The sequence below is a fragment of the Thunnus thynnus genome, chromosome 4, assembly GCF_963924715.1.
Source record: "Thunnus thynnus chromosome 4, fThuThy2.1, whole genome shotgun sequence".
In the NCBI taxonomy this organism is placed as follows: domain Eukaryota; kingdom Metazoa; phylum Chordata; class Actinopteri; order Scombriformes; family Scombridae; genus Thunnus; species Thunnus thynnus.
Window position 1 is genome coordinate 29,656,830 of NC_089520.1, and position 144,179 is coordinate 29,801,008.

At 40.4% G+C, this 144,179-nt stretch overlaps 2 protein-coding genes across 5 annotated transcripts; one reads left to right on the forward strand and one right to left on the reverse strand.

Annotated features, from left to right (window-relative positions):
* The first annotated feature begins 554 nt into the window (after positions 1 to 554).
* On the forward strand, positions 555 to 42,554 carry camkvb (CaM kinase-like vesicle-associated b). The gene is made up of 11 exons (XM_067588253.1): positions 555 to 760; positions 32,247 to 32,354; positions 32,492 to 32,623; positions 34,589 to 34,663; positions 35,414 to 35,552; positions 36,423 to 36,543; positions 36,665 to 36,740; positions 37,603 to 37,739; positions 37,927 to 38,005; positions 39,390 to 39,477; positions 39,675 to 42,554. Exons 2-11 carry the CDS (start codon positions 32,260 to 32,262, stop codon positions 40,059 to 40,061), a joined length of 1,329 nt encoding a protein of 442 aa, XP_067444354.1. The 5' UTR covers positions 555 to 760; positions 32,247 to 32,259; the 3' UTR covers positions 40,062 to 42,554.
* Positions 42,555 to 48,104: 5,550 nt separating this feature from the next.
* On the reverse strand, positions 48,105 to 109,332 carry sema3fb (sema domain, immunoglobulin domain (Ig), short basic domain, secreted, (semaphorin) 3Fb). 4 transcript variants are annotated; one of them, XM_067588255.1, is made up of 19 exons: positions 108,794 to 109,332; positions 106,429 to 106,595; positions 71,197 to 71,357; positions 70,763 to 70,825; positions 70,114 to 70,233; positions 68,670 to 68,759; positions 66,845 to 66,938; positions 63,623 to 63,742; positions 63,225 to 63,364; positions 61,860 to 61,974; positions 56,547 to 56,616; positions 56,274 to 56,418; positions 55,838 to 56,060; positions 54,592 to 54,680; positions 54,326 to 54,367; positions 53,572 to 53,729; positions 53,093 to 53,160; positions 52,662 to 52,795; positions 48,105 to 50,822 (listed from the first exon to the last, which is right to left on the reverse strand). In XM_067588255.1, exons 2-19 carry the CDS (start codon positions 106,544 to 106,546, stop codon positions 50,370 to 50,372), a joined length of 2,403 nt encoding a protein of 800 aa, XP_067444356.1. In that variant the 5' UTR covers positions 106,547 to 106,595; positions 108,794 to 109,332; the 3' UTR covers positions 48,105 to 50,369. The 4 variants fall into 4 exon arrangements, with proteins under 4 accessions (XP_067444356.1, XP_067444355.1, XP_067444358.1 ...); XM_067588254.1 differs by having other exon boundaries at positions 53,093 to 53,173; positions 53,570 to 53,729; positions 108,794 to 109,331; XM_067588257.1 differs by lacking the exon at positions 68,670 to 68,759.
* Between the last annotated feature and the right edge of the window lie 34,847 nt (positions 109,333 to 144,179).

Sequence of the window (144,179 nt, forward strand, 5' to 3'; positions counted from 1 at the left end):
TCACCTACCTTAAAGAAAAAAAGGCTGCCTCTAGTATTCACTATAGAAGTTGAATGTTTTAATGTCTCTTTATGTTTTACTATAGAATTCAGTAATATTTGCATTTTAACCATGGCATACAATTGTCTTTTATGCTTTTTTAAATAGATAATCTGTTTGGTTTTTTAAAAACTTTTTTTGATTAGATTCATATGTTCATATGTTCACATTTATAGTTTTTATTTCCTATTTTCTAATATTTGTTAATGTCAGACAATAAATACTCTGATAAATGCACGTGTCTAAAAGGCTATTAGATTATGTTTACTGTGTGGTGGATGAGTGACAGTGAGTGCAGGCGCATCCTCCACCACACGCTCGATCATCAGTTAATTCTCCTCATGCTGCACGTCTCATGCTGATTCTGTGAACTATGAAATACAGTGTGATCAGTAGGTTTGGAGATGAACTATCTCAGACTTGTCTCTGACCCTGCTCCTCCTGTGTGCGCTGTCCTATCCGCTGTGCGCTCTGGACACTAAACTCCCCCCTCTTCTCTCCCTCCTTCTCCTGCTCACCGTCAGAGCTCGACGCGCTCAGGCACAACAGATGGTACACTACTACAGGCTGCAGGAGCGCAAGAATTTGATGTAGAAGTACTTTTATTTCTATAAACTTCACAGGAACGTTTAGTGTAACAGGAGTTGGGGGGCACTCTGAGGACAAACTCGACTTTGACGGTCTCTGGATCCTACGTTTAGAGGCGGAATTTGGTGTCAAGGTAAGTTGAGATGTTTTCTGAATTGCCGTTCAGATTTCGGAATCAATGAACTCAGCAGAATGCGCAAGAAAAACACAAATCGCGATCACTTCAAATATGTTTTCTTCTTTAGCGATGGATCGAAGTCTATTTAGATCACTAACCCTAGCCATTTAAGTTTCTTACATAATATTTTGCAGAACAAAGAACAATGAAGCTATGAAATAGCGCTCCGACGTCAATTAGACACAATCAGACCTGATGCATTAAACAAATATTTAAAAGGGTTTTTACACCATTTGGTAAAGGCAAATCAGTTGAAGTTGTATAATAGATTTGAATCTGATGGCACCCAAAACACCCAAAAACTAATCTAAACACATCCACAAAAACGCTTCTTAAAATTGACACCAAACACAAAGGCAGTGAGATGTATATTTTAATTGCTACTTGACAAAGTTTACAGTTGACGCATTAGTGTGTGTTTAAGAATGAATAGAAAATATGAGACCTCCTCATCATCCTGAATCCTCATTTTTTAGGCAGTGAGAGTCTTTCAGTTCTTATAATACAGGAGTATTATATATATTATATATTTATAACAGCACAATAGTCTCCACTGGCTCCACAGGCTGCGCTTCTCCGCATCCATCTAAGTGCTGATGCTGCAACTCTGTGGGGATGCTGATGTCAAAACACTGAGCAACATTCAAACATATAATGATCATTTTAAGTGACTTATGTCAAGCTGCCCCACCACACAAACTTTTCATATGAAAAACTAGACAGACTGCACCATGTCAAAGGTCAGTAATGTCCTCTGACAGTGTCAGTGCGGGTTTTTCATCTCCTTTGAGAAGTGGCAGAGGTTAAAGATGGCTTAGAACAGAGCAACTTGAGGCATATTGTCATTGCTAAACAGTGGACGGTGATACATGCCCTTTACAAATGAATCGAATAAACCTAATCAAGACTTTTATTGAAATTGAAAACCCTTTTTATTCTGCTTCAAATATATAATTAGATTTTTGTTAGGTCAATGGTCATCAAATACCACATGCAAAAGAGAATTTTCTTGTTATTCAAAACACATGCACTGATGACCTTTGTACGCAGACATTAAAATTAATTAACTTTTTGGAAAAGAGCAGTAATCTAGTGTTTTGCATTCTGCAAAGGTGCAAGTTCATAAAGAATAACTCCTGCTGCCATCAGCATGCAGTGAAAAGATTAGGCTTTTTTTTACTGTAGCAGCCTGTGAGACACTAATCTCTCTCAACTCTGGCATGTTCCTTGCCTCAGAAGAACATTAGAGAGCAGACACTGACATTTAGTTCAAGGCTTTCAGTAAAACTGAGAATAATCAGGTCTCAATCTAGCCCTTGACATTCATTATTATTAATCTGCTATTTAGGTTTTAAGTCAGTTCTTTGCCACTGACAGCACACAGCCCTGCTGATCAACACACTCGGATTTACACAGGAAAAGAAAATCCGCTGTGGGAGCATTTCCACTATAGGTTGATACCATTTATCCATATGTCACATCCTTAAGGCCCTTTAAGATGAGGGATGCACACTGGGTCACCAGTGAGCTGTATGTAATGATTTGTTCAGTCCCAGAAGAGGTCCGGTCTTGCAGTGGACCCCAGGTGGCTTGTGGCAGCAGCAGCTACAGGAAAGCGCAGCAGATTACCACATAGCCTCGCAATTTGTACACAATTAGATCTCCGGGGAGAGCCGCTCAAACTTTGTGATGCATCCGCTCTTGATTCTGAGCAAGCTGCTGGCATGATAGAGAAATGTGGAAATGTGAGGATTGCTTTGAAAATGTGACGGCAGATGTACAAATTTGTTAATACTGGTGAAATAATTAGGGTAACAGTGATAAATGAATATGAATAAATGAATGGAAATAAATAACTCGGCAGGCGGCAGAGTACAGTATAAATAGCTGTGGTATGAATTTCTGGAAGTCTGTTCATTCATCTGATTCCATTTTATTCATTTTTTTTATCTCCCACTGCAACAATGTAATCCAAAATGCGATGTTAACATTACTTTCTGCCTTTAGTAATACTTTGCTCCTCTGTATGCAGTGCATATTGAGCTCACAGGTGGTCCACCTCCTGCAAGTTTCCTTTGTCTGTAAGATATTATGCTTACATTTTTTCTCTTCCTTGCATGTGGCTTTGTTTGTGCTGATTTTAAATTTAAATTTTATGGAAACCATGGAGAGTGTTCAACAACTCATACTCCTGTGCAAGAGCCACTCAATAAACTAATGTCACCATGTGCACTCTTAGTCAGGGAGAGCACTGTGCTGAAAACCTGCACTGTGTGTAGATCAAATCATACACTGAGCAGCAATATTGAGGCATAAATTGGTATGTACTGCAGCAAAGACATCATGCGGAGGGCCAGCAAGATTACCCAATACTGAGATGCGGTTCTTTTCATTTATCAAAAAACACTGCTCTGTTCTTACAAGTGGAGACTGTGAATGCACTGATGCTGATCCTTGTTAGTTCATCTTGCCATACAGTATGTTTGCCCAACTTTTTATGTGTCTACATGGCTGAGATTCATTTTCTCCATGGAGAGTGAAGAGTACACACTTTGACACTAAAGCACAGGAATTGTCACTGTGCTGCTGACATTATTGTAGTGTCAGAGATGCTCCCAATGTGGGATTTCATTATATTGTCGCCAGTGTTGTGAGAAAATAAGAGTAGTGGGTGTTTGAGTATGAGTGAGGGACTTGTATTATACAAGACAAGGGAGTTTAATGACTTAAGTCAGAGATAGCATCCCATAAGTATGGAAGGGTTAGATCTGAAGTAATAAGATAGGACTGGCTCTTTTTATGAGAACTGTAATATGTGGACTGTGAATGTAGACTCTCTCTTTGAAGAGTAGAATCAAAAGCGTGTGGATACTCAACCACTGCAGAGGCTGAATGTTGTATTGACTTTACATAACCCACATGTGAGGTATACCTTACAAATACAGATTTTTGCCAAGTAAACTGTACATTTTCTCATTATTGCCTTACCCACTGAGTGGCCAAACGTATCGCAGCATTTTAAAAATGTCCACAGAGGAAATTAAATTACATGATACATGTTTGCTCATGAGAAAACATTTCCAAACAGCCTGCAGATGTGTTCGCTTTCATGAATGTGATGTCATGCAAATATGGTGCTTTAAATATCACTTTTTGCAGAGCAAACCATATCCCGTAAACTAAGAAAATAAATCATGGAGACGTTCAGCTCTACATATGTTAAATGATTCCACCATTATTTCTGATTAATTGTTGAATATTTGAGTTAATGGGCTTCATTTTATTGCTTCTCCAGTTTTACTGCCACTGCTGTCCACCCATTAAACCCAGTCCAACACTGTCCTCACATGACTCAAGCAGCCAAGCAAAGATAAATGACACCATGAAGTCAGAGAGTAACTGCAGCAACACATAGGTTATTTTTTGTAGCAGTGCTTGTGCTCACTCCATTTACAGTGGATCAATATCCTGCTGTGAGAAGCGAGTGAGAGTAAAATGAGGGGGCTACTACAGTGAATAAATCCTGCAGTGATACCTGTAGCAGTCGCTAAGCAGTCGTGCCATGCAGCATCTGACATTAAGCTGCTAATCTCAGCATGAAAGAGAAGATGCTCACATTTGTGACAGATTTATGAAGGATGCATTAAAAATGAGGACAGAAATGTACAGTGTATGTGCACACAGGAGTAGTTGATTGTCAGCATCCTTGTTTTAAGAGCTAATTCATACACATAGTAACTTGATCTATGCTCACTTATAAATCATTATGTGCCAGCAAATTTCACTACTGCCTTTACACAAACCGTTGTTCATATTATCCTTTATCTGTTACAGTATTCTTCTTATTGTTATGGGTACACTTTTTTTGCAATCTGACTTACCCTCATGCAGCTTTTTAAAAAATAGATTCATAAACTGAATTTTTGATTAGATTTTTCCCATTGGTGGGTGCTTAGAAGGAGGCAGGACCAAGGCGCAGGTGATCCGCCAATTGAGAGAATACATATGATGTCATCAAATTGCATAAGTCACCAGAGTCACTCCCACTCATATTGGTATTCAGAGAGCAATGTGAAGTCATACTTTATTTGTGGCTGTGTAATGTCAACAAGTCCAACACTTTAACTCAAATTTGTAATGAAATCAAGCTACTTTGTTGTTGCTAACCTTGCAGTGATGCAGAAATGTACACCATGGTGTGTCAGTACACTCTGACATCACTAGACCCAACCACACTCATCAATGATGCTGACAGACAACCACAGTAGGCAGCGAAACACTGCTTTCTAGCCTGGTGGACATTACTCTTAAAAGACCCTCAACAACCTCAATCAGCTTTTTACTATAAGCAATGAAAGATTTGTATTTTTTGTTTTTGTTTGTGCTTTTCTCACTGGTTTGAACTGACCAGGGCTCTGTTAGCAACATTTGAATTAGAATCTGTTAACAGCTGTGGAGTTGTTTACTCATGTTGCCAGACCACTGTCAATCAAATTCGATGAAACCAAACCACACCCACACAGTCCTGATGATTTGTTGCGTGTTTAACTCCTATTTTCTGTGCCTTCAGTTTAGATTTGAGTAGGTATGGTTGCTCCAAAGATTTGTGATTTGTCTGTAGTGTCACTTCACAATTGCCACAGTCTCTGAACACATTAGACAAACTGGTTTTGAGCTACCTGTGGAAGTATTTACTCTGTTTTACACACGTAACTACAGTCATTGTGTATTGGGCTCTGAGCACTTCCAAAATGCGGGTGACCTACACTCAACAATGTACCAGAACGCCATCTGTGACACACACTGCTGCTGCTGATCTGCTAAAGGTGCCTCTAATGCTACGCTTTCTGTCTAGAAATGAGGTCAGTGTCCATTCTTGATTAAAAGCTCTGTTTTTGCTGTATACTTTTCTCTTTTTAGAGCACTTTTCTCTGACTCGTGTCACGCCTCACCTCTGGTCTCTCCCTGACATGATTGAATCAGTCAGCAGAGCGCTGAAGCTTTGCCTTGCTCCTGCACACAGTGGAGCGGCTTGCTGATCGCTGGTTTATTCAAAGTTTATTAATATTAAACATATTGCATATCCAAATTGCACCGAATTGCACACTGCACTACCATAGGTCCCCAGCCATGCAACCACCAAGTGTGGAGTTGATTGGTTGAACAGTTCAAGAGATACACAAAGGACATACATACAGACAGTGACTCCTTCCTTTAGTAGAGAGATATTATTTACCTTGTGTTGAGCTACAAGCTATATACTGTGTGCACAAACAATATGTATCAGGAAACTCAATTTCTGGCCACTTTTCAAAATCCACCGTCCAGTGACTGTTTGGTGCCTCATACAGACAGCTGTCGACTGTGGCTTTTACTTTTTCAGGATATTTTGTTTGTTTCCATCTTGGTATTACAGCTCTATCCATTTGTTGCAGCACTACAAAATTTGTTTTGCCATTCAGTATTGTTAAGGGAGGTGATAACATATCATATGAAAAAGTGACATCAGTGCAAACCTATGGGACGGGTCATTCTCGTCTGTGCTGTTTTCTTCACCAACTGCTCTTCCACTTGTTACAGGCATCTGGGAACATGTTACTGACACTGACGCTGTCATCAATTATTATGGGTGGTATCAGGGGAAGAACAGAGCAGCTGCCATATTTTAATGACGTGTGTCACTGCCTGTACTGTTTATGAAATGGGAAACAATTACTGTCATATAAAAAGGTGAGGCTGATTTCATCAAATGGAACTGAGACCACATCTCATTGTAAATGTGTAGAAATCAAACAGAAGGACTGTTTTCTGCCCTCAAACCTCATCTTTAGTGAAAGGGTTACTTATGGCACCATGCAGCTTCAAAGAGCCACCCTGCCTAGCATCCACAAATAGAAAATTTGAAGGGGAATTTTAAATGGAAATGGATTAATATTTCACCTCAGCATTGATTCATGCTGCCACTGTAGACATTTTCATGTGCAAGTGTGTTGCTTAAGCAAAGGCATGTGATGACGTCACAGTGGTCTTGATCTGGCACATCCTCTCCTTTCCACTGTGCATTAGAAGTAATGGACCTCCTGTGTGGAGCATTGCTGTCATCACCACTTAGTATGTCACCCCAGCTGCCTGCTCTGTCATTTTCTCATTCATAATAGTGGTAGAGATAACACGGGTTGAGGCGATAAAGGCTATGATAAGTGGAAGGTATTATTATTGATTTGTGGTGTTTGCTGACTTCGTCCTGAAGAAATACATGGCATTTTCCATGATTGCACATGAGTGTGCAAGGTAATTCCTCAGGTGACATTTTATGCATCAACTTAAGCCCGTAGAATGGCCGTTATATGCAGCGAAACACTGATGAAATGTGTTGAAATTTCCAGTGACTCACTAACAACATATATTTCAGTTACTAACCAAAGTCAGTGCAAAAAACTATACTGTTGTTGTAACAGAAAAATAGACAATTTTCTGAGAGGAACAGTTACACATTTCCATAAAAATAGAAATGAAAGCTTCCAGGTTCTGATGTTTCATGCATCCGTCCTCTTATTAGATTCTCTGTCCCTTTTCATATTGTCTCCTCTACATGTTGTACTGTCTGTACTGCATGTTGCACAGGTGAAGGACAGGGGAAATCTATTTTCATTAAAGTTGCATGACAGAGCCTGAAGACAACCGGCAGTTACATGAACACAATCGATGGTGGTCCCTCATGCTCTGGTAGTTTGTCACTGCGGTGACGTGGGTAGAAATGTGCTTTGAGTTGACCCTTGATTCAGGACTAAATGATGTTCTAGTGTCGGCCTAGAGTGGTAGACTACTGCACCATTTTTAGACTTATGGAGTATGAACATGTTTTATGATCTGTGCATTTGCTGTCTTTGAGCTGGATTTTAAGCATGATAACAAGCTCAGTTTGTGTGTTTTAAATTTTGAAACAGTGCAGTGTTGGCTGCTGGCAGAAAAGAAGAGGAGGTATGCAGTATACAGTATGCAATTAAATCAGAAATGTTAAAGGAGGTCTGAATCAATAGACAGAACAAGTCATGCCCTGCAGGACTCATCACTTACAGCATGTTGTATTTTAAAAATGAGTGATTTGCAAATCGAAATAAATAATTTAAATATTTAATTACCATTTAAAGTGATGAAACAAAGAGCATTTATATGCATCTGCCATTATCTTAATAATGAAACTGGAACAACACATTTATGGCTTTCAGATATTTCCCTCAGATTATGTATTTAGAGCGTTTTGGGATGAAGGTTGTCAATATGTGACCTTTTATTGCCTTTTCACACCTGAAAGTCTGAACCAAGGTTCATGTTTTTGTTAGATTGTAAACATTTGATCTGGTTAGTTTTGGTTTCACATTGCAATTATGCGAGCGCAGTAAAGAACTGCCAAACGAGGTAGGTGTGTTAGAGCCCTCAGTCCCACACCTGAGATAAAAGTGTGAAGTACAGTAGACTGCTCTGAAACTCTGTACACATTCTCATTATGTGTTTCCTTGTGCTGTATGTATTGTGCGGTGGACATGAAAGCTTAACGCACAGCAAGAAAACACAAATGCAAAATGTAAATTGACAAAACACAAGCAAATGAAGAAAACATCTTCAACAACTTGACAACACATGCACACCATTTAGAAAATGCTACAAAGTGAGAAAACAACAAAATACAGAAATGCTGAATTTGGCACAGAACAGAAATGAGTTACAAAACAACAGAGGTTTCCAGGGGACACTAAATATGGTGGGCATGTTCATCACTAGTTAATACCCCAGAAACTTGTTTTTGTAACTAATTTCTGTTGGGTTCTGTGAAATGTAGCATTTCTGTATTTGGTTGTGGTTTTCTCACTTTGCAGCATTTTTTATTCTAAATGTTGCACATTTATAGACACAGTCAAACTGAGCTTGCCATCATGCTTGAAATCCAGCTTCTTTTTAGCTTTTGTCTATTTATACGTGTTTTCTAATGTTGCAGTACATTGAACTCTTAGGGCCACCATAGCATTGAGACAGAGGATAGATATTTCAAGAAGATACTTATTCTAACAACCAGCAAGTTTGTGCCACATCTGAATATGCTTCACTAATTAGACTAAAGTTTACTTTAATGAGATGCAACAGTTTCACATTGAATGAGATCCACTTTGCACAATCTTTGTCAGCAGATGAAAGGAGGAGGGAAACTGGGCTGAGGGAACAGGTGGTAGACATGAATGAGCAGATCAGTGCTCTAACTAATAAAAATCATTCAAAACAACTGTTCCTGCTCCTCTTGTGTGAGCACCGGTCCATTTGGTACATAAATGTTTTATCTCTTCTAGCTAAAGACATAAACAAACCTCAAGGACCTCCAAAAGATGAACGAGAAAAAAAATCATTATGGCTCTTCTAAATTTAGCAATATGCAGCATACAACATACACCCTCCTCCAAAGCAAATGATGCTTTTCTCTGCATTGAGCAGGAACGGTACTGTACTATGATGCCACACTGAAGGACTTTGTAACCAAGGCAACTAACAACAGGCACAGAGAATGGTCAGATTAGCCAGTGAAGTGTGAAGAAGAAGCATTTCATATTTTACATAAAGCAAAACGGTCAAGCTGTCTTGCATCAAGGCAGTCTATTAAAAACAGAAATTAACCATTTCACCTTAGTAGGTATTACTTTGAACAGCCTTTATGATGTTATGAACACTTCATCACATTTTGAAGTTACATAAACAAATGCAGCAGCTTTTGCTTGACAACCAGATCTGGATGTGTTGGAATAAATTGAGATTTTATGCTAAGCACAAATTCACAAAGAAATATTTAAATACCAGGCTCATAGGCTGAGGGCATGTAGCTGAACACAAGGCTGGAGATGAGCTAATCACAGGCTTCACGAAAGAGCTTGGTGGAGGTGGATGCCTCCATTAGCGACAAGGATTCACACCTCAGTCATTCATCTCACCACCTCCCACCGCACTGACCCCCTGTCACATCTTCTGAGTCACCTGGCTCCTCGCCACTCCTCCCTGCTTGTTCTCTCAGCATGTTACGTGAGCCTCTCTCTCCCTTGCTCTCTCCTCAAGGAGCACACCGAGAGCAGATTAACTGTATCACTGCCTAGACAAAGCAAGAAAACAGAGCAAAGTATATTTAGGTACAGACTGCTACTATTGACTGGAGAAAGGCCTCAGAGATAGGCTTTTTTCATTCACGTGGGAGGAAAAGAAGCATGAGTCCAGCTTTGTGGTGGATAGTAGGTTTTTGTAGTGCAGTGAGCCTGCACTTCCAGCCACATCAAGTTATACGAGAAAGGCCAAGCATGCATCAGAGGACCAACCCCATGGGCTTTCAGTGTTACGGCTTCAATTTTCCCAGCACACATTTGTGCTGTGGACACTCAATTGCACCCATGTAGAACAGTTTTAAATGAGTCAAGCAGTTTAAATTGGCTTTATTGTGCCGGCACAGTTGCGTGCTATTTCTGCCAGGAACAATGTCGTCATGAGGATAAAACTAGAACAGAACATGTCACATACGGCATGTGAGACATGATTTTAATAGATGCTGACATAAATACATCATACTTGCAGGTTTGTTTGAAATAGAAGAACAAGAAGTATACAACATATGTGCTTAAATAGGCTGATGAATGTGTTTTTTGTAGAGGTTTAAGGTCATTCTTGACTTTGGAAACAACAGTCACAGTAATGCAATTTAGTTGCATTAGAAGAAGTAGAAGTAGCTGTTCTGCAGCTTTTGGTCATACCACGTGATCATCATCGGTAGATGGGGTTTGCCCAGTTCTCATTGAATTGTAGATGTCAGGAAAAAATTGAAATTTGAACATCTAAAATTCATTGACATTGGGACAGGTTCCATTTGTAGAAGATCATGTAATATGATTGAAAACTCCAGAACAGCTACTAAATGGAACTTGTAGTGAGACTGTTTTCTCAATCAGTGTTTGAGTACCTACATACAGAATTCATACAACACTATGTAACACTTCTGTTTTCTATACATGTTATATGTCCTACATACCATATATAAAATGTATAGAACCTACAGCATTGTATGCAATCCATATGAAAATGGCCATTGCTTGTAAGGCAAAACAAGCACTGTGCGTTCATATAAATATACATACAGTAGCATATAATTCTACATGTGCAGCATAACAGACTTTTTTGTTTATGGAAGGAAAAACTGCAGAAATAAATGAGGTGTTGACAGTTGTGTTTGATGTGATGAACACCATTGTGTTTGCTGGGATCAGATGATAATCTGCTAGTTGTGTGCATGATTTATACATCCTGCCTAAACTTTTGCTGAGCTTTGTTGGATGTAAAATAGTTGGTAAACAGACAAATGCGTAATTAGTTCTCTCTCTTTTTATAGAGACTGTCAAGGTTTTAGGCAATTCCCCTAAATTCACATCCTAAAAGTAACTTCTTGTGGATACAGTGTAATGATAATAATGCCTTTGATTCCTAATCAACCTTTTTAACATGATAACGATTCACCTAAAAGTAAAACAAAAGTATAACAATGTGCATTTACTCTAAAACATTCTCATGCAGGAAGTGGAGCTGAGTTGGAGTGCAGCACAGGACTGGTAAAGGTTGGACCATGGTCTGTTTCCCTTTGAGAAGGACAAATGTGATCACACTGTGGGTGTGAAACATGCATGAATGCCTACAACAATTTAAGCAATTGGCTGAAATGCAAACTTGATGACGTTTTTTGGGCAGCTTGGCGTTTGTGTGTGTGTTCAACAGGAAATGTAGCCAGCATGGGGATAGGGTTTGCTTGGCTCTGCTGAGGAGCAGGTGGGCTGGACTAGTGGGCATGTGGTGCTGTGATTCCACCGGGACTATCCAGGCCATATGCAGGACAGCTCACCGCCCCTTACTGGGTCTGTCCTTACAGTGGACCGCAACACATGCACTCACCCCAGTCTGAAGAACGAGAGTGTGTCCCCCCAGCATGCAAAGTTCCTCTCGATACCAAGAATATATCATCTCTTGCAGATAGAGGCGGTTCTGTTCTTCTGTCTCACCCGTGTGACCACTGTGTAACCATGGAGACAGGGCTGTTATCTTTCATTTACACTAAGTTCAAACTTTACGCCTCTGCGGCGCTATTCAGTCTGCCAGTATTACTTGGATTCGATAAAAGTCATTCAGCATTGTCTCCTACATCTGTTTACCTGCACACAGCTAGAAATACAGCTGCTCTGCTCTGCTGCAATTTGTAAAGCAGCCAGGAATTCAGTGCAAGCCGGCTTCTCTTGCTAAGTATCAAAAAGCACACAGCAGTGACACCATCCTAAATTTCATGAACATTCTGTCAAGAAAGATTACACATCCTTCATCCCGCTGGGTTTTCTTCCCTAGAGAGAATAGCTTGTAAATACTGTGAGGCTGAAGAGAATATTACAAAACTGACTTACATTATGAATTATAATACTGTAGGTTTTGTGTAAAATGAGAGAGGGAAACCAGAACGCAGTAACCTCTAATATTGTTCCTGACAAAAAATGTGATGTGTAGTAAAACATTGCAATTTACAATCTACAAACACCATCATTTATAGGTGTTTCAATCAAGAGAGACAAGTGAATGAAGTAAAAATAGTTGTTTATTATACAACAGTCAGTTCTGACCAAGTAATTTGATTGGACAAGAGGCATTCAATGAGTGCTGATACAGAGCACAACAGCACTGGGACTTCTTACAGGTGTTCTAATAATCGTTAATTACATTAACAGTTGTTATCTAGCTTGGATTGTAACAAAGTTTGCATCACAAAGATGAACATATTTCCACAAATAACATTTGAGTTAATTTATGAATGGTTGTCAGAAAAGGACGAAGAGAAGGAGAGAAGCCTGGATACTTCAGTGCAAACCTCCAGGTGTGTTCATATGACATTAGCCAACCTAGACAAGTTAGAGAAGAGCAAAAATGAAACTAACATAAGGCAAACAACATGGACTTTGAACTGCTTTCAGACTTGGCTAAGTCTCAAAAATATAAACATTGACATTCAGTCTCTTAAGAAGACCGAGCTGAATACAGTCGTGAGTTAGTTTTATGGATCCATCCGGACAACTAGGGGGGAGCTCTACAGCATCAGCAGATATCTTGGGCTTCGGGCTGGTTTAAATTGTTATAGCAACGAGCCTCTGGTTAGCTGTTCATGGAATTTACTGCAGGACCCAGAATTCATATCAGCTAATATTTTCAAAGGTGTTGTAAAAGAGATTAGAAGGACAGGGAAAGACAAAACAACACCTGAAGACCAGCGAATCTTAAAATATTCTGCAACACTAAGTCCAGACAATCCAAAAGGTTCACTGAACAAGCTCTTGTACTATATTCAATTGCACTTTGGACACAGGGGCAAAGAGGGGAATTGGGATCTCAAACCTGACTCATTCATCCTAAAACGTGACGAGAATGGTGCAAAGTATTCCGCCATGACATTCAACTAAGAAACAAAAAATCATAAAGACCCACTGGAGAGAGACAGAGAAAATCGGAGGGGCGCTATGTTTGAGGAGCGAGGAAATCCCCTCTGTCTGGTAGTATCTCTCGAAAAATTCCTGAGAAAAATTCCACTTGATGCAAAAACCCTCTATCTGCAGCCCAGGAGGGTAACAGCTCTGACCGATAGCTTCTGGTATACCGCCATTCCCCTGGGAGTAAACCGGCTGCCACAGATGTTACCCAGGATGTGCAAAGAGGCAGGGCCACACACGTCTTACACCAACTACAGCCTGAGAGCTGCTGCCATACAGAAACTGTCTGATATGGGACTCGGGGTGAGGGAGATCATGGCAGTGAGTGGGCATAGGAGTGACGCTTTATATAAACATACAGATACTACGATGTCAACTGTGATTATCTTCAGCACTTGGCCTGTGGCCTTGTACCTACAACTGAATCACACTTGTGCTTATATTCAATACAACTGCACTCCCTCCTGTGTGATATTGCTTAATTACAACAGATGATATAGTGATAATTAAGTCTTTTCAAGACAGTCTTTGGTGCTTAGACTCTACAGGGAGATTTTGTAATCGAGGGGCATCGGTCCTGAGCAACAGCAAGATAAATTCCCTGTGTCCAGACACTGGTGGTGGTGGCGGCTGATGACTCTGCTGAGACTGATGAGGCTGATGAAGTGATGAAACTGATGAATCTGCGAAGACTAGGCACTGATGGGGAGGTGGAGGAGCGTGCATAACAGCAGCATGAATTCACCAGAGGAGAGAGAGAAACATTTAAAAAGACAGCAGCAAGATGATGATGATTAAAGCTAACAATGGAGGTGTGTCGCTATTGGATAGATGTGGCCAGCTGATGTGAACAGCTGATATCTCAATTGACAGCTCTGGGCAATGACAGCAAAGTAAATTATGAATGAGTATGCGTGAGAGATGTGAAAGGCATGATGATATGAGAACTTTCGCTAAAGCTCCATTACAACATCCCAGTTTTAATGAGTGCACTGGTGTGTTTACTGAACCTGTAGGAGCTGTCTTTTTGTAGCCAAAGCACAAACACAAAGAGAGTTAATATTCTCAACTTTTACACAATCAGTGAATCAACCTGTTCTCACTGCACGTCTGAAATCATCAGGGTATGACAGTGTTTTAAAGACCTCTGCAAACATTCTGGATACTGTATTTCCTCAAATAGTGGCTGGGACCTTTATTTACCTCAACTGCAGAGGGTTCCTTTATTGGAAGCAGGCTTATATTAGAGAGAGGCCTTTGTTTCTAATTCCCTCTGTTTGATATGTATATTTGCTCATATTTTAGTATGAAGCCCTCTTGTTTTCTGATGTGCTTCAATTTGATCTGTTAATTTTTTTTTACTGCATTACAACGACGTGTGGAACAAGTTCCACCCGCAATGTTTTGGCAGTGCACCACTTAGCTGTAGCATACGGCTATCATGCCCATGGATGTTTGCTAGCCAAGTTACCCTGGTTATCTTGGTTACCCATGCTCATATAGTGTCGCTGCCATCATTATTATTAAAATGTGCATTGTTTTCACCATATTTAAATGATATTGTGTCTCCTCTCTCTCTGATGGTCGTTTAGAGGGCTACGCATGGACTCATAGAACTGAGGTTACATCCAGGTAACTACTATTTATGCTTAACTGGCATGCACATTATATAACAGGCACCAGGAGTTTATCTACCCTTGTTTTTTCCCCGGTCTGTTTCTGGGGCCGGCCTTTATTTGTTTAAGTTGTGTCTTGTCTAACTAATGACTTTGCAGCAATTTACCGATGGCTCATTTGCACATGGCCACACAGGCCCATGGGTATTGTTTTGTGATGATTGCTGAGGTAGAACAGCTAATTTGTCAACTTTGTGTTTTATTCATCGAGCAGTAAATACAAATCATACCTACAATGTTGTTTGAGTAGCAAAGATGATCAGTCTCACAAATACACACACACACACACACACACACACACACACACACACACACACGTGAGATGAACCACTTATTTGAAAATGTGATGCTTTCTTTACTCCGCCGCTCACAGTTGTGCCAGCAAGCAGATAGTGTGGCTGTCAGATCAAGGTACTGTACTTTAGACTGATTACAAATCCTGTCTGCTCTACATGCATACTGATCAGCTTTCTGCCTTAAAGTGCCAGAACAAACTTTTTTTTTAAACAGGAGAACTAAACAAATTATACATTTTAAAATAAGATATTTAATATTGCTGCATGCCAGGTGTAGTTTATTAACCTGGACATTTTATTACTTCAATACCTCAGAACTTTAGGCTTATAAACATGTAGCACTGCATGACATGACTGAGCCAAAGGTTTTTGTCTTTTCCAGCACACACTACAGACTGAAAAATTCAAATGAGGCAAAGTTAGTTTAGTTTAAATATTTCAATTTATTTTTATTTTTTATAGTTTTCCTTTCAGGAGGCAACAGTGACAATTTAGCTTTTTGACCTTCGGCCTTTTCCATTTTAGGTTTCATTACCTTTTTTTTAAAATTACTTTTTATTTTAGAAATATTTTTCTGTTTAGTTTTTGTTTTGGAGAAAAAAGAAATGTGTAAAGATATAATAGTAAGTTTCAGTTTGTTTATTTAGTTTCAGTTTTTGTTAACTATAATCACCTTGAAATGTGATTGTATCTGCCATTTCTTATACCTACACATGGTTAACAATGCAGGACAAGTTACAATATACACACAGTCATACAGACCATTGTTGCTTAAAGGTTCAGTGTGTAAGAATTGGCCACCTGATCCAAACAAATGGGGGGCAGCATGTCCCCATCCCCCCAAGACGCATCACCCCACCACCACTATATTATTATCACTGAATAATGAAAAATTACAAAAGAGCTGCACAGATCAGAAAGCAATTGCACCACGGAGATAAGTTACAACATAACTCTAAGTAACAACTAAATAATTGCACACATGCCCCTAGAGTAGATGTAAATCATAAAATGTCATAGAACTCACTAACAGTAAAACAGCAGTTTTTCTGCCACACAGCATCATTTTTTCATTAATTGCTGCCATTTTACAACATAGTAATCCAGTAGAGACCAAATTTATTGATCTGATATTTCAATATCAATCTAGCTTATTACAATGTGTTACATGCCAAATGGCTCCTGCCAGTTTCCATATATCACACAGCCGATATCACCAGCTGATGTCTCACCCGGCCAACGTCTGCAGCAGCAGCCAGCTGCTCCGACAACGTCACTGCAACTTTCCAAATTGACATTATTTGAATGAACTGACCACATATTGTGAATCTAAATGGTTACTTATATTAAAACTTAATAAAGTGACATATTGACAGTCCTACAGCAAAAATTACAGCAGCTTTCAGCCTGACTCCGCTATTCCACTTCTTCTTCCTCTCATGTTGGACTGAGGGCAGAATAGGCACTATAGCGACTCACTATCTTCCCTGAGGTACAAAGTGGTATTACGAGATAGAACAGGCTGGATGGGGCTGGGGCTAGCTGGTTAACATCCGAACTTCAGTAGATATCTCTACAACACAATACATAGACGTCTTTGACATAAAGTCAAAACTGTTATTTCTTCACATTTTGTTGATAATTTTATTTAATTTTTGAATTTTTTAAACTTAAATTCTGACCAAATCTTACACATTGTACCTTTGAGCCTGTTCACTTTCTTGAGTTAATTAAGCTTATCCAATTTATGAATATCATTGAATAGCAATGAGTATTTTCTGCATTTGCACATACAGCACAAAGTAAAAGGCTATTAATCATTACTACATATAGTATACATTATATATGTTGTGCTGACAATAATCTGTGCTTCCTTTTGCACTTACTGTAAATTATTATATTTGGATCAGATAGTTGAAACACACCAGTTGATGATACCATAGCAGTGTTTAGTCCCATTGTTTGTTTTGTTTGGCAAACAATTCAATTTGAACTCCAACTGAATCACAACAGAACCAGCATACTGCCAATATTTCATTCCTTACCCTGTTCTCTTTGTCTCTGAAATAAAAGCAGTTTCATTCACAGTGTGCTCTGATGACTGACTGACCAAATTTTGAGTCGCAGACACACACACATAAAATATGTGTGTGTTCATAATATAACATGGATGACTGATTTCAATCTTCAACCTTGAGCTGAAGGCTTTCTGTCTACAGTTGGCTGAAATACACATGTATGTCCATACACACATATGCACATTTCAAACAGTTACACATACCTAAGCATGCAAATGTACACACACACACACACACACACACACACACACACACACACACACACACACGCACACACACTGGATGTGGTAAATAATTAAATACATTTAAAGTAGGATTAATAAAGGACATGATCTGCTCTTAATATACTTAATATCTCTGTGCTGTAGATTTTCATTCTGCAGCACAAAACAAAACAGGAAAAAAGAGGAGTTGAGACAAGCATCACATTAACTAACATGAACTGATACAATATCATTGTTCCATTTTCTAGGCTTCTCTCCAATGCAGCAAGCGTTAGAGAGAAACTTCTCTTTGATTTCACACCAGGTCCTCAGACAACAACAGCTCTGCAGCAGTCCAACCCATCAGTTTCCATCCCCTCCAAGAACCTCGTAACACTTCTAACAAGCATGGTATCCTGGCCATGAAGTCTCTTCATGCTGTTGAGTTTTATTTGCTCTTTCTGAATAAAAGAGAGTTTAAATGAATATAAAGATGGCTTTCAAGACAAAATGTAAACTAGTTAACTTTTGAACAATGGGGAGGACTTTGCACACAATTTAATCATTAATATCTCCTTTGTTTTTATCCATTACACTGCATTGTGCTGATTTGATGATGGGCTGAAAATATACATATATATATGAGTTTGCCCTGCCTTTGCACAACAGTGTTAAACTCTCCACTGCAGTATTCTTGTTTCTGCTGACTCATTGTTTTAGCTGAATATCAAAATCTACTCCACCAGGGCCAAGTTATGGAAGTTGCAGAACTGAGACAGCAGATCCATACCACTCAGTCGTATTAAACAATTGCGTCATGTCAAAACTTAAGAAAGGATAAGATAACTTTATTGTCACAAGTACACAAATACAATAAAATATTGTTTGCAGCAAGCCTATAAATGCCTAATTAAGAATAAAAACTATATAAAAAAGGTATATAGACACTATACAGTATAAGATACAAATAAAAATAATGAATAGATAAGAACAAAATACACAGAATAAAAAAGTAAAATGTCCAGTACTGTGAGCAAGTGGAGCTAGTAGTGCAGCAAATTGGAGAAATATTACACAGAACAGATTATATTTAAGGGAGGGGGTGAAATAAATAAAGGTCACAGTGGTTGATAAATAATTCCATTATTGCATTATTCCATGACTGACTGTATTTTGCAATTATATAGTATTGTTAGATTGCTTTTTCTTATACATGTTTTATGTAAAATCCAGGATTATATTTGATCTTTTACATAGTATATTTTGAAGTATTTTGCTAAAAAGTGCAGCCTTTGCACTGCCCCATTCAATGTAGAGTAAGGCTATTTCATTAGCAAAAAGACATCACATAGAATGAATATAAACCATGCAGATACCCACATCTTCATCACACATGCATTGCCTTTGAGCAATGTATTCATCATAGCGCATTCGGTTTCAGTTGTGCTGGACTTCAGACAAAACCCTCCAGATCTGCCTTGTTTTAAACATCAGGCTCTGGGTGCAGCAGCGCCAGCCTCAGCCCCCCCTCTGTCAAAGGCATTTTCATGCTCTGAACTTCCTATTTTCAGTTCAGTGAAACGATGATATAAGAAGCCTCCTCTCCCCGGTGGAGAACAGAGCTGTTCAAACTGAATGAGAAGAGAGAATAAAAGATGGAGCTAGCACACAATTCTACACAGAGATACAGCAGAAACTAATGACAGCATTAGACACAATCTATTTACTTTACACAGAGGAGGAAAAACACAACAGATTGTGTGAGAGGACAAGGAGAGGGTGCTGGCAAGAATTTGATGTTATATTATAGTTAAGGAAAAATGTGTGCTGTTTCTGTGCCTGCAGTCTCTAGAAAAGACCTTGGTCCCTTTGACAGAAAGATGACGTACAATATACTTTCTCTGTGATGAGACTTTGCCACATTTTAGCAATGTTAACATCATGGTTCTAGGGATGGGAATGTCAGTTGGGTGGACGGTACACCAGTGTGGTTCAGACTGAAATATCTCAACAACTATTTGATGGATTGCCATGAAATTTTGTACAGACATTCATGTTCTCAGAGGTTGAATCCTACTGGCTTTGGTGGCTCACTGACTCATTCTCTATTGCCACCATGTTTCTGTACAAACATTCATGGTGCCCAGAGGAGGAATTGTAAATTTGGTTTATGATACCCGCAAAGCTGATGACATTCCCATTAGCCTCAGTTGTACTTTGTGTTTAGTGCTAGTTAACAAATGTTAGCATTATAACAGACTACACTAAAATGGTGAACACAGTAAACATTATACCTGCTATGTCATTATGAGCATGTCATCAAGCTGATGCCTACGTACAGCCTCTCTGTCTCTTAGCATTGTTGCCAGTTTTCTCTGATCTGAAGCTTTTACACAACAATCTACAATTTAAAGAAAATCGTGAGGTGCAACTGCTGGAGCTTATAACGTACTCACATCTTAGGTTTTTTCTTTTCTCATTCTGAGTCATCACTGCTCATACTAGTGAAAGCAGATTTAAGAAGTGGATGAGATTAAAGTCAGAGGTGGCTGTCGCTGCAGGTAAGGACTTGATGGAACCCAAGAGTATGAGACAAGGAGACAGAGTATAGAGTATGTCAGGTGTGGAGGCAAAGTACTAACAGGAGTTTCTCCATTCAGCTAATGTGATTGTATCTTACCAACATCAAGAAAGAACTGTTAATACTATTGCAGCCAGAGCTGTGATCTGATATCTCTCAAAGTGGATCCATTTGCCTCTTCCCTTGCAGGGAGTAGGAGCTATAATATCTGTCATCTAGAAATCTAGTGGTAATAACTTACAGGATCTATCTGCACTCCCAAGACAGCCACAAATGCACTATTAAACAGGAACTCAGGGCAGATGTCATTAAAATGTTGGAGATTTTACTGTACAGTGAGTCTAATTCTCTGTCCAACACATAGACTGTATAAAATAATAGATGTAGCCACCATGATTAGTTTGTGGATTCCTATTTTGAAGCCTCAAGTTTGGCATTTTGACCATCGCCATCTTGTTTTTTTTGGAACCAGAAGTGACCCTATTTGGACAAGAGGGTCGAGCTGGGGAGGAATCCCCAGGGTCCAACTGCAGCATCTCACACCACTGTGGTGGCGACTTGTCAATCACAAGGTAGCCATGCCCTAAAGCATACCCCGCTTTATTGTCTATTTTATTCTAAATGGGGCCATTATTTACAAAGTGAACATCATGGTGTATTGAAGAAGACTTGTAACTAGTGATTGAGACCATAAACTAATTAGGAAACTGTTTACTGAGGTAATAAATCAAGTGAGAAGTAGGGTCATTTTCTCATAGACTTCCATACAATCAAACTTCTTTTTGAAGCCCCTGCTGACCATTAGAAAGAATGAATGTTTAAGTCACCTCTGCATTGGCTTCGCTTTTCAGACCTGGAGCTATCCGCTTGGTCAAACAAGACAATTATGTAATACCTCATGTGATACAGAAATGTCATGAATGTGAATTAGTGTGTACGTGTTGGACAATATGGAGTTAGACTAGTCTACTGTAGCCTGAGGTTGCCTTCTGCTGCGGTTCAGCTACAGTGCAACAATTTCCCTCAAGTTTGCCGCAGGAAATTGTTCATCCGGCAATGGGGAGGCTTTCATCGTGGTGTACTATTGTTTGCTTTCACATGTTATAAATTTACAGTCTCCTCCTGTCAGTTTCATTAATGGGCTTTCTTGAATTTACTGCTCATAATTTGAGTCTCTTTTACACAATCAATTTCACAGTCAGCACTCTGAGGGACCTTTCAATTAGTGTGAGCTTGACATTAAAACCAAGCCTGCTTTATTTATCTCTGCCTTTAGATGATAATATTTCATGTAATGTCGATCTTATGCGTGGCAATTAAGGTTTCTGTCCAGTGAAGCAGCATGGAGGAACTGAAATCTAATGAGATTGGATGAACTGTGTTGTAGACGAGGAGCTAGGCCACTGGGTCCTCATGTAAACATGTAAAAGTCCTGTTTTTTGCAGTCAGGAGGATGTTGTGCTCCATTTACATCATGGCTGAATTAAAGACCCAATGTGAAACTATCTGACTTCTGTGAATATTCATGTTTGTATAAATCCTGAGGAAAAATACATACACCACAACAACCCAGTGGGAAAACTGGCATCATTAAAGCTACTACATGTTTCATTTCTATATGATTATAGCAGATTTCAAATTATTCTGAATTTTTGTTCAGAAATTGAGACAATCACAGGGCAAATTGGTGCAGTCTATGTGTTGATTTTAGCCCATTTATCTGTGACATCTGTGTCATTTTATTGAGCAGAAATACCAGAAAGAAGAAGAAGAAAAAACGTAATAGAGGCACCATACACAATAATAGAGGTACTGTACACTAATAGTAAATACTATGATATAATGAGTTTCTTGGCTCATCTATACCTATATGTTGTGTTTTTGTGTATGTGTGTGCATTTGTATGTGTGTCTGAGTTGTGTTGTTCTTTGTCAGGCAGAGTTAAAAAGTAGATAACCCAGTCAGTCTCACATCCTCGCTGAACCTGGCATCATCATACATCCTTTGAGCTGTATCTTTAATTAGGGCATCCAAAATGTGCCACCTTATGCCACGATTAACTACACTCACACCAAAACTCTCCTGCATTGGACTAAAAATGACATAAAGGTACAGGAGTTTTGACAGGAGAACATTTCTTGGGCTAAAATTAGAAATAGTAGCTGTATCCATTGTAAATAGGAAAGGACATAGTACAGTACATTATATGGATTCACACTGTAATGCACATGTGCATGTGTGCATTCAGGCATACACTCATGTCTGTATGCTCATACACACTATTCTCCCTCAGGATGGATTGTCTGTAGCTGTTTTATCAAAACAAGCGTGTGTTTGTTCTCACACAGTTTCTCCATAGGGAAAGCAGTTACATGCCATCTTACCTGAAGAGCAATACACTGTATATATAGGCTATCCAGGCCACAGTGAAGCACCCTCTGGCTGCCATATTGGAGGTCAACAGTGGCCCTACAGCCGTGGGTGGACTGCATAATCACAATTTGGCCGTCTCAGCAGGACTCTGCTACTGTCACAGAGATTTATTTTAGTTCTGCTTCTGCTGACTTACTGATTACTTTAGTAGTTAGATATTTAATCAAAATTGTATTGCTCGTTCGCTATTTGTCAGCTGTTTCCTCAATTAACTGTAACTGTTGTCACTGACATAACTGTCTTGTTGTAAATGTATTTGCATGCATTACCTTTCAGTAGCATGTTACAGGATGATTTTTACAGTTTGTTAGATTAGTCTGTGAGCTGTTAAATTAGCCAGTAAGCAAGAGACAAAGCAACCATGCAGGTTAACTGTGCTAACTCCCCTCAAGCTAGAACTCAGTGTTTTGGAAAAAGACAGTTCTGAGGCAGTAACCTCATTTGTACATTATGTGCATCGGTTAGAATCAACACAAGTGATTTGCTGCACATTTATTGTGTTTAAGATGACTGTTCAAGCATTGGATTTCACTGCCTACTTAGTTCATTTATTTATTGATTTATGTAGGCTTACTTATCTGTTAATACTTCTCAGAACACATGGGTTCAGACTTGAAGAGAAAGAAAGTGAAAGACTGAAAATATTTAAAACATGTTACAAAACCTTCCATAGAGCACATTTTAAATTCAGGAAATGAAATCTGTCCCCTTGGTGAACCAAGTCAAGCCCACAATTACCATTCAAGTACCAGTAGCTGCGTCAGCTTATCTACCAGCTTGGATTAGTTTAATAATTGATGTAACAAAACCACAGCATCTCATATTCACAATGTCTGCATGACTTGCAGGTTAAATAGACAAAATGCAGCAAATTTTTTTTTGGCCTGTTTAAATCAGCAGCTTATGATTCTTAGTGAAGTGCTCCTGCTGATGCACTGTACTGTACTGTAGGTCTTTGGTTATCCCTGTTATACAGTTGTTTTCTGTGTGAATGTGAACCTGTTTGAGGAATGTGGTTGCAACTGGCAGATTTAAAGAAGACGATGAAGACTCAGTTCAGTCAAAGGATACATATGACGATTGTGTTCCAGGTTTGAAGTCACTTCTTGTGAGCTGTCTGTAGATCCTGATCCTGTCATTTTTGCCAAAGTACATTGCGCCAAAAGAAATAAAAAGCACCACCACATGTTGCTCTGTTGTAAGTCAGCTCTGACACAATGATTCCTCAGGCTGTAATACACACAGGTTTTGTGGAGCTATTCACTGGCTTTGTAATAACATAAATATCACTTTGGTTCAAACATTTTGGTGTACTCTCCTTCCTAATTAAGGCTGTGTTTTTTGTTTTCCCCCTCTGAAGAAGAAAACTAATGGTACGGCGGGGAGCAGGTGTACAAAGGGCAGTCTGCTGGTCCTTAGAGGGCAGGTGATATATGGACTATAGAAATGTGATTCTTTTACAGTAGATGTGATGAGATCCTGCACTCTCACCTCCCCTTTAGAAACTGTTGTAAGAAGTGGCTGTAATTTGCCTTGTGACTCTTGCAAGGTTGTGGTGCTGCTTGCTGCAACTGATTCGCCGTAGAGGAGCTCCAAGTGGTGCTGTGAGAGAGTGATGGCACAGGAAGATAGAGGGAAGTGAAAAGGAAGTGAAGTGGAGAAGAGTGAGGCTTTTCTCAAGCTCACTCACTGCTGCTGAAGAAGCACAGCAGTGCACTCTCGTTCAGCGAAGAATGCAGAAAATCGAGTCAGATACAGAGCCTGCAACTTGTTTTGAATGAATGACAGCACATAGAGTGATCATTTTCTAAAGGCGATTGAATGATTAGGGTCCATGGTCTTGAATAAGCTCTAGGAAAAAAAAAAAAAAAAGCAAATCCTCCAATCCTACGTGATGTCTGGCAAACAAATGAGAGATGTAATGGATTCTTGAGAGATTCACCGTGTGTGAGGCTGACACCGACAAGCAGTGCAGCGCACTGAACTGGGATTAGAGGAGGGCTGAGGAGAGAAGGCTGGTAATTATTACCGCACTGCCAGAGCTGCCATGCTTCTGCTCCTAGCACACTGTTAAGCAAGAGCCCCGGGACACAGCGATTCCTCGATACAAGAAAGACACGAACCGCAGGCCCAGTGAGACACACTGTGGAAAAGGAGCCTGTCAGCCATGAATAATTAATTCAATTGTGTATGCACCCACTTTTTTAAAACCTTTGCCACAATCTTTATTCTGATCCCGCACCACACATGCTGCTTATTGATGCAACTTTCCATCTCTTCATTTATTTCCTATCTGCTGTTATTATCTCACACTCCTCTCCCCTCGTTATAGACCTCTCAGCACCACGTTCCTCCACTGGCCCTGCAAAGGTTGAAACAGAAAGCCTAATATGCTGCATTGCAACTTTAATTAGTGTGGTAAAAACCCACGAGACAGTGCATACAAACTTTTATGTCAACATTTCCAAGAAGCCATTCCCCCTTAAAGTCAAATGTAAAAAGACATAATTCTTGTGAGGTGCAGTAATGAGGCAGTGTGATGATGCTGCAGAATGTTGTTTCTTCCTCCCCAGCGAGTTTCTGAGAAGGGCTTCCATGAATACATTGAATCGCCACTGAATTAATGCAGTTTGTACTGTATACTGTGAAATAATATACATATAAGGTACTTTGATTTGGTCGCCCATTTTTTCTGATTATATAGAAATATTCAGGGAACAGTGCAACATTGACAGAGGCACTGCCAGGGACAAATTTAGATTTATTGCACAACATCAATATTCCACCTTGAGAACACTGTTCATAGAGTAAATCCCAGTGCTAATGGATTCTCTTGGCCTCCTCCTTTGGCCCTTCATCCATAAAAGTTCACTCAGAGTCAGACAGCTTTGACGTTAATGGGATTTTGCTGTTACTGTATACAAGCAATAACAATCAACAGCACATTTATATATGCATGCCTTGTGTTGTGCCGTTTGGAGGATAATAACTGCAAATGCAAAACTGTATTTTATATGATCTAAATGAATTAGATGATAGTGTTTTAGTTGTATGAGTATCAATTCTGGCTCACCGCCATGTTATTTAAATCAAAGCTTGTGTGTAAGAATCTGACATTCAATAATTTAGAGCTGTTGAGATGACTGTCCTGTTCCAGTGACATTATCCAATTGAATTTCTACATGAATCCCAAAAATGAAGCAATTTGTCCCTCACAGATGCCAGATTCTAGTGCTTAAATGATGACTTTGGATTGTGGTTGGGCTGCTATCTTTTGATAATTAATTGATTAATTGTTTAGTCTATAAGGTGTCAGGAAATATTGAAAAATGCCCATCACACAACCCAAATTTTGTTTTGTCTGACCAGAAAAAGACAAAAGCAGGAAATCCTCACATTGAAGAAGGTGGAATTTCTGCTTGATTAATTACATAAACAATTAACCCATTATCAAAATACTTTGTAATTAATCACCTGCTGATCGATTAATTGGTTAAGCAACTTTCAGCCCTGGACTGTGTCTTCACTACACCTGCACCCCTCTCACACCTGACCCTTCTGTGAAATTTCTTGATGACTTGAAAATGATTTCTTACACTTTTGGTCTTGTTACGTCATTAAAATCGAGGTTTCTAGGTGTTGTCACACCTAAAAAAGTTCACACCTCCAGCTAAAGTCAGATTTTTCGTATGTCACATATGGAATCCAGTCATGTGAGACGAGACTTATGACGTATATGATTTGTTTTTGAATTATATTCAAATCATATCTCTGAGACTGCATCTCAGTCTGACCTCAGGGTTAAGTGTTGTTCACCACGTACTCAACATATGACATGTATTTGACATCATCATACATAAACATGTAGGGGATGCTACAAGTAAATACCAATGCCTGGTGAATGAATATACCTGTGTTACTTTTCTCTGTTGGTGGTGATCCTGGATGCTATATTATACACAACCAGAAAAACAGTCAGACTCAACTTCCATTCCACTTCTCATTTAACATTACATAAAACTCTATAGTGTGATTGAAACCTCACTTCTAGCGTAATTGTCGCCTTTATATTATTTGAAGGTTTGTTCCTTTCTGCACTCAAGACAGAGCTGACAGGAACATGAACTTGTTGTCTTGTTTTCTGTTATCCTTCAGTCCTCATGTTTGCTTCCAATTTAATAGCCGTTGTTTCCTTTCAACCTTTACTTGCAAAAGCAACTTTCTTCACTGGAAGAGATAGCGGGAGGAAACAATTTGAGCATCTTTCTCACATTGGTCGCTGTTATGACTTACACAATTGTGGCCATACCCATCTGTGTTGACCTTATCTTCTCCTCTCAGCTGAAGGCAAAGTGCTATCAAAGTCTCTTGAGCAATGCCAGGAGATCAGCGGGGATGAAAGAAAATGAATGTCAAGGATGTTTATTTCCTAATAGAGAGTCTGTGGGGATGAAGCTCCAACCAATCCCATGGAACAGAGTGAGAGAGACAGAGAGACAGAGAAACAGAGAGGCAGAGAGGGATGATATTTTAGATGGCTGAGCTGAGCCTTGTGAAAACAGTTTGTCCAAAACATTCAAGAACGGAGTGTGTTCAGGGGAATCAACATAGTACAGTATGTGAGCAAAATGTGTTCTTCAAATTTAAAGTTTTTACCAATTATTGATGCAACTTTTGCTTTACCTCTCCCCCAACAGAACAGATTTTAGAATTAAATTTGTGATTGCAGTGTTTGGTTTTGAATATTAAACCATTTTCACTGCTAGTTAACAACTCAGTGGCTCAGAAAATCCTACTTTGTTTAATGCAGTGGTTCTCAAATGGTAGAGCTGACATATCACCTTAAAATGTGTTCATCCATTCATTTGGAGTTTGGAGGGAAATATCTGTCTCTGCTGCTCCACTATACTCACCTGCTAATTGCTAACTGTGTCTGTCTGTTGTGCTGGTCGGGTAGCAAACAGTGGGTTTATCTGAGCTTTCTTGCTAAACAGCATTTAAATGCTTGAAAACCAATATAATGTGAAGAAAGACTCTCAAACATTCCTTAGAACTAATTCTCTGTGCGTCATTGCAAGTGGCAAATTTTTTATAGGAAACATAATGCTACTCAGATTATTCAAACATAATGAAGAAAAGTTTATATTGAACACATCTCTGTCAATGTATTAATTTGTTTCCCCAACTGCTAATTGATTTGAATTGATTGACGTTTTCAGTATTTTCCTCAAACCTTAAACAATCTTTCCCTAACCTTAACAAAGTGTTTTAGTTGCCTAAGCCTATAATACACGGGAGACTGTCAAAATCTCTGACTTCCATGCAGTGTAAGAACACACACTTTCTGAGTTTAACACAAATGTTGCCACTGAACATAAGACAGGCAACAATTACGTATGTCTCCAAAACATATTTGGTGTATACTGTATAGTGCGATTTTTTTCTGTAAAATGTACCTTAAGGTAAATTTTATTTGCATTAAACAGTATTTTAAAAAGTGTTCATTTTCATCTTGCTCAGGTGAAGGTTTGTCTATATAAAACATAGTTTGTACATAATTGTTGAGGCTCAGCACTGCTTAGGTTCACTTCAGTGAATCTGTAATGGCCTACAGTCAGCACAAGTGTGATGCATGGGGTTTGATCTTTACTGTGCATCCTCATTTAGCTGCTGAGCCAGGGGGAGAGGAAGGAGGAAGGGGTAAAAGGAGGACAGAGTCAACAACTAAACATTAAATGAATTATTTCCAAAAACAAGGAAACACTCCTTCATCTCTGAGGAATTTCAAGGTGGGGTTAGTGGAAACAGCGTAAAGGCTTACCAGACATACTAAACAGGTATGTATAGTAACATTATACCATAGCAGCAGGTAAAGTAATCCCCCTTACTGCTGCATTAAAAAGTCTTGACACAGTGCACATAAGTGCTGCATTTAAACTAATCCGAAGATTTTCCCAGACAGGAGTGCTACAAGAGTCATTGATTTCAACAAGCACTACAAAAACCTAATTTGCTCATCTCCTCACCCGGCTGGAAGAGGTGCTGCGAACCTCCTAATAAGCCCAAGATCTTTATCACTATCCATCGTCCATCCTGTAAATCTTTTTAATGCATCTGCAAAAAATCCTTGGTGATATAGCAGGGTGCTCCAAACTGGCTCCGCTGGTGGACCCATGTCACAAACTGGGCCATAAAGCACTGCAATCCATCGATTGATGCTCCCGGAGGGTAGATAACATTCAGAACATAGGGTGATAATGCTCAAATGTTGCTGATGGTAGTCAGTCCAAATGGGCCCATTATGCAGCCTCGGTTATGTGATACAGCCAGCATCCGGCTCTTTCCGCTTGAAATGCTTCACAAATTCTCTGTACTTTACAGTAATTCATAACTTTTATAAAAATGGGAGAGTCTGACCAAGATACTTTGAGGAAGCACTTATCTGCCTTTGTTTTTTGTATGAATATTCATGTCTCCTTGGCCCATCTTTTATTTTACAGGTTCACCATGAATCTATGAAATGAATCTCCTCTGAAACTGGACTCAGAAAGATTTTCCAAAACCACAAAGGCACAGTTTATTTGCTGGGTTACTTTACTAGATTTATTAGATTTCATCATCATCAAATTGCACTCTCTTTCACTCTCTCTTTCTCCAAATTAGTTGCCTTCTCTACAACTCTGACTCTCCTGTGGACTGTAATAGCTACTTGCTGAATATCAATGCTTTCTTCCATAATAGAGATTTTTCTCTGACGTGTTTCTTAATACCTTGCTCCGTCTGCCAGACCTACTCAGAATAACCTCCATTTAAACCGCTGGCCCTGCAGAACTTTCCTTTCCTCTTTGCATTATACCCTCACCGAGCCAAAGCATTTACCACAGAGAGATATATACTGTATATTGAGAGTGAGAGAGAGAGATAGGGAGCCAGGAAAGGTCAGCCCCTCACACTGACTACACAACCCAGACTCAGTGCCCCAGATGAGAAAAGGAAGTTCAGAGAGAGCACAGTTTTTTTTCTCGGCAATTTGAGATGTCTCCATGCTGAGCCTGGTTCATTTAGATTGGATTACGAGTTGGTTCACGGAGCTACAGTGAACAGATTGCCATTCTTACACATAAAGCTATATTTCTCATGCTGGCTGAGCTCATTTACATGTGGACATCCATCACCCAGACTGTTGGCGCAGATGGATGTTGTGTAGTTAGGAAATAAATATTTTTTCCCTTTATTCATCTGGAGAAACGTTTGCTGTGCAGTCATTTTCAGCAATGCCCTGCTTTACATGCAAGCAGCTTCACATACAGACACCAGCTTAGGACCAGTCAGTGAAGTGTTGTACTGAGCAGCTTTACTGGAGCAATAAGTAGTGTAGTGCCTTGTTCAAGGACACATCATTGGTAGTTGTTGAGAGAGACAACAACTTTTTTTCAGATCTCACGAATCTGTCCCAGGATTTGAACCAGTGGAACACACTTTTCTAATTGTTGTAACTGATCCCATATTTTCCCGTTTTTTTTGTTTTGTTTTTGTTTTTGCAGTTTCCTTTGAAAACACTTAACTCACATTTAGCTGGCTATTGTTAGTGCATAATTGAATGACCTTTTCATTTGGTGCAGATTCATAATCTCTGCATCATCTCTATTGTTGGACAATATGATGATATATACTTTGAGACATGATACATTTGATAACCTCCAGAAATTCTGCCACACTTTTTATGCAGAGGGAACTGTCTCTTTAATACTGTTTGTCTGTATTGGACCATTGTAGGCAATGTTGTAAATCAATAAGCAGGACTGCTTCACAGCAAAATTGGATTTGCGTCAATGTGATGGAGTACATTGATTTTTCAGGTATTTAATTCACTGAATTAGCCAGAAACCAGAAAACATGCTATATCATGATATATATTGATATTGTGATAAACAAATAACATACACCATGATAAAAGGTTTTATCAATCACCCCCTTATTTCAGAGTCATGTTAAAGAGTAACTTAAACCAGACCGAAAAGCAGTGTTCTCACTGCCGTCTCTGTTTCACTTCTGATCTCACCAAGCATCGCAGAAATGGTTGGGTGTGATCAGATGTGTGCTTTGTTGCATCTGAAACAACACCCAACAGTGATGTCACAGTGTACTGACACACCCTGGAGTACACTTCTACATCAATGAAGGTCAATAAAAACAAGATGATCAGTAGGGTTTGAGTTTCTCTTTAAATCCCTCTATGAAACAAAATGACTCATGCATATAACAGAGCCTGACTCATAAATTGGCTGGACCGATATTAGCAAATTGCAGGTATATTGGTATCAGTGTATATGTCGGCTGATATGTGACAAGAAATTGCAGTACAGAAATGCAGGAGATATGTTGGATGTAATTAAATAAACAGTGTTGCCATTACATCCATCAGAGAGCAGTGACAAGTTTATTTTATAACTGTCAAGTGTCTCATTTAGTTCATATCTTGGTCACAAAAACATATTTTTGTTTTATATCTTTATGTTAAAAAAAAAAAAAAGATATCGGCAAAGATCCCACGTTGGATTTTCAAACTGAAATATCAATATCGTATTGGCCATAGTTGGCAGTAGTATATAGACTTTATTCTAGGTCTCAGCCACATACATGCATGTTCCTGTGCACACACACACACACACACACACACACACATAAACTACACACTTTCTTAACTGCAGGGGAGCATGAATGTTTTATTATTGCACTCTCCAAAAATACAGCTATTTTCTTACTTGTTTTGGGATCTCTGTTCCTGACTGTACAGTGCAGGTAGCAGAATACAAAAAACCCTTCCCTTCCCTTGAAAAACAAAAATAACAACTCCAACTAAGCTGACCATAAAACATTCAATTCTCAGTAAAGAAAACCTGCAGTAAAGTTGGATGGCCTGGTCTCAGATTTCCCTCCATGCTGTTAGAAAGAAGCACAGAGAGGCTGCAGCGCAATTAAGGTGTTGATGCAGAGCTCATAAAGTACTTTAATTCCTCTCGGAGTCTTGGAGTGCTCTGCCTATAATTGCTGGCTCCTTTTCTTGATTGGAAATGCTTCACTTGTTGCTGCAGGCAGCTCACTGGACTCAGATCATATTAGCAGTGGCTCCTTCTGCTCTCTGACCCATATGGTTTGCAACTTTCAACCCTCAGAAAAGCACTATATTCAGTCCAGACTTGTGCTCCAGTACAGATCTATCCCTCTAGCTAATCATAACAAAAAGCTGAGCCTGTGCAGCAGATCCTCATACATCCCTTCTATGACCCTTTATTAATGCAGGATCATGAAAGGCTCTGTTACAGTAAGTTAAATGAAACAATCCGCTGCATTGATACTGCCTCTGGTGGATTTTTAGCTCTCACATTTTTGAAAGGCTTTCTCAGCATTACTGGAGTAATTCTTTATGACTGAGGGAGGGCTATATTCTTGCCAAGTCATCATCCAGTGTAATATGATGGCACAGTGTGGGTCCAAATTGAAGAGAAATAATCAGCTAGGTGGGACACTATTACATAACACCCTAAGAGATCAATGGAAAATATTATCTCTGTCTGCTAATTCATCTCATTCTCTCCCTCCCTCTTCCTGTCTCTCCTTCTTTTTTCCTACCACAGGTCAGGAGTGGCCATGCCATTTGGCTGTTTAACAATCGGGGAAAAGAAGGATTACAACAATCCTTCGGATGTGACAGACAAATATGACCTGGGTCAAATTGTTAAATCGTGAGTATTTCAAAAGCTGCTTGAAGAGCCAAACACCATCTATAGACTTTTAAATGATGCTTTATAACTTTTCTTGAGAATCACTTATAATCTGTGAGAAGGTGCCATGTTTATAACTCTGAAATGCTTCATTTAAGGGAGGAGTTCTGTGAGATATTCAGGGCCAAGGACAAAACTACAATGAAAATGTACACATGTAAAAAGTTCCTGAAAAAGGATGGAAGGAAGGTCCGCAAGGCCGCAAAAAATGAGATCCTCATCTTAAAGATGTGAGTTGCTTCATTTATTCATTGTGGTTAATGTTCTTAGGAGTCCAGATTTCTGCGTTAAATGCTGCATGACTAGTTTTGTGATGAGTCTTTAGTTTGTTTCTTTGTTTTCCTTTCTTTATCTTCTTAAACGCTGATTTCATAGACAACATCAATTTCTGAAAAGGAAAACAAAAGAGAACAAATCTCAGCGCTCTCTTTAAAACAAAAAGTCAAGCAGAACTCATTTTGCTGAGTGATCACACACAGTCTTGTTTATCTGAGCTATTTTTCTCAGCTTCTCTGTGATTATCTAACTTTCCAGTAAAACCCACATTAGCATAACCTGGGCCTTATCAGACAATTTGTTGCTGACAGCAGGCAAAGCACTGAAGCAAGATGAAGATGAAGGTGTGATTTCTTTCTAAGAAGCCTTTCAAAACATGGAGTCATATTCTTGTGAAAATTACACTTTAGACACCTCAATAATGGGGATGATGATGCTCACATTTTTCATGGTCTAATCATCAGTGGGGTGTTTGAGTGAATAATGAAACAGTTTATGGTGAGGCTGCTTATTTACATTGTGAAAGGCTGTGAATAATGCTGGCAAAACACCACATGCACTCTTGAAATATAAAATGCCTCAATATAGGCTTTATGAAAGGAGAGAGGTATTCATTCAAGTATGAATCTTCATTCATTTTATAATGTTAATACTAAAGAATCCTGCATTTGTCACTTGTACCGACAGTTTTTGATACTACTGCTAATACCTCTGATTTAAAGTCCCCTCCAATCAAAAATATGTTTTTTTGTCTTGTTATTTCACTGGAGCTTCACTATGCAGAGTTTAACACTAGAAGACCATAATTCATCTGCTGAAGAAAGTTTCTCTGAACTCACCTTAAATCTGAGTTTAATATGTGTATGTACAAGGATGATTTTGTGACATCACAACTAACTTGGAGTCAATCATGATCCGCATCCAGTATGTAGCTTACACATGTGTGATGTGGGAAGGTGGAACCTCCACTGCAAATACACAGATTTGAAGTAGGAGGAATTTTGTGTCCATCTATTAAACATCTCTAATGAACAATATTTGCATATTCATAGATAATTGTAATGATGAAGAGGGTGTCAATGTAATTTCAAGACTCTTTAACCGGGTAATTTGATGTTTTTATATAAAATTTTATATATTATTTTTACTGATATTACTCAATTAGAGATACCCACAATATAACATAAATTGTCTGAAGGACAGGCTCAACTTTTTTCAAAAAATCCCACAATGCAACACTTTGCCTCTGCTATTACAGAAATTACATGTAACAGACATGTGATTTATAGTTATTAAACACAACACCTGTGTTGTCACTGGTAACTGAATGAACAAGGAAACAATATCAGACACAGCTTCAGTTTTTTTTGACCCTGTTCCACATTCACTACAAAAAAGTAAGAACCATCACAAAGGCAACAGGAGTATTTTGTTATCTTCCCGTGAAATTGGTAGGCAAGCTCAACATCCGGTAGCCTACTTTCACTGTTCACTTTGCAAATATTGTAGCTTTACAGACCAAATTCACCATGAAGTTTCCCAGCTGGTGCTGTGGTTGTCAAAGCTTGGTCAGCTCCTCAGTACCATGCTTCTGCATGGTTTTCTTTATGCCCACATGGATGCATTAGATTACATAAATCTGCTTATCTATGGATGGCCAGTTAAACATCCAGAGCTTATGTTGAGACGTAAACTTAATTGATTATGTTGTGAAGTTTCATGTTGCTTTCTTCATGGCTGCTTCTTATCTTGGCTTCTATGACTACTGTGGTGTGTTATTCATGAGCATTAACCCTAACCCTTTACATTACTCCTCCAACTGAATGAATGATGCAAACGTCACCTTCTATATAACTCCTGACATCATTCTCTCTCTCTGTGTCTTGCTCAATTTTGTGCTTTATGACACATCTCATCAGGGTGAAGCATCCCAATATTCTCCAGCTGGTGGACGTCTTTGAGACCAAAAAAGAGTACTTCCTCTTCCTTGAACTGTGAGTTCAGATGTCTTATTAGCCGGGGGAAAAGGCTTTCTGCTTGTCTTTGCGGTCGCTCGGGCAAGCTGAACTCTATGTGTTGATTATACACTCGTGGGGAATGAGCTGTTGTAGCCTGAGGCCCTGCAGATATGAGAACAGCTCTGAACTCCACTCATTTGGTATTCAGATATGATTGCTTGCTAGCTGCTCCATTCTCATCGGCATGTGTTCTTGGGGAATTTGATGCATTTCCATAGATATGCTAAATGTATGATACTCGTCCTTCGAGGACACTTGATTTGTTGGTTTAGGAATTCCGGTTTCAAAGGAAATGATCAAACGCAAAAGAAACATCCATGGGGAAATAATTAAAACCATTTCCCTTAAACAGGTGAGGCAGATTTTATTCTTGGAAGGATTTAATTAAAATTTTAACATATATATACAACATATACAATGTAAAATTACAATTAAGAATTTTTTTCTTTTTTTTGCCTTTGCCTGAATAGTTGACAGTAGAGTGCAGCAGGAGGAAGGATAACAGAAAGGTTCACAGTCAGATTTAAACTGATAATATCGCAGTTCCATGGTTCATCTTATGGCACTGACTCACCTGGCCACCACATTTTCATCTTTTAGACATTTAAACCAGCAAAGACAGCAGACAAACTTCTTGTAAAAACCCTGGAAAAGATGTGTCGTCATCACATTCTTAAGTACAAACCATGAACATGCAACGTATGATGCCCTTTTGTTCTTCCACAGTGCAACAGGCAGAGAAGTGTTTGACTGGATTCTGGACCAAGGCTACTACTCAGAGCGAGATACCAGCAATGTGGTGCGTCAGGTGTTGGAGGCTGTTGCCTACCTCCACTCCCTGCGTATTGTTCACAGAAACCTTAAGGTAACACAGGACTTTCAAACGTCCTATAGAGCTGTGTTGTCATATCTATCAATTTATTATTCAAAAAATAATGACTTCCATAATGTTATCTCAAAGAGCATCTCCACTGATGTGAGATTATTTAAGAAGTATACTTTGACTAAAGCAACTGAAACTGTCAGAAAAGCATAAACTCTAATTTACAATGCACATTTTCTATGCAGCTCCAACACATTAACGAGCACTAGGGAAAAAGGTGCTCTCTATACACTTACTGACATTTTAGTCAAATTTCAAGTGGTGACATATCAAAAGCAAAAATGTGAGCAACTCATTTAATTCCAAAAGAGGGTTTAGCCATTTGTGATGTACAAAATGATGTGCAAATTTCAGTTAAAATGCCACTTATCTTTTGAAATTCATTACATTAGGCCAGACACACACAGACTGTGTCTGGCCTAATGTAATGGTTACAGAATATTTGGCTGCCTTCTGTGTCCTATATTTAAATTAATATGTAACAATTACTTATATAAAAACCTGGATCAGCTTCTCCATCTCAATACCTCTGAAGTCTCCCTGTAAGATTGCTGGCTTTGGAAATGTATCTCTTAAATGGATTTCAAACTTAGTTGAAGCATTTTGCTTTAGTCCAATAATAATAAAATGGCAAAATTAAATGAATGTCTCTCATTTGATTCATTTCAACCTGGACTGGATAATTAAAATTGTAGATGTTTTGGAGTCATTTCATTGTTTCTGTCATAAAATGATCTCTCCACTGAAATTCAAACTCTGAAAGTTTCACTTGAATATTAAGGACAACAATGAAAGACCTTAAAGATCAATATTACATTTACTGTTGTCATTGTAATATGTCATTTTCCATAGCTGGAGAACTTGGTTTACTACAACCGCCTGAAGCACTCTAAAATAGTCATCAGTGACTTTCATCTTGCCAAGCTGGAGAATGGACTAATCAAAGACCCCTGTGGGACACCAGAGTATCTGGGTGAGAATATAAAATTTACCAAGTGGCAAATAAGACATTGTCATACGAGCGCTTCAGTGGAGAATATGATGTAGCAGCCTGTGTGCAGAGATTTTTATCAAGTTTTTGTCGTCTTCTGCAGCTCCAGAGGTGGTTGGCAGACAGCGATATGGCAGGCCTGTGGACTGCTGGGCTACAGGTGTCATCATGTACATACTGTAAGTTGTGATATAAAACATGCAGACAGAAGGTTACTAATCTTACCATAAGATAGGGGGTGTGCTCATATTCATTCATACATTTGTCAAATATGACATTTCAGCAATGTTTGACATTATTTTGAGAAAACGATGGCAGATATAAAATGCAGTAAAAACGTCAGGTTAAATGGCAGTAAAATGCAGTAAAAATGTCCCGAAGGAGGCAAACGGTCTGGAACTGTAGTCTCGGGGTCTTAGGGTCAACCTAACCTGATCCTAATCTTGGATGATAACACCCTTCTGAACCTACTGCTAGGTGCAGTAGGCTCCTTCTAACCCATATCTATGAGGCTGACAACCCCTGATAACACTCATTCAATCGAGTGATAACATTCTAAGCAGGGGCTGCTGCTAGCTTCATATTCAATGGACAGATCTGAGAGTGGTATCACTCTTCTCATCAAACTCTCAGGAAGAAAGTGAATGAGTGTATTTTCCAAAGTATCAAACAATATCTTTAAAGCATTGTCACAGCAAGTAGCTGAAAACTCAGTCCAGAGATGCATTTTCATCATTTCAACAAGGAATTGTGAAGCTTTTGGCTGATGCTCTTATTCAAGGGGGCTTAAAATCAATGAACTTGGAGGAGTTCAGTGTCTTTCTTCATGGCCCTTCCATAAAACATCCAGCACCTGTTGACCAGCATCTGGCCTTTAATTAGAATATTTGAAAGCTTTACACCTCATTGAAGTCACAGGTGGCATATTGAATCATTTGTGATGACATTGTCAGACTCACTGACATTGGTAATGATGTCATATCTATCACTTTTTTTTTTTTTTTTTTTTTACTTCGATGCTTTTTTTCTTTGCTACTTCAGGCTGTCAGGCAACCCTCCTTTCTACGATGAAACTGATGACGATGATTATGAAAACCATGACAAGAACCTGTTCCGAAAGATCCTGGCAGGCGATTATGAGTTTGACTCTCCATACTGGGACGAGATCTCTGATTCAGGTAATTTTAGGATAAAGTTAACACTGTAAGGGAACATAATGACAGCTTACTGGGTAAACATTTCAAATTCAAGAGAGTTTCTCTTTTCTTACCTCTGGAGTGTTCAAACACGTCATATTTATGTTCCCATCTATCAGGAGAATAAACCCTTTTTCAAAGTTTCATCTGTGTGATTTTTCTCTGACAGCTAAGAGTCTGGTTGCGCGTCTGATGGAGGTGGATCAAGACCAGAGACTGACAGCCCAGGAGGCTATAAACCATGAATGGTAGGCGGCACAGCTTTGATATTGTGCAGACCATTTAAATCGCAGCAGTGTTATCAGAATGTATTAACATGATCAGAGAGACTGCATTATAGAGCAGACCTTCTTCCCTGTTTGACAAGTTACTTAAAATTGTACTGGGAAACATCATAATTCACTTTAACAGGTTAATCATTGTTCTTAATGGGTGCTGATTAGACTGCAAGTTACTCTAGCAACAATATTGATGCTTTACTGAATCGACACTTAAACCAAAGCTACTCGCCACATTGCCCAAAATGAATTTAACACAGTTCTTAGCCATGCGAGTGACCTGGGATGATGATGTGTTAAATATCTCAACAAATACTGAATGGACTTGCACAACATTTGGTGCAGATATTCATGGTTCCCAGAAGATGTATCCCAGTGACTTTAGTGATAACCCTGGCTTTTCCTCTAGCTCTACAGGCAAGTTGAGATTTTTTGTTGTTCCAACTGAAATGTCTCCACAACTAGTGGATGGAATTTGGTACAGACATTCATATTCTTCACTGGGCGAACTGTAATAACTTGAGTGATCCCTTGAAGTTTCATGTTGCGCCACCTCATCAGGTCAAAATTTCATGTTGTCCAATACCTGTTGACCTAATCACATTTCCATCAGTCTCAGCTGAACATTTACATTACATTTGGTGCTAATTAGAAAATATTAACTAATGAAAAAAAAAATTGTAAACAAATCATTTGGCAGGCGTTCTTTGTCCGAAGCAATATACAATCTGAAACATAAGCCGATTAACATTTTCCTTGTCAGTGTGTTAGCTAGTGTTAGCATGCTGACTTTAACATTTTGCTCACAGCACCTTGTACCTTAATACAGTCTCACAGTGCTTTTTTGTTTTCTTCATAAGTGGCATTGGTATGAGCACAATAATGTACTTTGGAGTGCCCCAATACAGAAATAAATGATTGAGTAGAGGAACACCCTTGTGGTCTACTTATATCTTATTTTTTTTCTTAGATAGAGACACCTCATGTGCATTATCTCTTACTTGTTGTGGTAGTTGTTCAGTTGCAGTTGTTTTATTATGTGTATGTATTTTTGTGTTGAAAGGACTTGTTTACTTATTTGTGTGTATTGGACAGAGGCACCTCTAGCAAATTACAAGTTTTGCACCCAGTCGATTGTCATAATGGCAAAACTAGAAGAAAATGCCCAAGCTGAGAAATCAGAATCAGAGTAATCCTCAAAGTTTACACAGTCCTTGCAAAGTCCTTTTGCCAGCCAATAGAATGAAAAACAAATTGAGTAATACTGTGTGTAGCAGCCAGTGGCATCCAAAGATAGCGGGATGCATAAATCTCTGTTGTGAAGTTGTGTTTTTTTCCCTTTTTTGGACAACAGGATCTCTGGTGGTGCAGCTTCAGATAAGAACATCAAAGAAAATGTTTGTGCACAAATAGAGAAGAACTTTGCCAGAGCTAAATGGAAGGTAAGCCCTTTAGTTCTCTCAGGAAACTCTCCTTCACAAAGTTCGATAGTAGTTGTACACTCCTTGAGCAAGGAGGTATAGTAATGCAGTATTGTATAACTGTGAGTTGAGGCCATTCGATGAGACTTTATGTTCTCTGAGAAAGTTTCAGATTATAGAATCTATTTGAGATTGGATTGTTCTTCCTCCTCCCATAGAAAGCTGTGCGGGTCACCACCATCATGAAGAGACTGAGAGCACCTGAGCAGAGTAATTCAAGGGCAACCAGCCCTGCAGCCGGCGCCCCAGCAGACCCTGCAGCTCCCGAGGCTGCTGCCAACCCCTCTGCACCTTCATCTGCTGCTGCACCTGAGGGAGCGCCTGAGGGAGCACCTGAGGGAGAACCTGCTGCGGTCACAGAGCTCCCTGCGGGATCGGAAATAAGCCAACCAGCACCAGAGGCCGGAGATGGGGTGGCAGCCTCAGCCGTGGAGCCACAGCAGCCAAGCCCGGCGCCGCAGGAGGCTGAGCCCACATCACGTTGCAATGGAGACGCCTCAGCTGCTCTCCATGCAGGAGCTGAGGCTGGGGATGAGCAGGGTTAGACCACCCCTACCCTCGCTGCTGTGACATCTGCAGTCCCCACCAACCCCTGCACACTGTACATTAGCTGCTAGCATGGTGACACTGACTCTGCTTCTCTCTCACTTGCAGCATTAGTATCATCTCATGGAGGCTGTGTGCTAACGTTACCTTTCCTGAGTGCCGCGTTGCATTGGCTTTCTTTTTACATGTATCGTATCTTTTTTCACTGACCCTCTGGTGTTTTATGTCAGATTATATAAACCACACCCATCTCTGCACACTTGAGTTTTAGGGGCAAAACAGATTTGCTGTCAAGCTGTGGCTTATAGCTAAAGTCTTCTTTTTGATTCGTCTCTCAGTGATAAGAGAAAATAGGAAGACATAATTGCGCTGAAAACAGCTTTGATTCCTTTTTAATGAGCCAACTTGGGGAACTACTCACTGCCAGTCTTGCAATTACAGTATTTGTTCTTAAAATCAGAAGAAAAGTTTTGCCTCTGAAATTTTGACCATTTACTGTAATATTCAGTAAGTACTGGTCCTCCTGAAGTTGGAGAAGATGACATATATTCCTGTTACAGGGGAAATATGGCTATCTCTGTTATCTGTTATTGTCTACACTAACTAGTTATTGTATGTTAAACAACGCTGAGATTGGTGACTGGCAGTTTTTATGCCCAGTACTGTATTTTGAACTAGGCAGCTTCACACATAAGCACACACACAAACACTATGTTCCTTTGCTAACTTCCTGCTCAGGAAAGAACCTCATAGCTGTAAGTGTAAAGATTCTGTACATAGAGACCTTTGTAGAAGTAGCCAAAACAGCATGCATTCTCACTTTTTGCTGTTCATTTCACATTTACAGCCACTTGGTGGATAAAGATGCGCTACTGCCAACTCTGTATTATTGTAGGCCACAACACTCTCGCCTCTTGCCACAGGGCATGTTGAGGTTAATGTTCTTTTCACAAGCACACTATACATTATGCTGTCTGTTACTACTGTTCATTTTGCGCCCCTGCTGTAAATGTAAGTTATGTAAAAAAAAAAACCCACAGTCTTCATTACATAGCAGTTCTATGCATCCAAATTAATTTGTAGCTTTTCTTTTTTAGCAGACTTCATGACATCTTTATCCATCATGTGACAGAAATGATTTTTTGCTAGATCTCAGTCTACCTGTATCTAGTTTGATTTGATTCTGTACACTGCATTAGCATATTGACTCTAATGCCACATATGTCTTAATATTTGGTTGTAACTGTAAAACAAAAATTTGCATTAACTGACCACATGCGGCTTTCAAGGGAAGACGTGTATCATTTTGACTTAGTGGTAACTAGGGCCACCTTCACCAACTCAGCTTTGTTGACCTGTGTTGTACTGAAAAAAAAAAGTATGGAACATATGACATTTCTGATCTACTTTATTTAGTATTTATTTATACATTTTTTATTTCCACATCTCTTTGTTTTTCAAATGTTTCAGTCATTTGTTTATTCCATAGAGTTTTCAGCTCATACTTGATGAACAGTAATAACAATCTATCATTTCTTGTCACTGGTCCCCTTGAGCATTAATAATGTGCTACAGAAGGAGTTCTCTGTAATCACTGTAGAGGAAATTGAGCAATATTTGACTGGCTGCAGAAACTGTGATTCTTGGTGTCCTTTCGATACAGTCCATGTACCTGTAAGTAGAAGTCTATAGTCCTTGCCAGCTGTCAGGCCCATCAGGGCCACTTAATTATCACATGGCTGCTGTCAGATAAGTGTGTGTGTGTGAGTGGGGGGGGCGTGGGGGGCCTGATTTCCTGTGCTAACACACACTGAATTACGGGTTTCCATTCCCTGGTCACATAAAGACAGCAGCCATATTGTCAGTATAATTATTAGATGACTTGTCTGACTTTACCCAACCTGTTGTCAAGAGAATTTACCGTGCACATTATTTAAATGGAAATGTGCATTTCAGTTAAAAAGGGGCTACTGCTCTGGAGAAAATTTATCACATTTATTATCTGTAGAATCTGAAGTTTGACTTTGTTGTTGCAGAGTCTTTTATTTATACATGTATCTCCTTTTAATTTGTCCTAATGTAGATTGGTAGGCACACCAATCATTCAGATTATACCACTATCATTTCTTACATTGTCTAAGATAAATATTTAGATTTTAACAAGAGGCTTAATAAGAAGAATATCAGAGACTTTTTATGTGAATAGATTATTTCATGTAGTCCGTTCTCTTTGTTTAGATGGCAAATAAAAACTGTTTAAATACTGTTACACAGTTTAAAGCAATGCTTTTTTCCAATACATTTCTCACTGTATTTAGTATTCTATGTCTGTTCATTTTGCCATGCACTTACAGGTGTATTTGTAGATGTGATGTTTGCCAGGACCAGTGGTCACCTGTAGGTCCTGTCTTGCATTTGTGAGCTCTGTACCGTACTCCTTGACTGAGTTGATGACTTTGATGGTAATAAAATTTAATTCATCTGTTTACTCATCTGTGATTCTCTCTCATTTCTCTTCTAAGTAGACAGTCAGTGGACAACCGATGTGTAGCATCTTTCAAAGCGACGATGGCTCTATTGAACATTTGCAGGATTATTTAGAGAAAATGTGGGAAAGAGCCTGCGTCATCGCACTATGCTTTCCCCCTAACCCGGAGGAGAGCATCTGTGTTACATGATCTCAATTAGCACAAGCTTAGCACCCATCCTGGTGGGGTGTGAACTTGTGTTCGAAAAATCCCAGCAGTGCCATTTGGTGACACTTTCCAGGATACTTGAATTGCATCGCCTCGGAATAATAATGCGGAGAGCAGTCTTTCTAGGCCTTCTGGGGTTTAAATAGGCTCCCTCTTGGGAGCCTCTCTCTTTTTCATGCCCACTGTACAATCATATGCAGCCATCCATACAGTCAGTAGGGCTCAGGGGGATGCTAACTCTGTCTCTGTGTCATTGGATGACTTCATTAAGAGTGGTAGGGTGAGAAAAGTATCAGTTTTCTGTTTCTCCTAACCAGCAATGTTGAGATGAAAAGACGATTGATCACAGCCCGTCCTTGCCGAGAGGAAAAGAGATTTTCACAAGGACTTATAAAATATTACATTCTCTGGGAAAACTTAAATGCCAACTCAGCTAAAATAGCAGCTCAAATAGTTACTATACACTGTGGATTGAGTTACAGTATGTAGTGCGATCAATACAGAAATACTAAAGCACAGTAAGCAAGAACAAATCTACTTATCAGGCCCTCTGCAGTTCTGCTTGTAATAAGAACTTCCATACAGCATTATTGATGTTTCCATCTTTCAGATTACTTTATTGGGCTTCAGATTCAAACCGATGACAAAACTCTAAGCAAAGAATTGTGATAGTGATGAATGGGTGTGGTGTGTAACATTGATTTATTGACATGCAGGAGTTAACAAGTAATCAATCACAACATCTCTGCCTCATCTTATTGCATATCACTGAGATCTCACAGATACAAATCTATAATATTGCTGTTAGTGACCATAGCCCCAACAGTATAAAATATGTCAAAACACGCACATCGATGTCATAAGCAACCTGTAGTACTTTGGTTTTGTATCGTGAGACTAGTTTGTGATGTGAAGTCTTGGAAGACTAATATTCTTAAATAATCTAGAAGAAACAATATAATTTGGAATACTAGAAAGCAGATTTTACTCAAGTTTATGTCAATATATATATCAATAATAGCAATATATCAATATATCAATAAAACGTCATAGTACAAACTGTCCAAATTTCATACTTATGAGCCTGTATGTTTTGTTCATTTTAAAATGGAGGTTCTGTGATGATTTATTTACAATAGACAGGACTGGACATTCTACTGTAAATCAACAGTCCAGTACACGTTTGCATCCTGCCATCTGCTGGTTAACAACATGCAATGCAGCTGTAAACAGGAGTATTGTTGTGACTGCATAGAACCAGCAGGGAGCAGTATTGCTGCCTTTGTTTCTCTGCTTTCCGTTGAAAGGTACCAATGGCCAATGGTAATACCACACTTTCCCCGAGTCTCGACTCCATATGGTTGTTGCATGAGAAAGTCTGACAATATGAGCCCTGGGAGTTTGTCAAGGCCAGGATAGGGTGTTATTCATAAAATAAAGCATCCAGTCACATTCTTACCTCGAACTATTTAACCTAGTTTGTGAACAATCCTAGGCTGAGGCATTAAATTAATGTCATCTCATCATTTCTTGAACTGACCTTAGTTTTTAACACTGGCCAAGTCTGTAGGTCTTCAGAAGGATGCTTGTGAACAAAGAACCAGTTTCATGGCATGCCAAACTTCTGCCTCTCACTATCTGACTTCTGAGTCTCTCTGCTTCAACAATGCAGTAAGTGTCTGACAGCTCTCACTGTGACAGAGAGGGAGCAGATACCCACTGAATGCCATGACTGCCTCTGAGCCACCGAGCACCAGATCACACTCAGCGATAAGACGGAGCAGGATTCTGCATGTGAACTGAATGATGTTAGTGATGCCGTTGCTTGGCATCATGTCATGTGATACGCCACTGTGGAGATAATGCCCTTCAGTAATACGTCTCCGTTGTGTCTTGAAGAATGTTGCACAGAAATGTCTGGTCAGATTCTGATGGGTCAGCCTTTGTTGTGGGTAGTTTTGAATTTCCAAAATGTGGCTCACCATCTTGGTTTCAATCCAGTTTCCGATTCAGACACAGAGGTGGCTGGATTTGATGTGTTTGGTCCTACATCTGCTTTGATGGATGATGACACAGATTTCATTATAACAGCCACTGTGAGAGAGGCTGACCCTGAATGTCGGTGTCCTCTATTCACGACTGTCAAACTCTTGTCTGCCCTGCAGTTCATTTGTACGGATCAGATAAGTGGAGGGAACAGAGCTCTGTCTGTGGGGAGGAAAGAAAAGTTCTCTAAAGCCTAGATGTCATCTGATGCTTGGAATGCCCTGTGATGGTTTTCCAAACCATCTGACTGTTGTCTGCCTTGTCCTCAAACAAACTCATGTCGGGGTGAAAAGGTCCAGACATCTCCACGTTTTAAAAAAGTCATCGGGGCAAGATTGAACAGATGAAGTTCTTTTTGTATGATGGATTGCCTTTGTGACATATGTACACGTTACATGTAAAGCGTATTCCGATCCCCAAACAAGAGTACACTGCGCACTTATCTGTGAGTTTGCAGTCAAGTACAAAGAAAAACACATCCAACAAAGGAATAAATGTCATCTGCACTTTGGTCTGTTTTTATTCATAATTCATGCAGGTAAAAACAAGCATGCAACATGTTTTGCATCATTGCTTCCTCTGGTTTTCTTATTATGTTTTTAACTTGCATGAATTATGAACTATCTGTGTTGGTCTGAGAGTTCAGGAAACATTTATTCCTTGTTATTTATTTATATCCCGGTTTGTTATTGCATTCTATACTGGTCAAATATTCTTGCTCAAAGGTTCCATGTGTCGCATTTTAGCATCAATAAACCATTAGCCTACATTCATTTTGAGAAATTATCATAATTACCTGCAACCATCAGGACCGGTGGCCTGTATCAGCCAGTCTACTGACACTGTGTTTACTGAGAGAATCTCGATTTTCATCTTCAGTGGGAACAAATGGCTGAGCGAGAGGATGGAGAAGTTGGTTAGTATTGAGAGACAGAGTAATACATTGTTGGTTTTTGCCTTTTCATGGGATTTGGTGAAAATATGGAAAATATAGAATAACAAAAGCCTTTTTGGAGCAACGTTGAGCCCCTAAGATGGTGAACAACGGAAGAGTGATGTTTCCTTGTCAGACAGATTCACTACATATGTACATAATAACACAATATACCGCCCTTGAAGATATTCTATTCATGATAACAACATAAAGATGTTCTATGTCCTAAACTCTGAGAACTGGATACATTGCTGGGATGAGGTTTATCTTACATATTGTACTTCCCGTGAACCTCTCCTGTTCTCTTCCCAAATTGTTTTTTATCCCTGTCTCCCTCTCTTCTTCTTATTCTCTGCCATTTTGCTCCTGACCTAGATTGTTATGGGAGAATGTGAGTCACTGTTGGGCTGATCAGGGGTCAACTCTGCCATCAAGACTTTTATGATGTGCAAGAAACCCTGATGGGCTTGACTAAATCATGCTGCTCTGACCTGACAACAGCCTCTTCCCCTCGTGTGCTTGAGGGAGTCTTGTCTGCACATGCAGTACTCTCATCAACCATTCAATCTGATTAATTATAGCATGAAAGGAATCTTGAAAGTGTTGAGATTCATGAAATATTGCACAATAGATGACTGCAGAATAACAATAGCAGTCCATTAACAGCCTTCATTTTGGCAGACAATGACTTTATGACCCAAGACTTGCAACATTTCTACACTGTATTTCTGGCCTTCAAGTTCTCTGAAGGTCACACAATGGTGGACTGCCTCCTTTAAAAGATCCAGTACTTTAAGTAAGAGATGACAACTGCAGACCTCATGTCTGGCGACTCCAGATCCGTGAAGCCCTGGGAAGAGAGTAGGTTCCCCATGAGGTGTGTCACTTCCTTCAGGGTCCCCAGAAGTTAGTGGCATCACTTTCTTTTCTGCCGCAGAAGCATAAAAGCAAATAGGTTTACTTTTACGACTCTTTTTTTCTCTGAAGGAGAAGGTGCCAGTACTGGAATTTATGTGTAAGAAATATGCTTCAAGTGAAAAAAAAAATTCAGTCTTAGTCCAGTCTTCTAGTCCAGTTAGAAAACCACACAGAAAGCAGAATGTTCAATTCCTACTGGGCCAATATAACTTCATCCTCAGTCTAGACTTAATGCTAACTTTAGCTGTTATACAACCGTTGTTGTATACTGAGATATTGTGTTCGTCACTGAAATTACGGCACTGTTTCCATCCTTAGAAGGAAAACTGGAAAAAAGAATGCAAAATGCATTTTTAAAATTCATGTTTTATATATTTGTTCTTTAGGCACCTTATTCATTACACTCAAACACAGCACCAGAGAGGTTTATATTTTCAGTTTATTTCAGATGATATACAGTCTGTTTGAAATAGTTTTTGTTGTCCTGACCTTACAGTGCTTCGGCTTGTCCAACAGGCTGACATCTTCTGCACTTTATCTAACATTAGCAGGTTGGATTTATTTTGGTAACTTAGGTAACTAACTGGTGTTACTAACAACATTAACGATGGCTCTGTTCAAGTGTCCCAGTAAGCCATGACAGTGTGACATTGAGCCAGAATGCACAATACCAGGACCCTGAAACTGAAGCAGCTCAATGAAATTCAGCCATCATTAATTTTATTATTTTCACTTGTTATATTCCTACTGTAACATGTCTAAATGTCCTCTGTGAAAAAGGCCTATTGACTACAATTGACTCTGGCTATTTCAGGTAACCTATAAAGGACAGAAATAAATGCTTAAAACTAGTTAATTATGTCTGATGAAGAAAGAATACATCGTGATGCATAATAACACTGCTACATTTGCTTGTTGCACTACTACATCACTGAGCACTGTGCCACAGAAGACTTTTGGATTTAAAGTGATTTTTAAAATGTAAAACTATGTGCCTCTGGTCAACATGTTGAGAAATTAGTATTGATTAACAACCCAGGTCTTGGTCTGCCATCGGTCTCCCACAGGTATCCTCTGATTATTTAGGGCTATTGAACACTGAAAATCGTAGTTAATGAACCTTTAAATAATGATCAAGGCTTATCTGAACATATTAACTGATGGGGATTAGGAGCTCCCATAATCCATATCTATTAGGCCCAGAGGTAAAGCCACTCAGATACTGTAGAAACAGAGAGCAAATATCCTCCAGTGTTGTTTCACTGAAGGTGTTTTACCTTCCAATATTTCCATTACAAACACAAATGCAGTGTGTATATTGTATACAAATGTGCGTACATATCTCTTTAACAGGTACAACTTTATTCCAAGGATCCAGAGGGTTTCTGGGCAGAACATGGAAAACATCCAGTATCAAGCCAATCACAATGAAGGGGGGGAGCATTCCATTCTTATAAAATATAGAGCTTTAATTTATTAGTCAGCAACAACAATGGAAAGGGAAGATAAGAGTAATTTACACAAGTCATTACAATAACATCACCTCTGTGCATTTAGTTTTTTTCTTTTTTCATAAAGTCTGATGATGCAAAAAATACAAAACAAACAAAAACACTCAAAAACTAAAGACACATTTTTAAAAAATACCAACAAATTGTACAACCTTTCTTTGCATTTTTTGCTGTATAAGCCCTGGTCTCATTTGGAGGAGACAATCAGGAGCTGTGATTGATTCTGGGAATGCAGACAAATCCCAAATTGAGGAGCAGATACAGCTACCCCTGTATGAATTATAGATGCATCTTCGCAAAGGCATTCAAGCTGACTTTTACAGAGCCTGAATACAAGCTAGAAAAGGTGTGTTAAAGGCTTGCTATGTTTTCTTTGTCATGTAACTTCCTGGAGAACCGGTTACTGTACCATTGTTTTTAATAGTACTGTGTACAAGAGAATGAGCATAAAATTCTAATCAATAGAACCATCATCCATTTTTATCACACTCCTCCTATTAAATAAAACTGACTTTGTCTGTGTAACTAATATGCTACTAGTTTACATCTTTAAACGACAGTCTCCCATATTACTTGCCACCTATACACAGAAGCAAGGCAAGTTGACTTTATTCTCTGACAAAATCTATATTTATGATCACGAAAAGATGCACCATGCTTTATACAGGGGTATGTTTGGAGCTAGGACATCTTTAAAGCCTTTGTTCTACCCATTTTGCTGTACTGAGAATGTTTCTCAGACTGCAATGTACACTCCTAGAGATGAAGAACAGAACAGAAGAACAGAAAAAAACGACCACACAGTATCTTATCAGAATTACAGTACAAATACAGGTTCATGCACACAATGAAAGCCAGCTTCCCAATATTTTGGTTAGTGTCACAACATTGTTACAATGCTCTGTTGTGTATATATTTATTATTTTTTTTACCACAAATGAATGTCAGAGGAAGAAAGAACAGAGGATGTCTTGTGCTCAGAGCTAACATTACCGGGCACCAATTTCCATCTTAAACTGGATTTGTTTTTCACAGAAGTCCACTATAGCTTGCCCAAGTGTGCTTGTTACATTTGGCCCCAGCCAATGTCCCATGAAAGTAAAAGAATAATGCCCATTGTGCAAAACCTTGACCCTTTATTGCACCACACTCTCAGTTCAAAGGATATTTGCATTTGAAAAGAACCCAACCATTATATTTCCAATCATGTTTCATAAAAACTGATCTGATGCTTGCTCCTTTCATCTATGTTTCTTTTTTAAACTGGAGTTCATGGCCACTTGGAAGAGAAGCTGCAGGTTACTCAAAATAGAGTACAATTGAGAAAACATCTTTTTCCTTCTTTAATTGAGCAAATTTCCATAATCATAATTCGTATCTGGGCTGAGAAGTAGCAAAGATGCTGCGTTATTTTACAATCAATCCTCCAATAAAGCAGGAAATAGAAGAAAAAGCTAAAAAGGGCAAGAGACCAGTTTCTTATTAAAAGGCCAAATTACAACAGTGAGAATATTTGAACATCCTGTACAGTATGTCTGGGTTCCCATGGAGAACGTACTGTTTCCCCACATTAACTGGGACCATACAGTATGTCGATGGTCCCCTTGCAGTATAAAGTCTCTGTCCGCATGCAGCCACGAGGAGGTTGCGTCACAGGTGTTCCTGGAGTGTCCAGAAATAAAAGAGTCCTGGCAATTGAGTCAAAGCAAGCAAGAAACAACAGAGATCCCATCACCCCTTATCAACAACTCATTTCCCCATAACAGAGAGCTTCTCGTAGCTCACTCTTAACAGCTTACATGCCTGATAACACATTCCAAACAATCGCCAAGGTCATATGATGTTGACAGATGAGTTTTGTAATGACAGTAACAGCAACAATAAAATTAACAACATCAATAATAACAATAATATTCGCCCCAAAGGTACCTATACACAAAGAGCATGTTTTTTTTCTATAAGTACAAAGAAATCCACAGAATGATACTATATACAACCTACAATAAATACTGTGTATCATATATCTTACTGTTTGAGAGGATGTATGTGGGATTGTGTTTGTAAGCCTTTTTTTTCTCAGTTTGCTTTTTTTTTTCCGGTTTGTGGATTTTTTCATGTTGCTACTCTCAATGAGTCTCTCCCAGTTTTCACAGGGTGGGGGGAAGGGTGGTTGAGGGCGTTTCAGACACAAAGTTGGGCTCCTCATGTCTCTACCTCCTCCTCCTCCTCTTCCTCCTCCCCCTTCCCGTGATGCCGACGGTTGCGGGGCTTCTTCTGCTCTTTGAGCTCCTTCAGGTCTTTGGCCTTGAGGGCGCCCAGCAGTGGGTCTCCGAACTGCCAGTAGTCCTGGCAGTACTGATTGATCAGGCTCATCTCTGGCTGGCTTAGGATGGTCAGCAGGTCCTTGTACTGGCCTGCGCTGGGGGTCCACTGGGTGCTGCTGGAGTGGAGGGAAGATGGCACCAGCCCTCCCCCACCCTCCACCAGCACGTTGTTGACAGCCCGGCTCGACAGCACCACCAGCTGCAGCTTGACAAGCGTGTGTTTGAAGTTCTTCTCCGTGGCTGTACACTGGTACATGCCAGAGTCGGAGGGCTGCAGAGATCGCAGGAGAAGACCTTGCTCTGTCTTTAAAATCCGACCATCAGAACGCATCTGCAGAGACAAACAAATGGAGAAAAACAGCTCATGAAAAACCTGTGTGACAACTTGTGTATTAGGGGTGTAATGCAAAGCCACTATCTGTATCATTATGTATTTTACAAAAATATCTGTATTTGTATCTATAGTCATATTTATACCGCTTTATATACTGTTATATATATATATATATACTGCTTTATTTTCTGTGTTCAGTAATTTTCCGCTGTCATTTATACTCCTTTATACTCCTCATACACATACATATCCATAAGTTTAGCTGCCCACAAAATATACAAAATAACATTCATAACACAATATTTTAAACAAATGAAATAATAAAACTTGATTTGCACTTCAGCCACACATTCAATAGAAAGGAAAAGTAAGTCTAAACTGAGCCTAAATAAAATCTGTGTAAAAGTTAATGGTGCATGTGGAAATGATTGGTGAAAATAGAGCAGAAGGTTTTAACTGTGGGAAAATACAAGTCAGAATGGAATTGGGCCATATTGCATGATTTTTCTTTTTACTTTTGGAGGTTGTGTATATAATGAGAGGAGATGAATGTAGTGTTGCTAAAAGTGCTGGACTTCAATATCGTCTTAAGAGGTAAAAATAACACCTGTGCAACATCAGTCAAACTTTATCCTCCACTTCACAACCAATCTGGAAACATCCCTGAATGAACATCAAACAAAAACAATCTACTGCTCTGTATTTTTTGCACATAGCCTATTTGTTTCATGAAAAGTTCTTGCTGCCTTAGCTACAAAGCTATGTTCTTGAAAAAGTCTGAATCTGATCAATGTGAGCCAAGAAGTTAAAAGGAGTCCGTCTTTCTCTGATTTCTAGACAGATTTATGGACTTTTACCCTTGATAGGCACTGAAGATCCTGACACCACTGTATAAAGAGTGGGTTAGCAGAGAGGGTATAACTCTGAGTTTCAATTTGACTGAGTTATAACTCTGAGCAGAAGTAGTGTGATGTGAGGCAAATTGTGTCAATCAGGTGACATATTTATGAGTGCAAGAATTCGGATGCTGTTTGTAATTGTTCAGAATCTGAATAAAGTATTTGTTTCATCCTGTCTTGGTCTCTAAAGTAGATTAATATCCTTTATTTAAAAAAATAATTAATTCAAATGTCATCAAACAGTAACTGATGTAACTCCATTATGCCATCTCTTTCTGTATATCCACACCCATGAATCTGATAAGGTGATGACAGCTTTTTTGCTCAGAATCAGATGTGCGAGGCAGCAGCAAAGTCGGCTCTGCCTATGGGAATACAGACCATCCAACAGAATAGTCAATAAAAGGGAGGCAGCACACTACATAGCTTCACAATAAAACTTTAACTAGAGCCTCAGGGTTATATATCATGGCAGAGGGCTTTTTCACAGCTCTCCTTTATGTGTCCTTCCCTTGGGCATGAGGACGGTCGGAGGTCTGTGTGAGAAATCAGGCATCATTCTATCAGAGCCTGAATCACTTAATCACGTTAACAGATAATCTGAGAGAATTACACCGGAGTAATTTTTCAAATGTGTCATACTGCTTATAAATCTCCATCTCTCCATGACAACAAAGTAACAAAATGAAATGAAATACTGTGATGACAGTAAGGTAGCCCCCACCCCCATATGGCTAGATGTCCAAGGCAAATTCTTCATGTTCATCTGTAGAAGTGCTCATCTTGTCAGGATCAGGAAAGTTCAAGCCAATCCATTACTTCAGGAAGTTTATATTGTACTTTATAGTGAATAAATAGGCATTTGAGTTAACTACCCATAGATGCAATATGCTTGTATAACCAAAAACTTTGAGAAATACACTATGTGGCGGCTCACCTCTTTCCTGCGGTCGCTGTTATCTCTCTGCAGATGCCATTTGATGACAGCATGTGGAGAGCGGGCCTGACACTCCAGGAAGGTACTGCTACCCTCCACCCCATACTGCACCATCTCCAGAGTGTTCTTATTGGCTGCAGGGCAGAGAGAGAGAAAGGGATTTCCATGGCAACCAAACACTCATTACCATGAGCTCCTTAGGTCCAAAATCTCAGTTGTGGCAAATCAAAGTCCTTTTGGCAACACAGCTTCCACAGATTACCATAAAACTGCCAGAATACAGTCATTACAGCCCACAACAATGAGCACCTTGAACCGTTTTGAGCTGCAACAATGAGACATATCAGTACTTCCACCCTTCTGAGCTTATTAATAAACAAATAGAAGCAATAGAAGCAGAACTCAGGGGGTTTAAGGAACATGAGTCTTACTGTTGGAGTTGAAGCCTCGGCACTGGCGGATGGGGTTCCCGTACTTGACGTCCTGCCTCCGGCTACGTCTAAAGGGGTCAGACCAGTATTGCCGAATAAGGAGAGAAAAAAATAATAAAGCAACCGCAAGCCATTCAAAGCCATTCAACAAGACATGAAGCCATTTATGTATCAAATTCCACTGGATCCAACCACAAAGCAACATCCCATTATGTTATTATGTCCCTGCATTATGTGATTTTACATAATTCATTGGTTACTTTTTTAATACCACAAATGTATAATTTATTAGTGTAGTGTTAACCACAGTTTACCCAACGACTGTGATGAATGCAATGTCAAAAACAGATTAGGAGGCCTTTAACAGCCATTCAGCCATCCAGGCAGTCTAATTTGAGCATCATTCAACACAACAATTGAGTCAGTAAGTTAGTTATTAAGTTAGCGTGACTCATGCTATCACCGCTGTTGGTGCTCACCTCTTCTGCGAGGCGGAGTAGCGGGAGCAGGACTTGCCATCCCAGGCACAGTAAGGGTCTCTGGCCAGACAGCAGTCAGCGCAGGCCTCACCATACACATCACACCGGTGAAGAGCCAACTGGGTAAGCCCAACCACAGATGACACGTACAGCTGTTGCTGTTGAGGGAGAAGTGGACGGAAAATGATGTTAGACATAAGTTTGGATAGCACTTTAATTAGGTTTTGATTTGGATGCAATAAAGGAGAAAACAACCTGTGGGTTTTTTAGGACAGCTGCACTGAAATGAGCCAAAGACTCCACCAAACCAGAAGGATGTAATGAAATAAGTGTAAATTCTAGTCCTGTACAGTGCTGAAATAGCAGCAGGCTCTGGTTCATCTGGGGGAATATTGAGCTCATCTCTATCAGGTTGCTATCATCATGCACCTTCAAATTTTATGATCGGCTGTTTAAAATTCATCAGTCTGGCAGGATGTGTGTAACACTAACTCTCTGTCTGTAGAATGATGTCATAGCATGAGGAGGCCAAGTATTTTAATCACTTTGAAAGACAAGACTAAACTTTAATGTCTTTTCCATATTTCTCTCTTCATTGTCTCCCCCAGACTTAAAGGCATTCTATGAATTATGAAGGGAAGCAATAGGGAAACACAACCATATACATGCTGCTTGTGACATTTCCAAATTGTATCATTCATACATTTCTCTTTATGTAAAAGGTTGAGAAAATCAGCTGCACAGACATGCTTACCCTTTTGGATGAGATCTTCATTGTTGTAATTGGAGTAGGGACCTTGACAGAGAAAATAATATATTGTGAATGCAGTGTGTTATCTTTAAGGTAGATTAAATTGCAATATACAGAGGCATTAGCAAATGAAAGAAGACAAGAAAGGACAAGAAAATGATCACAAAAGGGGAGGTGTAGGACAAGCAAAATAAAGAACAAAGATGGAATTGCAAGGAGTGTAAGATAAAGTACGGTAGAGGAAGAGAGAGTGAGAAAGAAATGCTCACCTTGAACACCTCTACCTCCTCCAGGACCAGCTCCTCAGTCTGCAGGTCGTCTCTGGGGAGAACAATGACTTTCTGAACTGTCCCCTTATCTGTGGAGCACAACACAGACCTGTCAGATACACACCTGCAACCTCACACCCTTCCTCTGTCAACAGCCCCTTGGATTCCCATTTTATTCTCTCAGCAACTTCCAGCAAGGGATAATCCTCATATCAACAGGCTCCACTGTTCTCTTCACCTTTATCACGTGGTTCTCTTGAGTTTAAGCTCTTCTCAATGACGTGAGGCTCTGTTCCACTTAGTGTACTCGCTGCTGCCACCATGACAAACCTCTCCTGTCATCCTCAGCTTCCTTCTTCCTTTAGACCTATTCATTTGGATGCCATAAGACATTCCCTGGCATGTTTGATTTCTGTATTGAGTTAGGCATTCCTGTGAGAAGGATACCTGAGATTTATTATGACTTCTGCATTGAGTCTCAGTGCAGGGCTGAAAGGCTGCCTCTGACAGCAGCTGAAAGGACACACATTCCTCCACAGCGGCCGCCATCGCACACAAACCCATTACTCTCCTCCCGTAATGCACAGATGAACAAAGGAGCCAGTTAAGAGGCATCATATATGCAACATGTGAGGGCTGCATACTGTGCGGTGGCTGCTGTCATACTGGGGTCTTATTAAAGCTTTGAGGCAAGCAGACAAATAGATAATCTCTCTTACACCACTGGGCAAGATTAAGGTGATGGATATCCTAACTGTACCCCAACCACCCCTCCCTCTCCTCCTCTTCTTACCCCCTGTTTCTTTTCTCTCCCTCCCGCTGTTGATCCACCCCTGCCCCCCAGGTACAAATCTCCTGTTGTTTACATCGTGTGAATAGAGCAAGGTACAAACCCTTTGATTGGTTAAAATTCCACTTGAGCACAAAAGGCAAGAATGCTTTTCTCTTAATGATAAATGATTACAGGGGAGACAATCCCTCCACTTACATGGGATTTATTTCCACGGGGGGATTTTTTTCTCCATTATTCAACTTCCCACTGACATTGTCACTCATCATTCTGACTCTGATCAAAAGGGTTCATGGGTTCAGATTGACTTAATGTACATGTTATCACCACAGTCACTAAGAAATGATTAACAATGCTACAAAAAATTATTTTACAAACAGCCAAAAAACTTTGAGATTTGCCCCGTTCCCTTATTTCTATCAAATGAAATCCAGATAAAAGGTAAAAAACACTCACCAGTTCCTAGGAAGAGCACTTCATAGTTGCCGTCTGCAGCTGTCACCTGGTCCACCGTGATGGTGGTGAACTCATAGTCCACGTTGGTCCGAACCACCAGGGGGCGCTTGTGTACTGGGTACACAGCATTATACATGGCAGGGTGATTCCTCATGAAGTTAATCACTTCATCTGGGTAGTCCTTAGTGGACTTCATGTTGGGGGTGAATGTACCTCCAGGGCACTGAAACAGAAACACAAGCATTAACACTCTGAAAAAATGGACATAATCACGTGAAAAAAATGTATTTGGGGGCCTGTCTTGCAAAAACATAAAGAGTTTTGGTTATGTTGATGTATATCGGTCAGATGGTTTCTATTTGAGGTCTAAGTCAGAGAAAAATCACTGTTGTAGGTGTGGGATTCATGCGCAGGGTCAGTGAGGGGTAAGACTCACCGTGCCGGGTCGAGGGTAGGGGATCTTCCCAGTGTAGGCCACCCACTGGTAATTGGGACCCTCCTTGTGGGCAAAGGGTCCATTGAAGACCATACGGATGTCGGCCATGGAGTAGACACAAACTGCTGAGCCTTTGAACACAGAGCTATGAAGCAAATAGAAAAGAAAGTCAAGAAAATGTATCTCACTCAATGAGAAAAAAGCATAAATACTCCAATTTGGAAATTTTATCTTGGTGTTGTGTATATACAGAATCTGTTACAGAACACTAACCCAGAGACAGAAAAGACTCCATATATAACAGGGTTTTTTGTGTCCTGTGTTGGCTGTATGTAAACATCTCCTGTAAGAGAAAAGAGAGAAATCACATCAGTGCAAAGAGAACGGGTGAAGGAAACATCACGCTCCACAGCAAGCACTCTTCTTTACTAATATTTACACAGCTCTCAGTCAATCCAACCCCTCTTAGCCAGAGAGAGACCTTTAGGCTACACCAACCCGGAAGGAGTGATGCACTAACAAACATGAACTTTCATCTTTGTTGAAAAAACATGCCTCTGACTACTTGATTTTGATTATGAGCAAAGTGGGATTCTGTCTAAATATCTGAACCAAAAGTATAAAAGTCAAGGCATCATGTGGTAATTTCTGTGCTGTTTATTAAGTGTTTGTTTAAATGTGGGAGTCTCATTGCCTTGGTCACAGTCATTCATAACAAGACGTCTACAGCCATGCAAGCAGCTCTGTGAGGCTGCACTTAAGGACAGTGGTGCTTGGAGCTAAATGCTAATATCAGTATGCTAACATGCTCATAATATCAATGCTAACATACTGATGTTTACTGATTTAATATTATAAATATAATTATAGTACAATTTTTTACCATGTTAAAGATCTTATATTAGTGAGTTAGCATGCTAACATTTAGTAGGCTAATTAGCACACAACAAAAAGTACAGCTATAGTTGTTGAGACTTTTCCCTCAAAACCACAAATGTGAACCTTATGTTGGTGCTAGAGGAAAACTCTGGAGACCATTAGTGTCCGCACAAAATTTAATGTTAATCTATTCAATGGTCAATCAATTCAATATGATATTTCAGTTTGGACCAAAGTGGTGGAATGACCGATCAATCAGACTGACAGAAGAGCTTGAAGGAAGTTTAACAGTAGGTAATACTCTAATATAAAGGATAAGAGGGGAAACTTAGACCACAAATTGAATCTCTTGCATCCAGACAGCCTTCCTGACAGGCAATACAATAGTTTTAAAACCACAACAATTGACTGTGCAAAAGAACTGAATGACAGCCTCAGGAAGGACACCTTAGCTAAAGGCTTTATTGACAAGATAACACATAGACACTGAGCCTTGAGATGCTTTGACATCATACCTACCTAAACGAAGCAATCCAATCTAAGCACCAGGGACAAAGCAATGATATTTAACAGTAAAGCTGTGAAACCAAACAGTCTGGTTTTCTCTATAGTCTAGACTGTAGCAACGTGATTGCTGTGCCACCTGAGACCTCTTCTGAGGAGACAGAAAATTTAAACATGATGTGCAGGGAATCTCCTTTTCCAGTGTCCACAGTTCATGTCTTATACTTGGAAAGGAAATGTCTCTTCTCTCTCAAAGGAGAACTGTATCACATATTCTTCAGCCAATTTCAGATGTCTCTAAATCACAAATGCTCACATGCTCTGCCCTATAGTTCTGACACTGGACACTGCCTGATTTAGATGATCCTTTTGATACTGAGAAAAGGTCCACAGCAACAAATAAAGAGGAGCTAAACATGTCATGGGTGATAAGTCTCTCTCCTGTTGGGTACCTGACCTAAATACAAGGGACATTCAATGCCTACAATAGGACGAGGACCTTTGGCATGAAACAGAAAATGTGCTCCCAACCTAGTTGTGCACAGGGAAATGACCGCAGAGTAAAGACGCTATCGGTGAGAAAGTTGACAAGCAAGACACAGAAGGTGAAAAGCTAAAAATATGACTATTAGAACTCAGAAAGTGTGGAAACAGAAGGAGAGCTGATCATGTGCAAGTATACCAATTCAGATTTATGCACTCGCAGTCCCAAATAGACCAGCATGAGAAATTAGCTGTCAGGCTGCTATGCAGATAGAATGATACATGGAAGGGGTGTGCATTGTCTTTGAATCTGAACTGCTGGGTTCTGATCCTGTCCATATTAGAGAGTCTGTTCAGTGAAGCCTTCCTCTAGGGACTAGAGCCGTGAGCTCAGCACCGGAGGAAAGAATAAAGCTGAGAGATAGCAGGCACTTTGTCCTTATTTCTTAGTAGCCTCCAGATTCCCCAAAGTCACACCCTTACACACACACCACCACCACCATGCCATCTTCCACAGCTGCCACAGCTGGAGCAGTGGAACGGTCATGGGTTAGCATGGACACAGCACTACGGGCTGTCCTGGCTGTCACACAACAGATGATCCTTGTCATGACATACAGCTGTTGTACTGCAGAAATGAGCGATTTGCACGCAAGAACACGCAAGTGTGCGCATATGCACACAAGGTACCACTGAGGCCAGGATAGAACTATCCTAGACAAAGCTCATAAATGATCGCTAAAAACAGATCAAGGCTTCATGAAAACATGGAAAAAAAGTAAGGTGATTTGCAATAAAAGCTGTCCTGACAGGGCCATGATGACTTAGCTCCAGGGGATCTTGCGTATTTATAACAGCTAGGAAAGGATCCAGATTCCACAACAGTCTTTCCTATGCCTGTGTACAGATATATATATACAGTATATATGTATATATATAAATCTCAGCAGCCATATTTCCCATTTCTTCACATAAAAGAAATTTTCTGCTTGATCAGCCTTTGTGTTTTTTTTTGTTTTTGTTTTTTTATATCTGTGGTCTCTTCCTCCGAGTGTTTCTCCTTTCTTTATCTGACTCCTTTCTCTTGCTCTCTGTCTTTGCATCTGTCTAGCTACTAATCAAAGACTTAAGGCATGTCTTGTCTAAAATGCAAGAGCTCTTTCTATTTTTATGTTATTGAGAAACAAAAGCATTGTAGTATTGCATTTCAAATGACCGTGGGTCATTTAGGTGCAAGTTGTCAGGTAGTGCCAAATGTGTTACATATTCCAACTGTAAAAACTCCCCAGATCTCAGGCGTGCTTTGCCATAATGTCTTTCCACAGAGGACTACCACACCAGGGATACAGCTGGTCTGGATATTTCAACAAACTTCTCAGTAATGATCGTACAGTCATTTAATAAAAACCTTTAAAGAAAGCGGGCAAATTTAAGAATCCTTTCCTTCAAGCATGGTTACTTGAACTCTCCAAAACCATTCTGGCTTGAAATCATCTTCAGCTGTGCAGTGTAATGCATCCTTACTACATGCAGTAGTATGTATGTAGACCCTTAATGGCCTGCATTCAATGTGCAGTAGTTAAAGACTCATTTGCCCTTGTGAAATCCTAAAATCTCTGCTTTCCTCTGTAAAGACTAACTGTCCAGAAAAAAGAGCTTTATAAACATTCATACTAGACAGTAAATGTGAAGCCATTAGCATGAAACTTAATCACATCCAATTTACCGTCCCCTCTAGGAGTCCTTGGCAGGGACGGCTGCTCTTCCAACTGATGTGTAGTCTTTCCTTCTCTATGGACATGCCATGCTTGTCCTTGTTCATTCACCAGCCTGTTCCACTACACATTTCCAGTTTTATTCAAGCAGTCTCCTGAAAATCATCATCAGCGCCAACCGCTGACGACCCTCCAACCCTCTCACAGAGCCACTCTGCACCGCACGCCTGCGTCAACACTGACCTGACCAGTAAAGACAGAAGCCTCATTTGCAAAGGCAAAGCAAGCCCATTGCCACTCAGAACCGCTTTCACGTCATTTTGGTGAAGTGGCTGCACACACGAAAAGGCCACAGAGTTTTCAAGTGTGTGTCACTTTTGGTTTGTACAAAGAGGGATAAACTAAATGTCACCTGTGAAAACAAAACTGTGCTTTTAGAACTGCTGGCAGGTTGAGATAAAAGCGAGGAATGTGTCAGTGAGATAAAGAGACAAACAGCTATCATCAGATTCAACAGGCATGGCACTTTTCATTCTTGAGATTAGTTCAAGAGCAACAGTAACCTCACGCATCAGTCCCCTATCACTCTGTGGCTCTATTTTAAACCAGTGAGACAGAAAGAGAAAGCGCTTCCCCTGGAGAGGCTAACAGTCTCACAGTCACACACATTCCTGTGTGGTGATCTGATCTGCTGGCCATCAGGCCACCCCCATACACACACACAAAAAAACAGACACTTTTGTTTAAGACATCTTGAAAGACAACTACAGTGGGGGGATTGTGTATGTCATTTCCATTATAGTATGCTGTATGGACCATATGATGGGAGTGGGATGAGAGAGGTAGGCTATAGTATGGGCCAAGGACTTAGCTCTGGTGTGTATGTGTGCAGTAAACTTTTGGCAGGTGTTCCAGTAGAAACCTATAGTTTCTCCTCTTAATATTTCAGATGTGATCATACATGACATTAACCTGAAAATGAATACGTCTGATATAAATCCAGTCATGTCATTTTTGTCTTTTTTCCTTTGTCATTCGATACCTACTGTCAAAATGATTAACTGCAGAAAGAAAAAGATATTTTTTCTTTTAAAGAATAGGAGGTTATTTCTTGGCTGATAAAACTGAACTTTTATAGGATGTATTAAAAATAGTAATAATTTGGGGAAAAAAAGTAGTAATTTAAGTCCATTTTAAAAACTATGGACCTCATGCAAGAACATTTTCATATGGTTATCTTAAACCTCTCACCTTTTTCTGTGAAGCTTGATCATAATTATATTCATATATTCAAACTCTCTTAACTGGACAAACCTGATGAATATCGTACCATCGTGGAAATAAAGAGAGAATAGTTTGAGATGAAGTTAGATGTTAAAAAATGCCTTTCTAAAGCAAAGTTACCCAAAGACTTAGATGGGAGGCAGTCAAGAGTATGTGACACTCATGGCATTATAATTGTTATGCCAAAGAAATGTTTTCTCCCTGTAAAGAAAGCCAGGCTATTTGTACATGACTATATGACAGACCTGGACAAATTTCATTTGTATCTAGGAGGAAATTCTGGAGGACAAAATTAGTGTGTGGTAAGTGCCGCTTCTCGTATGAATCTGTTCATACCAGCAGTTCTTGCATGAAGCCCGTTTTCTATTGCACTTCTACCATGTCACTGATTGACACAATAATGATTTAATCTACACTCTATACAGATCTTAAAAGTATTTACTTTTGTTGTTCTATACGACTTCTGTTTTTCTCAGGAGAAAAACACGCAGGAAGTGATGTGTTTAGAACGATGTTGCAAAGGAGCAGTGATAGCCACCATGGCTGAACTGACAAAGAAAGCAAAGAAAACAGAAAATTCAAAGGAAAAGAGTGCTGGCAGTATGTTTGCTTGACAAGGAAGTGTATACAACACCTCCACCCCCACCAAGTAACCAACAGATTACCACTTCTACTGAGAGGAACCACAGCCTGATCTCAGTGCAGTGCAGGTTGTACTCACGGAGCTCATCGAAGTGTGTTTCCATGCCGTCGGCCCCTGGCACCGAGCAGATGAGCCTGGCCTTCAGAAAAGTGCTCCACTTGTTGACCAGACAGCAGTGGCCTCCGTCATCATTCTGCATGGAAGGGTGGAGACACAGAACAGTTTCTCCATCACTCACTCATACTCACATCCTCCTCTGTCCTCCTATTGAAAACAAACCCAGGTGGAGCCACCCACCCACACACACACACACACACACACAAACACACTATATAGTACATGTTGGTTTACAAAGCCAGGAAGCTAAGTGGAGGAGGAAGGGGGGTGGTAAACACTGTCTCCTACTATTTAGATTCTTCCATCTGTGGTGGAGTGAGGCCAGGATCCATCCCAGTAAGAAAGAAATGAAACCAGTATGTGCTTTAGCTATCATCTTTATGATGATGTAAAAGCACGTATATTTTAATATTTCATTCAAATTCTCTAAAGGTTGGTCATAGGCTTGAAAGAGCTTCACATTCTTCATGCACCTCTGATGAATCCCATTTTGGGAGTTGAAATGTTTTCATAATTTTCAGTGTAATTACAGTATACGGCTGAGTGTATTTTTGGTGCTGTGCAGGGTGGAAGGCCGGTGCAGAGAATGGTAGTAAGAGTATCCAGATGTGTGGCGAAGTAAGAATGACAGGACCGGGTCTCAGGAGGCTGTGGCAGAGCCCGCTGAGAGGGGGATGAGTGTTTGTGTGCCGGGTCAGCGCCTGACCCCCTCAAATAAATACACTGGTGAACAGCTGAGGCGACGAGCACACACGTACACCACATTTTCTCACTCATATCCATGCGTGCCTCTGCTGTAATGCTCACACATGCACGAAAACCTTTAAGGGAGCTCATACACACACTCACAACATATAAACACTACAAGATGCCCCACAAGCTTACCAGACATTTGTTGTTGTTTGTTTATGTTGCTCAGGTCACTTTGTATTTCTAAGGAACACTGGCTTTATGGAGTAAGTCTAATTTAACTGAAAAACACTCTAGAAGAAAGTTTTTTTTAAAGGCAGTACCTTTTTCATTGCTGTGTACACTAAAAGATTCAAGTGTTTTAGGACTACCAGGGAAAAGAGGTCAGAAGATCATGGAGTCAGAGGTCAGAGGGCAATCCCACAGACAGAGGGATGCATTGTAGACAGGAAGGTTAAAGACACATGTGGATTCCAGCACATCAGCGTTGGCCAAATACTAGTGCAGCGCCCATAAACATTGAAACACAGCGGGTGACTCGCCTCAGGAGACTCCAGCCTGTTTTCATATTGATGCAGGTTTTCTTTTCATTATGTTTACACCCCAAAACAAACACGCTCCTCACTGTGTACACACCAGGCAGATGCGTCCTATACGGGACTGGGTCACGGGACTCTGGCCCATCTCCGAGGACTTCTCCCGGAAGAAGAAATATAGCTTGTCGTCATTTCTCTCTGCGCTGTCGGGGATGAGGTGTACGTGGACGAAAGTGGGATCTATGGGAAGAAGAGATGGTAAGATGTGTGGGTAGAGGCAGGATTTGGGAAAACATCTGGCGAAAATCATTTATAAACTGTAAGCATTTCCTGTTTATCACTTGTTGAAGGATTCAAAACATATACAAACACCAGAATCTTTACATTTCAGCTATATAGGAACCCTGTTTGGATTTATAATTAAAATGTCATGCAGGAAGGCTGTATTCGTTGGATGAAAGCCATGATTATCATTTGTAGGCTAAATAGGACATTTACCATTCAACCATCTGGAGTTGTACTGATCTGTTCGCATGGCAGTCTTTGTCCCCAAAGTACGGAAAATGGCAGAGTCTGTTCCCATAAAGTCAACATAGACCCCAGCATAGAGTTCACCATCTGAGAAAGAGAGAAAACAGTTGAGTTCAGTGAAATTCCTTGACTCTTGACATTATTCCAGCACCACCCGTGGCATAAAATACCACAGCTTTTATTTCAAGAATCCAATATCTCAGGTCTCTTCATTCCTCACCACAGCTCAGAGTCCAAGTCAAAGTCATCTTCCACTCATTTGTCTTTATTTAGACATAAAGTGGTCAGGAGGTACTGTAACTCAAGATGCAGAGGCTAAATCCTTGAAAGGCTACAAAACAGTATAATAGTCACATAGTTTTCTAAAACTTTCCTATAAAAGAACTGATAACTGTAATTTGTTAGGAGGGTTTATAGAAAGGACTATATTAATGTGCCACATTTTGCTACAATTTGCACTGGAATCTGAGTTCAACTGACTGTTTGTTAACCCCAAGCCCCCTTACTTACTTTTGAAATGACAACTGTTGCTAGCAGAAGTTACCACCTATAGCTAGCTAGTGTAAGGTTATGCTAACAATAAAGTCAGACATTTTGATGTTTCCAGCAAATTTGTTTTGAAGGAAAAGAAGAAATTTGCACATGATGGCAACATACCACATGTAAATAGGAGTAACATTGTTTGAATATTACAGGGTAGAGCTACAGTAGTTAGAACTGATATCATGGTACAGTATTATAAATAAAAATGTTATTATAATGTTATTTGTTCTGACATAACATTTCGGTTTGGATGCTCACAATAGAAAAACATATTTGGACAAGCAACAAAGTGGTCAGATATATGATTTAATGGTCATATTTTCAAACAGTATGCTCCATTTATACAAAAGAAAAAGGTCTGAGGATGAGGAATAACTAATTTAGCAAACTTAACTCTAATGCTATCTCTGATATACTAGTGTCTTGCCTCCCAAGAGTGTGGGAACTTCTGAACAGGTATTTTTCTAACTTAACCTGTAACCCCACAAAATAATATAGCTGACTAATGACATGCCCCTTGCCTTTGTAAATAATGCTAGGTTGCTACAGTACGTAAGCTGGTTAGCCAGGCATGATAACATTTCCAGTTAAGTTACAGCATATAAACACAGTTATCTATTCCTCACACTACAACATGTATATACGTATATGGGTTAAAAGGGATGTTTATCAGTGCTTCCTTGTCATTTACCATACATACTGTATATCTATATCATCTCTACATATTAAAAAATGTACCGCTTGAGTGAATTTACTTACTGTGATACTGTGTATATAATTTTCTGTTTCTTTCTCAGATTTTCTTCTTAAAATCTAAAATAAATGTGTAGGTATTAAATTTACTGTTTCTATTTTCCTTGTTATCAGTACTTTCCAGGAAACGTCCTAGGAAATTATAAAGGAATTATGAGGCATGTAAAATAAAGCGTTAACCAAAACAGCACTCTAACTTCCTGAAACAGCCTTCACATACACTCCATAAAGACGTAAAATATGAGCACATCCATGTGTGCAGACTGACAAATGTACTTGACAGCCTTGTTAAGCCACAGGAAGGCAAGGTGTTGGTCCTCCAGCTGCTATAAGGGCTCTACTGGAAAGCAGGTGTGACTGTCAGGGCTCTTAAGAGATGGGGTAAGGAGACAGCAGGAGGTAGAGCAGAGGAAACAAAAAAAACACTGTCCTACCGCCATTATATTCAATGTCATGGTCCTCAGCAGTGCTATACGGAGATTGATGATATATCATTAAAATGTCCACGGATGATGAGATGTCTAATGTGGTGGAGAGCTGAGCAGTCTGTGGTCAGTGGTAAATCTATTGTCATGGTACAGGGCTCTTAATCCTTATCACAGCTAACAACAGTGATGCTTGTATGATGCTAACTGGTGGAAGTGGGAGGTAAATCCATCTTGGATGACAACACTGGTTCCATACTGGTCAGCTGGCACTGTGCTAATGTGGGAAAGCAGTGCCAGTGATTTACACCCACTGTCTCACCCCACAGGGAGAAGATCACCTTTCACTGGTGGCAACTGTGTGGTCTGGACATGACTAAGTGACCTTGGGCAAAGGGACAGAGGACACTGCCTTCATGACTGCTATAACAGATGACAAGCTACAGTATCCAGACTGAACCTTGTTGTTATTTTCCTGTAGCATGATGTATAAATTGTGAATAAAGACGAGGACATACTTAGTCCTTAGTCAAATAAAGTTGATCATAGATGTGTACACTGATGGGTGACAGATTAAAGGAAAAAACAGCATAAAGTGTCTTAGTAAGGTGTTGGTCCACCATGAGCCTCCAGAACGGCTTTAGTGCTCATTGAAATAGATTGTACATGTCTGTAGAACTCTACTGGGGGGAAGAACATGATTATTCCAAAAGATATTCTCATGATTGGTGTTTTGATGATGGTGGTGAGTGCTGTCTAACATGACAAAAATATCCCATAGGTGTTCAGTTGGGAAGATGTGATGACTACGAAGGCAATAGCATTATATGATTCCCCTCATTTTCACACCCATTAGACCATTAACGACCCCTCATTCCCCATCTGCACTAGATGTGTTTCTCTACTCATTAATTCAGGTGTTCCCTTTAAGTTGTCACCTGCCTGTAAATTGGATGGTAAGTAAATATATTGTACTGTTTGTTTGACCATTAAAATGTGCAAACAGTATGAAATGGCATATGGGAAAAAAGAAAATATTGGTTGTCAAATGATGATACAAGTTAAGAAAAGTTTTCCCAACATGTCCTAGGTATTTTGATTCGTAGCCACCAATTCCCCAGTGGAAGAGTTACATATTAACAGGCACATATTATTATTGTTTCCACCCTAACAAGGAAAAATTCCTTAGGATTAAATGTTAAGGCCGATTAGACAAAGCAGCTCACTGTGGGAATTGGGCGCAGAATGGAAAGGACACTTGGCTTGACCATCCTGGACATCATTGGAGGACGATAAATATTTTTTTGTTCATGTACTTTGCCAAAAACATAAATTGTAGGCAGAGGAGGCCATATGAAGAAACAGGAGATAAAAGATGAGGAATCCATATGGGATGAGACTGCCATTGCTATGAGGACCTAAAAAGCGCTAAGCTGGACTGTACCCACCAAACCCAGATGATACTCACTGATCAAAGCTGACACGCTGTTGAGCTTCGGGTCGTAGGAGCACTTTCCCTTTCCAGATTCCACTTTGCCCGGCTCCAAATGGAAGATTTCTTCCTGAAATGGGAAAATCATATGGAGATGGCAATAAATTCAGCACTCTTCATCTTGTCACTGTAATTCCCCTGTGTATGGAAAATGAGGCAGCGTATGTGCTCCCTCTGACTCCTGTGGGACCTGAACGGCCTGATGGGGGATGAAGTATTAGAATAATGAGCGTGCTTTCATACAGAAAAATACATGCGGGGAAAGCGAGGAATTTCTAATCCATCTCCATGCCAGTCCACAGCAGAAAACAATGTGTCGTGGGTTGCTTCTCTCGGCATAATAAGCTGCATGCCAAATATCTCTCAGCCTTGGTGCCTATGGCTGTGCAGGCCTACTGCTGACACCTGTAATCCAGCACAGTGAAAACAAGCCAGGGATGGAGGCTGGATGACTGATACTCACTGCTCGTGGCATCCCTGCACGCAAGCACTGAAAGGTGATTGGCAGGAATTTGCGTATGAGAGTGGGGGAAAATGAATCAGTGGCATGCAATGACATGTATTGTGGCCCCGCCTCACAAACCAGAGCATGTCCAATCCCCATTTTTCACTCCCAACGGGGACAGAAATGGAGACATCTCTGTCATTGTCCATCAGCACTAAAGCAGAGGAGAGACTATGGCGCTGTGCCAAACTCACTTCATTGGATCATACACACACCCGTATGCAATTCCCAACTCATCTTTGATTAAAATCACTATCCGTGCAAATAAGAAGGTGCTGGCAGCTCACTCCCGGCCATGCCAGATGCTGACGTGTAAAAAAAGGTCACAAACATTTATGTGTAGCAGAGGGAAACTGTGCCCTGAATGTGTTTTTACAACCCTGTTGTAAAGTATGACCCTTCAGAAAAGTTGCAACATATTTAAAAAAAAAAAAAAAACAATCTGAAAACAATCTGACTAGAAAAAAAGTCAAAGCGTTTCAAAGTATCCCACTTCACCTAAAGCCCTTATGTCCTTCAAAAGTGTTTCAAAGTGCTTGGAGAGCTCAAACAGTGGAGACATGTTCAAGTATGTGGCTCTTTTATTTCCTTTGCTGCACAGCTAGTTGGCCACAGATGGCTGGTGTTTGCTCTGGGCTAACAGAGCCTGCTGTGGGAGTGGGTCAGATGCTGACTAGTCGTGCCGCCTCTGTGGGAGAGACTGCACCACATTCCTACAGAAAGTGGATGGCTTGGTGGGGTGAAGGACTGATGGGTGGTTACATCCTGCATTGTCTCAGATAAGCAGGATGAATGATTCAGATATCTGTTGTTCATGGGTGCTGCTGAATATGTGGCTGTGATGCAAAATGAATATGCCATGCATTGAACAGCAGTGAAAGCCTGTTTAATTGAATTTGTGCCTAGTAAAAGTCAATAGAATTTCTTCCTAGCCTGAGAAGCCCTTTCCACTTGATAACCCAGCTCTCATGCAAAATATGACATTTAGCACAAATGCAAAGCACGGAAAGGACAATGACGGAAACGAAAGGGTGCTCAGACAATGAGACTAACACAAAGAGTGAAACACAACAAAATGACATGAAATTAAATGCACTTCCACATTACACAAAACTTTACGATTGCGAATGGACTGGGAAATATGCATGCTAAATGTTACGGAAATTAACAAATAATGGCCAGGTTAAAGATGGTGTTGACAAATGTGCTGAGACACAAAGAGAGGGAGCATGCTGCTGGTGACCACGAGCCCAGGCAGTATGCAGGGCTGCGGTGCAGACAGGGCCCACATCGCACCTTTAGTCCAAGTGTCTCGTGCACCGCGCTGGGTTCAGCTGCGCGGCTAGCCCTTCCTCTGGCCTGGGCCATCTGTAGATACATGGACGTCTAAAACAGGAGACAGCAACACAGTCTGGATGTTACGCCACTGATGAGGAAGGATCAAGACCTTCCTGCAGATTGCTTGAATCTGTCCTGACTTCGAGAGATGAAGTGGAAGTCCCCAGTCCAATACTATAGAAATGAATGCATGTTCAAAATATATATATATGTGTGTGCAAGACTGTGCAGGGAATGTGTGTAACTGTACTTGACCAGATGGTGGAAAAGGCAACAATATTAGTTCTCTATCCTTTGGTTGAGTCAATAAAGTCTCTCACAGTATGGTAGCCTACATACATATTCCTCACAGCTGCTGCCAAAGCAAAACATTTGGCCATTACAATTTACAAAAGCTACAAGACTTGCACTTAAAGCACCAGAGAACTTAAGAATATACCCTGCAGTGCCGTAATCAAACGGTCCATCTGGATGCCTTGAATTATTAATGACAAAAAGAAGTTTCCTTATGTATGTCAGGATATATGTAAGCATGCGTCTCTGTGGAATATATCATTGCATGTTTCTGCAATCATATAAAACTCCCCAGCCCAGCTGAGAAAGGTGCTCACAGGACGACTCGGACATGTTCAATGTGACGGAGAAAATAACAGCCCCCTCATTAATGGACTAGAACTGGAACATTCCACTGGCACCCCATAATGGGAGCTCCCACTACCAATTACCCAACTTCTCACATGGTGGAGGCTGGCGGGTGGCCTGAATGGATGGATGAAGGGGTGGATGGATAGGTGAGTGAATGGATGGAAGCCCTTCGTTAGTAAGGGCTCATGTAGGAACCGTATGCAACAAGGGACTCACGCAAGCCTTCCTTGCCGCTGCAAGTTCTCTGTACCATTTTGTGATCTCGAGGGAGAGTCCAGTGGGAAATTTACTTTTTATTTACCTCTTTTATAAAAGTCCCCTGGTCATCATTAGGGAACAAGTGTAATATTTAAGGAAGAGAGAGGTGTTAAAGGGGAGTATGGCGAGATTGTGATGCCTGGTTTGGTTTAGGAAATTCAAGAGGTCCCATTAAAGGCTGAGACTAAACAGAGTAGCTTTAATAGCTCACTTGGGAAGACAGCTGTGTGCTGGTGAGGCTGTGCTGGGTGCTTTGCCAGACGCAGAGACATGGTATCACAAGCAGGCTTAATGATGGAGGAAAATCATCATAAAAGGAACCTAGAGTAAGGTGGATGGAGAGTAAGAACTTGGGTAAGAGGGAAAAAAAGAATGGCCCAGCTGTGCCAATCATGATGCAGATGGAGAAAGCTGTTTGTTTTCAGCGTGGATGTTTGTTAAGTTAATATTGAGAGGCCACCTTCTTGGCCAGTTCATCCCTCAAGTCTTTAAATCTAACCTGAGGTTTGCGTCCACGGTTGACGAAGGTACAGACTGGATTGTAAGCTCCTGTCCCACAGACGTAGAGTTGAGTCCGGTTCCATGGCTCGATCAGACGGATGAAGTTTGCACACTCCTCCTGGAGATGCAAAGACCAGAGTCAATATAACTGCCTTAAAAATTCAAATGAAAAGTCATTTATAGTCATATTTTACTGGTACACCTCCTGCAGATTTACAGTATGCTCAAGCCCAAGTGACTCTCGTTCAAAAATAAACCAGTAATACTGTGCTTCTATATATATTTGGACAGTATATCAAACTATCAGCCAGCGGTGTTGTTCTCCCCACCCTGGCCTGGCAGAGAATGGATGGTGAGATTGACTGGGCTTCTTTGGTCCAATCCATTCCTGTCTCCTTGGCTAGACAGGAGGGAACCAGTGCTTTTTACTGGGCCAAGTCTGAACCCCACAGGTGAGTCCTATTTTAATAGATCCCTCACATTAAAACCATTGTTCACAATAGCCTATTTGAGGGAGGTGTATGCCTTTAACTGTATGCATTTGAAAAAAACTACATATTTTTGTTTTCAGGCTATCAAGTTGATGAAAATCACCTCAACTAAATGACCCTGCTGAGGTTGTGTGTGCTGTCAACAGGCGTACTTACATTGGCATCCTTCCCACTCACAAGGCACTCCATCCTTCTTCGTTCGGACACTGGCCAATGGATCTGCGAGGGGGGAACAGAGGATATTTTATGGTTACAATCCAACCCGTTATACATCACTGGCATTTATGGGATTTTTGTGCTAAAATTGCAAAAGGGATATCCACCCAGGCTAATATTAGTCCTTTTGGGATTGTCATAACCCAATTACAGTGTTTTAATGACCCTACACGAGAAATAGGGCACTCCAAGAAAAACTACACGTGAGCTAACCAAAATGGCTGCTGCTGGGGCAATGGAACAGAAAATTTTGCCCTGGGGGCAGCTGTTGTGAGTGCTGAGGTAAAGGCGCTTGCTTCATCCCAGCATTACAGCCCATGTAAGGGGCCAGAGGTGGGGGTGAGGGGAGGCGGAGCATGGGAGCATGGTCTTACGATATGTGGGTCCTTGTTGATGTCATGGAGGTCCAGGGACAGGATGTGGTCCTTGCTGCCAACGTACATGCGGTCATGGTCCTCATCCATACGCAGGATCCGGTAATTGGACGTGTTGAGGAGGTAGGCAAAGTGATGAGCGGTACCGGTAGATCTCAGCTCTGTTTGGAGACAGAGATATATCCATTAATGACAGCTGCGGTGCACATGCACATTTCCACACACACATGCATGCACAACTGACACATTCCTCATGCCACTCCTGCATACCCGTCTGGAGTTATCTGATGGTTTTCCACCAACACTGTTGTAACTTAACACCGCACATTAGAGACAAGTGCTACTGAGTGTCTGTCACACTGTGTTGATGGCTTAATACCGCCCGAGTGGATCAGAAGATCTAGAAAGTCTTTCATCATTGCCTGTCCATGACTTACAGAAAAGACATTGTTTACTACAAATTCACACCATATATCACCAACTTCTCCATCTCTGGTTGGACACCACTCTCTGAAGGTCAGAAGAGTGTGTGCCTTTGGTAACACAATGCAGTCAACACGTCCTCTCATGTCGAGAGTAACCCAATCTTCCTACAGCTACGTGCTGGAGTGTTTGTTTGATACGTTCTTCTGGGTTCAGCAACCACGTACAGGCAGGGCAGAAAAGCCACTGCTAAGACAGCAAAGGCCCCATGCCACACCATAGACAAACACACTCCTCCACAATCTATAGGGGGAGAGGCATTAGAGGGTGGCATTCACATATTGTTGGACAAACACCGAGGTCCCACTCAAACAGCAGGAAAGTCCCATTTCACTGTTTACCTTTATTCTACAACCAACAGACCACAGAAAGCTGAAACAGAGAACCACACTTTGAGGTTACGCCAAATACTTTTGTGTTGATTTAGCAACCAAAAATGTGGTGGAGGGAAACCAGAGTATAACCTGTCAAATACAGTTAGCTGTGTTTGATTATTTACATATGATACATCAGAACAGAGGTGTGCCAGAGTATAATTAAAGGAAGGACACATGAAATTAATTCAACGTGGGTTTTCAGACCCTAAAAGCAACACCTCAAGAACAGGAATCATTTCAGGGTTTTGAAAATGTTTCAGACAGTTGATAAATAACCACATATTTTTCTGCAAGCTCTGTATGTGCGGTCATGTAGCGTGCATTTGAATTCACCAAGAAACATTCCTGTGAGGTTGTTGAGGTAGTTTTGAGGAAAAGGTCTGGACACCAAAGCATGCAAAGCCATCAACATGTCCACCATTGGGCCTTAAAATAAACACCATCTAGAGACCTTTTTAAACAGACTCCCTATGGAATCTGATATTACCAGTATTTCCAGCCTGATCTAAATTTAACGCAGGGGTTACGTCAATAAGCAAAGATTAATAGCATTAGATTTGCTATATTTGTACAGTTTGATTTAATAACCATACCCTCCAAAGGAATGTTTACAGATCAGCAGAGTGATTGACAGCTGTCAGAGCCTTGTGCAGAGGAGCTGCAACATGTGGTCAGACCCTGTGATTATTTGTGTTGGCGACTTAAGTTGAATGATGAGTCCCCATACACTCTAGCAATCTGCTTTGTTTATGTGTGTGTGTAGAGTGAAACACACCGGATAAGACACATATTGTACACACACAAATTCCGAGGGCCAGTCAAAGCTCTTCCTGAAGCAGGTTGTCAGCAACTCCTCTGTGTGTGTGTTTGTTGTCAGAGAGTAGCTGGATGGGACCATCTGTCAGCTGAAGAGGAATGTGAACAGTACATAGCAACAACACACCCTACAGAGAGCTACGCATTAAAAAAACAAACACTCATGTAATCCAAGCGCACAATCATCTGATAATGCACAGATAGTGTGGTCTCAGTGCAGCATGACAAAATTCTATGTCACAGCCTGCACATGGACCACTGTGATGAACGCTAATGGAATATCTTTCTTCACACTTTATCCTCCACATCTAATTGTAATGTAGACTACACCACAAGGAGCTACGCCTATTAAATGGTGTTGAAGAAATCAAACCCTGCAGGAGACCTTGCTCTTTCATTACACCGAATGAATCATAGCTGAAGTATCTTAAAGCATTTAAGAGTCTTTCTGAGGCAAAACCTGCTGCAATCTGCAGGGTTAATGCTACACAGGATATGGAGCTCATGCTGAAGTCTAAATACTGCATGAAACTGCCAAACCTGCAGGTTAAGAAAAGAAAAAATAAGTAAGAAATCTGGTAAAAAAAAAAAAAAAAGTGTGAAGGTGTTCCAGCTACTAGACATCATTCCATATTCTGTTAGCCTTTCTCAGCTCAGTCCCAAAGTCAACCTTCGCCTCAGGCAGGGGCACATGGCATTGTGCTCTGATGAAATGTTGATCGAGGATGTATAATGGCAGCAGACTGAGCTCGGCTGCTACATTGCTCCAGGGGTCAGGCTGCCTGTGGAAACAAGCCCAGCAGGTCCCTGGACTGAGACCGGTGCCAGGCAAACACCCAGTCACAATCAGACATGCAGAGATCCGGCACTGCTATGTGCCAGATGAAGAATGATGCTGAAGAGTGCCCACATTGAAAAGACAAAGACGAATTTGTAGGATTGTAAGTGTGTGGTAAATTTTTTCACTGAAAAGAAAGAAAACTAATCCCCCAAGATAACAGAAGCATGTTTGGTCAAGAGCTTGCACTAAGATACGTTTGAAATTATCAAAGACAAAGGTAAATTACATTTGCAAAAGAACCCTGATGTATTCAATTGGTCACATTTTATTGATCTCTGATATATTCAACTGCACACTCAATCCACCATTTCCCCCTTCAACACACAACTGCAAATTCACAGTAGGAGATTATAATTTTGAACAGGAAAGGCTCAAGAGAGGCTGAACTACTGTGCTCTTTGTCAGCCACATTAGGGCATGACAGCATTTTCCGCGAACACAGACTTATCCTGGAGATTTAGAGGCTGGGAGCAGTGTACAAGTGTGTCTATTAGAGCCAGATAAACTCTTAAAGTAGCCCATTACTGCATGCATGGTTTAGGGTTCACTCTGGGGGGTCTGCACACACACAGCGGGGGCTTTGTTTCGGAAAATGCACCACTTCCCCCCTGTGGAATGGCAATGGCACTATTAGAGGTGAAAGTAAGCCGGTGAGGGAACCCGATCCTCACACTCAATGTTTCACCCTTTACTCAGTTCATTTACTTTCTTACACTGGGACACCTGCACCTCCATGCAAACAACATGAGACTTCTCTCTGTTTTTTCTCACTGGCAATCCTTCGTGTTCATGTTCACAAGTAGTGCAAGCATAGTAGTGCACAGAAAGTAAAGCGATTAGACAGGAGTGGGAGCTCAGTTCACTAGTGAGCGGCGATCCGGTCCACTCTCCTCAGTCTGCTGAGCACAGACAATCCTCTCCTCTCTCCCAGCATCTCAAGGAGCTTCTGGCTGACGCAGCCTACTGCCAGTCCCCACAACTTAACACTCCAGCTCTGGCTGCAAGAAAGGTTTCTGTCGGTGTGTAAGGATACATAACTGGGTAAGATGAGGCCTGAACACATTGTAGTTACATTTCAGCATCAGAGCAGAGCTACAGATCACAAGTGAAGAGAGACGGAGTGCAACATTTCCATGAAGCTTGCATCTGGTGAGCTGTGCGCATAGCTCTTCACATGAAGTGCTGGCGAGACACAAAAATATTCAGTGTTGTGTCTATTTGACACCCGACACACAACTTTCCCTGTAGAAAATAAAATTATCAAATCAATTCTGTTGATTAATGTGTCATGGCATTTATCAATAATATGTTGAAAATTCTACAGAATTTTGCAAAGTGAAATATAGCCACAAGCAACACCTCGGGGTAGCAAGTGCATTTGTGCTATTGATAAGCATGATTTTTTAAACCCTTGCATACTGTTCATATTCTGACTCATAATTAGTCTCTTTACCAAACCTCTGAACCACAAATCTGTTTTTCATTCATAAATATATTTGTTATTAATAGATGGGTGATTAATCCTTAACGAAGCTGTCAGAGAGCAGAGAGAGTGTGTTCTTCTTTCAATTAATGTTATTGAATGTGAAAATGCAACAACATTTTTCAATGGTGATTTTAAAAATTTTGAATAAAAAAATTTAACCCCTTCTATGTACAAAAAAATTGAAATATTTCCATTTTTGTATAATATGGGTCACTTTAGGAAAAGCCACAAAATTTGTACCTCAAACCACCTCAAACACTATCTGTCTGAGGTTGTGAGGTTACTTTTTTCATCGATCTGTCTGCATGTACAACAGCAAAATCTCAACTACATATACAGTCTGTATTTATGGAAAAAAAAGTGTTATCCAGTAGCAGTGAAGCTGGGCCAACACTAAAATAAAGAGCCAAACAGCAAAAAGTACACAGATGGTTTATTTTATTTATTGGCCAATATATTTTTATTGCTTTCATTAGATTCTTTTTCTGTGATTGAAAACAGATTGCTGTAACTGAGTATCTGAGTTCTTCATTCGCTACACATTCTAGTTTATTAAACAATGCACATATTAACTTCATGCATGCATGTTTGCAGGTGAGTGCAAATGTGTTCCATGCATGTTTCATCCTGAGCTGCTGCAGTGGGGCTGGTTAGTGGTTTGTAGTACAATACAGTGGTTGCACTGGAAATCCTATTGCAGCCCCTTCCTCAGACCATTATGAATGAGTATGTATTTTTGTCAGCTTGCCTGGTTAAATGAGGTATAGAAACATAGAGGAGAGACATGTCTCACTGTCAAACTGAGCCAGCACCTCCTCCTCCTGAGAGAATACTTGGCTGCTGACGGTGATCTCCAGGGCTGCAGGCCTACATGTTATAGCATATCACTCCATCTCAAATTAATAGCCCACGGGCCGAGTTTACTTTGGAAATATGTTTGGACAGGAAAATTTCACTGGCATGTAGTACACTGTCAAGATCACATCTCCAGAAATAAGAAAGCACACATGGCAAACTGTGTCTTATATGAAATGATTTCCCCCCATGCTGTCACACAAGGGAAAGAGGAAGACTGGATTTTATGTATCATATTCAGCTGTTAATGCGTCCTACTCCACTGTGTGCCTCGGTAACATTAGAGCTTCCTCTCATTAAGGAACGATTACTGCATCCACTGTGACTTAGCAGTACACAGCCCATCCCACTCATAACTTTCCTGGCAAATCTACAAGAAGCATCAGGCAAGTGAATGGATCATGGAAAACTCTGGACTGTGTTTAAACAAAATATCCACAGAGTGAGAAGGAGAGTTGGAGAATTAAAAGGCAGTATACACATCCTAGCAATTGACGGCGCAGAGCACACTCGCTACATGACACTGATATGGGTGTTCCACCCACTACATATTTCTCTGGTTTCAAATTGGGTAAATTAAAACTGCAGGCCGCTGCCAATGACAGAGCAGAGCGTGTTGCTGCTTGAAGCCGGCACTACTCCCTGTAGAGCACAACTGAAGGTAAAGAGGATGGGGGATGGTGATGGGAAGAGACAAAAGTTTGCGCTCTGTTGCTTTGACACTGCACAGGAAGGGAGCAATGTGGAGCGAAGTGTGTAGCAATCACCTGCTCAATTCACAGGTCTGTGGTTTTCCCCTGTGGAACGTGTGGCTGATAATTAGAAACTGCAGCCACTGCATCAGGCCGTCCTTCTGTCCAGGGATCACAGAAAGATCAGTGTTCAAGATCAAGTATTAGAGCTGGAACACACAAGCTATCAACAATTGGACTGAAACAGCACAAAACAGAAAAATGTTGTGTTTAATGCTTGATTCAGTATTCTAATGTTGTGTTATAATGTGACAGAAATACCCTGTTAGCCCCTGGCACATCACAGATAAGCTGCTCTACCTGAGTAGTGTCCTGAGGCACTTTCCAACCCGTCAGAAAGAGGTGTGTTAGTTCACACACACCGGAGTGGCAGGAGTGATAATTAGGGTGTTTAAGAGGGGGCGGGAGAGGTGGCATGCTCTCACACATCAAAGGCAACACTTGTCAGGAATCCCAGCCAAATATTTTGAATGCTGTCAATGCAGAGGAGGAAAACTCCGGTTAAGACAGTCTTATTACTCTTCAGAAGGCACACTTCATTTCAACAGCAGTGATGGAACTCTGCACAAAATAGCTTCAGAGACATTTTTTGGAAAATAGCATGGTGGCCTTGTTGGCGGTTGGGTCAGCTTTTAACAAGGTGCAGTAATGAGTTGAGACGCCATAAGCGACAGTGCCACAGGTTTAAGAGACTTAGGTAAGGAAATGACAGACTTTTTCATTAATTCATATGTGTCTTAGTCACTGAACTATTTATGAAGTGTCTGCATAAAGGTACATTTGTTTTCTCTGGCACAGTTAATGTTTGTTATGTTTGCCAGGAAAGTGGAGATGAATCTGAGAATCAGGGCTGAGGTTGAGCACACGGACAGCTGCTATCTGCTGTGTGATCTGGGAGGACTGTGTCAATCTGTCTTCATCCTACGGTAACGTGGCCTTCTAATGTTGCTTCAGCAGATTTCTGTTTACTTATCTATTGCAAACATGCCAACTGTTCAGAGTCTAAGAATATTCTTGGCCTTTCTCTCGATGATGTTTTGGACTGATTGCAAGTTGGGAAAATTACTGTTTACTTAATGAATTCATGTTTTTTTGAGCAATCTGCTCTTTAAGTTTAATATATAACTATTGACCTTGCTGTGTGGCATTTAACCATTGGGTGTAAATTAATTAGCACCTCATTATAAAGTGTCCTGAAAAAGCTGTAAAAAGCACACAAAAGTACAAGAATCTTCTTGTACACTGTACCTATCACAACACATGACAAATCATTTTCAAATTATTTCACTGAATACATTATTTTAAAAAAAATATCTGTGAATTTACACAATTGTAATGGAGTTGGCTCATATCCAGGTATCTGTATCTGAGAACGGTTGTGTTCTCTGTGTTATCTTGATCTAGCAAATCTTTCTCACAGTGATTTCCTGTATCTGCATGGTAAGGAAGTACTTAATATAGGGGCAATCGCTGAACACATTACCATGAAGATTAAAGAACTTCTCCTCCATTTGGACAAGTGTGTGGCCACTGGAAGGCTGAACTGGCACCTGCGCTGCTATCTTGTTAGCAGAGTCACTTTTAATCAGTGGCTCTCTGGACCCACTGCGCCTTCCCTCACTCTCCTTCAACAGTTTCTTTCAACACAAACTGTCTTCATGTCAAACATTTACATGAGTTATTTGGGTTTGTGAGCGCTGCATGCTTCAAAGCCAGTAGAGAAGTGACACAGTTGTTAAAGAATGCCTGTGTGATTACTGGAGACTGGGTATGAGGTTAGCTGCGCTGCTAAATGAAAAGGAACGATAACAGCATGAGAACGCAGCAGCTGCTCGCCTCGGCTTAGTCACTCTGTGGGACGGAGGATAATAAAAGCGGTCAGAGGCTCGGCCACTGTGTCACATCAGATAGGACGCGTCATTCACCAGATAACAAATATGCAAGGGCACAGGATCCAGAGATATGATCTGACCCACTGGTAATACCAAAGAGCCTGGTCCACAAAGGAATGGTAATCTTTTGTGATGTGTTCTCAGCGACATGCTCAAGCTTCGCTGCATCAACTCTCTGTGTGTGTCTGCATCTTGGTGGAGAGACAGGCTCTGCAGCGTGCTGCTAGGAAGGAAAACACAGACATAACAGCATGTTTGTGCAAACACCTGGCCCATATGTACAAAGCATCCACACAACCAACTTTGTTCACTATCAGCATACTTCAAACTTGGTGGAATTAACAAGGCATGACACAAACAACGGTATTACAACACTACTCTGCACAGTTGCAAAACTGTAAACACTGTTTATTTTACCGTGACCGTCATTACTGGTCATGATAAGCTGTATCAATTTAAGGGAAATAAAATTCTTTTATTGTAAATTTGTAGGAAAACAGTTTTACTTTTCAAGTAACTATTACTATTACTCTATGTAGGCAACATTTTTCAAATTAAGCAATGAATTTCTTGACCTCTTTGTGTGAGGTTACAACCTTTAAGGGCAGAGTATACTCAAAGCAACCTCGTTCAACCTGTCGTCTGACTACATCTTAAGGCAAAAATGTTTATACATTGTCGGATGCAGCCCCACCCACGTCTAACATCAGTAAGGTGTTGGGGAAAGGGGTTTCAGACAAAGTTTGACCATTTGACAAGCACTTTGGTTGAAGCAGACTGACACCTTAAGGAAAACAATGCAGAGAATCCCTGTCTGAGGTCATCGACAGTAGCTTACACAAAAGCATGGCAGATGATGGAATAAAAACTAAACAAAGTTATCCTGATTTCCTGTGTAAAATTATTTCTTGAAAGTTTTCTGCTTTAATGCCTGGTTAAACCTTCATTATAGTAACAAAGTGCTTTTCTATGCATTCAAAGGCTGTGATTGGTCTACTATTTGTCATCCTAGAAACACCTGACGCCACATTCGGACACCATGCACTTTGATAATGCAAACTGAATCCTGAAAACAGAACAATGATAAATATGATCAAATGTGTTGCCTCATTCTCACTTTACATCAAATTAAGATGTCATTAAGACCAGAAACACACAAAATAATCATTAAGTGAATTTGATTTTACTCCCTGCTAGGATTTACCAACCGTTAAACCACAATAAAGAGAAGCTACTTGGCTATTCATAGCATGTTGTTTGTATTCTGTTGCTGTTAGCTCCCTCACTAGGGAAAATGTGTGACCCTCTTTTGTCTCAACACATGTTAAATGTGATCCCTCATAATAGATATGCAGTAAAAGCGCTCCCATATCACACATCATTAACCAACGCTTCTGACCTCATCGTATCCAGAAGTTGCACCTTGATGCTCTGTGTCAGTGTGAGACGTGACACCTCACTGTTTACCACCGTCGCCACCTCGTTACCATTGCACCCCCTGTGCCCCGCCACTCCCCTGCCGACCTGGGGGGCTCACCCGCTCTATAATTAGGAGCCACTGTAGTGCCCCGCCCCTCCTCCATCCACTCTCCCCCCTTTGCTAATGGCACCAATTTGTATTCACTGTCAGCTCTGATGAGCTCTCATGCGGAGAGATGGCCTTATCACAGGGCCTCTGGCTCCCATCACCTAAGCCCCTCTCCTGTTGCCTGCCAAGCCCAGCGTGCTGATGGACAGGCAGAGAGGGTGAGGGAGCGGGGGCGGATGTGGGGACATTTGTCTCCATTTTCATGTAAACTCTTGTAACAGCAGACAGATGTGTGCTCTAGTACAGAATTGGTTGAACAACATCAAAGAAGAAATCCGTGTCCAAAGCTTATATTACTCATATCACAAAAGACATAACCATCTCTCCTTTTAATTTTCACCTTGTTTAGGTGTCAGACTAGGACCTCTGATACATCTGAAGTCAATAATTGGACCCGCATTTGCTCCAAGCAAATGAGCACCTTTCTCTTTCCATATAGCAAAAATGTAAGTAGAGATCCAGCTGAGGAGGATGTGAAATGTGGAGAACTAGAAGGGAAGGAGATCCTCCCAGGAGAGTCTTGATCTAATCGCATACATCTGCACAAACACGGCTCTGTTTTAACAGACATGTGCTTTATTAACCGTCTCTACCTCAACAGTGACACATCTTGCCCTGTTCCCATCCCGCGTGTCAATTCCTGCAACCTCCACATACGGACTGTTGATGTGAATCAATTGCATTGTCAATCACAGGAGACTCTACCACTAGTAAATGGCTGCTGCCTCTGTCTACAGTAATCTTAGATCTTTCATTCTTCTTTTAAATGGAAGAATTCTCAAACCTGGTCTGGATGCTCTTGGATAAAACCTGCTTTTGCAAGTGTTGGTCAGCAGGACTACTGCAGTCTGAGCCAGGAGACATGAGGAGGTCAGAGGTCGCTGGGCAGCAGTGGCAGCGCTTTATGTTCTGGTTTAATCTGGGATTAGCTCAGGGTCAGGGTTATCTCTCCTCAGCCTGAGTAGAATCAGGAAACAGGGATTGCCTGGGGTAAAGTGGCATTACTGGATGGCTTGTCCAGAATCGCAATGAGCCTGTGTTCAACAGCAATAAAGGAAAGAGGGAGAGTGTATATCGAGCAAGACTCACTGAGCTCAGTGTTGTAACCTCTCTGCCATCACTCTAACACTTCCCAGCCCAGAGTTCCAGCTCAGCGGAGAACCACATGCACTAAGACTATGAATTACTACACCCTGTGAACCAATGAATCACTGGTATATGGTATCTGTCTAGCCACAGTTATGTGCATACTTTCTGGTTTCCTGAATACATTTAGCATGGTAAATTAATTTTAATGCTGATTTAGTACAGACGCCAGAGAAGGTAGCTGGCAAGTATGCACTGAAGTGTTTGTATCAGAGTTAGCAGAAGACCTTTGAGGAGCAGCCACAAAGACTAAACATAAAGCCGTGACTGAAAGAGCCCTGTTACCTTTAGCCTCACTTATCTTAACCTGGTATGTCTCAGCTTCATGTCAGAGTATAATCCCCACATACTGGACACACTCAGAGGCAGAGAGACACTTGGCCATCTCTGGTTCTGCTGTCTGGGTAAGAAACACAGCTATGAGACCAGAACAGCCTTGTTGTAATGAAGATGGATCTCTCTCTTGCTCAGTGTTAAAACTGGAAAATGGAGAGGGCTTTAACTCAGGCTGTTGGGGAAAATACTGAATCCTTGTTCTGCTTAACCAAAAAACAGAACTAGACGAGACATGGGAGAGAGTTTGAAAGATTTTTAAATGACAGTAGCCCTATTGAAGCTAAATTAATCCACCCTCAATGAGTCTAAGTTCAGTTGCATTCCAACTTACGGACAGCTGTTGTCAAATTTCAGCTACAAAGTGATTTTTCAATAGCTGGATCTACAGCGGATCTGTCAGCTCTGTGAGAACTTGCTCAGGGGTTTCCATTACATTTTTTTTTACTTATCATCATAAATGACATTCTCACTTTTAAATATTATTAAATATTGGTCTTTGTGATCTTTCTAGTGTGACAAAGAATATCTTATGTCAATGTCAACTGTCAGACACAACAGATTGCCTCAAAAAGGCAGGTTTAAGGTGCCACTGGCTGACTTCCAGTTAAGGTTTTCAGTTTTCCTTTTTGTTATTAATCTCATGTGAACTGTTTTCCAAGCTGTGCTCTGATAAACTGAGTCAGCATCCTGTGCAGATTTGCCATTGGGTATTTCCAAGTAGTTTTCATCCGAAGAGGGAAAGTAACTGATATTTTATTTGTATCAATGGAGTAACTTCTTCTCCTGAGAAAAAAAAAACAGCAAATTAAAACCCACCACTGAAAAAACTGTGACAGGCAGTGCTGAAAATGTCTCAATGAGACAATACATCACTGTGTTTCTCAGGTGCATCCTGACAGGCCAGTGGAAGATTTACAATTGAACAGACACAGGATATAGAAACCTAATGTATCTGACACCAGTGACCCACTATCATGCCCTGTGGTTATGAATGCCTTATTTGTTGAAGCAGTGTGGGGTCACAGTGTGGGAGTCCAGTTGTTCCAGCCCCTTCCTGAGAATGACAGGAAAGCAGGACAGATTGTGACAGCAGCCATTGTGGCTCTGCTCCAGGTTTCTTCCTCCCACCAGGCTCCTGCTGTTCCCTCACCCTGGGTATGTGCATGAGGTGCCACCTCAGCGCTTATCTTCCTGTTCCTTGGTGGGGGCAGGGTTAAGGACAAGTTGTGTTTGGCCTGAGTTTCATTTTTAGGGATGTTTTGTTAGGAGAAGGAAGCCTTTACCATTTTATTTTTGATGTAGAGCTTCTCTGGATGATCATCAGTCATGTTTGCCATGAGGCATATGATGTTGATGAAAGCAGGAGGCTGATGGGACATCTCTCTCATTCATCCCTTCTTTGAACTGAGGCAGACAATCAGTGAGTTCCGATGTGCCCCTGATTCCCAGGCCTTGGGGACAGGAAGTGGGCTTAGAAGACAAATCCCATTTTTCCATGTGTATGTCAGCACAGTCATTGCATTTTGCCTCATCACTTACTTTCGCTATTCAAAGGGCGCTCATCTGAAATGAAGGTGATTAGCCTTTTATAAACAGCTTTGTGTTTTCGGCTGCCGCTGCCTTGCTGGGCTTGTCAGCCAGGGGAAGTCCTAAATGGCCTGCCTGCATCCCTAACGCATGCTCCCATGGGAATGCAGGGTCACAGGGCTAACCCCTTATGAACCAGCACAGTTCTGCAGCCACTAAAGGAGACCTGTCCTGTGGCTACAATACAGTGAAGAGTAAAAGTCACTGATTCCATCGTGCCCTCTGATGGTATAAGCCTGCTGTTCGTTTTAAAGAGCCTTCTAAGCCTCTACACTCTTATCCTCTTTCTGAGTCAGAACGAGATAATAGGTTCCCTTAAGACAAGAGGAATCAATCTGGTGGGAGAGGTTGTCCTCAACTGACCAATTTATGTTTCTGAGTCTTTCACTGGTTCTGTTTCAGTTGATGTTAAGACCAAACACAAAAGTACAATCCAGAGTTTTGGAACATTAACATGTCATTACCTACATATACTCCCTAACTCTCAAACTTGACATTTAGAATATGGTTATTAAAACAAACAACTTAATCCATTTTATTTTTCCCATTCAAAGTAATTGGCACTATATGAGTGAATAATGTGTCCTGATTCAGTTATTTGGGCATTCATGATTTATATTCAGTCTTCACCTGGATAGTTCCTCTGAGCTTTATCTGTGTTAAGGCTGTTATTTTGGCAGACTATGTTCTATGCCCATGTAAGGTGGTGTTAGGCAGATAGTGGATAAAGGGGGGTGGGGGGGTTGCAGGGTCAGCGAGTTTACCAAGCCGATTTAGCCATCCCAGTTTGTCACTGGTAATCTCCCCGCAGCTAACAGGGTGATAAAATCAGCCTGATAACTACAGGAGATGGATAGAGAGAGAAGCAGACAGAGTGGGTGAGAAAGAGATGTGTGTGTGTGTGCTTCAGGCTGATGACATGCCTTCTTGGGCCTCATCCCTCTGTTTCTCACACACGTACAGATAATATGTATAGCATGCAAATATACACACGCACACACAGGTCAAGTAGCTCGCACACAACAAGTGTGGCTCGTGATGGTTTAGACATGCGGCAGCTGGAGAAATTTAAACACAATGTAATCATGAACTGCAACAACGCTGTAATGGATACAAATTGAAAGTGTGCATTACGGCAGTTCCTCTACACATGCAAAACGTGCTCTGAAAATAAGACTGAGGTCATTCCAGATGGACGGCACAGAACGAACGAAAGCAAGAAGCGTGTGAAAGGTTCTTATTGGTCCCTCTGAGGTGTAATATGGAGGTGTTTGCTTTGGCAATGCTGACCAAAATCTCAGCCCTTGGAGAGAAAAGATGATACAGACAGCCAAAGCATCCTCATTCTCTTCCTTCAAACCCCCCTAGTATGGCCTCTTTTTGCCCCACCATAAACACTTCATTTCTTTCCCAACTCAGGCAATATGCTTTCTAAATCAAGGGGGGCTTCTCCTTTTTTTCTCACACTCCCAACAGAATTAACCTAAAGAGTTAAGGGATCTTTACGAACAAAACTCTGCTGCCTGTCTGCACCAGCAATACTCTGACCAAGGAGCAATACAGACATGTAATCTTATATAAGGAGGTCATAAGTGAGCAACTCGATGGGTCTTACTTCGCTGACAGCCCAGCAGGACCTCATTTAGTGGACTAGCTTCTATTTCAACACGTCAAAAGTAAAGGTACTTGTCAAAATGTATCTGGCAAATTCAGGTGCAACCAGGTTAAACAGTGATATTTAGTACGTTTTGTGGGTGAAATGCCACTCCACAGGTTGTATTGGCAGAACTCTAACTGCTGGACCATACATCTTCTTTTCAACACTGTGTATACATTACACGAATCAAATGGCTGACAAAAACACACTCAAAAGTAATTTGCTCATTCTGACTAGATTTTACTGCAAAGTGCCAGCACTGTGGTTGTGTCCCAGATGGACTGTGGTAGCTGTAATGACAGACTGAAAAAGCCCATCCCATCAGCCTTATGTCTAGCCGGGTGCAGATACGTTTGTGGCACAAAGATTGATTTTCCCAGTTTCTCCTTTCAGCCATGTTCTGTCCTGCTCTTGAAGCTGAAGTACCACTGTGATTGAAAGTCGTTCTCTCAGCTTGACCTCCCTCTGGTAAGTCAGAATCTGTAGAGACAAAACAAACCCTCCTTCTCACTCATCACTTGATTGCCCTGCAGCTCTGCTATGCACTGAAATTGGCAAAGTGACCTTGATGAGGGAAATACCAACTGTCAATCATTGATTAGCAGGACTTTTTATACATTCACTTAAGGGCTCCCCTTTCATGTTAGATCAATATCAACCAAAATGTAGTCAGACAGTAACACAGATGAGTGGCTATTAAAGGAACATATTGAGCCTCAAGGAAGAAAGGGCATTTTCAGTGCACAACATCAAACTCCACCAACAGATTCCTAAAACAGACACATTCTTGCATCTATCTTGCTGTTTACTACCAATACAGGGACATTACGGATCAGTTGTAAGAATAATACAAACATGTGTCCATTGTCTGCCTACTTGTCGCTGTTAAGACCACTTCATACATTTCCTGTTCATTATAAGCACTAAACAAATAGTCAGAGCCACAGAGAGAGGTCAACAATGATCTTCCTGTTAGGAAAAGCTTGTCAAGATGGTCAAACAGTCAGACAAGGTTGTAAGCACACCCCCAGGCAAGCTAAACTTATTTGGAAGAGAAAACCGGTTAAACTTGCAGTATTACCCAAACTGTCTGTTATTAACATCCTTCACACTTTACAGACCAACTTTGTGCACAGTTGTGTGCCATTTTACAGTCCAAAGTGTGATTATTACACATATCTTGGCTGTGCTCACTTTCAGTTTACCACTACTTAAAAGGTTTTAGATAATCTCAATTTACAATCTCAGTTTACAATCAGTCTGAGTGGCTGACAGTTCGTTTCTTGCCCTGTCAGATGTTGTAGCAATGTAATCCTTTTCCCAGATTTCAACAATTACTTGAGAAAAATGTTATCGTAACTTATGGGAATAGTGGCCAAAACTATCAAAATAAAGACCTTTCATTGTAATACACCAAAATCCTTTAAAACCTTTTATCACTTTTCTTAGCTGCATGAAAACACCTGTTAAGTATCTTTCTTTTACCAGACAGTTATCTTTTGAATAAAAGCTAAATCCTCTTTTCACATGAAAGAACAACTGAGCCCAGGGGGTAACCGCTACATTCCACCGAAAAGCAGAATCCATAAATGGGACTTAAAGTAAACCACGTAATGCTAATAAACCTACTGGCTGCTCTGGCAATCTGAAGAGTGTCAGGTGAAAAGGTTGATGCCCTGTGTCATTATTCCTGGATAGCATATTTGACATGGAATCAACTGTTAATCCAGAGAAAATCCTGCTGGGTTTTTCTACCAGGATGGCCTCACTGCAGGTTGGTGGGAAGCGGCTGAGGGATTGCTGGGCTGCGTTGCCGCTAAGCCATGACTATAAGCATCCCGCTCTGGCTCTGGCAGCGTTTGTGGCCAGATCTCTGCACTCCCCATAATGACTCATTGATCTGAGCTTCTCAATCCCTGCCTGCCTTATCTCAGCTAATGGGGCAGCATCATGGTCTGTCACAAGCTGCAATCTCTTCAAGAGACTGAGTGCACTTAGAGGTCAGTGCTGCTGCTTTCCAGTAGTGTTGCACCACAGCCAGGTGGGAAAAAAGCTTTATGTCTCTCTGAACACTCGTCCTCCTTATTTGACAGGTCCACACTCCCTCTAACAACCTTTCTGTTGTTAGTTGGGGTAGTATGATAGACTATAGCTCTAGGACTTCCTTTTATCATCTTAATAACAAAGTTGCAATTCACACATTCATAACTCTTCTCCTTGCATGATAGCCTTGCTTTGACCCCAAACATTTGAAGTTTACAAAGGGACTCCCCCACACAAAAGGCTCCCAAATCCACAGTCATTTATAACTTTTCAGGCTGCAGCAGAACGCAGCAGGGAGTAAGTGGGAGGAGAGCAGAAGGCTGACAGGAGAAGTAAATGAAAAGTCTAAATGGACCAAACAAGTGTTGTACTGCAATACATGGCTGTCTGGTGCTACCTAGGTTACAGAGAGAAAATATTTTAGTCACAGAACTGCAACAAATATCTACAAACATTGTAGGCAAGCTCATAAAGATCCTTTCCACCTGGAATGTCACTCAAATCATTCTCCATTGACTTCATTCACTAATTTTCCATTACATATTCCTTCAGGGTCACCAGAATGAGAGGAAGTATTGGTAGCCCCAGTATATATTTCCTTTAAAACTGTTCTAAATCCTGTGGTTCATCTACTCTGAGGCAGGAAACTCTAAATTTAATCAAAGTCCTCTGCATTCATCCTCTGGTCACAATATTAATCCCATATGACCTGGGGTCAGCACTGTGACAGAAGCCTAGAGAGTCTACAAAAACAAAACACTTAAGAAAAGAAAAGTCAATCACATCTCTCCCACACCTCCTCATCTTTGCCCCCCACCCCCCAATCATTATCCCTCTTCCTCATTAACCAAGAGGAAACATGTTCTCTCGACTTAGTCGTGCCTCAGGTGACATCCACAAATGGCAGCAGACTTACAGACAGCTTGACAGCTGTGGAAGTATACTGAACTTTGACAGAATCAAAACTCGGCCTCCCTGTGAGATTTTAATGACCAGTCAGTCTTTCCTCACTTGAGTTTAAATCTGCAACAGCGAGACACACCTGACAGCCCTGACGTTTGACTGACAGGCAGGATATCCTACTCTGTGACCTTGCAGCCCTCCTCATGAGCAGTTCTGGCAGTGGGTAATGAGCTGGGGGAGAGGCCGGAAGTATAGATTGCAAAGTGGTTAAAATACAGCTTTTGTTCAGAGTGAATTCCTAGATGATTGAGACAAGACACCAGTGGGGAGGTGGCATCCCAGGACCAAAAGTTTTTTTCAGTGAGAAGGCACTCACTTGTTTACTTCATAGACTGGAAACTATACACTTCTAGAATTGATTTATCTGTTTATCCATGCAACACAAATGACAGACAAATAAGAGCCAGAGGAGGAAAATGAAAAAATGTATAGGAGAGGGTAAGCATTTTCAGGGCCCCATGTAACTGAGATAATTGCAGTAATGTCTACTTTATCCTGGTTTGAGGCAATGTTCTGCTATGACGGACCTTGAGGGCTCCTCTTTAGTGAGACCTTAGTGGGTGTTCGGACCGAAAATAGCATGGTGTTAAAAAACGCAAGGGTCTATGTTGGTTGAGGCAGGTTGCTACAGGTATTGAGAAGATTAAATACAAGTCCAGTTTGAGTAATAGACCATGATTTTAAAGGCTGATCCGATGCAAAAACACCACACAGTGCTTTGTAAGACAAAGCATTGCAACTCTGGACAGTTATCCACAAAGATGGCATTCATTTTATCCTCCATCTCAACTATCATGAGGTAAACGGCAGAACATGTCAGAAATGTGTGTTTGCACATATTTAACTGGCCAATGCAGTGCGTTGTCGGATTGTTTAGTGACAAAGGTTGACCCAGATAAAGCGTTCTTGCTTGACGAGCTCTGCAATGTGCAATGGTCTTGTTGCCATGAATGATCTATTTTTATTGCAGTACTAATATTGGTCTGAACACTGCCTTAGTATCTATGAAGAACCAAAGACCCAGCAAACCTCACTGTGCAGGGAAGTATTTCGTTCTCACACTCTTTTGTGGCCCTGCAGCAACTTCAAATTAAACCTCAATTTGGTAAGAAACCCATTGTGGGTCGAGTCCTTCTTGTCCGAAACGGAACAACATTAATATATTTCTTACACTTTGCCAAACAGAACAAAACTCAGCTCCAATGTGTTAGCAGTTAACATGGCATGTTATCATTGGCCCCATTGATGCACAGTATACACAGAGAGCCTTGGTGATAACATTTGCACCAATTTCAATGAGCAGGCTCAAAGTTAGATTGTAAAGGCAACTGCCACATGCTTTCCTTGTGTTTAAGTCCCTTACTCTGTTCATCTAATTATTCATTTTTTGAAAACTGCTCCATCTCTCACAATTTCCTCAAAAGTCCATCTTACTTGACTTTGGATCTACACTCACTGCATCACCAGCACTTCCAGCTTAGCTTCATCTCACTTTTGTACATTATCTTGATAAAGGTGCCTCTTGGTTCCTTTTATCTCGGTGTAATATTTTCATCTGATTTGGACGAGAATGCACACCTCACGCTTGTGTTTGGCTGCTCACTGCTTTAGCACCCGAACAACTCTGCCTCACTTTCTCTCACTCTCTCTGCATCAACACTGGAGGCAATGCACAGCTGTGAACAAGACGGAGCCTCTTGCGATTCTCCCGGCCCCTGCCCTGCCCACATGATGTTTCTGAAAAACATTTTAATTGACACAGCAATTAAGCCAGACAAGTCAAAACAGAGCTCTTCTGGAACCTCTGTGTGAGGAGAGAGTAATCTGTTTCCCCAGGCGAGTTTATCTTGAGAATGTCGAGTATTCATCAGAGATGTATGGCTTGTATCTCAGCCAGAGAGAGAGTTCACTGCAAAGACAATATTTGAGAATAATGTGCGATTAACAGCTGTATATCACCACTGGGAATACTGGGAGATTAATTGATGTACATTATCATTAGAGAGTCATGCCAGTGCTCTTGTATATTTTATCTCATTAACTACTAATCAGATAGATGTTAGATACCTGCTGAGCGTTTTCCAAAACACACAACAGGTTGTAAAATGCTTTTTGTCTACCTCTCATTCATTTCTGTATGAAAGTTAAATTGCATACGCTTGATATTTGCTTGGAATTATTACAGTGAACGTCAAGCTCATTTTTCATAAAACCTCTAACTTCCAACCTCCCATAAGCCAAACTATATGCCAACACAGGCTTTGAGATGTGAATTTGATAGCTTCTTGAAGTTTGCTGTTCAGAAGTCAGTTCTTAACTCTCAACTGTATTTGTACGCAACGATAAATTTGACAAAAATTGAAGATGACATGATCTCTAACAAGTTTCAAGTCTTGGAAATATGACAAAAACATTTAAGAATCTGGAAAAAACCCAACTACATCATGGTTTGTATTATGGTCAGCAGTAAAGTACATGCAGTAGTTAAGTTACAAAGACATGTAATGGTGGCATTATATTTTATGACATGCAGTATATTATCCATTTCACTATTAAATAGTCCACACTTGGGTTTGGCAGCAAAATAATGTGGGTGAGCTGCTATGTACAAGAAAAACAAAAGATCTGGGAACACTCACTGTAGTATTATCATGCATACAATGAGTTAACATTTCTACATGTGCACATTATTATATACTCATTTCACTCTTTATTCTCAGGATAAGATAATACGTAGCTTTATATAACAGCAGTTTTTTCAAGTGGTTATCCTGACACGAAGGAGAGATAAGTGATACATATCCACTCACTCCACAGCCCACTGAGGTTAACAATGATATATTGCTGGCAATGACTCGTTTTTTTCAGATGATATTTATCACAATCAACCTCAAGGCCTTTTTATTTCCTAACAAGCGTGTGAGGGATGAAGTCGGAACCAAGGCTACGGCTTCAAGTTCCACTGAAATGGAGCCTTAACAGTTGCACTTCATAACATTCATCTCTTGCCAATCCTAATTCCTGATGAAATCAATTGTGTGCCACATCAGAGATGGTAAAAACATAGAGGTATATCTCCTCTGGATATATCATTTAATTAAATGAGATTTACTGTGTATTCACAGAAGACCTTGTGTGAGACACAAACCACTGAGACAAAAAGAATAATAATGTCCATACGATGTCGACACACATTTAATAGGACATGAAAGCTTCCATCACAATAAACTTGCAAATTATAAAGGAAAATTAAAAAGGAGAGGAAACTCTCTGACAGGTAAACTATCAGGTGTGTCAGTGATTGTCCGGTGTCATGACAGCTCTTTTCGTAGCTGGTTCAGACTTCCCCTCTGATTCACAGATGAAAGTGAATTTTCTTGACATCTCAAGAGAAAACCATTGTCAGGCAGCTGAAGCATGTTGCTAAGAGAGAGAATTGGGGACGTGTTAAACTAAGAACGGGGAAGAGGAAGAGGTTGGCCTCAGCTGTGAAAAGACTCATCGCTGCATCTATCAGTGATCCTGGTGCCTGTATGTTCAAGCTATTTTAGGACTTGACAGAACTTGGTTTGATGGATTCTATATGAGATGAAAATAGCATGCTGATATTATGCAACTCAAACAGCATATAATTTTAAGATTGCATGGTTTATAGTCCCTTGTTGATTTAATTTTATTGGGCTTTCTTGTACTTTTGCTTTAAGTAAAGTCAGAAGACACTCATGTTTTTCCTTCAGCCATGCAAATCATAATAAATGGAGTCATCATAATTACTTCTGAGTTATGGAAGTCTTTTGATGCAGACAAAGTATTTATTCTCATCTTGAAACAAAACAAAATGTCTGTTCTTCTTCTCTGCCATTGCTGGTCATGCTGGACAGTGACTCGTATGGGACAGTGTACACTACAGTACCACTCACTGTCCCTGTGTCACTGCTGATGACCACAGTCAGCAGGATCATACACTGTGACATGCAACAAGTGTCTGAAGCACCTGTCAAAGGTACAAGCAAAACACACACTCCAAAAACAGCTTTTTTTCCCCCAATGCAATACTTCACCTATGGAAAAGAAAACTTTTAGAAACTAATTGCAGCTGAAAAACAACTTGAATGTTATGTTGGAAAATTTAGTTGATTCACTAACAATTTCCACACTCTCCAGCACAACTAGAGAGTCCTAAAGTGCCTTTGAGATTAACCCACAAACACAAACACATGACTGAGCTTTACGTGGGTTTGCAGCTTCAACGGACTCACTGAAGAGTTAATTCCACAGTGCATTCCATCCCCACAGTGTGTCATTAAAAGCGACGCATCTCACCTAACCATCGTTTATCTCTCCACTGCTAATTAGTTCCGATCAATTACCTTTACTCTATGCTGCTTCCACATTTAAGAAAACAGGAAGGGCTGCTTATTCATTACTGCTCTTTTGCCAGTCTTTTAAATATCCCCTCGGGTTGGTTCCACTAGCTAGGGCCTTTTTTCAGCTGGGAGGCCTCCATTAAAAAGCCATCGCTCACCACAGGGTCCAGCGTGTGACAGAGGTGGCCGCTGGGACCCCCTGGAACCCCTCTCTGGTTGTGCACTGTGATGGAAAAGGGGAGGTTAACTGACTTAATTACAACTTTAAAATAGCAAACACTCGTCACAGTTGAGCTGCATTACTGAGCTCTGTCTGACAGAGTTATGAGCATGATGATATCAGTCATTACCCACCTGAGGTGGAGTTAGGAACTTTATTGTAGCAGTGAAGGCATCAGAAATATAACCACAATAGTGACAAATGTATGGATAGCTGCCTGATTACACACCAGTGGAGCTGAACACCAGTTAAGTGACAGAATATAGACATTTCCAACAATCAACAGTTAATAATAGGAACTGCTTGTGTGCAATACTTTTGCCCTGGAAAAGTCATCCAACAAACTCCTTCTGCACTTTTTGCAACTCTATTCCTCACTGAGCACCCTCGCTGTCTGGATGATAAAACATAAGCATGTCCAAAATGGGAAGGTGGGAGAAGACGAGTGGGGGTAAAACTTGATCCACACTGTAGCCCATGAGAGAGTTTGGACTTGTTTCAGAGCTTGGAGGCAAAGAAGTAGAAGTGAAATTCTAGCCTGTACTCTGCCTGCCTCTCTTCCTCTCTCTGTCCTCTTTTCTCTGTCTTGCCCTCCCTCTGTCAGAGTGGTTCATCTTGGACTTGAGGCCCGTTTGTCTTCTCACAGAAAGGAAATGCAAAGTAGGCTGCTCCAAAACTCTGGGAAACGCCACAGGACGTCCCTGGGGGGAAATTAAATACAGCCACTAAGATCTATGCACTAGAGTGGCAATAAAGTATTCATTAACCCTCCATTGAAGGGATAAGCGGGAAAACAAGCAACTGCGTTAAGAAGTCAAACAGGGACACATTAGTGCGCACAGTGACACCACCCTCTCTCGCTTTAAGATTTACAAAACAATAAGAGGACTCGGAGAGTTCAATAGCATGTACATTCGCTCAGACAAGCAGGGAGATCAGATAATCAAAGAAGAGGGGTGAGTGATTGAACAAAGTGAGCAACATTAGGACATTACCAAATAGTTTCACAAATATTCCCCCTGATACTCATAATCCCCTGCGCTTTCATATTGCAACACATCGCCCACTGGTTGGTTTGGCAGCATGCCAGGCTGGAACGGAGGATGTAAACAGTCTCCTATGCTCCTCTTGACTTTCATTTTCCCTCCATCCAAGGACCTCATTTTTCACCTCCATTCTAAACTGCTGTCCTCCCTTTGCAGCTCCACAGTGTTGCTCCTTGGACCTGGACCGAGGAATCTATAGGAAGCACAGAGAAAGGCCTGCGGGATGCTGTGCGCTGCATTCATTGACAAAGAAGGCCTGATGCCAGTTTGACGCCCACCCCCAGGTCTCCCAGAATGTGAATGAACTTCTGTGAATAAGAGGCAAACCTACACAAACGCCTGTGGCTATAGGACCTTCACACGGGGAAGAGTGTGTGGGCGACTCCAAACAACAACAACAACAAGGGGAATTGCATGCCAGGGTTCCCCCTTTTTCACTCCTTCACCAATCAAGAGGAGGCACCGCCGCAGGAGGGGGCCTGAAAGGATGGGTCGTTGACAAAAACAGCCTGCCAGGGGGTCACCGCTGGCCCCGGCCAGGCCTCAATGGATGTGAACGAGAGTCCATCCCCACACATTGCAATTAACACCTACTCTACCAACAGGCAGGAGGCAGCAATAGGGAAATCTCCAAATCAGCATTTCAAAACCACGCCACTACAAAGGCATCAAAGTGCACGCATTGTATTATGCCTAAAGGCTCTTATGGGCTAAACTCTTCAGTGTGTCTTCCAAACAGCCTCATTTCCCCTTACCAAAGAGGAGCAGTATATGACCTCATCACTGACCAGATGAGGAGGTGGGAAGCAGGGGGCAAACATGCTGAAAGGATGGGGCTGGAAGGTTGGGTGAAATGCTGACTGCAGTTTACTCTTAAAATGCTTGAGTGAACTCCAAATTAATGATCAGTATAACATAAACTTTCTGAATTCTAAACCTAACCTGCACAGTACTTTCTAACAAAACCATATGAATGAGTTTAAAGGATAGATTTTGAGTATGTTGGTTCAAAACACTGACTAGCAGCTTTTGAATGTTGATTCCAAATGTTACACCAAGTAGATGAGGTCAAAATGCTGAACTGTGTCTGTATTTTATCATGTAGGTTAAATTTTCTGAAATTGTAATATAAAGCCACTCTACACCAGGTCTGGCTCCGATCAGTCTTTGTTTTGTCCTTTGATCTGATACGTAATCCAGCCAAATCAATTCAGCCTGCTGCTCTGATTAACCACTGATTAATTGCAACCACAAACATCATATAGAGAACAATTTGTGATTTATTTAGCTTATGCATGACTTCTATTCTTGTACACTACACATTTCAAGCTCTGTGAAATCCAAATATTTAAAAATGTTCCTCATCCAAATGTCAGCAAAGTGCTTCACCACCATAGGCATGATAAAGGTTTAAGCAACTTTTGAAATCAATCTGTGTATCTTCTGTCAAGCCTAAAAACCTTGGAACATTGCAACTGATCCAAACATGCTAGCCATGCGTCTTTCTACTCCCAATGCTCACCAATTACATGTTACATTGCCCAATATGTGGCATGTTAACAAGGTCTGTTTAATTTGAAACACTAAATCATCACATCCCACCAAGATGTCAGAAAATTTTAAATTTCAAAGTGAAAATGTTCTTTGCAATATCCTGTTAATAACATTTATCATTCATTTTTTTGCTGCCACAACATCAAGCAAATAGTTCAAACCATATTTCAATTTTACGACTATTCCATTGTTGCAGGGCCTAATTCACAATCCATTCATACGTGACAGGTTTCTGTCTCAGCTACTGCTAAACAGATTGCCCTGCACAACATCTGTACTTGCAACATGCATCTACAGCTGTGCGTGCTCTCTAAAGGAAACACATTGTTTTCTGCTTCATTTTAATTTTACAGTATACAGTGCAGTCTCACAGCTGAAATATACCAGGCACAGATGTAGGCTATATTAACTGGTACTGCATTAATTAACTTGATCGTTTTAACTCCAGGAACATGGATAAACATTGAATTGATTGATTTATTTTCATGAGCAATGTAAAAAAATAAACATTCGTGTTGCACTGCTGCGACACATTGCCTCTGGTACAATGAGGTATTTATTTTAATCATTTAAACAGATTGTACTTGTTTTCTTACACAGTTCTATGTAGTTTTTACCTGTTGCAGGGCCGTGTACCCACGCGTAGAGAAAAAAAAAAGATGCCCGCACGGGTGTGCACGGCTTTCGTGGTCAGTGTAGCAGCTTCAATTGATTATAATGGACGCGTACTGCTGCCATGCTGCAGCAGACGTGTTCACACCGCATCCGTGCCTGGTGTATTTTGGCTATCAGTCATGGCATATTTAAGAGAGGTCACATCAGTGGGTCAAAGTTTCAGCAGTTTAGGCAGCAAGAAACATCTGAAACTCAATACCCCACTGACAGAGGGTGAGAAATTATGTTAAGGCTGTAGATCAGAGGAGGGCAGTGGCCTTGACCTCCACAGTCGGGGTCATGCCCTCCCACTTGACCTTTCTGAGAAACTCCCATATACTTAACGTCTTCAGGGATCTACAGAAGCATGGAGATGGTCTTTAACCAAACTTTCATTAGCACTCCTATTGGCCAGGAAGTACACCAACCATATACATACTATGTCATGATGACAGCTGCAAACTTGAGTACAATGTGTTATTCCTACCACTTGTTAAAAATTTAAATTTATTTAGCATAAAGAAATGTAATAACCTTTAAATTATCTGTATTTACATTAAATGCTAACATGCTTATCCAGAGGGACATACCATATGTGCAACAGTTAAGTAATTTCTATTCCAAGATCAACAAAATTACCACAACAAATAGTATGGAGAGCAAAAATCAGATGTTCCTTATATGCTTTTGACCACAAACTGTCTCTGTAAGAAAGAAGTGTAGTGCAAGATGAACAAAATCAGATCTAAGGACACAGAAAGAAAGTCTTTCCAAAGCAACTAGTGAGCAAAAGAGTTGAAAGCAGATATGATTCAGAGAAACATGGGTGATATCAGGTACTTCTTGTTCAGACTGGAGTGAGGAAACCGTTAGGGAACTGAAAGAAAGGGACAAGAGTGAACATGTGATGGATTGGCATTCTGTAGCAAAGAGTGAGCACCTTAACGCAGAGCACGGAGGGGCAGTGTGCAGGGCTGGATCCACAGCATGGAAGTACGAGGGGTGCAGATCCCTTCAAAGGCTGATATGGCAGCATTGGGTTTTGAACTTGATACGAGCAGCTACAGACAGCCAGTGGAGGGAGTGGAGGGAGGGATGTGATACGCTAGAATTTGCGGAGGTTGAAGACAGTATTCTGGAGGAGTTATGCAGGGGTTGAAGGGAGTACTTTGACAGGCTGGCTGCTGAAGCCCAAGAGATGACTAAAACTTGAATATCATCCACATTTTCATGCATCAAATAACAAGTACAATTGCTTGACTTCCGATCTAAGAGACACAGTTTGTGTGTGAGTAGCTGAATGTCAAAGGGGATCAAATCAACATTGAATCCAGATGAGAAGACAAAGGAGCATTTCATAGTAGTGGCTCAATTTAAAGTTGTTCACCTATGTGGCCACGTTAGTCGATGAGAAGAGTCTTAGTCAGCCAAGTTTTAATCGATCGATTAGTCGCAGGGAAAAAAAACTCTCAAACTCCATTTGGGAGCTGCGCTGTTAACAAGAGTGGGTCAAAGCCTAATATATGACTGGACTGTGTATGAAACACTCGAGGGCTTTTAATTTGAAACAACAGACACATGAAGTGGGGACACATGGCAACACTCGGCACAGTGATGGTCCCTGTGGTCCAGCCAAAAAGTTCTTACTGTCAGGCACAAAATCATCCAAAGTGTGGAATCATTTTGAGCAAACTCTGCATGCAAAGATTCACCTCATCATTCATCCACCTCAAACATGACTTATCATCTGAAACATCTAAATAGCCTAATAGCTACTTAGCCTCCTTGCTGGTTGTTCCGACACATTAAGAATCATTAATGCTTTTGCCATTAGCATTGTTGTTAAAGATAAAATGTATATTTTAAAGGCTCAGTATTATGGTTTTGTATTTCTCTGTAATGTAGCACAGTGTTAACAATGTTACTTATAACATTCTTTCTCAGCCCTGGAACTCAAACCATTTTCTGATGCCACAAAAATATATATATTTAAATAATTAAATTAATATTGTAAACACGCAGCTACTAGTCAGCTAATGGCTTGAACTAATGACTGCTTGTCGACTAGTGGCCACTGAATTGTGTTATGTTCCCTCTCATGTTCTCACCCCCACCTCTACTAACCTTCTCTTTCTTTGCTCCTAATTCATCCTCTTTCCCTTAAGTAACACTTTTAGAAGAGATATCAAAGCGTAAACCCATAATGAAACTTGGGCACAGGTTTGAGCTGGATCCACAAACTCGTCTAATCCGTCTGGACCATTATTCTACCTGACACCTTAATCTGCCACAAGAGAAACACTAGCGCTAAGAATATACTGTGTTCAGCCCCAGCGGCGGTACAGAGACAAAGCCAGTCTGAGTCCTCAACCTGTTTATCCAGTCTCCACTAATGCCCTGTTTTCACAGGTGAGAAAAGACACAAAATCCCACAGGAAGTCTTAATTATGCCACCTAGAAAGAGGACCAACCTTGAAGCTTGGCAGGTGTGCGAGATAACCAGTCGTAGGCTCAAATGGACCTGGCTGGCTGCGTGGTTTTACTAATGTCAAGCCGGAAAATACACATCATTATCTGTTAGCAATTTCCCAAACAAAGGGATAGTATAATAACAAAAGACTGAGAAAGACAGTTTTCTCCACATCACTGTAAATTTTCAGAAAGTTTAATCACACCTGACAGGGCTCCCACGATGTGACTGACATGGCCTCCAGCTACCATACTGAGTGAAAAATCTTGCCCCGAAAGCTTTTGTGATTACAGGAAATAACCAAGTACTGTCTTATTACTTAGCTTTAACATGTGGAATCATTTACTGCTCCAACATGTTTGCCCATATTCTGCATAGACATAAAAGACATGATTGCACCAGCTTTGCTCTGTTTGTAATAGTTGCTCTAATTCTGTATTCCTGGCGATTTTATGTAAAGCTACAAAAAGGGGTACAATTGTAGTTCCATAAATAAAAACACATGGAAGGAGATGCTGTGCCAGTGAGGAGAAAGTGATTCACAGTATCTGGACAATTTGGCTGGTATTTTCCAGTCTGGTGAGGAGGGGTACGAGGGGGGGAGGCAACAGATGCAACAACATGCCCGTGAAAGACAAGACGGACAGACAACACTGGGTCCTCAGTCTTTTTGAGAGATGATATCTCGGTTTCACTGGAGGCGAGGCACTGTCAGAGCCCGTAACCCGACTCAGGAGGCTGTTCCACAGGTGAAACCCGGGCCAAAGAGGCAACACCACACACTGAACACAACATATCCCTCTTTCTGCAGATGCTAAAAGGGAGCAGTGCTGCCATGCCAGGAATCCCAAACACCCTGGTCCCTGTGCTTTTACTGCTGTTCCCATGCCAGGGGAAGAGAAATGAGTAGGAGAGGGAAGACAGACAGAACTGCAGCAGGAAACCAAGCATTCAAAGATGAGACTATATTTAGACGGCACTCTGTCACCTTCAGTCTCCCCTGCCCGCAATAATCCCTGTGCTGGAGAGGTGTAAGAACCTGGTTACCTGCTAACACATCCCCACCTGCACACACACAATATATCCAACAACCATTTGGCTAGATGTTGGAGAAAGAGAATCCAGGGACAAGTGCTGGTATTTTTTCCTCTTTTATCAAACATTAGGACCACCCAAGCAGCCTGCGATACACTTTACAACCTTGTGGCCATATGGCATGAGAATCAAGTAGAACGAGGTGCCAAGTGACCATATTCTATAACACTCCAGTACAATGACTCGATTCATGGGCCATCATAAAGACAGGCTTGTGTGCATTTAACAGCCATGGGAAGGAGAGAATAAAACAGATATTCCAGGAGGAGCTGCAGCATCAGCGCTAGGTGGGAGGCGCAGACAGCGCTAATGGTTGGCTGACACAGCTTTGAGATGACACTGTGACCGCGATTTTATTTGCAGAGGGAAACTCGCACCATCAGAGACGGACATGAGATTACTGCTGGATTCAGGGGCAATGTGATGAAAGGCTCTGATACACTCATCTTTTTTGAGGAATATCACACATCTGTCCAACACATATTCCTGATAAGGAGAGAGGTGAGAATGGGAGCAGTACAGTCTTCTATAATACTGCTGCATGTGGCTAACAGATTTAGAAATTGTTTAGGTTTATTGCAAAGATTTATGGAAATTTGTGGCACATTTAAATACAATAATTCAAATGCAATATTCACATAACATTAATTATTGATGTGTGTAAAACACACAAAAATAAAATGCAAAAACTTCACTACATTATTTTCATGTTGATTCATCTCTATAAAGACAAGCGGAGGTTTGTTTTAAAAGCAATGAATGCAGAATTTGGGTTAAGAATCTTATTAAACTCACACTGAAATATCATCTACACAGATTTATTCAATTCCACTAGTGTTGTGATTTTAACATGACCAAAGCCCATGCAAAGTGCACTGTTGCTTTTCTTCAGCAGATCATCTTCATTGCATTTCAATCAAAAAAATGTAGCAGTTGGTCTGGAAATAAAATGCAATCACAGTCCTATCAGTCATCTACCAAATAGGGGGTATGGATTGGGTTATAGGTGCTCACAGACAGGCAGCTAATCGATTCCTGATTCCTGACCTGTCACCCAAAGGCTACTAGACCGTTTAACGATTACATCTGACAAGTTGCTCATCCATGCCCCCAGTTTGAAACAGGGCAGTGCCTGGCTTGTGATTATAGTTCATTTGGGATGATTGCTGCATCATTTAGACTGAAATGCAATATAGGCTACAGGGGCTACTAAAAAATACAGTAATGTGCAAAGTATTTAGCTTTAGGCTTGAAGTGCTATATAAGAGTGCAAAGCATTTCATGGTCGGCTGTGTGCCATGCTGAATATGAATTTAGCATTTAAATCTTTGAAAACAAATCCATGCTTACTGTTTTTCACTGCAGAGAGACTGTGTAACAAAGGTTTTGATTTTCATTTTGGCACATTTTTCCAGACCTCACTAATAAACAAGTTAAGCCATGCGTGCCATGAATGAATTTTATATTGTTCCACAATGATGTCTAATGTCTGATTTAAATGCGACACAAATCCCACTCCACAAAGCCTGGGGAGCTACTGTTGGTTTGCCTTCTACACACACGCACACATCTCCACACACACTGGGTAGAAGGGAATCTACAATTCTTAAGTCATGTGCACCACAGTGGAGGATTAACAATGTTTCTCAGACTAGACCTCACACCACAGCCTCCTTTCGTTTCAACATGCACTGTATTCTCTACACCCACCCACAAATTTCAAATGTTATTCAAAGGTGAGGATGGCTTCTGGCCAACTAGGACCTAACGATAAAGTGACACTCATGACAGCTGGATCACAGCAGAGTGCAAGTTGCGCCAGTCCAAGCTGCGTTTGCACTTAAACCACCGTCACCACCCTGCCGACTGTGTTCAATGGTTAACCACGGCGTTACAAATGACTGCTATGTGCCTGCTGAGGGAGAAGGGAGTTTTACACTAAATATAACCTGGCTTAGCTGCTGTGGAGAGAAGCTGTGGTCTGGGACATGGCCAGTGTAATAGTGGTTTTCAATGCTTTGTCAGTCATTACTTTGCTGCCGTAGGATTATATGCACTTAGCCCTCACAAACAATAATTAGAGATCACAGCCGAACATCAGCAGTGGTGCCAAACTACTGGGGCAGTGGTTTCGTGGCTTCTACATGTGGTTCGGCAATACTGAAATATTACAGTTAGGGCAAAGGTGTGCCAATATGCTTGTGGTATCCAGCAAATTAGGCCTGCAACAAGAAGAGGAAAAGAGGGGGCTAAAGGTTGATTTATACGATGAATTCATTTCATACGCTGAAATTAAAAGTGTTTACAGTTGCTCCTAATGGCTACACCTGAATGTGGAGTGAAAAGCCAGCCATCATAGAGAGGGGGAAGATGTGGTGTCATTTAAATGCAGGGATAATACATACATTTGTAGACAATCTCTCCTGGAAGGCCTTCATAGTGTTGCATGTGGATGTTCACATTAAAAGCGACTGAAATGGTTATGTCAGGGATGTAAACAAGCGTGACAACTTTCTCACCTCCACACAGCTGCCCAATCACTGTATGAAGTGGGTGTAAATGTCAGATTGTCTGATTTGGAAAGTTACAGAAAAGGTCTTGCACAGCCCCTCCTAATTCAACCTCGGAAAAGGTGTGGAGGGAGGGAGTTTCCGAAGCTGTTCGACCATCCGACAAGTATGAATGAGTTCACCAGCCCCTTAAGCAGGAAGTTATCAGTGATGATCACCTTGAGCAAACATAGAAGTCACGTTGCATTTACGTCATATATATGTCATATAGTTGTTCATTCAACAAGTTAATATTGAGTCAACAGTCGGTTCCATCTCAAAAATGCATGCTGTCATAGCCTGTCTGGTCAGCAGTGATAAGAGTGTAAGATAATAGCTAATTCTGACTACTATTGTACCTCTTGAGAAGAAGAAAGTGACCACTGGAACCACTCGTGTGAACAACTGCAATAACAGTTCATATATTTACTATCATAAGTGAGAGGGCAGCAGTAAAGGGGCAAGCCCAGAGATGAACTGATAACAAACTGTTGATTTATAAAAACAACTATTTCTCTTTAAGGATACACTCCTAAGCTGCTTTTTAGCTCACATTTTCGGATTTAATCCTCATCTGTTGTTATTCCCAGGCATTAAAATCACATTTTGGAAACATAACTACTGCGTAACAAAGGCCAACACATACCAGAATGCCTGGCATTTAACCCCAAAGGGCAGTTTCTAACCCTCCACGCTGCCACCCACCCACACATACACTCACACCCGATATAGACTAAAGACTTTGCTGAGGAGTAAAAATAGGAGCCTGCTGTTAGCCCTTCACAGGAGGGCATGCAGATGAGAAATATTTGGAATAATGACGAGCCGGGCTGCCTCCTTTTACTGCCACCTGCACTGCCAGCAGTGAGCTTGTGTATTGTGGCAAAGTTGACCCACATTCTGGTGTTGTCCTTGTGGATTTGGCCTCAGGGGGAGGGTTGCGGGGAGAGTGCTGTAATCCTTATGTTATGGTATTTAAAGGACTTTTCCTTTGTACTGACGGGCCATAATTCTATTGCTGTAGTTGTCATAACAGACATTTCAAATTTCATTAACACCAAGTGGGAAAAGGTGGGAGGTGCGTTGTGTTGATTCTCACATGGTCTTTATAGCACAAGACATGGCTCCACCCTCAGCTGTAGATTACATCTGCACGGCTTTTCAAAGTGAAAATTTACAATCGTGGAGATTCCTGACCCTGTTTCTTTGTTTACTCTCTACCAGTGTTTACCTGCTATCTGTCTATCTAAGCGAACTGGGTAAGGCCTGTGTTTAAAGATCTCTAAAATATCACTAAAGGCTTTAGGTCACCAGTATATGTAAACAACTGCATAGAAAGTATAGGCACCACCTTGCTTCAATTTTGCATGGGAGTGTGGGACTGTAGTATTTTTAGTGAATGAAGGTGTAGCAGCCCAGATAAGGAAGATGTTTATGTGTGGTATAAGGCCTTAAATAGAAGAGCCATAAGCATGGATTTAGATTTGGATCTGCTTAATGCATGAACTCAGATATGTCATAGAGGGAATGTGGGCCAACAGCAATAATGTTACACTCAAAACATGGCTGGGCAAAACTTCCCGCAGTGTTTGTCCATTCAGAAAATGTGCCGTTTTTCTGTGCACGTACTTCACAGTGTGATACATGAGAAAAACTGCACATATAAATCAGACGGCCTCTTAATGGATTTGTGGCACAAATACACTTCCATGACTTAGGAGTCTCACAGAGTCGTGATGCTCTCACACAATCCTTTCACATGTTAATTCAGTATTTCACTACAGTGATGGATAGCTCAGATTTGGTTGCACCATAAATTTAAACAGAAAAGAAAAAATCTAGAATGATGCCTTCGCTTTACAAGAACTTCATCCCCTGTGAATAAAAAACAATCACTGATTTAGACACCTACGTGGCAACTGAACACTTAACTGTATTAAATGAAATTCAAGATTCCACACTGTGAATATTCTATTATATGTATCTAAATCTATCAAAATAGCTTCAAGTAAAACATACATTAATCTTTACCTAAATAATGAATCATTTTACAATCAAATGTCTTGACTTAACTCATCACTTCACCACTAGCACCACATTTAGAGCTTGGACTCATTATGGAAGACTGTGTTAACTCAAACTAGAAGATTCTCAGCAGTTCCAGGTAGACTATTTGATATGATTTGTCTCTTGGGGGTTGCTGGCGACAGCAGTCTTGTCTCAACTAACCTTAAAATGTCAACTGATTATCTAAGGCGGATTTGTTTCACTCCCTTTCCTCATTCTTCAAAAAGACTCAGGTTGCTCATCTGACATTGATTACACCTATTTGCTGTCTAAACTGAGGCACACTCCTTGCTAACACTGCTCTTTCTCCTCAGCTTACTAGCGCACAAGACATGATAAGCCTGAACAAAGTCTACTTCCAAGGTTTATCCCTCAGACTTTAGTAACTCTAATCTTATTGAGATGTATATAAGAAGATACATTTTCCAACTACACCTTATATGTAGTTGAACATTTTCAGGGTTTTCTTTCAGTACCACAGAGGGTGTTCCCTCCGTCATAAAAGCTGTGCACACTACATGAAGCCAAAGCAAAGCAATTAGGTCCCATGATTTACCCTACCTGCTTTAATAGGGCAGTGAGGGCCTCCCAGATGGAGGTCATGGTTCTTAACCTCACTCCTCAGCTACCGAGTTAATCAGTTTGGAACATGCATTTAGTTTAGCACTGAGAGAAATGTGCAGTTTTATAGATGCAATTTAAGTTTTTCCTTGACACAATGTCGTAATGATCGATAATTAAAAACAGAGAGCTGACTATTAAAAACATTCTTTCCCTCAAACTCAGTCTCACATTAAAAACCTGCTTTTGTCCACACTTGTCGTCGCACTGTATTCCATTAAAGTTGCAGCTCAGACAAAAACTGCCTTCCGTAACAGCTCAAGCAAAAACTTAACACATCATGATACATCAGGGGAAGTGCAACCAGCTTGCCAAGGTAAGGACTACATGGGCCTCTCAAAAAGCAATTAAGGGAGAGAGAGTCATAATATTGAATGGAGCGGGGGGTGCATTCCTCTGAGAGAGGCAGCAGCAGTAGACTGTGAAATTCATATTGACTGGAGAGGCAAACACACACAGGTAAGCAAGAGAGCCGAGCTTTTTCCACCCTGCTTGTCAGCCAAAGAATAGTGCCTGTAGTCCGCTGCTTTCAAATGTATTTCGGCTGAGTTCAGCCATCCAAAGATGCACCTATTCAAAAGCATCCAATGAGTCTGTTCACAGCAAAGTCATGACGATACAGTAGAATAGAGGTAAAAAAAAACACAAACACAAAATTTACACACCTCTTTAAAAACAACACAGCCTTTGTATAAAGAACTGACTAAAATGATATTTGGAAAATGAAAAAAAAACTGCTGAGCTCTGGATGTGCGCTCACTGATGTGTTAAATCCTACTTGATTAAAGCAGGAAAACGCCTTCAACAATGAACTGTGCCAGTCCACTTAATTAAGTCAACTTGTACAAGGGAGCGGTGGGAAATGGAAAGCAAAGCAAACAGGGGTACTGCTGCTTGGTCCCTCGGCTTTTCTCTGGATGCTAATCAAAGGCTTGATCTCCAAGCAGGACAGGCCTCGGGGACGTTGCTCTGCTTGGCTGATCCTGGCAATTTGCTCTTGATAATACCCTCTCTCGCTCTGCACCCCACAGAACCCGGCAACCCATCTCACCTAATCTGTACGGCCAGCGAAACGCACAAACAGCCCCTAAAGCACACGTTTGCTTAACCAGGGAATAATCACATAATGGCCACAGAGTTATTACATGCTCCTTATTATGCCGTCTCCCTTTGTGGTTCCAATTTAGGGATTCCATAATAAAGATGATTGAAGATAAAGACGCTGCAGTTGATTAACTAAAACAATAATCATGTATATTGTTTCAAAATGCTTATGCGCAAGACATACACGATATCTTCAATGTCTGCTTCTGCTCAGTCATTGTTTGTGTTCTTAATTGTTTGTAATATAGGCCAGTGGAAGCATCTGGTGATTATTACAATGCCTGGAGGTCTGAGGAGGAGGGGGCACCAAATGAGAATTGTATGATTTGTTTGTGGTGCGCTCAGTGCAGCTCTGCGGTGTAACATAAGAGTTTGGTGGTGCCGTAAGTTCATCCTCTTTAAAAACCTGCAGCACTTATCAAAGCCACAAACACTCCAATTACACAACTGTCATATCATCAATCATAGAATGAGCAAACACATGGCAGAGTTTAAGAAACCAGCACAAGGAGACCCAAAAGAAGAGGAAATAAGAACAGTTGGAAACATCCAAACACCAGTTGCAAACCAGGAATGAAAGGTAGGTGGGAATAAAAGAGTGGAGGGTGACCAACAGTCAAACCAATATGTATGCATGTGTAATGAGAAAGGCTCATGTCATACCTTTGAAGGAGATGAAGACGCGAGGTGCGGCCAGCGGGTCATTGATCACTGGGTTCCCGAGAGCGAAGCTGGACAGTGCCAGGAGGGTGTGGACTGTCCACAGACCGTCCAGCTGCATGGTCGACCAACCTCCAGCAGCACACAAACCGTGGTTTAAAAAAAAATCTCTGCAAGGACAAAAAGGAACACATGAGAAAATGTTTTCTCAACCTTACACTCCAAAACAAAACTAAAATTCTGCCAGGATCTGTTCCTGTTTTTGTTTATTAATTTATGTGACATGTCAAACCAATGGCTCCCAAGGGATCCATCCCTGAGAGTTTTGGCGACGCAGCACTGAGGTGTAGAAATTTCACCCAGATCTCTGGGAGCTTCATAAAACTGATGAGTCCTGATAGAGAGGAGCCAAGCTTTCAGAGATTTGTACATGCTTCCATTTGGAAAAAATTATGTTTGTTTTTGTGACTGTGAGCGCGTGTGACAGACTGAAGGAAAGATCATGCTGACTCTACAGGGAGAAGCTTTTCTTCTGTTCCTCTCCCTAAACACATTCCTACTTTATGACACCATACGTATGCGCTGCTCTGTAATTACAGGTTCACCTGATACCAGGTTATACCACGTCCTCATGCTTACTAGAGAAAGAGACCAAATCTGATTGGCACAATATGAAATAAAATATTACACAACTTCTTCCTAAAGGCTTGTTACAGGAGTTACAACTGACAACAGCTTCAATCGCTGACTGGAACACTTTTAGTCTTCCAAAGAAAGCAGTGATTCTCATCAATTATGTCTTAAGTTAATGAATGATCAACAGGGAGCAACCACAATGATTCACGCATACGTCACGGATCATCAGAAACACTTGTCTAACAGGGCGCCTCTTGCTCTTGATTAATCTCCATCAAATCCACTTTTGGCATAGTTAATCATCTACTGTGTTGCCACTTCTACAGCCCATTGTGATGAGGTCTGATGAAACTTTTTTTCACCGCACTCTTCTCCCTGACTGCATACTGAACTCACTGATTGGACTCTGAAAGTGTGATGAGTCTACAAAGCTCTTCTCCCAATACCGAAACCACACTTCTGCTTCAGACACTGTACAGTACATTTTGATCACAAACTCGCCTTTGGAGACGTCAACGGAGCCAAAGAGAACTCAGACTGGTTGGCTAGAGTGGATTTATGAGCATAACCAGCTGTTTAAACCTCAGCTATTTACTGACAATTTGTTAACCATCCAGCTGTTTATTCTGAGACAGAGGCCAAGTCCTTCACACAAGCAAATGAAATCAAACAAGGCACTGCTCACAAACAGTACTGAGTCAAATACAGAGAGGGCCCATTAACTGTACACTACAAGTCTACAAATATCTACTCTCTTGAAATATTGTTGTGTCGTTGAATGAATACATGCCTTAGAATTTACAGACGCAATATTTATGGAAAACGATAACCGTTTGAATATATCATGAGTTCAAAAAGCTTAATTGCCACTGATGAAAAGACAGATATAAGATATAAAAGATATAACATCTACTGATGTTATCCGTTGTTTATGTCTGCAAGTTATGAACTGCCATATTTAGGACAACCATCCAAAAAAACAAAACAAAAAGACAAACAAACTAAATATATAAAGACAAAAGCCAATAACCACAAATTGGTCAGGGCTCAGTGCTAATGTTGCAGTGTTACCCTCCTCCTGAATTCTGCTCAGTGGACAAGAAAGGATCCACTCGCATTTGGTGACCATCCAAGACATTAAAGAAGACTGATGATTTGTTACCATCCACAACACTAAAGGCAATCAAAAGGAATCGTTTCCCTGGTAAAAAAAAACAAAAAAAAAAACCCCAAAAAACAAACGTGAAATTATGACAATAAAAATAACGTGAAACTTCCTTAATATACTGTTATCACTATGCCTGCGGGTGTGGACCGCCGGCAATAAAGAATACCAAATGTGTGCACAATTTTTCAATGTTGCTGAAACATTATATAGACTGAAATCTGTGTGTGACAGACTGGCAGCCTTGGCTACACATGGGCGACAGAACTGTAAACAGTCTGGTGTGGAATTGGAGCGCACGGTAAACTGAATAGCAATTAAATAAAGAGTAATAAAGATTAATGTAAGAATTACGGCGGTTTACAATTTACAAATTAAAATATTATTATTTGCTATTTTATTAAAATGTTACCAAGAGAAAATAAACTGAGGCATGCTGTAAATAATATAATAACAAATAAAAAAAGAGCGCATCTGCAGGCAGGTAAGCCTTAATACCATCAATAATGAGGAAGGTTAAATAGAAAATAAAAACTAAAAGCATCAAGACAAAGTAATCTGACCTACCTTGTTACAGCTTTCCGAATATAACTTCAGATCCAACCTTGCAAGTCATTGAACAAACCAATTCCAACAGATCGGTCACTTTCGCCTCCAAGTTGAAATCAATAATAACAATATAAATCCCGGTGCTGCTTCTGGACAGTCCGTGTTCAGGGGGGCAGACTATACCTGTGCACAATGCGCGGTTATTGGCCCCGGAGGAGTCAGTGAACAATAAGAAAATTACAGTTTTAAAAAAATAGAGAAAATGTTTCTCTAGTTCAATCTTCGGGATCGCGAGGCGACAATGTGTTGTCTCACGACTACAATCAACATCTCGTGGGAAAAAAAAGCAGCTTGAAACAAAGTCCCTGTGGTGGAAAGAGGTCCAGGCACGCAGCGTGTGCTCCTCAGGAAAGTTGGGCGCTCCTGACTGTAGAGAGGCAGGGCGCTAGCAGGTGGATGCAGAGGCCCATTCGCCTTAAACACACCCACAGGGCGGGCAGCGCCGAGCCGAGCCGCCCATCAGCCAGCCGGGGCGAGACATGATTTACCACAGTATTACAGGCTTCCACTGTATGCTGTCAGAGCCGTCAGCCGGCTGGAGAGTGGACGAAGAAGAATGAACACTATAGTCATTTCAATCTTACATGTACAATTTACTTGTTTTATTTTTTTAAATTACCTTATCAGACAGAGTGGCTGAAATTTTGCACCACTTTTTTTTTTAAAGGCACCCTGTATGGATTTTAAGTTGTAACTAATGGCTTTATAAATGTTAAGCAACTCATTGATTTATGCTTTATAAATCAGTCCAGAATAATAACAAAATCTGGGGTGTCCAGGTTGCAAAATATTCTATTGTCTGGTTCGTATTTGGTAATAGTGCAGTCATAAATGTCTGCATAATATAAATGTAATAAATTATTATAAGTCTGTAGTTGTGAGTACTGATGAAATATGTTGATGAAAGATGTTATAAATAAATGTAGCCTATTTCGGTCCAGACTGTCTGCAGCCCTCCCACTACTGGAAATAAGTGGTCAAACATGGTCTGGGATTTTTAATAATCTGGCAACCCGAAATCTCTACTCATTAATGGATTTAATAAAGTTATTAGTCATAACTTATAACTCTTTTATAAAGAGTGCGTTATTGAAGAGTTGTACAATTTTTTTTTAATTAGAATTCATGCAAAATCTACCAAAATGTTATCTGTGTGAGCAGATGGAGTGCACTGTACAACACAACATTCAATGGCTGAATAGTGTTAGTAACAACCTACAGAAACAACAGGGCATTATTACATTTTTATCATAAGCAAAGAGGAAAGGCAAAATTCTTAAATTGTGATTATAAATCCATCATTTATGGTCTCTTGATGGCTTTGATAATGACATAGATCTTACAGTGGAGATATGATTATGATGATGATGATGAAATATTAAAAAGTAGTGACAGTAGCCAAATTAACATGTACTATTAGTGAGTGTCATGTAGTGAAGTACTTTTTAAGCCACTGCTGTTAATATGAATACATTAATTATTGGGGCATTAACAACTCATGCAAACTGGAAAAAAAAAATCAGTTCCTGTGCATCCTCTGTCCGGTCTCCTCTCCCTTCTACAGCTGCTATAGTATGACAGAGTGTCTTTCACAAAGGAGGTGTTTGTTTGCTTTGAATCAGTCGCCTGTATTTCCATCTTTCTATCTCTGTGACAACCAGCGAGCCACCATCTGCCACCCACACATGAGGTGTGGAGGGAAAATGCTCAGCAGGATTTGGCTTATATAATGCCTACAAGTGTTCTTTTTCTCTCAATCAACAAGTGAGCGGCTTTAAAATAAAGTCTTTTTATACCTTTTTCATGCTCACAAGTTCACTTTTACTAATACTGTTTTATAGTGATAAAATATTAACTTTACCATTCACTGGGTAAAAGTTTAATTTATACAACTTTATTACAGTGTTACATCGGCTTCATTCTGTTGAATATTTGACCTGCCAAGTCAATTTTAGTGACTTAGCGCACAGACAATGTAATGATTGTTGGCTCCAACTTATCAGAAATTAAAAGTCTTATCTTGGCTATGTACTCATTGATTTGAAAAAGGGTGAGAAATGTAATTCATTTGATGGTACACGGAAAATGTCGATTAAAATGCTTAATTTGCTCCTCTATTCAAACACTTATTGGACACTTCAAGCCACAGAGTTACCGCCTGTGAAGATTTTCTAAAGCTCATTGAGAAAATTAAACATTTCCCCATTTTTAATCATATTCCATTCAGTGTCCTTTCACACCTGCATTATCTGCCCCTCATTCAATCTGGAGCTTTAAATTACATGCACCCGATTCACCATTAAGCCTGTCTGGAAGTTAGAGTGAAAGTTTGTCAGGTGTTCAGCTGTCAGCTCAATGGGGTCAAAAGGAGCTGTCCCGCTCATCTTTTCTTCCATATGAAGCCATGACGTTGACTCTGTAGCCCTCACTCTGCTGTCTGATCCAACATAAAGGTTCTTTTTTAAAGTGACTTGGCAGAAGGCAAATAGAAAAGGATCATTTTACTAGGTCTAAGTAGATGTCTTCCTCCTCAGGACAAGTTATCTATTCAGTAAAGACACAGCAGATTTTCAGAAAAGCAGGGCCTTAAGTTTGTCCAAAGCCACATGGCTACACATAACTTACCTGGTCCAGCTTTCTGAAAGGAACCAAACAATCAGCTGCCAGCCCTGACTGCATATAGTGAGTATATGCACTTTCTGCTTGATGGAAAACCACAGCGAGTTGTGTACATTACTCAGAAGGATGTCTCGCTCCTAAGTGGGCCTGAACTGTAATATTTGTGATAAAAATCTTGACAATGCATGATTCCAAGCTGCTGTTGACATCTATCTAGTGGTGTATGAAGTTGTTTTAATGTTCTGCAGAGGAACCTGCATTCCAGCTGAGGTGTGAACAGTACTTTCTGTGGGGCTCTGCATGGACATGGGCATGGAAAGATGCCAGGTGTTATATCAGCATTTGTGATTCTTACACAGTTCAAGGGATCATTCGAAACAAAATCCCAGTTTTCATTTGTGTGGAGAGATGTGACGCACTGTTGCATGCTCTATAGAGGCTACTTGTGTTTTTGTGTTTTGTGCTGAACCATGTAGGGTTTCAGCTTCTGTCATGGTGAAATGAAAATGTGGTGACAAGATTTTTCTGTTGCTGTTGCTCTGTTTTGTCTATTTCACAACTGTATGATCTTCATTCTCATTTCTGTTTAGACTAAACTACATATCATACAAAAAGTCTTCCAAATGAAATGACAAAATATGTCATTTGTAACATACCTCCAGAACAACATGCATTTTTCTGATCCGGTGCCTTCAAAAACTGTTATGAATCGGAATCAAAGCAAAGATAAAACGCTTTTTTGATCTGACATGCTGTCATAAAGGTGTGGTTAGGTTTAGGCAGAAAAACTACTTGGTTGGGATAAGGGAAACATTGTGGTTTGCATTAACATTACTATTTTGTTAAGGAAAGGGGATCTTGGTCATCATGGTTACAATAATAACCACTTGGTTAAGGTTAGGGAACAGTAATGGTCATGGTTAAAAGAAACCGAGACTTATTGTCAGTAGGCGAGAAAATAGTTAGTCACAAATGTGAGAGTCCAACATTTGATTGACCCATCCAACCACCTCCACCTGTGGACATATGTCATTATTGGGCATTTGCTGAAACAACTGTTGCTTGGGAGGACAGTCTGTCACAAATAGAAGTCTTCTCAGGTCCAGAACATTGGACTCAGTACAAAAACACACCTATGGAAAACCTATCAGAACCCAATGTGCATAAGTTATGTTTTTTCAAAAAGACACAGTCTGACAGGGTCCCGAGCACAATCCAAATAGACCTGAGGTATACCCCAATCCAAAATGCATTTGACTCAAACAAACCCTAATAAAGAAAGAGAGCTAACAGTAGCAGCAGCATGATGCAGTATCAGTTAACAAGCAGCCGCAGAAAAAAGAACAGCAATTTCTAACTGACCCTTTTCACAGCAGACATTTCAACTTCAGGCTACCTCCCCACACCTCGGCCCTGTGCCAAGCTAACATACTGTTGTTATCAACCCTCCATCAAACTCCTGGTCAGACAGCAAACAAGTCACCCCCTAAGTTATTGAAGTAGCCTTACTGAACTAAGTAATGTAATTACTGAATTTCAAATTGTAATCCCTACTTATCCTGACAATCATTTGCTACTGAAAAAAGTAATCACATTACTGTAATGCGATACGTGTTTAGCTTCCAGGACAAAGTCAGCAGGTCAGTATTCACCTCAGCCCAATTGTGACTTAAATCACAATGTGCTCTTTGTTTTACATTGGCAATAACTACCTCATTGCCAGGCATGTGAACATAATACTGATTCCTGAAAGTATTATGTCTGGAACAAACACATACACGCTCTCTCTCTCACGCAGGGACGGACTAGGACAAAAAATGGCCATATCTCTCTTGCAGCAAGTGGCACACTCGCTCTTATTTTTGTACAATAGTACTCAAGTGGCCCACATAGTGACCTACCCACTGGGATTTCTCCCGGTGCTCCCGATGGCCAGTCCGACTCGAAATGCAATGACCCATTCCGAGCAGCCCAAGCAGCCCATAGTCGGGTGGCCCTTCTGGCATCTGCCCAATTTCCAGATGGCCAATCCTTCACTGCTCTCTCCCTCTCACACACACATGCTCACACACACACACACACATATACATGTGCACACATGCATGCACAAAGCCATCAAACAAAACTAAAACCGCCTCGTTGTGCCAACAACAAGATTTAGTAATATTTCACGTCCAGCAGGAAAGTGCTCACCTTGTGCTGCAACCAGATAGGAAAAAAGCTTTGCTCCCAGCACTTTCTGTGGATGATGTCCTCAAAATTATTTGCATTTAAATGAGAAAAGAAAAGCATTGTATCTAGATCACAGGAAACCTCTCAACAGTATAAAACTTGTTCAACAATTCAATAGTGTTTAGAACAAACTTTTCTCTTCTCAGGAGGTGAGTGACTCAGTGTGAATGAGTTTGTGAGTCAGTTAAACAAGCAAATGATCAAATTAGGTAGAAGAGGAGAGGAGGCTGGGGATTTCAGGTCTCTTATCACACTGAAAAAAAGTACGTGACTCCTTGGAATGGAGATTACGATTTAATGCTTGGACCACCTTCCCTTTCCCCTACCTGTGGTTGATGCCTTTGAGCAACAGTTTCCTCTGTTATTTTTGGCAACATGGAGCTCCATACACTTCCCAGCCTCTGCAGGCTCAACGATACTTTATTGCCAGTCTCGCCCCTCCTGCCCCAGGGAACCACAAGCCACAGCAGCCAAAATGAAGGAAATGGCTTTGATTTCCTTCCACTTTTCACACATCAAATGGGGAAGAAAAAGAGGGCCGTACGCTGGTCTTGACCAAGCTGGATAAACAAACGCATGCCACAGTGTGTGTGTATGCGCATGTGTTTCTGTCTTGTTTTAAATTGTGAGTGTGTCAGACACAATATAATGTATGTGTGAAGGAACAGGTGAGTTCATTTCTACCCACCACTGCTCTACATCAGTGTTGACATTATGTGAAAGGTAAATATTCTGTAATTGAATAAAATCACAAACCAAGACATCAGCCTGCAGAGAAATAGCCAATCCACTTTGAGATTCTCAATACACCTCTGTTCTCTGTGGCTGGCCGTCTGGGGTCTCTTTTTGGCTGTCACTGTAAAGTTGAGTGGCAAAATTTGAACAAATAATCCATCTACCAAAGCTTGAATGGTGATTTCATTCAGCAGAGGACTGAGTCTGATTTTTTTTTAAAAAGGAAACATAACCAAGTCCTCTAGGTGGGTCATATATGATTCATACTTTGTATGCGTCATACTTCCTCTTCACACCAACTTTCTGGGAGGTACTGAACAAGGACAGAGTTTATGCTGTGCTGCTTGAACCCCTGAGAGAGGTATAAACCAGATTACATCACTGAACCACTGAAGTGTTTAGATATGCATGCAGCAGAAATCATTTTCACACATACTCTGATTATGTATTAGGATCTGTAAAACTAGTTATCTGGGAGGTCCTGCTACCATCCCAGGACAATGTAGCCATGAATGTCATGGAGAAATAGTAAAGGCTTTGACAAAGGCTCTTTTCCAAAATAGATTTGCTGCTGTCTCTTTTCTTCATTCTGCAATTCAAATTACTTTGACAGTATTATAATATTTCCCTGCAAGTTTCTCAGTGTTTTGTATGTGAAAGTCTTATGACTACAATGTCACCTATAGATGTGGTCCATGATGTCTTCTTGGGGGAGAATGCCAGAGGTCAGATGATCAGTTGTTTAATCGGTTAATATATTTATCACTCAACAAAAAAAAATGGCATAAATATTTTTGTTAAGGAATAGTTTGACACACAATAAGCATTCTGTTGAACCAATTCTATATGGCCATGGGTGTATATTGAATTTAATATATCTCAGTTTGTTCTCAAATACAAATAAATAAAATGTTAAATGTCAAATGTTATTTCTAGTTTGTGTTATTTCATAATCCAGAGTCAGAGCATAGTCTGTTAATTTAACATTTTTGCTGATGAAGTGCTGCCTCACCTTGTGCTGATAATATTAAAAAGCAGGCCGCATGACACCCTCTTTGCTCCCACTGCTGCAGTAGCTGCTACTAAAAGTCTTAAACACTCACCATTACACAACCACCACGCTAATAACTGCTACCAGTCTTTCTGCTTCTGTCAGCAAATCATGTGCTTCAAGTTGATAGTCTGGTTAACGGAAAAACACTCAGTCCATGTCATAAGCATTCTTCCATAAAATGTAAAATTTCTCAGCCTAAAAAGATGCCAGACGCAATGGCTTGGAAGGGTGTAAATGAACCCTAACTTAGGTGGAGACCAGTGATATGAAGAACAGTCTGTGCACTCTCCCCCACTGTTTTATCTATTGTACTGTTGACTTGGCACTGCTTCGCTCTATGGATGCTTCCTGAGGATGTCATGGGACCAGTGGGTAAGAGCACAATACTTCCTCTGGACTCTGGTTCACTTCCTGGCTTTCGATAAGACATAGGGGATCATGACCCCATATCATGGTTCCACTGATCTGACTGAGCCCCTGTCATGTTTGCATTAGGAAAAAAATACCGTTCAAACCTGCTTGGCCAGTTGCACCGTTGCTGCATGTCATGATTTGATTGTAGACATCATTAGCCAAGACAGATGAGTTCAACTGAATGTCAAGATCGTTTGTTAACACATGCAAGTATTAAAACACAGTCAGACAGTGGATTGCTCGAAGGGCCAATTCCATGTCAAAACGCCTGATTAGGCATGCATTATTACAGTGTCTGAAAGGAGAACGAAAGACGACTTGGACCAGAATGCTGCAAATGTTTCAATCAGAATTTCTATTCTTCTATTTTTCCAATGAATCCAGATCTATGAAGAGTTGAAGAAAAATATATTGAGGTAATATTCCACTTTGGTGTATAATTTTTATTTTCCAATTCACTTCTATTTTCCAATTTGATGTGACTCAGTGCCCAGTAAACTCCTAACATCAATTGCCCCCACAAATATTCTTACTTTTAAAATAGAATATAGTATTGTATCATCTAAGTTTCTGTGCTTTAGTTTATCTACACATCCATTAATATCCTCCTACAGGAAGTAAATCAGTGAAATATTTATTGATATACAACAAGTGGAATGATCCCACCCAATGAAACCACAAATGTGGTGCCACTTTTGTTCTCCTTAGCTGGTATTTTTCCTGTATCTCGATTTCCATGCCAACCATGTAAACCAGGCTTGTTGAAGTGCTGGGAGTTGCCACTGCCAGAGCTGAAAGGTTATCTTGAACTCTGTATGGGAACTAATTCTGCAGACTCTCAATACTGGCCTCTACAACTATTGTTTCTGCATGGACTGGATACTCCCTTCCTCTCCCACACCCTCACCTTATCCCACCAATGAAGTCACAAACACTCCAGAATTTCAAACTGACAAAATTGACTTGATTATATTATTCTCATGTAAAATTGTCTACATTTTATATAGCAGCAGGCGTGCCCAACTAATGGAAATAAAAAAAAAAACATATTGCTATTAGAACAATTTGTATACCTAACATTTCTGACCTCAAGTCTGGCCCCTTTCTACAGCCACCAGCATTATACCAATATTCAACTGCAATATAGGACAACAAAGTCTATCACAGAAAAGGCATAGTGACCGACAAATGTAATGAAATGGAAATGTCTATGGACCAGAATGCAATGCAGCCTCAAATAAAAGGCTAAACTTTTTTTACCTTTTAAACCACTTGCTCTCTCACTTTTAATATTGTTGTCTCAACCTAAATGAAGAGCCAACATTCAGCTGGAGGAAAGGTCAGTCATGTCCTCTAAGAGGTGGTTGGAAAGTCTTGAGGAAACCTCAAACTTAAGTAGCAATAGAGTTTGAGGTGACGTGGGTACACCAATAAAAAAAGGAAGAAAAGAAAAATCCCCACACATTATTTCAACACCTGCTAAGTCACTGAGTCATAGACTTTTGCCATAGACACTCAGAGCTATACTTGTCCCACACTAAGCAAAGGAAGGGGGTTAAACTAGCCATAGCTGTCTCTCTTTCATGGGTAGTTGTGGTGATGGCAAATGACCAGAAACTCACAGCAATGGGCACTCTGTAGGTTACTCTGTGATTTCAGTCACAAAACTACTTAACAGGAAGAGTCATGCCTCCTGGAGAACACTTCTTTTTCAAATACGAAGATGCAATACAAAACAAACACTGATGGTTTCTATACTGATTTCTTAGCAAAAATTTAATTTAATTTTGATTCAACTTAAACATGCAGTCCATTGTCCCAGTCATGCTATGGCATTTTTGCTGTCAGATCACATACTATGGATGGCCTGTATCTGATTGGAGACCAAATATAACACTTATGGTAACATTTACGCATGTTCTATTAACAACAACAGTTGGGGATTTTTTTTTATCTATCTATATCACCCAATGAAGTCATAGAGGAAGGATGCTGAAGTACCCTCATTTCCCCTTCCCGGGTGACGTTTGCCTCTTTCCTCTTTACAAGCTCACAGGACAGCTGTGCCATGGTTACAGTTCTAATATTCAAGGGTGTGCCTTACACACGTCATTGGGTGACACTATACTTGCATGTACACCACCCAGTAATGATGGAAATTCACTTCTCAAAAAGGTATAAGCTATTACAAAATAGTATCCTGAAACCAACTGTTCTCTTCTTTGCCAAATCCAAGTCTGCTGACTCATGTTATCGTTCTGTTGCTGTGCTACTGTGACTGAGATACAGTAGGTGTTAGCCTGAGAAAATAACAAAAACACACATATTGGCACTTCAGTATCACCCATAAATCTCTCAAGAATATTCCAATAACGACCAACAGGGAGGATTTGCACAGTCATCCTCAAAAGTATCCTAAACAATCTCCAGCTGTAGTGTTTGCGTGGTGTATGGACACTTTGATGTCCCTCAGCTTGAGTACAATAACCCCACATTGCCTGTATGGGAGTTCTGAGGGTGACACGAGACTTAGTAACATTGTGTTTTAAGTGCTGTGAAAACTCCTGGTCTCTATGTGAGATACTTGTGTTGTCTGCCATAGTGCTGGAGGGGCTGTGGGCCCTGCATGTCTGGGCTGCTCTGCTTCTCAGTTTGTAGACTACACAGTGCCAGCTCTACTAAAGGCCAAAGCCTGGATTGAATTAATTTCTTTGAAACTGAGTAACGCTGTCAACATTACTTAATGATACACTGATACTGTAGGTTTAGAGTTTAGATTTATCCTTGATCACTACAATAGACATTTGTGGACATACACAAACATAATCAATCCTTTTTTTATACATTAATCCCTACTTGTGTTTGGGTGTGAACTAAACCCACTGGGAGTGAATAATGTAATGGGAGTGGCTGCTGGGCTGGCTGAAAATTGTGCACCAATAACACTTCCTTGCTTTTCTATGACCACATAGTTATGTGACAGGTGCCAAGGAATTAAACAATGTGAAGTAAAATATTATGTTTGGAGCTACTGAGGTATTATGTTTACATTAAACTTTGATCAAGGGCAATGCCAATATAAGGCAAAGGCAGGGAAGAATACATGAAAGAGTCTGTTCGCCCAAAATACTAAACAAAAACATACTGTCTCAAAGTAAAAAAGTACTCCACACAGATAGTTTTGGTTTTATTTGCCCAAGTGTTGAGACATCAGTCTTTAAGATTTCAGCCTCTATCCCAAATACAATGGAGATGAATGGAATTTCATTATTAGTGCTGCACTGAACATGCTTTAGTCCACAACCAAGCTAGTGGCTCTATGAAGCTGTTCTTAGGCACAGCAGTGTTTTAGCTAAATGCTAACATCAGCATGCGAACATGTTCACAATCACAATGCTAACATGCTGATGTTTAGCAGGTATAATGTTTACCATATTCACCGTCTTGGTTTAGTGTGTTGGCATGCTAAAGATCACCAAAGTCATAGTATTTCATCATGAGGGCAACATGAATCTGTGTACTAAATTCCCTGGCAATCAATCCAACAGTTGTCAATATATTTGAGTTAAAATCACAAATGTCAACCTCTTGGTGGCAGTACAGGAAAAGTCAGGTAATCACCAAAGTCAGTGGGAAACACCCTATGGGGACCATAAATGTCTGTACAAAATTTCATGGAAATCCATCTGATAATTGTTTTGATATCTCGGTAAGGACCAAAGCGGTGTACTAACAAATTCACCAGCTGACACTGCCATCCCTAAAACCATGCTGCTAAAAATACATTAAAAGACAAACTACTTTTACCAAAGACATAATCCCCTTGAAAACGTGTTGACAGCATATTCTGTGAAATAACAGTGACACTGTTTCTGAAAAGACTTGTCGCTGTTACAACTTTTAGGTGTCATATCAGTCACAAAGAAACCAATCACACTTTTTCCTTTACGGGGAAACTTTAATTATTTTCCATTAGCAACACTAACAAAGAGCCACTGATTTGTTCAGATGTGAGTGGAAGACCAAGCAGACAGCTGGAAAAGAGATCATGATCAGATGTCATCTCATTCTCCATATGCTATGTTGCTTGACCCTCCTACAGATGTTTTACTCAGGGCTCCAGGCGACAAAGTCATTAGGTTTTATGCACTTCTAATTATTGATAGTGTTGAGTGCCATAGAGGATCACCTTCTACTAAGATGATATATGAGCAGGTTATGTGAGGGCCTGTGCCAAAAGGCCCCCCATACTCTCCTGAATACCATCTGTCATGTCCTTTAATAGTTTTTAATTTAGCATTAACACAGCAGTCTTGTCAGTAAGGCAGTGTTTGAAATGACACTGGCTTTCATTCCACTTAAAACAAGAACAGGAGACTTCATCAAACAGTACTCTGCCTGAACCTTTTGAACCACAAAATGTTTTGGTTTCTAGGCTTGGTTGGATTTCTGTCCTTCCCTGAAACTATTTGTGCTCTCCTTATACGACCTTTTGGCAGTGTCACTTCAAGAGGGTTTTCCAGCACAAATCTGCTCCCTGGCATCAAACATTAGTCTAATGCACGAAATTTACTAAGACTTTTGGCACGTTAGCGTGACTCACACTTGAAAACCCTTTCACCCACAGTTAGAAAATACTTTCCTTGTAACTTCAAAGCACTGTCTTTGGTTTTGCATAAAGAAAAACATATTTCTGCAACCGCCTCAGGAGTTCATATCTAATTATGGTATACAGTGTGAAGGAGTTTTGAGGACAATGTACTGTATGCATGTCACCCGGTCAGACAGGTGCCAGGTCATTAAAATAGATGGAACGCAGTCAAAAACACTGTTCATTTCCAAGGGTGGATCTGTTGCTGTTAGTTCTCCCCAGGCAGTATTGATGACAAGGCTAAGCACTCTTCATAAACGCTTCATAAAATGTAAAACAAAAAGGAAAAAATAAATCCAGTCTCTAGATAGCGTCCCGATCCCATATTTAAGTCATTACGTGATTGATGAACAGCTCACAACAGCACAGACTGGAGCCAATGGCTGAGCATGTTGGCCTTGGCGAAATCACTGTATGCATGTCCTGGCGTGTGAGTTTGAAAGGTCTGTCCCAGCTTGGACTGCAATGTACAGCACATCACTTCGAAATATTTGACTTAGAAATAGAGTAAAGTGCCATTGTTAAGGCTCCAGTGTGATTCTTTGCCATCTGGCGTAAATGTTTATACCACTAACTTGTCTTTATTAGTAGTACTACTGTAGGAAATAGCCCACTACAGGAACGTGTTAGCAAATATCTCCAGGGCACACAGACTATTTCCCTCTTGAATAAGAAAGGATGAAAGGATCCTTTGTTGCTACGGAGAGTGGGCTCTAAGGTAACAATTCTTGCCAGAGAGACTCCTTACCTTTGCATCTGAAGTTTTCTCATGAGAAATACCTGCAGGGATGCGTGCAAATTTATGGTGTCAATAGCTACCCTCAATAATGAGTAATTGGAGGACTGTCCCTACTCAGCAGGTGAGAAAAGCTAATGAGGGGAACATATAATGGAGGGAGGGCTGAGGTGGAAAATACGACCTGCAACTAAACCTGCTGGTCTCCCAGATAGAGAGTAAGACCCTGTTCACACCCGGAATTAACATGTGTCTTCGGTGATCTGATAACAAGTGGAGAACTCTAAGTACGTCAGTTCACACCTGGCATTAGAATGAGTCTCCACATGTGTCTCGAGTGAGCACTTGTGATCGGATCTCACTTCCCCGCTCTATATGCAAATAAACACGTATATCATTTCCATCTGCAAAGCCCAAATGTTGTTTTTAACCGGCAGGAGGCAGCAACACACTTCCTGTGTCTACTCTGCTGGAAATTAAAAGAAGTTTGCAAAGACCTTGGGCCGCGGAAAAAATCAAAACTCCTCAGCCCAAATGGAAATCAGACAGTGTGTTTTGTGTGTACTTAATCCACGAGAATCCATTTTGCCTGTTGTTGTGGCTTCTTCTTGTTGTTTCACACTTTAATATGATGCTGTTGGCGCGCGAATGAGTACGTAGTTCTGCTTACACAGAGGACGTCAGTTGAGCAGGTGGTTCTTCAATGTTGCCCAGGACACATTTGTATATACACTGCTAAAAGAATGTGGCCATATGTGGCCCAGACCACCTCCGAATGTGGTCTGAGCAGTTGGATCTCAATGTGTCCTCAATGCGTCTTGGGTGCATTCACACCTGTACTTAGAGCTTTCCACTTGTGATCGGATCACCCAAAATGCATTTTAATGCCAGGTGTGAACAGGGCCTAGGGGAATGCAGTGGGGAACAGGTGATCAGATAATCCCCCTATCCCAGCAGGAAGACCAGCAGCAGACTCAAGTATTAGCAAGCACCTCTCTGATGGAGGTCTGGATAGTGACACACAGCTCAGCGATGAGAGAGGAGAGATAGGCGACAAGGAGATTAAACATAATGTCTCACAACAAAAGAGATTGGATGCACCACTTGGTGTTTTTATGTCATTTTTTACCACATAGAAATCACTACAGGGTTGTTTGTGTGCACGTCAATTGGCATGTTCAAATTCAGTCTTGTTGGTTTATATAAAGGAAAGTTAAGAAAAAGCAAATTATGTTAGATGTAGTAATTTTACCACATGGTTGGATTTGGTTAATTAATAGGTGACCAGCTTGGCACTCACACATCAAATTGAATATCACAACATTTCAAACATGCCCCAAGTATGACTTGAATGATCATGTATATTAAGTGTTTCTGCCTGTCAGTCACTGAAGAAGAATGCCACTCAGTGTACAGAAACAGGCCCATCCATTGCTTTTCAGCCTGAGAAAACAAACATCATCAGAGGTTGTAGTGAGCGTGTTGTTCAGTGAACTCTGACCTGGCATTATGTGACTTACACAACTCATGCTTGACAGAAGTCCTGCTCAGTCTCTTTGACCCATTTCTTCTCTCTCTCTTTGTTTCTATCTCCTTCTTTCTTATGCACATTCATGCAAACACACACACACTCACAATCCCACACAAACCCCCTCCTATCGCATACACACACAAACATGCATTTGACCACTACCTGTACCTCACCCTTGGGGTTTCCTGCTGTGTGGATATTTACATCACAAGCAGCTGGAGGACACTGAAGGTCCTTTGACAGGGAAATGTGCCTGTCACTGGGAAATGGTGTATTATTTACAGCAACACACAGAGATCAGTTAAAGTGTCTTTCCAGGAACAAATATTCATTGCAGCATTAGGAACATTTTTTTTCTTTTTATTGCACAATTGTTGCCCACACATCTCTTGCCTCTAGGTTTCCAGCTTGTTTGCTTCTGACATTTGCTGCATTTTACATAATATATTCATTCATGTGTTTTGTCTCCTTTTGTATTTTTTATGGCTGCTACAAGGTGAGTTTCACTTGAAGGGACAATAAAATGAAGTGAAGTAAGTGAAGTGAAAGTAAGTCCAGGAATGGGATGTTCTTCATATCAGCCAAAGGTCATATTAACTATGACACAAAAGTACATAACATGTAGTGGTCAGTTTGATTAGCAATGAAACATAGGCTGAATCCAAATGTCCATATCTTTTTACAGGCATCTACCCATGAAGGCCGAGTGCCAAGGGCTGTTCTAAATGCACAATTCATCAAGACTTTCAGAGTCTGCCCGGGGTGCAGACTTCATCACACTTGACACAGACTGACAGAACCAGTAACTGCACTACTAGTAAGATATATATAGCATTTATTTGAAGACATCAATTCTTTATTTTAGGGATAGACCAAGTGGCAACCTCTGGGGCTGAAAAATGAAGCCAATGAGGAAGTGCCAAAAAACTGCAGATCCTCAAATGGCCACTTGAGGCTGGCCTCAAAAGCGAGTCAATCCCCATTGACCGCCATGTTAAAATGCCCAACTCTACAGCAGAAATAAAGATGTTTACAGCCTGGTACAAAAACTAGTTTTGGTCTCTATAGCTAATTTCCTCATTGATGAGAACTATACTGGGGGTGTATTTTTATATAACTCAACCGTTTAAATTTCATTAAGGCTTAAAGTTATGCATAATTAAGGGCACAGCCACTTTGAGCTGCTAACCAAGCTAGCAGCTAGTCACTAGCGTTAGGGTCAGCTCCACCATAGCTGCACCCACTCATCCAAAAATGATCACTGGCTCTAAAAATCCAAGATGTCGACAGTCAAAATGCAAACTCGAGGCTTTAAAATGGGAGTCCACAAACCAGTGGATGATGTCATGGTGGCTACATCCATTATTTTTTCAATTTACAGGATAGACATGTTGGCCCAATGGGCCAATCAGTCCGTCTACCACTTTAGTCCAGACTGACATATCTCATCAACTACTGGATGAATTTCCGTGGAACATGCATACAACGTACATACATTTGTGGTGCCCAAAGGATAAATTCTACTGACTTTGGTAATCCCCTGACTTGTCCACTAGTGCCTCCTGTGACTTTTCATCTAGCACCACCAGCAGGCCAGAGTTTTCATTTATCCAGAGAAATGAGCATCATGATGCTTTGCTCCTCTTGTGCCACAATAAGACTGACATTTGTGGTTTTTAGTGAAATGTCTCAACAACTCTGGGATGGATTGCCATGACATATGGTGTAGATATCCATGGTGCTTAGAAGATGATTTCCAATAATTTTGGTGATCCCTAGACTTTTCCTCTAGCACCATCATCAGGCCAAATTTTCTATGTTCAGTACTTGTTTAATGACCAAATACCTGCAAAACCAATGACATTCCCATCAGCTTCAGCTGTACTTTGTGTTTAGTGCCAAATTTGCTTTCATCACCATGGTGAACATGGAAAACACTATACCTAAACAGCAACATGTTACACAATATTATTGTGAACATGTTAGCATGGTGACGTTTGCAGTAAAGCCTCACAGAGCATGGTGAGCATATAATACATGTCACATCATGTATAACCAAAGTCAGCAAGTGCCCAGTTTGCAAGTTTAGAAAATTGGCTTTGTCCATGCTGTCAAGCACATGCCAGTCTGAAAGTCTATCAGACTTTAAGAAAAAAACTGGCACAGAAGACAAACTTTGTCACAGAATTCTGCCATACCTTGGTCAGAAAAAATCACAATGGTCTTCTTGACCTCTAAAACATTACAGAAAGCTCAGCCAAATTGTTACTTCCAATGTTTTCTAAAACTACCAAGCCAACTTTGTAAAAAACTTTGGCCATGGCAGGTTAGGTGAGTTGGAGCTGAAGAGATGGCACTGTTTGATCCACACTGACAAGGAGATGGAAGGGGGGAAATGAATAAACCAGATTGAAATTCTCCAGCCTAGTACTGTTGCTCCCAGGAGAGCAACCAAGCAAAAGGAATATCTGATAAAAACAGAGAGGAGAAATGGGCAGGGAAACTTTGGGTTTTGAATTATTGAGGCATTTTGAGGTTGTAGTGTATGCATTGGATTGCGTTTATGCAGTTTCATGTGGGAGACCTCATGAATAAACGTGTATATGCAGGTTTGTAGTAACACATGGACTCTGATGCTAAAGGTTTGCTGCAGAGTTAACAATGTGTATGATCGAGTCAAATTCAAATCAATCCTAATCCAGTTATACCTTCAATTTTTCACCATATTAAAACTCATTCCTGTGGTTCATGCATGACAAGATGAAGTTAGTTTGATAATGACCTCAATCCTGTTATCATTCACCAGACATGAAGAGTCAAAGCTTTCATTTCTGATGCTTTGAGTTTGATTTCTGAGGTAGCCTGGCCTTCACACAGTGCCTTGTGGAGAGTAATAGAAATTGGTGTTGAGTATGTGGTATCCATGGCGACCACCCCATAGTTAAAGGGAGGGACTCTCTGCCAGCATTGTGTGTCTAGACCATGTAAGTGTCTCCAGTTGGGTGAAGCTGAAGCAAATCTGGCGCGTCTCGCTTTCATGTGCTAGATCAGAGCCATGCTAATGTTACTTTCACCGTTATTAGCGCCATTCAGCTCAGCCTCACTTTAACTGTCAAGTGCCCATAGCAACTGGTGATTGTGAATGACACAGTTGGCTTTTTATTTGTTTGTGAGAATGATGCCAAAACCAGCAGGCCATTAGAACCTATTTTAGAAATTAAAGGTGAATAATTAATGACTGTTTTTCTGCTATTGGACAACTAATATTGGTCTCCTTGGTAAGTTGCTGACTTGAAGTGTGTTGTTCCTTAGGATCTGAAACTACAGTATATTTACCTAGCAAGGAATCTATTATTAATGACAGATTGAAACATATGTGTTAACTCAGCCAAGACAAGAAATCCATCCTTAAAAGAGAAATCCAACTTTCACTGGAAGAAACAGCTCCCATAAATAGCTGGTGTCTGTCTCTAAACATAAGAAGCTATCAGAGCTGAGTTTATGGGTTTACGGGTATTTATAAACCTCCTAATGCAGATGCCCGATTCGATACACACCAACAGACGTATGCTGTAAATCATACACTGTACACATAGGCTTCTATACAGTTGTCTTTATGTAATTGACATGAAACCACAGCTTCAAAAAGAGAGGATAGCTGTCTTTTCTCACTCCTCCTCACAAATCCACATAATCTGTCCTAACATGAACACTTTATAGCCTCCCTAATAATAATAATTTACCGCTTGAGTCTTACAGAGCTGATTTGTCTCTCTCATAAACTGTTATTATTCACCACCCTGTCATCTCCCCAACCTGCCAAACATCCAGCCTGACTGTGAGCGGGCATGTCCAAGAGCACTGTTGATGTGATGTCTAACTGTGTGCAATGTGATTAAATATGATACATTCAGTCAGCCAAGTTATTGTGAATGTGAGGAACATAAAGACACAATTGATTCTGCAAAGATGTTCTATATCAAGATGTTTAGTAACTATATCTCTGTTGTTTTGAGGATGAAGACATGAGAAATAAAATGAAAAGGCTATTATAACACAGTATGAGTAAAACACTCATGTATTTGCATTTATTTCCATCCATGGCATCTCTATTCAAACCTGTTTTGTTTTTTTTTAAAGTTAAACTCTTGTAATATCTGAAAATCCTGAAACAGATAATGTTTTTGATCCATCACTTAAAGCACTGTACTATTTTAACACACAAAAATAATGTTTTTAAGCTAATTCTTTTAGTAGGGATCCAGACTAATTAAGCTCATAACCATATTATGAGAGACCCCTCTTGTTTTACTGGTATGTGAAGATCTCATTTCTTTCACCTTTTCACCATCTGGTCGAACTTAATCTACTGTAACACATACGTAAAAGGTACATAATGATGTCAATAAAATATTGAACCATTAACATTGGTATCGGAGTCTTCATTTTATTTTCTCCGTGTTTGGAGTGAGCTATCACAAGTTGCAACTTTAGACAGAAGAGTACAGAATATACTGTATATATAGCTTTATTTGCACTGTCTCCCAAGGTAGCATTGGTTTATAGAGTTTAAAATATCTACTTTAGCCAAAAGAGTCATCATAAAATTGAGTCTGTTTTTAGTATCAGCTGCTTATGCTAATGTCATGGTTTCAATACAAAATATACTGTAGATTGCTCTTTATCACGACACAAACTGTAAGTCATGAGTGCCTGGAGGTTTTTAGGGGACAGGGTGAAGGGCCAGAGTCTATATGCTCGAGCACCTGTTCATATCTGCAGGCTGAAGTGCTCATCTCTTGCAAACTTAAGTATGCCAGTAGTGTTTTATCACATGTTTAGCATCTGTGCACTTAATAAAAGTTAATCCTCCAACTTATATGTATATTCACTGCAAATGAATATAAGTTCCCGAAGGAGATCTTCCTAAATTTCAGCTGAACCATTCCACTCAACAAATGAAATTACAGGGACTACCACTAAATTAGGCAGTAATTTGTGTAAAACACAAATTACACTCAACCGATCTGAATAAAAGCAGAAATTACTCATTAAATATCTTTATATTTGATGTGTAAACGCAAAATAAATAGCTCAGATTTTGATACATTTTCTTAAATTGAGGCAGAATTGCAATATTCTGTGTGCACTATGAAACTAATTAAAAAACAGACTTGTAGACCTGAAGCAGGTAAATGTGTGAATATATGACACTGAGAAATCTGTCAGTATTAGGCTTCCAGCGGCATACAAGATGTGTTGACAGCTGTTGCTAGCATAATTTCCAGAAGATATCATTTCATAGAAATCGTGCATTAATTACTTGTGCATAGCCTGTAAAAAGTGACAAAGATGGTGTCGATTCAGTATGTATGTTGCTTCCAAAGAACAAATGCAGACCCAAGACACAGCAAAGATTATTTCTTTTTATCTCATAGATATAAAAACTGGTGTACGTGTTTGGTTGAAGTTTGGATTAATTTAAGAAAACTGTATCTTTGAACATGGTCAGCTACCTGTTAATTACCTGAGAATTGAGAGAACCCTGTAGACCTGTCGCCTCTACCCACATTATTGCCTGTAGCGAGGTTTCTCTGCCCATGTAAACACAGCCAATGAAGCAAAAGTCCACAAAGGAATAAAACAGGAGTAGTTACATATTATATGAGATAAGCATCTGCACACTGGGGGGACCTGGGAGGGGTTTCTTCAGGCTCTGATAAGCATTTACCACCTGTCCCCCAGAGCCACAGATCCTGGCATTTGATAGCAGCTCAATCAACATGGCATCGCTGGTATTTGGCAGTGTTATCGAGTGACAGATAATCACCTCATTGTCCTGCATCCTTGTCCTGCCACCGCTCAATACCAGAGCTGGACTGAAATCAGCCAACCAGCAGTGAGCCTTAATGAAATACTGTATTCCAGCATCCCTCTACTAATCCAGTCAGGTATCTCATTAGCTATCTGGTTGTGTGGTATTTGGAGCAGGTGGGCAGCCTTGTTGCGGATGCTGACTGACATCCCCTTTCATCTCAGGCCCAGGCCTGCTCTTTCTTTTATGTGTCCCAGCCTCACATAGAGAGAGATGCATAAAAAGAGGTGCAGACTACATGATATCTCAGCTGCAATGGCAACATATGTCATCTAGCTGTCCAAGACTGAGATCACTATCAAAAAGCGATGTGATGGGGGCAAAGTAAAAGCTGACTATTTATACAAGCACATGAGCTATTCACAATGTCGCAGCATTTTGGCTGAGAAACAGAAACTCTATACTTCATACAAGCTACGTGCTAGAGAAAACATTAAATAATGTTAGAACCAGGACAAATAGTCCTATGAAATACAAATGATTGTAATGATCCAACAGTGATTTATGAATGTGTTAAAATCCTGCTTGTCATAGGACTATTCATGGTATCTGGGGCAATCCAGGGTTATGACCTATCACACACACTCACACACAGACTGACATGCTTTCCCACACACTGACCTCATGGTTGGCACACATGTTACAGTGTTTTATCATAGTGTCTGAAAGCCAGAAGACAGCTGTGGACCAGCAGCAGCTCTGTCACACAGCAGGACAGGAACATGGACAACTGACAAGTAGTTCCCCACAATCCATTACACACCACTCAGGATCTATGGGACCCAGGTGGAAGAAGTAAGCAGCTACATGTACCCTGAAGTTCACATCCCTAAGGACCCGACATGGTCTTTACACATCACCAGAAGAAGGCAAGGCAGCATTTGTGTCACCTCAGGCAGCTGAGAAAATTCAAGATTTCCACAGCGCTGCTGAAATCCTTCTTCACGACCACAGTAGGGTCTGTGCTCTCTGGAAGCATCACTGCCTGGTAGAGCAAATGCAGCTCTCAGGACAAGAAAGTCCTTCACAGAGTGATCCAGTGCGCCAAACACATCACCAGGACAGCACTGCCCTGCCACCAGGACATCTACACCAGGCGGTGTAGGTCCAGGGCAAACCGGATTAAGGAATTTCACCACAACAACCACAAACTGTTTCAGCGGCTGCCCTCTGGCAAGCATCTCCACTCCATCATGGCTAAGACTGTGAGGCTGAGAAGGAGCCTCTTCCCCCAGGCCACATGGATCATAAACACTTAAAAAGTACTTTTAAAAACTGACATACACACTTTAAAGTGGTTATAACTTGCCACCTATTTCTTACTTATTATATTACTATTATTACTTATTATTTATTACTTATCATTACTATTATTTATTACTACTTATTTTTACCTTATATTTTATTATGTACATATCCATTCTGTTATTCCCTGTATGTAGCTTTATATTTTTATTATAATATTGATATCCCGAGTTTTTTGCAATTTCACTTCACTGCTGTTGTACATGTAAAATCTTGAAAATTTGCATTGGTCTGGAGGTCATATTCTAATTTAACTCTAATTTTGATCAGCCACATAAGGCAAGCAGATGAGGTCTGTAGACAATCTAAATTACAATCAAGTTTAAATGTGTGATGGCTGTTTTCTGTATAAGTTTACAGTATTTGATGTTTTAGTCCCTCTTTAGAGGTACTCTGCAGTGATGATTTAGTGATAGCCATTAGCACAGGATGGAGTTGCGTAATACTTCAGACAATCTTGTCAGTTTTCAGAAAAACAGGATTTTTAAAAGGCTGATATTGTGGAAAACAAGAAAAGTGAGCTTTGGGATGGATTAGGGTGATAGTGGGGGCCCTCTTGTGCTATAAAATTACTGAATTCTATCCTTTTAAGTTATTTGAAATTTTGAAATTCGCAGCTCAAGAGCTAGCGGCATTAAACCAGAACCCGTCGGTACATCACACCAGAAAGTCAAATCAAATATGCAGGAAGCTTTAGCATGAGTCGATCCTTGCCTTAACTTCTGTAGTCTGAGTTTGCATTTCAGCCTGATGAAAAGCAAAGCAGGACGCTGGAAGTGTTGCTGGGTGTTCAGCAGCTAAAAAGTCTTTGCAGCCTTCCAGAGGACTGAAATTTACATCAGGAATGGCTGAAATTCATTTTTGGAGACAATCTTCCCTCCATTATCTGCTTAACAAGACTCAGTATACCACAGGATTTTCAACTTTTTCATCTTCAATCTTTGGATGAAATTTAAAACAAGCGCACCTGTAAACATTGTTTCTTTCTGTTACTCAGCTTAAGGAATATCAGTGCTAAAACTAAGCTTGCGACCTCTGGCTAAGTTTGAAAAAATGACTTTCACTTGATGAGGAAACTTAGCCACGATCTTACCGCTCTGAAACACCCTTTGAAAATCTCAACTATGCAACACATGGATGTATTTCAAGAGCTGGATAGGACAAACCCTGAGCAGCTCTTATTGGACTGAATGGGGGCCATTTTTGGTCCAGTATCCAGCTGTTATAATACATCCATGGTACAACAGCAGGTTCTTCCCCTTCATTCAGGGTCAGACTGACAGACCGTGATATACTGTTTTACGTCTCTGGCTTCAGCCATTACTCCAGGTAAAGATGTGGCGTAAGGGAACTTGCATCATTCATAAAGTCATATTCCAGTTGGCTAGGGGTGAATGTGGGGGCCAACACTTCCAGCCAATTGGAGTATGTCCTCATAATTCCAATTTTATGTAAATAGCTTCTGAAATAGCCTGCTGGAGGACAGAGAGGGATCTTGGCTGTAAGGAAAGATGGATTTATAGAAATCTAAACAACTTTTGGCGAATAAAATGTCAGATATGCTTATAATAGAATCAGTATTTATAAAAATGAGTCAAATTAGGCCATAATACCAGATCTTTAATGATAACAATAAGAAGGCAGTTTCTCTCATTTTAGCTCTGTTTTGGTTTTAACTTCTGAGACATATATGTGGTACTTTGGTGCTAAATGTTTCATTATGTTCACTAGCTAGTTGCTAACTTTAACTGTCTGCTGTTTGGTGCTGGGTGGGTAGTGTACACATGGGTTCATCAAACTGTTCAGACTGAAAACAGCTTTTTGCTGCTGCTGAAAACAAGGTTGGTGAGTGTTGGCCTGCACTCACCAAAACAACGAGCCAAAAGATGCTTAAACACTCCACATGACCCATTATGTAAAAGTAGATTTGACTCTTAACAGTCCTTTATGTGCAAATAAAATACTGCATTTTCTTCAGGATGTCAAAGTAAGAAATATTGTGGTGAAAACATGTTTTTACTAACACACAGCAGCTCTTCCAGTATTAACAGTAAACCTCAGAGCACAGTCAGGTAATAGCAGGTAGTAATCTGAGGCCAGAACAGTCTTCCCTCTGACCTCTCTGGCCTCTCTCTTCAAGCCGCTCTGTAATTACTTTGACCTGCAAAGACTGACTGGCTCTACCCTTCACACTTCAAAAGAGAGCATCCCTCACACATTTACTCTGAAGATGAATACAGCTGTTAAGATATCATCTGAGGTGAACACCTCCAAGAGGTCAAATTCCTACATTTCACTGGACTTTGTGTGCTTTTTCTAGTTCTTCAGTCAATAGTATATTTTAGTCATTTTTCATCCCATTAAGAGGTTGAAGAGACAGTGCACAGAGGCCATAAGTTAGAACATGTGATGATGGGTTGACTTGTTGAAAATGCACAAAAGCACAAAACATTTGAAGATCTGAACACTCAGCCTATTACTACAAATAGAAATTGATCAAACACGATTCCACACTGAAACACTGTGATTATTGAACTACAATTTATATTGTATGTAGGATTATTTTAGATTGTTAGTTTTATAGCTGATGACATTAAAGTAATATATCCATGTGAGAGAGAATTTGTATGGATCTATAGATGTAGCAGCAATCGCTCCAGGTTGTCGGATCAGAACACTATTTTTGTAGTGTTCAGGTAAGAGTGTGGGAAAAGGAGATGCAGAGTCCAGGTCTAGGGTTTAGGCTGTTTACCTAAAAAGTGTAACAATAAACACAACAGTACAGACTGATTAGTAATAGAGAATCTAACACAGACAGCAAAGGCGAACCTAAGCTAGACATAGACAATTACCCAGACAACAGCTAGCATACAGAGCTAAAGGCTAGTAATGACAGTATAATAAGCTAGCAATTATATATATTAGCAAACACCAAATAAGCAATCAACATCTGAATGACAATCACTGTAACAGTCACTAATAAACAAGTGTTCAGTGTACAAGGGTATAAACAACAGAAAAAATAGCGACCGAAATGCACAGAAACAATAGCTAGCAGAATACAGTAACACAACCACCTCTAAACAGACAGAAAACAACAACTAACTCTACAAAACACACTCATGGCTAAAGATAAACACTAGCAGTGTGTAACATAAACATGAGCAAATATTAGACGCACATTTTTATGGATGCACACACTAAAAGAAATGTTCATCGGATGTCATTGTGTGGGACGTCATTGACAGCTCTGCTGTCATCTGTAGTTCTCACTCACTGCTGTGTTTGTGTGCACATCTAGTATGGGCACACTGAGTTCACATGCACAAAGCTTGATCAGGCACAGGAGATATGGGGGGAAACATGCACAGGAACTTTTTTACAATCCACATAAACAATATCATCTATCTATGAAGTACATTTTAAACCACAGTGCATGCCATGCCTTGGCAGGGTGAAACTATAACTCTTCAGCTACAGTCATGGAAATAGCACAACACTCATTTATAAAGTGCTCTATTAAAGTGAATACTTCCACTATCTATTTATAGTGATACACTGTAATGGTTTTGTAACAAATCAACTGATAGGACAGTGTTAAAATTCTTTGAAGTAAAACACCTTCAAATGTGTTTTACATTTATTAGCTCATTGGCAATGCAAGGTAACACATTTATGCATATTTGTCCTATTGCATCAAGTATCAAGTTAGTATAAAGCCAATGCTCTGTAATTAAATGTATTTCACCCTTCTGTAAGCTTTGAAAATGATAGATAATTTACAACAACCTGAATATGAATTCACCATTAAAAACTTCCCCTGTGGCTCTATTACAAACTTTTTCACAGGTTTCACACTCAAACAGATTTGAAGCTGGTGTAATAAAAAAACAAACAAACAAAGAAATTAAACAAAAAATAAAACTACATTTTCATAAGATTAAAGTTATTTATAGATAAGACAAGCATGATTATCTACTTATATTTTCATGAATAGTCCTTTCTGAACCAGGACAAAAATTTGACTTTCTCAAAACTTTGTCTCTTGTTTGTCTCAACTGAAGCAAGCATGTCAGCATCTGGGTTCAGCTCAACATCATCCCAATAAATCATGTCCTTATAAATTACAGACACCTTGTAAAAATGTTAACAAGTCAAATTAATCTAATCATATAAAAAACATTACCACTGAAGAGTAATCATTCACTTGTTTCTCATCCAAACCACGTTATTTCAAGTTTAATCCTCCTGCTCATAAAGTTAGTAAGTTAGTGTTTTATATACTGACATTCTTTACTTACAGTTATACGAGTTATTTGTTTAGACAGATTTTTTGTAATATTTGATCGTTTTGTTACCGTCGCTAACTCAGTCAACAAGCTCAGAATAATTAAATCCGTAGGATTTCGTGGGAGTTGAAAAGCAAAAGAAACCGCCCGCTTTCTTCCTCTCAGATTTTCCATTCCTCATCAGCTGGTTGATTATCCGAACAAGCCCAAACCTTGTCTACTTTCACTTATGACAGCCCATTACTGCCAGACTTAGCATGAGCCTTGTTCAAAGTAGAGAGGATTAGAGGATAATTGAAATGAACAAGCTGATGTCATCTAAACTTACTTGTTTGGCGAAGGGCACCAACTAACACTGCTCTATTGAATCCCCCTCACCCATATTCCTGGGTGCAATTAGAAGCCACACTTGTTCCACAAGGAAAGTTACACAGGATCCTGTGGTGACTGGCTACAGTCCCCGTGTACTGCAATTTTTAACATCCTCTGCTGAAATAACATGGGCAGAGCAGTGGTTGGTTGAAATTAGTATTTGGTTTCAGAGTAAAATACATGATTTAATGGGAGATGGTAGATAATATCTTAGTACAGGAAAGGTATTCTCCTCTATGGGAGGAATGACTGTAACTCATTGTCTTCAGTTAAAATACCAGTTGTCAGTCTGTAATAAAATGTAGTGACCTTTCTTGTAATCTATAGTGACCTTACCTCGAACTCAGCTTGAAAGCATCATCAAATACAGATGTGGAATTGCACAGCAACTGTTGAGTAAAATTACGAGCACAGTGTTAGCAGTGTGATGCAATAACAAGGCCTAATACTTGCGGAGAGTTTACACAATGAAACGTGAAAGTTACAGGGATGCATAGTCAATATTATCCTAATTTGTAATTCTTCGGCATATGCTACAACCAAAGAATTCAATCACTATGACCTCAGAATTAATACATAAAAATAAGGTCATGGTTGTTCACCGTTAAGTGCCAAGTTAAAGGTTAGCGACTGCAGAGGAGTTGAGTCAAATCAAACAACAGTGGGGAGGGGCGATGCATTCAGCTGTTTTCCTGACATGTTTTAGGTATGTGACAACATTTCACCATCACTTAAACTGATATGCTGCAGGGTCTGCAATAGAAATACCTCATTTTATTCCCAGTTTCCCTCTCACTGATTATACCCTTTACTGCCATCATTTCCCAAGTTAGTAAGTCCATGAGTCAATTAAAAACAAGAAGATAATTAACAAGATAAGAGTGTATAGCGATCACTGGATTACACATGACAAATCATCTGAGAGTGGTACTGTATATTTAGGATAACTGCATTATAACTGCTCACAGTCACAAATCCACAGAGAATGATCCCCCTTAGCTCTACAGAGTATTTTAGCATCTTTCAGCTCATTGTTTTGGTTTTCTGGCCCCAAAACTAACTTCTCATCTGTGTTTTTTCCAGCAGCTGTCTTCAGCAAAATAGCTCTGATAAACTCACTGTGTGCTGCTTGCCCAGCACCAAACAACAGACTAAGTTAGTGGCTACCTGGTGAATATATGGAGCATTTAGCAGCTAAGAGCCCAATTGTCTTATGAATTGGCAGAGACCAAAACAGAGCTAAAAGAACAGTGAATATTTGATTTCACATTCGTCTGGTAGCTACAAACACCGCAGACTCCAAATGAATGCTAATGTGTAAAGAGCCAACTGTTTGTTAACATGATCACTATGGCAACTCTGATATGTCAGTGTTGTGGGCCAAAAATCTCAAAACATCAGTGAAGTCTTATAAAGTCCGCAGAGCATCACAAAGGCTTGTAATGGGCTAAGAAATACAATGAGAGAAATAACAGGGTAGAACAGGGATTTTAGAGGCTGTTAAGTCTAGCAAAGAAGTGAGTGAAACAAAATAATTTACAAACACCATACATTAATCATAATTAAGAGAAAAGGAGTTGAAACAAGCCATTACTCTTTCTTGAAACAAACACTTTTACAGGAGTAATCTGATACCTAAATCCCTGTATCTCAATTACCCTTCCACTCTAAATCTTTACCGATAGAGATGCATTTATTTTCCCGCTTTCCCCCGAGGAATAAGAAACAGATGTAGGGAAACACTACCGCTGGCAAAACAACACAGCATGATTAGGAAAAAAGGCATGAATGAAACCATAAGGGGGCTTAAAACCTATAAACAGACACTTTGCATTCAGAGTCACTGATGAATGAAATAAAAGGTGGAGGACAGGCAACATTGTGTGATCTAGAGCAGAGGTCCAATCGTTCCACGCCAGCAGAAGCTCAATGGGGCTTTTTAAAGAGGTGAACTTTGAGAAAGTGCCAGGTCACGACAAGATGGGTGGAAAAACTGCTCTGATGGTGAAGGCCTGACCTAGCATTTAGATTAGTTAGCCTTTACATCCCACTTTCATCAGGGAATAAACATAAATTCCACACCCTGCAACTGGAAAGATGAGCCAGAGCAGCTTTCTGTGTTTTACATTCACAGAAAAGGTGACCGCGTTCTTTTTGGTTCATCATATTACAGTGTAGCGGATACCTGCCTTAAAGACATTGACCTTTGGCTGCAGTCTGAAGTCTTAAACTCAGTGGATGTGGAGCAGAGCTTGGTTGATTTTAGTGTAAGTTGGTGGCAGTTGAATGTGCTGTGACAGGCCTTGGTCCCTGTTCTCCGGCCCCTCTTCTACTGCAGACCGCCTCCACTGGAGACTTGTCAAGCCAAAGGGTCTGGTTAATGCACTCTCACCCACTCAAACACACACAGAAAACACACATGAACAAAAAGACCTTTTCACTTTCTCTCTGAGGAATCTAAATCATTCACCATCATCGTCAAGCTCAACAAATGGCCAAGTTTCCCATACCACCCTTGGAAATATTTGCAAAGGCTTACATATGAGGTGTTCTACTAAATAATGCATATTTCAATCATGGATAAGTTAATGCCATTCCCAGAACAAACTTAAACTGAAGTGTCTTTCATTTGAGTTTGTTTAGAATAGTGTGTATGTGATGCCTCATGAGATTCCGTCTCTATCAAACTCTGCTGATACTTTAAAGGGACATTCTGGTTTATTACAACTTGGGTCTTATTTTTGAGGTTTTGATCATTTTGATCCATTATGATAATACCTTACTCACCAAAGTAACCGCCGAGTTGAGAATGAGCCAACATTGCTAAACACAAGTAAGACAGGGCAAAGAACATGTGAATTATGACCACTCACTGTTTTCTTAAAGTGCGTCATTTTGCATCACTTCTTTGGAGTTAAATTTACTTGGTTGGTGGCAGTTATATCCACTCTTACAGTATGCGGTGATGAGGTCATTGTTTTGACTGATAAGCTGATAAACCTGACATTATAAATTATAGTGATGGAACGGCCTTTGTAGTCCCATAGAGAGCCCACAAATTAAAACAAAACTTCTGGGTTGTATTTCAGAATTCCATTGACATTGGTAATCATGCAAAAAAATAAAATTTCAGACTTGGGACAAAACCTTATTCAACATTACAGCATGTGTTTCACTCCTAGATAAGAATTGGAATGTGAAAAAAAGATGATCTACTATCATTGTTCATTCAATAGTTTTTAGCAGCCTTTAATAAACACCATTTCCCATAAGCCCTAGACCATTGCAAGTTAAACATCACAGCTCTACAAAAGAAGCGAACTAGCCACAGCTAGTTCAGAAATGTCTGTAATAACAGAGGGTCAGACAGGACTGAACAGTGTAACATTTTTAGACAACAGAGATTACAGCTAAAAAGTAGAAAATGGATTTAGAAGAGAAAGTGTGGGTGAATATTTAGGTAATCAAAACCAATTCACGATTACCAAAACATTTTGTATGCTGCACCAATCATGTCTAACTTACAAAGGTTTTTTTTCTTCTGAAAACAAGTGCTGTAGATGCCAATTTATCATTTATCTTATATGGAAAGTAAACCTCAGGACCACGCTTAATTTTTCAGAGAGACTTATGAAAGAAATGGTGAATGAGAGACTGCATTAAGTTTTATAAGCTAGTGAAACAGGCTAGCTCAAACGTGACATCAGGACTTCTCTGTCAGGACTGGCTCTCGGTATGTTACAGGCAACCCCAGGGGAAAAAATAAATTCAGTGCCAGAATCTAAACATCCATCAACCTTTGACAGACTGATTTTCAGGTTCATATTTACCTACTATACTTGCTATAATTGTTGGTTATGTTACCAATATTTTGCAGTGCCCACATTGGTTTTACTTCCAAATAAAGTGGTTCATTTGGCTAAACTGACTTGTTTACAACACATCTGACTCGCCTCTAATGTTTCTTGCCCCATTTTACTTACTACTGTAGCAATGTTCCCAAATCTCAGCAATTACTTTTGTGAGTACAATGTTATCATAATTGATAGAAATGATTGCAAAAATTACTACAAAATGATTTCCCTATAAATGTAACTGAAAATGTAGGTCACAATTATTAGACCCTCCTCATTCCTGAAAAGCATGGTTCTCCTTCCCATCACTTAAATGAGTCTACCATGGAGAAGTATGAAATTGGATGATGATCATCAAATGCTCCCAGTCTCCCCGGATGAGCCTCTGTGTCTCAGTAGAAGTTGATGAGCTTTAAACTGGGAGTACAGGACTTGCTATCACAGCTATCATCTCTCTATTCTTATCAGTCAGGCATGCTCTGAAGGCAAAACAACTCAAGACTGAATCCAAGGCACGCTAGTATATTTATGATGCTTAGCATGCAAAGTTCACTTACTTCCACAGGTTCATAGACATGCTGTATATTTCATATGGGTTGCCAGTGCTTCTGGCTCGGCTATTTTTGTTGAACAGTGTAGCATGTTCTTTCACAGAAATATTAGTTCCTTCTGACAAATAAGATAAAGCTGTTAGAAAAAGGGAAAGATTACTAGAATAGCAGCCCAAGCTCTTTAAGGCTGATCCAAGCATTGGCATGCTGGGCCTGCTGACTCTGTCATTCCATCAAGGCTCAGAGGCACAAGGCTAACTCTGGCTATATTTGATGTAGATCTTTATTGCCTGTAATTTCTTTATGATTGACTGCTCAGAATTATGTCAGTGTGTGTGGCCTCCAGAGGGACAAAATCCAAGTCCTATCACTCAGAATTTTAAATGAAACAGAGAAGGGTGGAAGGTTGATTGGCTGGATCACCAGAGAGTGTCACTGTTTTAGTATGCTAAACCTGTGATATCAGGTTTAATTCATTGACATTGTCATTGTGAAAGCAGGAGAAAATCAAATACCCACAACTTCTGCAGTACAACACAGTTTATCTGTTATGCAAAACTGATGCCCAGATACAGCTGTGTTGTATTGCCTCCTTTGGAATTAAGTTATTTCCATCAGAAAACACAAGATTGTGTACAACAGATAAGCTTGCCTGGACTGTTTCCCCAAGCTTCACTTTAAAAATGTTAATCATTAACAGTGAGGGAATCCAATCTTCACATTAGGGGTTCTTGAACTTTTTCAGTGCATGCTGAATGAATTTGGCTTCATCCAGAACTTTATTAAAACCAGTTGGTGCTCTTGTGATAGAGGGACTCCTAAAAACCCATGTTGGGCCCATAAGAACCCTGGCCTAGAACATTGATTTCTGCTGTCAATACAGCTTCAAAACCCTGTGGGATTTATTATGGTACAGGTTTGGGAAAGATTGTGGTTATGCCATATAAAATACGGTTAAGATATAGTTAGGGTTAGGGTGTGTGTCCATTAGGGATGTGCAGAGGGCCCAGTATTTGCATTTGTATCTATATTTGTTGAGACAGCAAAATTATTTGTATTTGTATACAGTCAGGGCGGCTGTGGCTCAGGAGGTAGAGCGTCCACTAATCGGAAGATTGGCGGTTCGATTCCTGGCTCCTCCAGTCCGCATGTCGATGTGTCCTTGGGCAAGATACTTAACCCCAAATTGCTCCTGATGGCTGTGCAATCAGTGTGTGAATGTGTGTGAATGATTAGATTTCCTCTGATGAGCAGGTTGGGTTGGTAGCCCCTGTACCCATTGAGCGTATGAATGTGTGTGAACGGGTGAATGTGATTCGTAGTGTAAAAGTGCTTTGAGTGGTTGGCAGACTTGAAAAGTGCTATACAAGTACAGTCCATTTACCATTTATTTGTATTTGTATTACAATAAAAGTGGAAAGAGGCTTAAAAATCCTGCTTTTGGTTTTTAATTTTAGAAAATTAAAGTGTTACCATAAGTGTTCATGTATAAACTAACTTACGAAGGAGGTCCCCACACTGGGTCTTGAACTGGAGTCTCCGAGATCATAGGCGACTGCGCTGACTACTGAGCTAAAACTTCATTCATCGTCTCATTGCAGACAGAACTCCACCTATTTATACACCCATAACACGGAGACAGCACACTGTGTAATGTGTAGGGAAGAACTTCAGAGGCAATTATTGTTTGCTTTTCATTTATTGCCTATTTTTTACAACCTAACTTTGTGGAAAGGAGAAGGGGAACAACAGGTTATGGAGACTCCCTTGATAGCACTTTGCGTGTGTCAGTAGCTCAGTTTTACCTCTGGGGAACACCCCCAACTCCGGGAGTGATGTCAGAATTAGGAAATGTGTGTCATGTAGCAGGTGGATGTGACTCTCCTCATTGAGACCTGCTGATAGTCGTAACAGTGGAGCAGAGGAGACTAACATTGTCCCTTTGATTTTTATTATCTATTTGTTATTTCTAGGCTACTGTCTATTTGTTTGACATTGTTTTTTCACCATGAGCACGAACCGGAGGACGCCTCATTTAATATATGATTGGTTTCCTGAAAAGGAGCGACAGTGACGACACCAAGGCCTTTCTGAAAAGTTCAGAGATTTTCAACTAGAGGCGCTCAGTGCGACCACACAAAAAAGGCAGAGTGCTCTGAAAAAAGATGCTGAGTGCAGCATTATTTTTCTAGGCAAGCACATGCGGCAGCATACGTGCTCTCCTCATTGAGAACAACAGAAAAAAGACACTGTCGCTCAGAAAAAAACACAATATGAGCACTCAGCCCAAGGCAACCGATACATCTGGTAAGGGCAGGTTACATTGTTGTTACAGTTATTAGAAATGTAAGTGTTAATTGATCATTAGCTAACCCCTGCTCCCCTGCTATTGTTGCAGTACAGGTAGTACTGGTAAAATTATTTTTTTGGTTAGGGGGTTTAATTATCACTACGCTTTATGGCTGTACCAGCTACTAACAGGCCACAATATACACTGAATGCCTTTCCTGAGCCCCAATGAGCTTGACTAGCTTTGTGGTGCCTCTCCACTCATGCTCCACAGCGTCACTCACTCAACTGCGTTCTTGGGGGCCAGCCTGCTTTGCTCCACTTCTTGAGGCTCCAACAACTGAGCTCGGCACTTGTTTCGGATTCATTTAAGACAACAAATGAAGTAAGCAAATGGGTTCTCTTAGTGCCACTGTGGCTAAGGGATCAAGACACTCACCATGAACCACAGCATCCCCAGTTCAAATCCAACTGGAGACCTTTGTTGCATCTCAGTTTGTTTCTCATCATCTCTCCATAATTGCTAACCAATAAAGGCATAAAATGCCCCAAAAAATAATTTAAAGAAAAAAAAAGTTTCCCATTCCTCGTACAGTACATACATCTAAATAGTTTACAATTGTAGTAGATTTACCACTTGAAATTCTTAACAATGTTTGAAACAATGGATCCTTGTTTTCAGAGAGAGGACCACAAAAGCAGCTTCTCATTTCTAGTGACCCTCAACTTTGACATATGATATGACAACTCTCAAATTCAGCTGTATCTAGCAAGCTAATTAAGATAACTTTAGCTCCATGAGCTTACCTTTTAATATTTCCATCTGACTCATTTAAACATCTTGTGCACTTGATGGTTATATACTGGCAAAAAGTAGTTTATGATCCACGTAGAGGACGCATAGCAGTGTAGAGGTATTTAGTCCTAGTATTATAAGGAAAAATGTAAGACCAGGCTTGTATTTCATGTTAACATAACCGTTTTTGGCTGCTTAGCTTACATACTTGTTCATATTTTCAAACAGTATGTTTTTGGCAAACTGGATGTATTTGGCAAAGCAACTGCTGGCTGAGGTTGCTCAAGTGTAACTTTCCAAAAACCAACAAAGAGCAGGACATAGCTGCTAACGGTAGCCAAAAATCTGATAGCATCCAAGGCCATGCTCTCACACAGAGTGGAAATACAGTGAACGGGGCTTTTTTTAAAAAAAAATGTAACATGTAACCCCACAAACCACTGTATAGTAATAAGTTAATGATGTGCTCCTTGGCCCTGGAAGTAAGAGGTCCAATAAACCAAACTAAATCACTTTCCATCTCACAACCTATAGGGCACACTTCTTCCTGCATTGGCTCTGAATCTTGGTGTGGATGTGAATTAATGTTAGCATTGGATGTCAATCATAAAGTGTAAATTACATCCAATATGGACGTAGCTCGAGGGATACTGAGCTGGTACATGGCACACCAGCTGTATCTCCCTGCACTGACCACCAGATAAACCATGCCAGGCTTCCTAGCTTTGGCTGCAACAGAAGGGAATCTGGCACCTCTATTGCCACTGCTTCATCACAAAGTCAACAGAAAACTGAAAGGAAGCAAGAACAATCTGTCCTGGAAATTGAGCATACCCACTGTCACCAAATGTTTGTAGAACGTCTGGTTAAAGCAAATAACCCATCTACTGAGTGTCTTAGGTCTGTGTGATGTCAAAACACTGTGATTCCAGCCTGTGTGAGTGAATGAACAAAACACAGCTCCATCTGAGTGTGTCTCCCATGTGACCACTTGGTGTTTACACCCATCATGCCCTGTTAATTACCTGCATGTCTCCGGAGCCTTCAGTTATATCCCCAGTGATAACTGGCATTAAACAACCCTATTTGATAAATTGATCCTATCTTTTAATCGCCTTAATTGCCTGTATTGCTTTGAGGATTACCTACCTTGTTCCAAGTGAGGCCTAATCTCTGGACTTCAAAACAAAAGACAGACATATGTAAAACAATGCCTGATATAAAAGGGGGGGGCTTCTCCTTGCTGTGGGTCAGGGTATCTTCACGCAAGTTCTCCGCACGGAATACCAAGTGGCTGCTGGGAAAACCTTTGTTGTGCTATGATGAGGAATAGGGGTATTTGACTTAGATCTCTTTGATTGCTTGTGGGCTGTGGCTGCACACCATTGCCGTTGCTCTCAATAGCTTTTTGCAGTGGAATGCATGGACCAGCATTGCTTTCAGCACAAACATTAATAATTTCCCACCACAATAAATCCAAAATCATACTATACACTAAGAAGAGATTAAGAAAAATATATTGCAAGGCAGTGATATTTACATTAGTTACATTTAAATTCGTCTTCATTTTGCAGAAACCAAAACCAAAACCAAAAACCAAAGGTTTTTTTTTTTGTTTGTTTTTTTAACTCTCTCAGATATTTATTCTCTTACTGATATAGTTGACCAGTGTATTGTGCACTGAGTGATTGAGTATATGAAGAGGAGTTGACCCCAGTCTGTCAGACACTGATGCAGGCACACACGGTACTACCCTTATCATTACTGTGAGAATGTTGAGGTCCCCACAGATAGAGATGTCATCTCATGTGCCTTTTGTTTGGATGGTTTTACACTTTTATCACTCACACACGGAGCCTGTCTGACCAAACTGCTCACGCACAGGCTTCAGGCTTCCCATAACCTCACAGTCTCTCAGCTATCTGCCTCAGAAGCTATAACTGTATGTCAGTCACATGGGTCATATGACCACAAGGGTTTTGCCACATAGTACATCATCTTTACAGCTTACTTTTTGTTTGTTTCTGTACATCTGCTTTCC

What these genes read in the sequence shown, in the direction of transcription:
- camkvb (XM_067588253.1), top strand. Translation starts at nt 32,260, where the DNA reads ATGCCATTTGGCTGTTTAACAATCGGGGAAAAGAAGGATTACAACAAT. An exon ending in CTGGGTCAAATTGTTAAATC is followed by an intron (nt 32,355 to 32,491) that starts GTGAGTATTTCA and finishes GCTTCATTTAAG; the next exon opens with GGAGGAGTTCTGTGAGATAT. An exon ending in GAGGCTATAAACCATGAATG is followed by an intron (nt 38,006 to 39,389) that starts GTAGGCGGCACA and finishes TTTGGACAACAG; the next exon opens with GATCTCTGGTGGTGCAGCTT.
- sema3fb (XM_067588254.1), bottom strand. Translation starts at nt 106,546, where the DNA reads ATGCAGCTGGACGGTCTGTGGACAGTCCACACCCTCCTGGCACTGTCC. An exon ending in GTATAGGACGCATCTGCCTG is followed by an intron (nt 61,975 to 63,224) that starts GTGTGTACACAG and finishes CCTTCCATGCAG; the next exon opens with AATGATGACGGAGGCCACTG. An exon ending in AACACACTTCGATGAGCTCC is followed by an intron (nt 56,617 to 61,859) that starts GTGAGTACAACC and finishes TTTCTCTTACAG; the next exon opens with GAGATGTTTACATACAGCCA.